Raw genomic sequence first — 113,114 nt, 5'->3', positions numbered from 1 at the left:
CACTCCATACCACACTTTCAAAAACGCTCCCAAATTTCTGTCCTCTAATAACTTTTTAAAAAAATTACATTGGCTACTGTGTTCAATATAAAAATTCAAATGAATACAAAAGGTTAAAAAGAACATCAAACACATCTACCAACTGAATTCCTCAACGTGTGTCATCCTTGGATAGGATTGGCACTCTGAAAACTGAATATAGAAGAAAGACCACATCATCTGAGTGACTCATTTATTTTATTAAATTCCCTCTTCCTTCAACTGAGTCCAACTCGGCACCAAATAACCAATAACCACACTCTCTCTATAAATTTGGTCAAATATTATTACTTTAGGCTTCTTCCCACTTCACTTGGAAAAAATAATAATCAGAATGTCATTCAATGTAGGTGTGTCTTGAAATTACGGTTAAGGACGTGGTATCCAAATGACCCGTTGGTTACGCTACTATCGTTCTGTTCCTGTAATATTGTAAACCCAACATTACAGGGCATTGCTTCCCCTATTCAATGATGTTGGATTCTCAATTCCCACATATCTCAATCAATCATCTTTTTGCTTTTTTTTCTTTTACTATACTTTACTTTTGACTAAACATTACAACTACTCGGCTGAAAATGACGACTTTGGGCTATCTGCCCATGGTAAAAGAGAAAGAAAAAAAAAAGTAGTGTCCAGAGAAAAGAGGTTCCATATTGAAAGAGTTAGGATTGATATATATAAATGCTTGCCAGTAAACTTCAATATCTCTTGTTTCCAAAGTGTGGTGGTAGTGAAAGTATAACCCTCTAAACATGCGTGTTATACTTTCAGCTTGGTTAATAGTGAAAAACAACAACTTTTTACTACTAAAAGAAACCTATTTTTGAATTGATTCCAATCCGTTTTACTAGAAGTGCACGTCAAAATCTGGGTGCTGTGTGAACATTGGAGAGCAGGTTTTACCGTTCTTGCTTTTGAGGCAGCGGGTTTTATCCACAGCATGCAACAATCTTCGTATAAACTAAGATCTACTATAAAAGAAAGACATGCATTTGGTAATTTAAAATCATGCCAAGTCACTTTGTTTTGCAAATAGAGAAAATTATGGGGTGTGATAAGAATAGATTTAAGTGAAAAATGAATTTGTGCTGTGATGAGTGATGGATTACTGTATTAGATGGTTTCCAATAATTACCCTCTCTCACAGAAATGAGTATAGGGTCACTTTCTTTGTCCAGGAAGAAGGACAGTTTGGTGAATATTGGTTTTTGGGTTTAGTTTATATAATAATCGGGGGACCAAACTGAGGTGCTTTTGTCGGTTAGCGATGTCCCGTAAGAATCAGCCTTACCTCACACACACACTCACATTCACATTCACAGGCTTAGGGTCTCTTAAGAAGGGTAAAAGAGTGAATATTGGGGAAAAGGAGGGGTGGTCCATTTTGCAATAATGAAGAGTATAGGGGGTAGTGGGAGACAAAGAAATAGAATTGAGGGACAGTAAGTATAATATACAACAAATATAGGTTTGGCCTTTTGGGTTTGAGTTTGACCAAACAAACCTTATCTCTATTAACACACAAACCCACCAACTATTATTACCTCTTTCAATTCTTATTATCACTCTTCACTTTTTTTTCCCTTTCCCTTTTTACTCTCTCTACTCTTCAACTCCTAAACCTTTGTTTAAATTCCAATTTTACTTTTCAAAAACAATCCTTAATTCATCTTTCTTTCATTTATTACTACTCTTGATCAATCTAATACATAACATTACGTAATTTGTTTAAAATATGGTTATGAATTATGGGAATTTGATACATCTCTATCATTGAGGTAAGAAACATACACCAAATAAATTTAGTTTAGAGAAATATAATTTAGAAAAAAAAAAGAAAAAGAGTCAGCTTTTATTATAGAGTATGGACATAAAAAAGTAGAAAACAGAGAGTGGCAGAAAAAAAAGAAAAAATATATATAAGCAAAGTTATTCCAAAGTCCTTCAAACAGTTCAATGTCTTATCAATATTGCTCTCTTTTTTCTTTTTACCATTATCTTCTACCATTCCCTCACTATACTCTTTAATCATATCATCATTTCCTCTTCTTTTTTTTCTTTTTTTTTTCTCTTTTCTTAACTTACACAATTACCCTTCTTCCCTAACTTTTTCTTTCTTCATACAAACTTTATCCTTTTAATTTTATTTATTTTTTTTGTTCAATTTTGGATCTATATGTTTTTAAAGTTTTAAAATCAACATGCCTATTTTGAGTACATACACTCTATTGCTTTGTTTGTTAGACCATCCCAAAAAAGTGGTAATAATTGAGATTATGATATCTTATTAATTTTTTAAAATTGATGGATGATGTGATTTTTCTCGTAAATAAATCAAATAACGAAAATGGCAAATATCCATTTATAGTTGTTTCAATTAAAATTCTAAACTAATAATTGTAAAATTTTTAAATGACCATTTACTGTAGTTGCTTTTGATAATCATATGTACGTAACTTGTAAAGTGTGTGTAGGCTTCTTCTCACGTTGAAACCAAGCGGATCTAGCCAACCAATTAATAAGGTTTTTTTTTTTTTTTGGGTGATTAAATTGATGAATGAAAAAAAATAAAGTGTGGATGTGTATTAATGAAAATATAATTAAGGGAAGAATAATGAGGGGGGAGAAGAAACATAGAAGAAATGGGGTAGAAGGAAATTAAGGTAGAAAATGTATTAATGATTAAGAGTAATATTTAATGCTTAACAACTATGCACTAAAAAGAACAATTAAAAACAATAATAATAAGATGTTCAACAACTCCACCAAATTTAAGAATGAGATGGGAAAATATGTAATGCAAATACACCAATTATTGCAAAAGTTAAGCAACTTTTTTCTCTCTACGTCTAACCCTAATATAAACAGTAAAAACAGTAACATTAATTGTGGAATTAAACATTAAAAGGTTTAATTTAAGTTAAAAGAAAACATACCTAATGTTTGTAGCCTTCCCTAATTATTTTTCCCTTTTGACTCAAATGAAATGCAATAGGAATTGAAAAATTTTACACTAATTTACTTTCGAAAATGTATGAGAGTTTAAATAAAAAGAAATTAGAATTTGGTGTTGAATTGTTATTATTATTATGATTATTATAAGAATGTGAGTGAGTAGGCATATCCTAATATTCAGACCTATCATATTCGATCAAATAACATATAATCATATTCAATAAAATAACATATAATTTTTAACAAATGGTATTTAATGGCTTTCTCTAGACCATGGAGCTACTAACAGATTAATATATATATATACATATAGACACACACATTAAGATATGAAGTTTATATTATTGAATTGTATAAAGTGAAGAACTTTAAATTTTTGAAAAGAAAAATGAAATGTAAAATGTGCGACATGATTCACTTTATCGAGGTCCCCCCAAACCCACTTGTTCTTCTCACTCACCTCTCGCTTCTTCTTCCTCTTCTTCTCCTCATTTCAAACTAACTCTGCAAATTTGCAGATTTCAGCCATTGAAGAACATCCCAACCTAATAATCCCTCATTTCTCATTCCATCAAACAAACCCCCTAACAAAATGCGTCTTCTTCTTCTTCTTCTCCTTTGTCTTCTTCACCTCCAACTCCACATTCATCATTCTCTTTCTGCTCGTGTTTCTGAGTACCGAGCTCTTCTCTCCCTCAAAACCTCCATTACCGGCGACCCCAAATCCTCACTTGCTTCCTGGAACGCTTCTACCAGTCATTGTACTTGGTTTGGGGTCACTTGCGATCTTCGTCGCCATGTCACTGCCCTAGATCTCACTGCTCTCGGTCTTTCTGGTTCTCTCTCCCCTGATGTTGCTTTTTTAAGATTTCTCACTAATCTTTCTCTCGCTGCCAATGAGTTTTCTGGTCCCATCCCGCCGGAGCTTTCTTCAATCTCTTCACTTCGCCTCCTTAACTTGTCTAATAATGTTTTCGATGGGTCCTTCCCTTCACGGTTTTCGCAGCTGCAGAATCTTCACGTTCTTGATTTGTATAACAACAATATGACTGGAGATTTCCCCATTGTGGTCACTCAAATGTCGGGCCTCCGTCATTTGCATTTGGGAGGAAATTTCTTTGCCGGACGGATCCCGCCGGAAGTGGGTCGGATGCAGTCTTTGGAGTACTTGGCGGTTTCGGGTAACGAGCTTAGCGGTTCGATACCTCCGGAGCTCGGAAACCTTACGAACCTTCGTGAGCTTTACATTGGCTACTTCAACGCTTACGACGGCGGTCTTCCAGCTGAGATTGGGAATTTGTCACAGTTGGTACGGTTGGACGCTGCGAACTGTGGACTGTCTGGCCGGATTCCTCCGGAGCTTGGAAAGCTGCAGAATCTCGATACTTTGTTTCTACAAGTTAATGCTCTATCTGGGCCATTGACACCGGAGATTGGACAGTTGAACAGTTTGAAATCGTTGGATTTGTCGAACAATATGCTTGTGGGTGAGATTCCCGTCTCGTTCGCCCAGTTGAAGAACTTGACGCTGTTGAATCTGTTTAGAAACAAGTTACATGGGGCGATTCCTTCCTTTATTGGCGACTTGCCGAAGCTGGAGGTGTTGCAGTTATGGGAGAATAATTTCACGGAAGCCATTCCACAGAACTTGGGGAAGAACGGAATGCTTCAGATATTGGACCTTTCTTCCAATAAGCTGACTGGAACTCTTCCTCCCGATATGTGTTTTGGTAATCGGCTTCAAATTCTGATCGCATTGAGCAATTTCTTGTTTGGTCCAATCCCAGAGTCGCTAGGCAAATGCGTTTCCCTTAATCGTATTCGTATGGGAGAAAATTTTCTCAATGGATCCATTCCAAAGGGGCTTCTAAGTCTTCCCAAGCTTTCTCAGGTGGAGTTACAAGATAATTTCCTCTCCGGCGAGTTCCCAATAACCGATTCAATCTCATTGAATCTCGGCCAGATTAGTCTTTCCAACAACCGACTCACTGGGTCGATTCCGCCAACAATTGGCAACTTCTCCGGCGTCCAGAAATTACTCCTCGACGGAAACAAGTTTTCCGGTCAAATCCCACCTGAAATCGGGCGGTTACAGCAACTTTCGAAGATAGATTTCAGCAGCAACATGCTATCGGGTCCAATCGCGCCGGAGATTAGCCAATGCAAGCTTCTAACCTTCGTCGATCTCAGCCGAAACCAGCTCTCAGGAGAAATTCCAAACGAGATTACCAGTATGAGGATATTGAATTACTTGAATCTCTCAAAAAACCATTTAGTCGGTGGAATCCCTGCTACCATAGCCAGCATGCAGAGTTTAACCTCCGTGGATTTCTCATACAACAACCTCTCCGGTTTAGTTCCGGGAACTGGGCAATTCAGTTACTTCAATTACACATCGTTTCTCGGAAATCCTGATCTCTGCGGCCCATATTTGGGACCATGCAAAGATGGGGTTGCCAATAGTAATTACCAACAACATGTGAAGGGCCCTCTCTCTGCTTCCCTCAAGCTCCTCCTTGTAATTGGTCTGCTTCTTTGCTCCATTGCATTTGCAGTTGCTGCCATCATCAAAGCTCGATCTTTGAAGAGAGCCAGTGAGTCTCGGGCTTGGAAATTAACATCCTTCCAACGCTTAGATTTCACAGTTGATGATGTTCTTGATTGCTTGAAAGAAGATAATATTATTGGAAAGGGTGGGGCTGGAATTGTCTATAAAGGGGCCATGTCAAGTGGTGACCAGGTCGCCGTCAAAAGGCTGCCGGCGATGAGCCGGGGATCGTCCCATGATCATGGATTCAATGCTGAGATACAAACTCTTGGGAGAATTCGACATCGACATATTGTAAGACTATTGGGGTTCTGTTCAAACCATGAAACTAATCTTTTGATTTATGAGTTTATGCCTAATGGGAGCTTAGGGGAAGTTCTTCATGGCAAAAAAGGAGGTCACCTTCAGTGGGATACAAGGTATAAGATTGCTATTGAAGCTGCTAAAGGCCTTTGCTATCTCCACCATGATTGTTCGCCACTCATTGTTCACCGAGATGTTAAATCAAACAACATACTTCTTGACACTAATTTTGAAGCTCATGTTGCGGATTTTGGCCTCGCCAAGTTCTTACAGGATTCTGGCACTTCTGAGTGCATGTCTGCCATTGCTGGTTCTTATGGATATATTGCCCCAGGTATATGATTCCAACCTTGAATTTTTCTTCCAAAGACTTAAATTTTGAATCTTAACTCTTGTTTTGATGTGTTTTAGCTTTATTCTTCTTTGACTCGTATGTATGATCTAGAGTTTGTGAAGAATATTGCTTAGTTTTGTGCCATGTTGTGAGAACATTAGTGGTTTTCAGCTTTGCAAGTACATTTACGAATCATAGTGTTTTTGACTGCATCCTACTTCTAATTGACAAAGTTCTCTTCAATGTTTAATCTATTATGAATTGCTTCCCACTTCAAGTCCAAAGTTGGATGATCAATGGTGTGAAAATTGTTGATTTTCTAGAAGCTAAAATTCCATGATTCTGATTCTTGAGATTATGCTTATTTCTTTCAGAATACGCCTACACACTAAAAGTTGATGAGAAGAGTGACGTATATAGCTTTGGAGTTGTCCTGTTGGAACTTGTCAGTGGTAGAAAACCCGTTGGAGAATTTGGGGATGGTGTCGACATAGTTCAATGGGTTAGAAAAATGACAGACTCAAACAAGGAAGAGGTAGTGAAAATCCTTGACCCAAGGCTCTCCTCCGTGCCACTCCACGAAGTGATGCACGTCTTCTACGTTGCAATGCTATGTGTGGAGGAACAGGCAGTGGAGCGCCCAACAATGAGGGAAGTGATCCAAATCCTATCGGAGATTCCACAGCCACCAAGTTCAAAACAAGGAGGAGATTCAACACTCCCCAACTCGTCACCACCCCCACCACCAACAGCTGCAGATTTAGACCTTCCAACAACAGGAACCAAGAACAAAAAAGAACATCAGCAACAGCAACCGCCACCAGATCTTCTTAGCATTTGAACAACTTAGTTGGGGTTGGTAGTGTCTCTATCTACTGTCTTTCGTAAGGTCCAAACAATTAAAGCTTTGGCTCTTGTACCTGCGATGTCGTTTATTTTTCTTTTGGGGGGATTAGGTTTGGCTTTTTTTAATGTTATGGTACTAATGTTCAAAAGTTCCTTTTTCTTTTTTTTAATTTTATTTTCTTTCATGTACAGTTGACCAGTTGGGTTTATTGGGGGAGGGTATTTTCGTATGGGATTGTTCTTTTTTAATGTTGAAGCATTTCCACCATCTTCTTCTTTTTCTGACTGACTGAACCACTTTTGAATCTATTGGACAGTAAATTAAAAAGCAAAAGGCAGTATTTTTTGTTTGCTTTTGGTTCAGGAAATTTGAAAATGAAGGGAAGAAAGAAAGAAAAAAGGAGTGTGTTTGAGCTGGATTTGGACCCTACATTTAAGGATTGCCACACATGCCATTGTATTGTAAATAATGCCAAATGACCAAGATATTGTGACTGTCTTTTCAGTATTTATTTAATTGAATGGTGTCTTGTTTTAGTTGTTGCTCTTTCATGTTCCTTTTCTTACACTCCATCTCTCATAAACAAAACAAGGATTTTGCACATAATTCACAACCATTTCAAATCAAAGTAAGTTCTATTAGTTGTTTCGTCCCAATCAAATAACTCATCACCTCAAATAATAAAATAAGTTCCAATTTGGTTCCTATAACATAATAGAAATGATGGCAATGTTGGTAAAAGATATAGAGATAGGATTGAGTTAATGTGATTGTGTTTGGGATTTAGATTAGAGGTTGGGTAATTGTCATTAAAGATGTAATAATTGAGATGAGGGAATTAAAGGTTAATTGAAGAAAGGGTGTGAGAGAAGAGGAGAGAAAGTGGCGGTGTGGGGATACCAATTGAAATTTGGTAACTCTGTGGGGGCAAATTTACCAAATCTAAAGTACAACCAAAAATTCTTTAAACAAAGAAAATTTAAAACACAAAATGACAAAAACACCCACTCCTTCCCTTCCCTTCCCTTCCCTTTCAAATCATTCTTTTGCTACTTAATTACTAACTCTTTTTCTCTTCTTATTTAATACTATGCATTCTCATATTTAATTCTAAAAGTATATAATTTATAAGAAAAACATTTAAATAAATTCTAATTCGTATAAAGATATGTAAATGTTAGCAACTCAAAAACTTTGGTTTATTAAAAGGAACAAAGGAATCTTGTCTGCCATATTCAAAAACTTTGGTTTACGCAAAAAAGTTACCATTCTCTCTCTAATTCCCACCAACTAAAATAAATCGAAAAACAAACAAGAAATTAAGTGGAAACACAAAAATGTATTCTTCTTTTTTTTTAAAAAAAAAAAAAAACGTTTTTCTTAAAGTTATATTTCTGGATGTCATTACCTCACTATTGTTATGAAAGCATAGTTTGATTAATTTAAAAATATACATTTTAAAGTTGGATTAATAATAAAACTACACAAACAATGTCCGTCTAATTTTGGTTCATTTTGTTATATTTGAAGACAATAATTTTAATGTCATAATGAAGGTAAATTAATGGGAGTTTTCGTGGGTGAGAAATAAATGTTGATTGAATCTTCCACGGCTCTTTCCATAATTCACCCTAAGTAAAAGAAATACGGACTTGAAGACAAAGAGTAATTGAAGAAAAGGCAAAAGTAATTTACACAAAAGTTATATGATAATTAAACTTAGGAGCATTCAAAAGTTGAAGAAATGTAATTTTAACTAAAAGCAGTCATCTACTAGGGTTTAGGGGTGTCATTCAAACACAGTAATATACAAAAACATAACACTCAATTTCAAAAGAGATCAAAATGTAGGCTCATTTTGTTACACAAGGAGATATATGCGTTTAAAATTGGTAGCTACAAACCACAATCAATCAAAACCAAACTTAGAAAATTGAGGGATTGTACCCAAAAGTAGTAAATAAGTAAAAAAAAAAAAGAAAAATCGTATTAAATTCAAATTGGGTTGGTTTTTGAAATTTGGAGTCCCCCACTTGATTAAGAAAATAAGGAAATAAGAATCTCCAAAAGCAAGTTTTGAATGAAGTTAGGGAAAAGATATATGAGATTATTAAGAAAGAAAATGACCTTAAAATGACAAACAACTTTTGGACACAATTCAAACAAAAACACCCATCAATATGGTTCAAAATCCTGCCATTATTGTTATCATATGCCCAATACCCAACAAAATCTTCTCTCTTTTATAATATCATTTCTTCAAACAATCTTTTTTTTTATTCTATTTTGGTACATTTTGTATCTTGTTATATAGTGATTTTTAATTTTTAAAAAATGTATGTTTTACTCTCCAAAAACTTAAATATTTACTTTTCAGGACAATCATAATGTGATTTTTTATATTCTAATTATTATGGTTTAAATTTATTATATTATTTATATGGATAAATAACCAATAAAGTTTGTTAATTTATTATTTATGTCAACATAAAAACATAAAAACACGTTTATCAAATAAACCTAAAAACTAAATTTGTTTTTCCCAAAATTCAAATCTCTCACATCTCTTTACTATTTTCTTTTTTCAAATTGGATTTTTGAAGCAAATTTATTGGAAGAAGATTAAATAAAATAAAATAAATAAATTAGAATAGAAGTCGTTGTTAAAATCCATGATAAAGTAAAATAAATATAAGCACAAATATATACAAAATAAATTGATAAATATTTTCACAATAATTCCCAACGATCCTCTAACAAAAATGAGAGGAAAGAGAAAAAAACTTAAAGAATCACTAAATATCCTGAACTAAAGGCATAAAAAATTTGTATACAAATAAAATTGTATTCGGTCAAAATATTGAAAGCAAAGTGATTATTTAACAACTAATTTAAAATTAAAATTTGAAAGTTTATCGACTAATGAACGTTTTTTAAGATTTAGAAATTAAAGTAAAATAAAATATTTATGAATTAAAATAAGATTTAAAAGTTTTTTTCTTCCTTTAATCTCTAAGTTGAGTTCACAGAGTACTTACTATTGTTATCCTCATTTATTTGTTATTTTTCCAGAAATGGCATAAAGCAAATTTATTATTATTTATTTTGGGAAAGAGAAACAAAGTTTTATGCATTTTTAAAAATTGATTGTTTTGCTTTGATTTGGTTTTGATGGCCTCGAAAATAGCAATAAAAAAAATTAAAAGGGAAAATTTTGGTTTTGTTTTTAGAATAATTGAAGTGATTGTTGAATACGAAGCAAAACTCACATGGGTGCGAGGTGTCACGTTGCCATCTCATTATTTCAATGCCCTAACATTTAATGCCCAAACCCCTAAAATGGATATCAATTCTTGGACTCCAACTTTATATAATATTACCTTACAATAGAGTTACAAGTGATTTCAACTGCCTGCCTCACATACTTACTTACTAACATAAACCTATAACAATTAAATTACCTTTATTTTGGTAACTATAAAAAACATTATTAACACTAGCTTATCCTAAACAAAACATCAGAACAAGATATTGATTGTTATCCAATCATTAGAGAGGAAGAAGTAATTAATTATAATATAAATACTTGACTAATTAAACATATATTATTGATAAAAAAAAAAGTATCCTATGTTTGTTTTGATCAAATCTTTGCATGTCACTTGCTCATTTGGAGATCTTAGTTTTTCTTTTTTAAGATTCACAAAATAATGGCATGATCTCAACATATATTATTGAAATTCCTTACATGTTATGGAGATTTTGAGAAGTACTACATAGAATTTGAAATGCTTTTTTTTTTTCCTTTTGAGATTTTCATAGTATTTGAAAAATATTTTTAAAAAGTAATAAAAATAAATAAATAGTATATTTGTATAGGGTAAGGTTAAGCTAATTGGGTTAATCTGCTGAAAAGAATGGATATGGAATATTTAATTTGTCATAGGATGCTCTTTCAACTATGTTATTCATTCAAGCTTATCAATTCATTCCATATTATATGGTTTATAATACAATATTTTTTCCTTTTTTTTTTTGCTCTTTCAGTCAAAAGTAAAAAAACATGGATAGGAATATATATATTTTCTTGAAAATGAAATATTTGTTGGTTTCATACTATTATCAAATCAGAATGGGCAATCAAAACATGAAAGTGAAAGACACAGATCAACTCACATTTTTATTTCCAACAACAACAACAAAAAAGGACTAAATTCATTTAATTTAGCTAACAATATTCTCTATTAAACACTTATCATATTAATTATTTGATTTACGTACACTATTTAATATTGATTGATGTTGATCTTATCCCCTTTTTTTTTTCATCTTTTTTTTTTAATATAATGTTTCTTTTTCCTATAATTTTCTCATATGGCGAAATTCACTTTTTAAAATGGTTTGTGAACAAAAAATGTGTTGCCTTTTGTTTCCCTCGTGAAGTTTGATTTAAGATTCCAAAAGTCCGCTTATCGAACTATTAAATCTAAAATAGTAAAATTTGGTATCCTATTAGAAACTAAAAATGTATTTTAGAAAATAAAGATTATCTAAAATTTATAAATTTATCCATAATAATTCCTCTTAAATACTAATGGACTTTGAGTTTAATACGGTTTTATCTACAAACTTATAGTTTAGGTTTTTTTTTTTCAGTTAAATGATAGAGTCCTATCTTTCATTAACAAGTAATTAAAAGGAGAAAAAGAAGAAGAATAAAAGTTATGAAGAAAGGGATGAAAAGGCAAATGGAAGAGAGAAATGGGTCTTCATTATATGCTGTCCCTTTTGAAAAAAGAAGAAAGGATAATTATTGAACCTTGAAATAACCTTTTCCTTTTCCCTCTAAATTTGACTTAACAGCATCAATACACATTGACATAGCAATTAAAATAAAATAAAGCATATATAAAGTTTTAGATGAATTAAATACCATAATGTATAAAGTATATAATGAGAGCAGATATCATGGAGATTGTAACAAATGGGGCCCACTGGTCTAAATCATAAGGAGAAATATAAATCAAATAATTAAATCCCTCAAAGAAAAGAAAAGAAAAGAAAAGAGAGGAATGATTTATAATACATGCATGTGTGTATGCAGCAGCAGCATGATTGAATTTGATGGATGAAAGGGGAGCTTAAGACATGATTGGAAACATTAACAAATGGCAACTATTTTCCTTTAATTATGTTCATCATTTCTCTTCGGACTTTTATTTTTTTTGTTTTCCCTTTCTTTTAATTCATTTGTTTTTCTTATCTTGCTACAATTAAAAATGTCTATTCTATATCTCCTTTCTTAGCACGTTATGCGCTTTGCATTTAATACTAAGTCAACTGACACAATATAGTTCATTTAAAGTATTGCTCATAAATTCATATTCTCTATCTTATTTAATTGTCTTGCAAAATGTAACAACTTCCATTTTATATATATATATATATATATAAAAACGTTAAATAGAATGATGGCAATGAATTTAATAATTTTATAAAATGTAAAATAAAAATTTTATTTCATAGTTGATTGGGTAAAAAATTAAAACATTGAAGTTGCAAAATTAAATATTATGATTTAAACGAGCTACACTCTTAGCTCTTGTAATAAAAATAGTTGTCTTGAAAAATGTTGAACAACTCATGCTACTTCGCCTACCTACTATATCACTTCTTTGACTAACATTTATTTCATACTAAGCAATAATTACTTTTAAATAAAACTAGATTAATTGGTCAACACTATCATTTCAATTTACCTTTTTTTTTTTTTGTGTTAATGGTTTTTTAATTTATATTTATATTTTAATAATTAAATTGGTCAATTTATTAGTATATTTATATCGAAGGATGAATACTTTTGGTCTCCTTGTTGGAAGTGGGCTTAATTTGACGGGCCGTTGATTCAACCTGATGTTGAGATTTGAACCTTGAGAAAACTAAAGCCCAATAGGAAAAGAAAAGGGAGCCCATTGTGGGTATGGGAGTTGAGCTGGACAACGTAATTTACTTAACATGTTTTCTCTTCCGTCAAAAAAAAAAAAAAAAAAAGATTTACATTTTTCTCATAATTTATTTACATACAATTATGAAGTTATTATATAGTATACTATTTTGTCATTTATTCAACTTCAACTTTCCATTTTCTTATGTAGATGTAATGCAAGTAAAATTAAAGCAATGTACTAATAATAATGGTTCCATATAATTAAAATTGTTGCTCCATGATAATGTAGTGAAACAGTTGTGAACAATTGATTTTTTTTTTTTTTCTCTATACGTACGTATATAAGATGCACTTATGTTGTAAAAAAAGCCATATACTTCAAATTATTATAACCTGAGTTTGATGATGGCTTGGGGTGAAAGGCTAAGGCTGTTGAGTCCAATGGGCCTTTGAGAAGTGCTAACAACATCAATAAAGGAAAGAATTTGACTTTGAGTCTTTGTAAGCAACAAATAAGTTTCTATTACATATTCATGTATTTTAGTAAGATATGGCAAAATCATTGAATTAAGGTACTAAATAATTGTAGTAAGTTTTTGCTAAAAGGGTCTTGTCAAGTCTTTTTCTTCCATTTTTCAGATGCATTATAAACTAAAGCTATATTTGTACCACTCAATTAAATCACATAATACCAAAATAATTTGTCGCAAAATACAAATTGTGGCTTAACATTTTTCCACTTTTCAATTGCTTATTTTATATTTTTCTTTTTTGATACTCTCTTAACCTCATCCCTCCATTTAGTGAATATGTGAGAAGGAGGAGAATAAAAAAAAAAAAAAGGAAGGAGAGATTTGGAAGAAACCATTTTGTATATTGGATGTAGTTATAACTTCTTTGTTGTAAGAAAAAACGTCATTTTTACCATATTTTATTGATCGTTCGAAAAAAGTAGACGAACACGAAAATTGAATTCAAGATAACTTCTAATGTCTATCTATAAATACAATAATTGAGGCGTTTTGTGAGAATTTTGGATTAGTTTATTTTTGTTGGAAATATATTCTATCACTATTGAGTAATGAAAGTTTCTTGTTTTTACCCTCTCTTTTATCTCTTACGTTATTTCCATATTTTCTTTCTTTTTGTTTTTACTTTTTCTTTGTCTCCTTTTGTCATTTCCTTTTCTTTATTTTGTTACTTTAAATTCTGCCCATCTATTTATTTCTGAACAAAATTACTCCATAGGTCAGCTTAAAAGTTATTATGTCTAATTGTGTTCTTCTTTTTTTAATTTATCATCATTATTATTTTATAAGTCATTTTCAAATCTAACTTAATAAACTAAAATATTTATTGAAATACATTTTCTATAATTAAAAAAATATATATCCTTTTAGAAAAAATTAGAGAATTTGTTAATTATTTAAAATAGTCTTTCAAATGTATTTTAAATAATTTTCACAATAGTTTAAATTTTTTTTCCTCTCAAATCAGTTCAAACGAACTCAAACCCTATAAATGTCCTTTGTTCTTAAATAAACAACATAATTTAAATTCCAACTTTTGTGACGATTTTAAAAACAATCTTTTAACGTGTTTCATATTCATCCTTTAATTTTTATTCTTTTAAGGTTAAGTTTTGATTTTGGAGTATGCTTCCTGTTTATTTGCTTTTTTTTATTGTTTTTTAGAAAAAGAAAAAGAAAAATGAATTGTTGCAAATTTAACAATTAAATTCAAATTAATTAAATATATAACACAATTTAAAAAAATTTGCAAATATATCAAAATTTGTCAAATTAGTTGATTACATTCTAAAATGCATTTATTTTGATTTCAAGTAATCCACTCAAATGTTAAACTTCAACTTTTGTTCTTTTAAAAAAGTATATTTTATTTGCTTTTTATTTTCAACTAAAATATATATTTAATTTTCCTAAACCATAATAAACTAAATTGAAATTAAATGTGAAATATCTTTTTTTTTTAAAGTTTTTTACAAGCAGGAATTAACAGTGAACCGATTGATATATATTTGTGTTTTGTTGTTTTTAAGTTCCTATATGTACCTTTTTTTTCATGTTAATCTCCCAAACACGCATGATAAAGAAATAGATGTCAACTCACTTTATTTACTAATTCAATCTACTCCTTATCTTAATTTCCTTTTAAGCAGATGTGAATGCCAATTTAAGTTCCAATACAATTACATAGAATCATGGATCTTTTTCAAATTTACTATTATTACTATTATTACTATGTGTTAGAGGCAACTCTAATAGAACGATAACACAATAACAGTAAATATATAGTTTATAATCTTTCTGTGAACAGTAAGGAATTATACTTGATAATATTTCTGTGTGTCTCACTTGATCTCAGAAACAATAGAGTTTAAATTGTATTAAAAAGTGAATAGAATTGGAACGTGAAGACTTAGAAAAAGGAAATAAGAAAAGTAAAGGATTATTGATTGGTTGCTTATTTTAAAGTTGAGGTTATTGGTTAAGAGTATATTGAAGCAAAGTGATATGAAATGATTTTGATAGGATAAGATTCCAATTTCCACCTTCTAAGAATACAATACCCTAAAATATTTTAATTTTCATGTACTAAATTCACCTTTTTTTTTATATATATATTTTGAGTAATATAAATATTGAAAACGGGAATTGTGAGTGAGTGTAGTTTTGTCTTTAAGTTCCCTCTCCTTCCTCTGAAAATCAGAATTCAAAAAGAAGAAGAAGAAGAAGAAGAAGAAGAAGAAGAAGAAGAAGAAGAAGCAGAAGTAGAAGAAGAAGAAGAAATGATCAGTGTCACCAATATTCAACCTTCAAATATTATATGCAAACAAATATGGCTTCTTCTTCTTGTTTTTCTGATTCTCCATTTTCACTTTTCCCCTTCTTTCTCTGCTTTCCTTCCCGAATCCCAAGCTCTTCTCTCTCTCAAATCCTCCATCTCTGACGACCCTCATTCTTCTCTCTCCTCCTGGAACCCTGCCGCCGTTCACGCCCACTGTTCCTGGCTCGGTGTCACATGCGACTCCCGCCGCCACGTCGTTGCCTTAGACCTCTCTTCCCTTGACCTCACCGCCACCATTTCCCCTCACATTTCCTCTCTTCGCTTTCTCACTAATGTTTCCTTCGGCCTCAACAAAATTTTCGGCGGTATCCCACCAGAGATTGCCTCCCTTTCGTCTCTCCAGCTTCTTAATCTCTCTAGTAACGTCCTTAATGGGTCCATTCCTAGCGAGTTTTCGCGGCTCAAGAACTTGCAGGTTCTTGATGTTTATAATAATAATCTGACCGGTGATTTCCCCAGAGTGGTCACTGAAATGCCCAACCTCCGCTATTTGCATCTTGGGGGTAATTTCTTTACCGGTCGGATTCCTCCGGAGGTTGGGCGGTTGCAGTTCTTGGAGTTTCTGGCGATTCACGGCAATGACCTCGAAGGTCCAATACCGCCGGCTATCGGAAACTTGACGAAGCTTCGGGAGCTTTTCATTGGTTACTACAACACATTTGTTGGTGGAATACCGGCGACGATAGGGAATTTGTCGGAGTTAGTTCGGTTGGATGCCGCGAGCTGTGGGTTGAGTGGAAAGTTTCCACGGGAGCTCGGAAAGTTACAGAAGCTCACTGAACTGTACCTTCAACAAAATGCTCTGTCTGGTTCGTTGATGGAGCTTGGAGGATTGAAGAGCATAGAAGAGTTGGATATATCATGCAATATGCTTGTTGGTGAAATACCCATCTCTTTTGCAGTGTTTAAGAACTTGAGGCTATTGCAACTTTTCGACAACAAGCTCTCCGGAGAGATACCGGAGTTCATGGCCGACCTCCCTAAGCTGGAAATATTGCAATTATGGAACAACAATTTCACTGGTTCCATCCCTCGAAATTTGGGGAAGAATGGAATGCTTCGGACTCTCGACCTTGCTTTCAACCACCTGACAGGTACGATTCCTCCTGAAATCTGCCATGGGAATAAGCTTGAAGTTTTGATCGCCATGGACAATTCCTTGTCTGGTTTGATTCCAGAATCGTTGGGGAACTGTCTTTCACTTAAACGTATACTTCTGTGGGGCAACGCTCTTAATGGATCAATTCCAAGGAGGCTTTTGGGTTTGCCAAATATCACTCAAATTGATTTGCATGACAATTTTCTCTCCGGCGAACTTCCGATTATCAATTCAGTCTCAGTTAATCTTCTTCAGATAAGTCTATCGAATAATATGCTCTCTGGATCCTTGCCACCAACCATAGGCAGCCTTGTGGCTGTCCAGAAGCTTCTTCTTGATCGGAATAAGTTTTCTGGTCAGATTCCTTCAAATATTGGGAGATTACAGCAACTATCTCGAATAAATTTCAGCCAGAATAAGTTCTCTGGTTCAATTGTGCCGGAGATAAGTGAGTGTAAACACTTGATATTTCTTGATCTTAGTGGAAATGAGCTTTCTGGTGAAATTCCTAACCATATTACCAACATGAAATTATTGAATTATATGAATCTCTCAAGAAACCACTTAGTTGGGCCTATTCCTGCTTCCATAGTTAATATGCAGAGCCTAACCTCTGTTGATTTTTCATATAACAATCTCTCTGGTTTGGTTCTGGGAACTGGGCAATTTGGGTACTTCAATTACACATCATTTTTAGGCAATCCTTATCTCTGTGGACCATATTTGGGGCCTTGCAAAGATGGGCTTCTTGCAAGCAATCAACAAGAACATACGAAAGGATCTCTCTCAACTCCTCTCAGGCTCCTGCTAGCTTTTGGGTTTTTCTTTTGCTTAGTTGCAGTGACAGTTGGATTGATCTTCAAAGTTGGGTGGTTCAAGAGAGCAAGGGAGTCTAGAGGATGGAGATTAACAGCCTTCCAACGGCTTGGCTTCTCGGTTGATGAGATATTGGAATGCCTTAAAAAGGAAAATCTTATTGCAAAGGGAGGTTATGGCACAGTATATACAGGAGTGATGCCAAGTGGTGATCAGATCACTGTGAAAAGGCTTCCAAAGACGAGCAATGGGTGTACTCGTGACAACAAGTTCGATGCTGAGATACAAGCTCTTGGGAGGATTCGACACCGTCACATCGTTAGATTATTGGGTCTCTGTTCAAACCATGAAACTAATCTTTTGGTATTTGAGTACATGCCTAATGGGAGTCTCTATGAGGTTCTTCATGGCAAGAAAGGAGGTCACTTGCTCTGGGAGACAAGGTACAAGATAGCCATTGGAACTGCGAATGGACTTTGCTATCTTCACCACCATTGCTCACCGCCCATTGTTCATCGAAATGTGAAGTCGAACAACATTATGCTTGACACCAACTTTGATGCTCAGATTGCTAATTCCGGGCTTGCGAAGTTCTTACAAGATTCAGGGGCATCGGATATTTCAGCTACTGAGCCAGGTATGACAGTCGCCAGAGCTAATTAATATTCATTTAGAATCGGAACGTTTTTATAGCATATGATCTTGGACAATCCTTGAGAAGCTTGGTAGGTAGTATTAACTTTCCATATTTGGATCTCTCTTGAAGAATGTCTGAATTGCTCATACTTTGAATACTTCTAATAGAAACTAAAGAATGTGATATTCTTGCAGAACACACCTACACACAGAATGCCGACGAGAAATGGGATGTATATAGTTTCGGTGTCGTTCTCTTGGAACTTGTTAGCGGTAGGAATCCAGATATAGAACTAAGCAACAGTGTCGACTTAGTTCAATGGGTTAGAAACATGACAGACACAAAAAAGGAAGAAATACATAAAATCGTCGATCAAAGACTCTCCTCAGTCCCCCTCGACGAAGTAATCCACGTGCTCAATGTCGCCATGCTGTGCACTGAAGAAGAGGCTCCAAAGCGTCCCACGATGCGGGAAGTTGTCCGGATCTTAACCGAGCATCAGCAACCATCATTCTCGAAGGAGAATAGAGATACGTGAACCATGATCTTAGTCGAGAAGTTACTGTTTTGGAGTCTCATGATGAAACAAAAAGGAAGCATTATTAGTTCACAGACTGCCTTGTCTTATGAAGCATGTGGTGATGATTTGTTTTAGGACTTAGGAGTATGCACTTTGCTGGGTGTTTTGTGTCTAGTTTTTGGGGTTTGTTCTGCTACTGTGAGACGTACATGTACTGATACTATGCAAAATTACAACCATCTCCCATCACATGATTAAATAAATTTTATTCTATGAACAAGAAATCATAAGTTGAAGCTTAAAGAATGTAACACCTGTTTAATACTCTGAATTAGTGTTAATTAACTGTTGACTTTGAAATTAATCATGAATTTGCGGAGGAATGTGGGGAGTATTATTAGTATTCCACTAAATGGGCCTCCAAGCATCATATCAGATAATGATAAAGAAGAAACATCTAAATTGAACATTACTCAAGCTAAGGTTAATTTTCAAAGAAAAAGTGAATTAAAGATGCATATTCATACATGTTGTGCAAATGTCTGGTTGGTTGTTATGTCAAAGTGATGAGCAAAAGCATTAGAAGGCAAGACATGATTGCAAACAAGGAGCACTCCTCTTCACTTTGCTAATAATTTCTTCACCTCTCATCATTGAAAAGAAAAACCAATAAAACAAATAAAAAAACACTTCATTTAAATTGTATACATTCACAATACATTTCTTTTAAAAAAGAATTGCCAAAAATATTAGTTCTAAATATTCTTTTTCCTTTTAAATGTAACACCTCTTCCCTTGTCTCATCGCTTGTTGATGTCTATTCATTACCACAACTGTGAATCAGTGCCCGTTTATAAACACTAGAGCGGACTTTTCAAGTACTTAAAACGCATGACTTTAAACATTTAAACTTTAATTAACGAGAGTTATTCTAATTTTATTTCCAGAGTGACAAAAACTTACAGTAGTAGGGAACAAAAATGAGATCTATCGAAAAATAACAAAGTACCAAAATGCATTTAATCAAAATTAAATATAAATATGAAAAATCGTCAATTGCATAAAAGATGCTCTAACGACGACTAATCCAACCATTTTGGTTGTGCATTAAATATCGACATGATGGCGATATAGTTTTATTAGTATAAAAAGAAGTGTGGTTTCAACTTCAATCTCTAGGAGAACATATGGGACAAGTAATCTATAAGAGACAGAATGTTTCTATTAAAACTAATTGTAATTGGCATCTCTTCAGCCTCTGATGAAGGAAACTCCTTTCTCAATGCTTCCTGCCAACTCTTTCTTTGCTTTCTCCAATCCAATCCTGTCAATCAAATATCCCAACTCTTTCAAATTCAATGTTCCACAATCAGATTAAATCTCAGGCGACAATGTGTTTAGTTCACATTAAGCTCATCACTAGTTTGAATGAGTATTCATATTCGATTCTTATATTAAATTATCAAAACTGGCAATTGCATACCTCTCGTACTCATTTAGCGGGCCAAGGGAGTATACTTCATCTATACCATTGCGGCCAAGTCGTACTTTTGTTGCAAAGAATGGAAGTTCGGTCACCTGTACAAGACAAAAATATAAGATGAACATTATTCTAATTGCTGAAAGGGAAAAAGACGATAACTTGGATAAAAGATACCTACCTGAGAAGACACGAACGCGCATTCAACAACACCAGCATCTCCTCTTAAGCCCCTGAGGCATGCATCTGCAAACTTAACGGCAGCATATGCCTGCGCATTTCTAACATACATTAGTCAAGTTCTTTCAATTTTTAGATTTATGGTAACCAAACAATATAATAAGCTATTGTGATAGTGATGGTAAGGGGTGAAAAGAAACTAACCATTGAGAGAGTTGCTGAACCAGCTCCTGCTTTGGCCTGCAAAGAGTTGCAGGTTAGTATAATACCTATTGTGATAATGTTGATAATAATGCAACAGAATAGATTCAACAAGTGTAAAGATCTCGAGAGATGTTTGAGCACTTGCAAACAATTATGGTCAATTTGCAGGTCAGCCTAATTTGCGCCCCATGCAACAGTCTACATATTAGATTTTAACAGAAGATAAATAATGGTTCTGCCTTCATCATATGTTACGCCAATAAAACTTGAGAAAACAAAAAGAGCAAAATAACTTAAGGAGGTGATGAAAACTGCAAATATGACCTTTATATAGCAGCATCTAAATGAAGACAAAGACAAGTCTGATCCTACATGAATTGCACGCTTCTTATAAATTAATATACTCAGTTCATTATTCTTCGTCCAGTATGAATCCATACCATTATAATGTCATTTATCGCCAATTAATGTGTTCAAGAACACAAGCAAGCATAGACACAGGTATTTCGGCATTTATTGGACCACTGGTATCTACCAAACCAGCAAGCTTTTGCTATTAGAGCTGTTCATTAAAATGCATAGTTATAGCAGAGATTGAGTACAACAAACAAATGCATTTTTTACCTCAACAACTTCTGTTCCACCATTTTGAATCCTATCAGTCAGGTAATTAATCTCTTCTTGTGTGAAAGAACTTGGAGGCTTGACCTATACAAGCCACAAACAACAAAATAAAAACTTGGTATGTAAATCAAGGCATCATGTAATTCAATCAAATCAGTAACACGCACAAACCTGAGATAGAAGGGGTAAAATGGTTACACCAGCATGACCGCCAACAACTGGAACATTAACATCCCGAGGATCAAGACCCAATACTTCTGCCTGATAAAGACAGGATAACATGAAGTCATGACATAAGTAACTCAAGAAAGAAAACCATCACAATACTGGTGAGTGAGTACATTTTCTTAAAGTAACCACAAGAAACCCAGAATTGGTCACATCTAATTTCTAGTTATACAGTTATTTAAAAGAAAAGGATGCCATGTTACCACTCATTTTAAGTATCAGGCTTATCTAGCAGGACCTTCATTCAAATAAAGAGAGAGATCAGTGGACTATAGCATACCACAAAGGTATTGGCTCTGACGACGTCAAGCATTGTAACTCCTAGAAGTCGCTTTGGATCATAAGTTCCAGCTTTCTTGAAAACTTCAGCTGCAATGGGCACGGTGGAGTTCACAGGATTACTGATCAGGTTGACAATGGCTGTAGGACAACACTTTGCAATCCCTTCGCAAAGAGTCTTGACAATTCCTGCGTTTATTTTGAATAGATCATCCCTTGTCATTCCTGGTTTCCGAGGAACGCCCGCAGGGATTACAACAAGATCCATGCCAGTAAGCGCAGCCTCTAGCTGCTGCTGCCCCAAGAATCCACGCACCTACATTTTCAGAAATTTTTTCAATATCCTATCCACTTCGCTTCAAGAACTCAAACTTGCACAGCCACTCGAGCAAAACAAACCATAAAAAAAAACAAATTCCCGAATTCAAATGCAAATACACGAAAATTCCCTCACGGTATCTTAAATCGCTTAAAAACCAACATACCATATTAGGTTCTAATTTGAAATTGCACGAAACTCAAACCCAAACCCAATAGAACATAGATAATAAACTCACCACAGCACCCGTGTCCATGTGGCTAATATCAGCAGTGACGCCAGGGGCATTGACTACATCATATAGATGCAGAACAGAAACCAGAGGATTCATCTTCATTAACATCGCAAGTGGCTGGCCAATGCCACCGGCAGCCCCAAGTATTGCGACTTTGAACCCGGGAGCTCCGCCTTTGGCCCGGCAATTCGCCCTCCTCAAAACTGAACTCTCCTCCATCTATTCCAAAACAACCAAAATCAAAAGAAAAATAAGGAAACAAGAAAGAACTCTTGATCCATAATTAAATCCCCATGTCCCCATATGGGTTACTGGAATACATATCAATGCTTGGAAATTCACAGTGATGATAAAAAAGTAAGCGAAGAGGAAGAGAGTGAGAACCTGATACTTGGGAGGATGAAGATGAGCAGAGATTCGAGCAATGCGTTGATTAACATCAGGAATCGGCTGCATAGTTAGTTGCAGAAAGAGAAAAGAAACCCACCGCTCCAAGATCAGAAACTTTAGGAATTTGGCGTTGGAAAGAGGAAAATGCTTGGCGGGTCAAATTATATGATAAAACAAATGGTTGGGAAGCGTGATGAAAGGCCATCTCGTGGCCAATCTTATCTTACCCAAAACTCTTTACACGTGTCAACGTCCCACTTGCTGGACCCCACTTGCTTCTTTTTTGCGGGCCCTTTCCAGAAAGAAGAAGACCTTTGTGGATGAAATGAAACCAAACCATTTCGCTCCTTGCATTCTCACGGGCTCGACCATTATAAATTCTTTTGGGCCGGCCTCCATCCATAAGCCCCTGTAAGCCTGTTTTTCAATTTACCAATTTTTTTTTTTAAAAAAAATACTTTTTTAAGTTTACACCTAATGTTTTCAAATTTCAATCCATGCCATCCCTACACTTTTAAAAGTATTCCATATCTATTTGGACCCTAAGTTGATATATCAACAAATTCTATTATATGTCCATTTTTATTTTTATCTAATAACTCTAGAATTTAAATTATTTTGTTCAACTTTTATATCCATTTAATAATCATTTTTTTTTCTAAATTTAAGTCTATAAATATTCCTTCCATTCTATTTTTTTTTTTAAACTAAAAATTTAGTTTTAATAAACTTGTATTTTCTTTCTCTTATTTGGTAAAGAATTTAACCATTTCCAAGTAAAAATATGTTTAATTTTCAAAAAAAAAAAATAATAAAATAACCGTGTATGACTTGTATTTTTCATCATGTTCCTTTTATACTCGAGACTTTGTTTTAAGTTTGGAGTACTTTTTTGTTTTCCATTATTATTTATAACAGTGTTATATAACTTATATAATAAGAGTGAAATATAACTAAACTATAATTGATACATACTTTATTCCTTCAAAAGTGAGTGCTTAAATACCTATACCATCCCCACTTCTTTTACCAAAAACCCACACTAAACTCTATAACTTTTGGGGGTGTTTACTAATTTGGATAACTTGGAAGAGTTTGATTGAGTCGATAAAAAGAAATCAACACACCCTTTAATTCACCTATAGTTAAAAAAATTCATTACCTTTTTATTCGTATCAATAACTCACATTTTTCACTTAGTTATTCGTGTAAACTTTCCCAATTACTCTTCTATATTATTACCCATTCAACTATTTAATTTTATCTCTAACCAAAACCAAATGTGCTTTCAAATGTTTACTTTTTCAAATTTCTCTCAAACTTTTATTTATCTCTTATTTGTTTTTCTTTATAGTTAATAATGCATCTCTAACTTTTCTTATAGTGCATATTTCTTTATTTTCATTACTCTAATAACTTATATACTAAATCACAGACCAACATAAACTCTAAAGTCATGCTTAATCAAATGCATTTAAATCCATATGTTAAGGTGAATTGGATTAGCCAACCTCTTAACATATTTAAGGAGGGTACTTAACCTCTTACTTCTCTCCACTCCACAGATGTTTGGTATACCTATAATTATATAAGAAACCAATGAAAATGGTTAATTAATTAGGAACTATAAAAAGAAGAGAAAAAAAAAGTAAAATTCTGTCGGTGTCCCCATTTAAGATGGTTGAGTGTTTCTAGAAGGGTTATTTTCTTAGAATCTTGGAGTTCAGTTGTGACTTCCTAAGAACAAACCTAATTTCCGATTTCACCCCTAAACACACTTTTCAAAAATAATAGGCCTCGACCCATTCTCACTCTTCAATATAATCAAATATTAATCCATTGTTAATTTTGAAATCAAAATAAATCCCAATTTGGATCTTCTCTTTCTTCATCGCTACAGTGTGTGAATCCAAATCCAAATTAAATTAATTAAACATCTTATCCGACCATTCCAAAATAATTAAACAAAACAAAACGACATTCCAATTCTCAAATCATCGTAACACTCAAGCTATCTTCCTTCTCTAATCTCTTTTACACAATAATTTCTACACACGTTTACTTTTTGTCACATGTAAAAACAAAAACAATTTCTTCTCTACATTATAAAATTCATAATCTAGTTTATTACTTTTTATTTAATATTGTTATTGAATTTCGAGTCTGCATTTGAGCTGGCTTATTTGGAATTAAACGAAACCCCAAAAAACGATGCTTTTTTTTTTTCTTTCCCCAAACTCACACGAATTTTAGCCTATAAATTGCATGTGAAATCCATGAAAATGATAATCTCCCCATCTACATGTTTTATAAAAAGAAAAAGAATAAGAGAAAAACCCCATTTTGATTTAATCGATAAAAACGCGTTTGAAGAACAGAAGAGAAATATGAAAAGGGCCCTTCACCAGCCACATCGACCTCGATGCTTTTTCTTTTCTCTATATAAATCTAAGTTTTCTTTTCTTTTCGTTTCTTCTTTTTTTCTTCTGTAGATGGATGGAGATCAGTATAATCAGGTTGGTCATCACTCAAACAAAAAAAAAAAAAAAAAACCTCTCTATTATTATATTGTTGTATATATAAGTTTGTCTGGTTTTAATGATCTCTCCCATCTTGTTTGAATGATCATTTGGTTTCAAAATTTAGATATAGAGCCCCACTTTTGTAAAAATCAAAAAGAGGGTTGAAGGATTTACAAGAGTGCAAATGTGAAATCCTTGAGAGATCTTTCTTGTGGACTTAGAGCAAATTTTTTGGCAGACAGGGCCAAGCCAGGCAGTACAAATGGAAGCTACTACAACAACAACAAGAGTTCTTGATTCAAACATTCAAGCCATTCTTGCTAATATGATCTTAGAAGAATCTGTATGAGGTTTTTTTTCCTTCTTCTTCTTTTAATTTGGTAATTTAATTTCTTCGAACTCAGATTAATTGTTGGATTATGTAATTTATATATATATATTTATATCGTATATTGATGAAATGTTGTTGGGAATTAAATATTAGATGATAGCGTAGAGAGAGGAGAAAGGGAAATTTTTTTTTCTTCTTCTTTGGAATATGAATAATTGATTTTTTTTTTTTAATTAGGATCAATACCCACAAGACAAATTCTTTTGTTTGCGTGGATTATGATCCAAGCAAGAAAGAAGAAAAAAAACATAAAATTAATTAAGTTTCAATTCTGAGTATATAGCTCTCTTTTTTGGTATTTTGCTAAGCTGTAAGGCTTTTTCTTTTTGAGAAGGAAATGAATAAATTGGAACAAAGAGCATTGGATTGTCAGAGAAAAGGAACCAATTTTAATTTGCATCCAAAGTTTGAGGCTCTAATGTTTTCTAAACCACATTTTTGTTTAGGTCGAATATTCTGCTTCCCTTCTTTATATTACTTATTTTTCAACAAATTAAAATTCTAAAAACACCCTATAAAAACTTGAATTATTACAATGGTTGTGCAAAATAATTTTTAAAATGATATTTGGATCTAAATTGACAATAAGTTTCATTTTCTCATCAATAAAGATATTCAAATCACAGTTTTTTTTTTTGTTTGTTAAACCTACATTTCATATTTAAGTCTATGTTGCTAACATTTAACGAGATCAAGAGAGTTTTATTGGAACAAGGAAACAAAAACTTTTGCAACAACTATTTTCAATTTATGAATATAAGATATCTCAACCACCATATCCAAGATATCATAGTGCATGTCACATGCTTTAGGATTTTTATGAATTAAGGCTAAACATATAGTATCAGTAATAATGATGTTTTTAGTTAAATAGTTTGCTTTTAATACAACCTCTCTTCCAAGGGAAGAATAATACACACGAAATAGTAATTTCCATTTCCAAATTCGTTTTTATGAGAAAGGAAGGTTATAATTAAATTAAACTCCCTTTTTTAATTACATATTTCTCTCCTTTGTTTGGGTAATATAGCAGAAACTGCCATTTTTTTGCTCAATTTTTTTCATGGGATGTATGAGATATGATCACATAACGTTTATATAAGAAATGGGCATAGTTTTACACGTGTAAAGAAAGGTGTTGAACTTAATTAGGAAATGGAAATGGTTTCTTGTTAATTAATAGTTAAATGCGCTTGTGAATGTTGATAAATTTAGTTAATAAACATCTATCCTATAGTTTTTAAATGTATAATTTTTTTAAAAAAATTGTGTTTTGAGTTTGGCTTTTAATTGGTATGTAGGTTTTAGTATTTCACACTTCTTATTTTTTTTAAAAAAAAAATCACTAATGTTTATTTTGATATTTATGTTAATATTGAGTTGATTAATTCAAGTAAGAATGAAGAGAGAGATTTTAATTTAAAATTTAATAATTTGATAAAATTTTGTGATGAGAAAACATAGAGGCTATTGATAATAATTGAAATTTTGTGGCGAGCCATCCGTTTCACTGTTAAGGTCCATTAACTAAAAACAGATGTTTTTTAAAAAATATAACAAACCCCACCATATTAGAACAAGTTTCAGAAGAAAAATATACATATTCCACAAGGTAAAATACATAAAATATTCAATCAACGGATAATTAATTGACACTACAAACCAAAAATATACAAATACATAATATTTTGTATACCAAAATCCTTAAATTTGGCTACACATATCATTACCCAAATTTATCAACCATTTTTAAAAAAAAATTATTGAAAACAAATATATTTCAATAGAATTGTAAAAGTAGAGGAGAAGAAGGAGAGAAAAATAAAGATGAAAAAAAATTGCCCAAACAATATAAAAAATGGAAAAGAAGTTCAAACCTAAGTATTTTTTAAAATATGGCCGCTAGTAACTCTAGAAACTTTTAGAACTTTTAGAATTTGTTATTTGGTTATATTTATGAAAATGAATTTTTTAAAAATATTTATATTTATTACCTATAATATAATAATAAAAAAATATATTCACTACAAAATCCCAACCTCTGACTTAATAGTTTAATACATAACCTTTAACTATAGTTATATTCAAATTAGTGTTGAGCATATAAAATTGAATTTGGGACTGCCAAACAATGTGCAATTTTTTAAATTCATTTTATCAAAATTTATATTTTTATAGTAAATTTTGTATAAGCAAACAATTACAACCATATATTATATTCATGTCAACTAAAGGGTTCGCATGACTTTTATTGTTATCTTTCTTTCTCTTTTTTCGATTAAGTTCATTGATTACTAATAACTTTATATTTGTCACGATTATGAATGTTTTTTTCCTAATTTAAAAGTTGAAAGTCATTATTCATAACAACCATCAACGTGAAAAATAAAAAACGTGAAACATTCATTTATAGAATTGAAAGTCTATTAGTGATAAGTTTTAGTATGAGAAATTTGAAAAGAAGAGCTCAAAATAGTGACTAGTCGGAGATATTTAGGTATTTTATATGTTTGTGTCTTATAAACAATTGTTTTATTATTGTGTTTAATAAATATTTATTTTGTAGTTAAGTTTTATTTATGCTAAAGTGACAACACTACCTTCGTTTTCTCCATTCCGATTTCAAAACATTGTCCCCTCACATGTTGATCATTTCTAGGCCTTTGCAAAATACACACAAATATATATTCTGTTTGCCCCAATCTTTTATTATATTATATTTTAAAATAGTTTATCCTCTATTTGATTAAATATTAAATAGAAGACAGATTAAGTAATTACTCTGTAAACATTTTAATCAGAAAAAAATCTATTCTTTCTCCTTAAACTTCAAATTGCACTTAACTAAACACTAATTCAATTTTACTTTTAATTAGTTATAGTTGGAAGTGAAATTTGACTCTCAAATTTTTAAGACGGAGATTACATCAAGACAAACTTTATTTGACTTACAATTTGATTTTTAAAACTCTAAATTGTTGCACAAGAAAACATATATTCTCTCACAGATTGAGTAACATTTTCTAGTTTGCTTTTTCATTTTTCATTTTCCTCTTCCACAAGTTTTCTCTTTCACTTTGCTTTATAAAATTACAAATTTGTAAATTCGTTTAAGGATTTAGTTAAACATACCAAATAAATTTGAGAGTAATAACCATGTTTCTATTTTTACTTCTCCAAGTGGAGAGAGGTCCAAGCTTTAAGCTTTAGAGAACCCTACCAAAAACAAAATAATAACAATAATAATAATAATACAACACCAACTGGAAGATTGAAATGGATTTGAAATTTGAGGTGTCATTTTAAAACCCACCAACAATAATGCCACGTCATAGGGTTAATTGTAGAGAGAGTAATTCCCACGTGCCACTCGCCGGTAGCACGAGTACCTCGACCCCCCGATTCCCCCTCGCCGCATCTAACTCATCGTCTCTTCTTCTATAAAAGCCCCCAACTACAATCCCCGCATTGCCCACTTCTGATCCTTAGGAGAAGCGTCTTCATAAACGCTACTTCTGTTTTCTTTCTTTCCTATTTTTCTTCCTCCTCTTCTCTTGATCTCTCTTCCTTTTCCATTCCACAATGAGAGAGTGCATTTCCGTTCACATTGGTCAGGCCGGTATTCAGGTCGGCAATGCCTGCTGGGAACTTTACTGCTTGGAGCATGGCATTCAGGTTTCCTCCTCTCTCTCTTTCTTTCTCTTTTTTACTTACAAGTTTTCGCTTTCATCATCTCGTTGTTTTTTGCTTTCGGTGGTTGTCTACGAATAGTTGTTGGGGCTATATGTTTGAGATCTAGGGTTTTGTAGTGTGAGTCGTTTGGCATTTCCCAGATCTGGTGTTCTTTTGTCTCCTAATTGGTGTAACGTGGTTTTTTTTTTCACTTAAGAATACACCTATGTGCTTTCGTTTTAAGTAGATCGACCACATTTCCATCTGACATTAACTTCTTTGGAGCCCCACTTTGAACTTCTGTTCAGATCCTTGCATATTTACCCTCGGTTGCGTTTTTTTTAATTTTTTTTTTAATGTTCTAGTATATTTTGGTTTCTAGTCATTTGTAAATGTTTTCAACAAAACTGTTACCTTCCTTATGAAATAGGTTGAGGTGTGATTTAATCAATTTCTTGTTCTGGGTATGAGTATTTCTATCCGACTTCTTTTTTTTTTTTTTTTTTTTTTACACCATGTGGACTTTGTATAAGCGGACCTGCCGACGAGGAAGAAGTTTTAGGATTCACGTAATGTGGGATCTGGAATGGTTCTATTTGATCACACACGACATGCAAGTACTGTAGTGAACTTGAAAGTTGAAACATTTGTCTTATATAGCTCGGTCTTTGTGGTTGAAATTAGTTTAGCATGTTTTCTTTTGCTTAATTAATGGGATTTGTTCACGTAACGGTTCTGTTTTAACGAGTTGCGTTTTCTTGTACTTTTGACCACTGGCATTTTCCATGTGGTATACTTACAATTATCACTCTGAAATACTTGAATTGGTGGAATGGATTTGTGGAATGGATGTGAAAGTCTTGATCTTATATGTATATTCTTCTTGCATCCCTGGACATGAAATATAAATTAAATGCACTTTGCGAATTTTTACAACTGAAATCTGAATGCATTTTATATGGCTCCTTTGCAGCCCGATGGACAGATGCCTAGTGACAAGACAGTGGGTGGGGGTGACGACGCCTTCAACACCTTCTTCAGTGAGACTGGTGCTGGAAAGCATGTACCTCGTGCTGTTTTTGTAGATCTTGAGCCAACAGTCATCGATGAAGTCAGAACAGGGACATACCGCCAACTCTTCCATCCTGAACAGTTAATCAGTGGCAAGGAAGATGCAGCTAACAATTTTGCACGTGGCCATTATACGAGTAATCCATCCGTCTCTTCCTTTCTTTAGTTAGTTCCTGTTAACCATCCATTGTTTTAACACGTTTCTCCTTTTTTATTACAGTTGGTAAAGAAATTGTTGATCTCTGCTTGGATCGTATCAGAAAGCTTGCCGACAACTGTACTGGTCTTCAAGGTTTCCTCGTTTTCAATGCTGTGGGTGGAGGAACGGGTTCGGGTCTTGGATCCCTTCTGCTGGAACGTCTTTCAGTGGACTATGGGAAGAAATCCAAGCTTGGATTTACCGTTTATCCCTCACCGCAGGTGTCCACATCTGTAGTTGAGCCTTATAACAGTGTCCTTTCAACTCATTCGCTTTTGGAGCACACCGATGTTGCAGTGCTACTTGATAACGAAGCCATTTATGATATCTGTAGGCGTTCCCTCGACATTGATCGACCCACCTACCAGAACCTCAACCGCTTGATTTCTCAGGTACGAATTTCATTCATTGGCCTCCCAACATTTTCTTTTTTTGATTTGATATCTAAATGGTGAAAGTCAAATGTTAAATTCCCAGGTGATCTCATCTCTGACTGCATCTCTGAGGTTTGATGGTGCACTGAACGTGGATGTTACTGAGTTCCAGACAAATCTGGTGCCATACCCCAGAATCCACTTCATGCTTTCATCATACGCTCCTGTGATTTCAGCGGAGAAGGCGTACCATGAGCAACTCTCTGTTGCAGAGATCACCAACAGTGCATTTGAGCCTTCATCCATGATGGCCAAGTGTGACCCCCGTCATGGAAAATACATGGCCTGTTGTTTGATGTACAGAGGAGATGTGGTTCCGAAGGATGTCAACGCAGCTGTGGCTACCATTAAAACGAAACGAACCATCCAATTTGTTGACTGGTGTCCAACAGGATTCAAGTGTGGTATCAATTACCAGCCACCTACTGTTGTACCAGGCGGGGATTTGGCCAAGGTTCAAAGAGCTGTATGCATGATCTCCAACTCCACAAGTGTTGCAGAGGTCTTCTCCCGCATTGACCACAAATTTGATCTCATGTACGCAAAGAGGGCTTTTGTGCATTGGTACGTGGGTGAGGGTATGGAAGAAGGTGAGTTCTCTGAGGCCAGGGAGGATCTTGCTGCGTTGGAGAAGGACTACGAGGAAGTCGGTGCTGAGGCGGGCGATGATGATGAAGAAGAAGGAGAAGACTATTAGGTAGGAAAGAGGTTCGTATCTTTCCACATGAGTAGTTTCCCTTTAGTTTCTGTTACGGTGTTGTTGCTATATGTTGTAATAGCCATGTGCTTCGGTTAGCAGTTGACTATATTTGCAAATGCGTCCAGAGGAGTGATGCAGCTCGTCGTGAGATTGCTTGCTTTAATGGTATCCACATTCTACTTCAATGGTGTTGTGTTGTATGAATAAAAAGCGTGTTTTCCACTTCGATAGGTGTAGTCTGTTTTCATAATAATATTCCATTCTTTTCTTAATGCCATTATTCATCTTTTTTTTTTTCCATTAATGATAATTCATTCCATTCCCAAAGATAAACTATTTACATTTTATAAATAAAATAAAACCTTCAATGAACAAGGGTTCAATTCCTCTTTATTCAGTTCCACAAGACTTTATTAAGTTCCACGCTCTTTGCTCCTACTAACCGTCCTCCGGACTATCCGTATGAACCTAGCCTTCGGACCAGCTGAGTCAGAAACATTGACATCTGCGGAATAAGTCAAAAACAGACTTTGGATTCAGAGTTCTCAGACTGGTCAAGAGAGATTGATCATTCCCGATCGAACTACTACTACTTCTCCTATTTTTTTATTTTGTAAATTTTGGTATTTTCGATAATTTCCTACTAGTAGATAGATTTTATTTTTTTAACAAATATTAGATATTGGATCCAGAATAAAAAATTATAAACAATAACAAATTTGACAAAATATTTACACAATAACTATCCATACAAAATTAAATTTTTATAGTTAAAAATATTTTAATTTGTTTAGTTACTTTTAAAAATGTCCCATAATTAAATTATAATATATTAACTCAAATAACCATCTATTTTCACACTATGTTTTGTTTACAATTGAATGTAGAAAGATTATTTTTTTAATTTATTATTATTATTCTTTTGAAAGATGAATGAATGAAGATGTAATTCTCATCTAATGGTAAAACTTCCTATCAAATGAGCATTGAAATATGTATTAGTGTAAGAATAAGAAATTTTGAACCAATTGTAACATGTTGCAGAATTTTATATATTTAAACCAATCTCATTATAGATGCTAAATAAATAAAAAATCTACATAGTTGGGTCTAGAGGATAAATTTTAAAAAATTTACTCAGAGAGTTGAAAACTCTTCAAAAAAACAAAAAGACTGAACCACCACGATGCAAATATTCATCCATGACTCCAAAAAGATCAAAGTACTAAGAGATCGAACTTATGCATGAAGATAAAATAAATCACATCAAATCATCACAAATTTAATCCTACGAAATACGTTTGTTTGCAAATGTGTGCAAACAATTAGAATAGAAATCTGAAAAGTAGGTTGAATTATAAAAAATACACCAAAAAATTTCACATGTTTGAAAAGTATTGATATTCTTTGAAAAGTAGGTGACACACTGCTTCAAGTTTCAATAACCTTCTACTAGTTTTGAAAACTGAATGGAAGATCATAAGTAAAATTAAAACATCAATCTTGTGTGGTTGATTCAGACGTGGAATAACAAAATGTGACATGACAACATTTTTCTTTTTTTAAAAAAGTATTTTGTGATTGAAGCCACCATTGTTCTTCGAAATAATTTTATGGTTAACTGGAAAGTTTAAGAAAGTAAGTGAAATAAAGATGAAGCATGTACTTAAATCAACTTTAAATATTTAACCTAAAGTTTATGGAATATGACAAAAAAAGACACGTCATAGAAATGCGGACATTTCTTTTTCAGGTGCCAATCACTTGGAACGACTAAGCAATTCAATGCATCCCCTGCCTCTTCTCCTATCTATACCTTTCTTTTCCCTTTCTGCTTTCTTTTAGATTCAATTAAAATTATCATTCCATTTCCATCCTTAATCGAACTTACATTATTCTAATCATAAAGTAATCTGATTCAACATATAATAATAAAAACATTATTTCATATATTCCTTTCACGTTCTTCTTTATTTGCCTCGAACTTTAATTTCTTCACTCTCCCTTTTCAGCCCTTCGCATAAGTAATGGAATTACACATTCATAGGCAACTTATAGGCCTGCTCAACTTAAAGCTAAGCTAAAGAGGTTGCTTTACTTTTTGGGATTCTCAGCTTCCAATTGCTGTTTTCTTTTCCAATGCGATGGAAAAGGAAGAACAGCCCGAGTTTTGTTCTACCCCTGATCTTGAACACCAAGCCAATGGAATTTCAGTATGTTTCTTACTATTTTTCTGTGATGGGTTTTGTCTTTTTGGTTTGTTTTTGCATTCCTTCCTTCCCCTTTTGATTGATTTCATCAGTTGAGTCTGTTGCAACACGATGGGGACCGTAAAAGTTTGTGGGATTTTGCTTTTCGTTTTCGATCTTGTGTTTAATTTGTTCTTGTGTTTTGAGATTTCATTATGGATGCTAATTAGAAAAACTACTGTTGCTAACAGAGTAAGAATGAGAAAAGTGTATCTGATGGGACAGATGCAGCAAAAAAGGCCAAATCTGGAAGCCAATTCTTAGAGAATGGGGCTCCCCATAATCAGCATTACACTGCGCTTCTTCAAAGAGCTCACTACCCTCAACATGCAGAAAAGCCTTCATCGCCAACTGCCCCTGCCGCCGTGAACGAGCGACTTCAGCTGCCGCAAAACGCCGCTAATCTTCCGCATCAGCTTAGCCAGCCTCCGCAGCCGCAGCAATTTGTTCTTTCTTCACAACCCTTTTGGGTACAGCCACAGCCGAGTATTTCCTTTGGAGCAACTGAAGGTAGCTGGCAATCTCCGGTGGCGATTAGCGCTGGAGCCTCGCCGATATGTCAACCCCAAGCTCCTAATTTCTATTACCCTGTTGGATATCCGACGTATCCAGGTTTTCCAGGTGAGTTTCAATTTGAGGACTATTTGGTAGAGTAATTCTGTGAGGATTGCTTGATCAATTAGTGGGTGTTTTTCAAACCTTGTTTGCGATGAATGCGATGTACATTGATCGGTTTGAGTTTTAAAATTTGAGTCTGAATTTAATAACAGGTTCCAGGGATGGCTCAATTTGGTGGGGTCAAACACAACCAATACTGTTTCCTGGATTGTCCAATTATCCAAGAGCTTCATGTGGTTTTGTATCTTCTCAATCTTGGCCAATGCCAATTCCTAGTTGTGTAACATCATCCTCTGGACAACCCCTTTTAAGAGGAGTCATCAAACCACCTGAAAAGCTTTCTCAGAAGCATCAAAAACTTTGGGAAGCTCAGGTTTGTCATAAGATTCATCTTCAGTTTATGTGATGTTTCAGATGTTATTGTAATGCTGATTTTTTCCTGCTGTTTGATGCAGTCTGCAGAAAATGTACAATTGTGGAGTATGATAGGAGAGTTGCAGGGGGAATTAGCAGTCTACAAGGGCCGCTTGAGTAAGCTTGAAGCTGAAATTTCATGCTTACGATCTGCAGCTACTAATGAGCCTGCTGTGGAAGTTGGAAATGATGACATTATATTGAGGGGACAACCAGCAAAGCGAGGAAGGTCGAAACGAGCTACAGCTCCAGTTGGTTCACAACCTCCTTTGCAGCCGCGTACACGAGTAAGAAAGCCAGCAGTTGCGAGGACAAAAGTAGAAGAAGCAAAACAAACTCTTCTTGGAAAAGATAGCTTAAATAAGGCGGATGATAATAAACATAAATATTTTACTTCCCTTGACATTACAAAGCAAGACAAGAATGAAGACATTTCAGCTTCCATCAATCAAAACAATGGGATCGTGGAGATTGATGATGACACTCTCAAGATGCCTGTCTCTTTAGACACTCAAGTTCTTGAACAATGCTCTGAAATTCACCCATGTGGAATTGAATTCAAGCCACCATCAGTATTGAAATCTAATTATGAAGGTAATCACAGTTCAAAAAACACTTGCTTAATCCTGTCTTCCAAGAGTTCCTCAACGATCCTGATGTTGGTTATACTAATACATGTAAAGAAAATTTCATATGGTCTTTAGGAATCATCTCCAAAGACTCCGAACCAAATGACTTTAGTATAGCCTCCCCAACAATCTACACCAATGGAAATGTTACCAGACAAGGAATAACTAGGTGGAACTTTAAACTCGAGGGCGGAACGGCTGAATTGGGATTTCCTCCTGCAGTAGTACACAAAACGGGGAACGAAGAAATGGCAGATGAATTCAGCTCAGGACCTGAAGAGATTGAAACACAAAATGGTTCCTCCTGGTGTTGAAAGTAAGCTCTAAATGATCAAATGTTGTTCTACGTCCAATATTAGGTAATACACCAAAATGAGCCAGATACTGGATAATTCTGCCCCAATTGGCAAGCTACTGCCACTTGATGGAGATGGTTTGACCAAAATTTTGTACAAGGGCAGAATGGATTCAGCTTGCTTAATATGGTACGACTTCAACCCAAATTACTTATACTAGAAAATCGTGCATACTCAAAATTTGTCTATTGTAACTTGCCTTTTTGTTCTTAATTAGTGTCAAGATTCAATATACCACATAAAAATTGCAATGTTATTAGTAATATTGCATGGAAAATTATGAACTGAAAGTACAATCGCACAAAACCTGGAGAGATGGGCGAAAAAACCATTACAACGAAATTTTGGCACTACATGTGAATATAGTATCAAATAATTGGGTCATTTTCATTAGTACATAAATTCTGGAAAAAGTTGTCTACATCTAGTGTGTGTGTGATCCGGATACGGCGGAAGAATCTTTACAAATTCATTTTACATAGAAGATGACGATGGATAATTTAATCAAAACGTTGATCGAAGGAAACTCCAATGGTTTAAAATAACTATAACCTTAGTTAAGTTAATAGTGGACGATATGTTTCGCAGTTGAAATCGAACCCTTAATTTGTGTTGCACTAAAAGTCGTTCGTAAGTCATGTCGAACCCTACATTTAGGTCCTACCTTGCTACCAACTCTGCCATTGTTGGAATTCACTCCGGAAAAAAAACTGTGGTTTGATTTGGATGGCATCAAACCCAAATAGGGGTTTTAATTGGAATTGGAAAGGAGTTTCCTTTTCGGAGTTTCCTTTTTCGAAAAGGAAACTTTGAATAGATACCCATATTTTAGAAAGAGAACTTATCTTATCTTTAGGCATTTTTGAAAAATAGATGGCATGCTTTTATCTTTACCCATTTTCAAAAATGGAATTTTTATCAAAACCCATATCCTAAAATACGAAAATATGAAACCTTTCTCTTTCTTAGTTTGCTAAAGTCCCATGGTTAACAAGCCTAAAGCCAAGTCAGAGAAATAGATTGTGTGGATTGGAAGAGAACCCTGAGATCATCAAACGTCAGAAAGAAAACCTTCCTTTTTTACTTTTTTGTTTTTATTTAATAAAAAGTCCCCAACGAAGCCTTACCATTCGTATCATAGTATAGACTAGTTTTGTAAATCGAGAAGAGTCAAATTATGACTCTATCATAATTCATAAGTCATAATTCATGAGAACTTGCCATTCCTATAAATCCATACGCTTTTCTTGGTCTAATCTGTTAGGCAAAACTCCATGCCTCTCCTCCAAATCCGGACATCCAAATCTCTACATTAACACATAATTTACCACTTTCTTTCTTATAGCCTCTAATGGCCACCGCCACCGTCACCGTCAACCCTCCTCGGCCAAAACTTGCCTGTTTCTCCTTCGCCGCCTATGCTAAAACTGTCATCGACCATCTCAAATCTCTCCAAATTCCCGTCCATCCTGGCCTCTCCGACCCTGAATTTACATCCGTCGAGTCCACCTTCCGATTCTCTTTCCCGCCGGACCTCCGTTCGATCCTCCAAGAGGGTCTCCCAATTGGGTCTGGTTTCCCCAACTGGCGATCCTCCTCCACTCAACAGCTTCACATTCTGATCAATCTCCCAAAATTCTGCCTCCTCAAGGAAATTTCTCAAAGAAAATTCTGGTGTCAATCTTGGGGGGCCCAACCTGATGATACGAACGACGCTGTTGCTTTGGCCAAGCAATTCTTGGACAGAGCCCCTGTTCTTGTCCCCATTTATAAGAACTGGTACATCCCTTCCGCCCCGAACATGGCCGGAAACCCTGTATTTCACCTTGACGATGGGGAGATTCGTGTTTCCAGCTTTGACTTGGCTGGATTCTTTCAAACCCATGAATATTCTCAACTAGGTAAGGCTGAAACGGACCGTTTAGTGATCGATTCACCAGCTTGGGCGGCCACAGAGGCCCGAGCAGTGGAATTCTGGACGGAAGTGGCTTCGAGAAAGAAAGCGACGGGGCGTGAGGTAACGGAAGGGTGGTGGAATGAAGGAGAATTTGAAATGGGGTTGGACGGATGCCTTGAGGACGTGTTTTGGAAGTTGCGAGAAGGTGGGTGGAGGGAAGAAGATGTCAGAGATATGATGATGATGGACCGCCATGATCGGAGCTTGGAACAGAATGAGGCGACAATGGAGAAACTTAGAGTATCAGTATGTGAAATTTTGCTTAGTGGGGGATGGAGCAGAGACGATGTGGTGTACTCTCTTGATCTTGAAGGCCATTCCGCCAGTGTTATTCCTGAAGAAGAATCAACATTTGAAATCAATCTTCATCATCAACATCTGCCAATTAGAATCCCTCAAGTAGAACGCAAGATAAAGCCCCGGAACACCACCACCAGCCACCTTAAAATGCCCCCATTTTTCTTTGCACCACATCGGAATTTAATCCTCTAACTTCTTTTTGTCTTACTTTTCCTCTTAATTAGCCTAGTTTATCTTCACATAAATGACTCCTTGTTCATTACGTAAATTATACAGTGTACATAACCACACATTCTTTTTTCTTTTGGTTAATAAAAGGAGAGACGATAAAGGTCCAATTTTGATCCCACCGATTCATATTTCATGTTGCATTGTTTGTTGGCATTATTAAATATTAACGTAGCATTCTTTCTTTTTGTTGTATTCGGAAGAAAGGGAAAATGGGATGTCATGTCATGTGGGAGGTTACGAAAATGACCTTATGAATGAAGTAATATGTTTTTTACGTTACAGAAATAATATTCCTCTTCATCTATTGATGGGGCGGTGGCGTTCTGAAATGGGCAGCCGGCGTTGACTAATCAGAGAGGGAAACTGTTAACAGCGGTGACTGAGGGGTCATCGGAGACCATCAGCTACGTTGACGGAGAAATAAGTGCCTAAAAGTGGGAGTCGGAAACCGACTTTTGAAACGAAAAATCCGACGAATCGGTCAAGATGTGGACTCTCTTACGCGTCGGTCTAAAACGGGTATTGATGACAAGTCTATTAATGGGCAAATTCTAGTTCTACTTAGTTTAGGAGAATTAATTTATTCTACTTGCCATAATAGCATTGTACAGAGCTGTTATATCCTAAATAATTTGGTCTTACTGGCTCCAAGAAATTTAGGATCCATTCTCTACTGGATCAAAGTTGTAATTTAACATAAATTTATAACTAAAAACTAGCAACTTTTTTTAGGAAAAAAAATAACAAACAAACTATAACATACGTGTATACTAACATTTTTACATAATTGCAAAATTAGTATAATCTATCCATTTATAGACTCCTATTAATGATACATGTATAATCTAATATATTATGATATAGTCTTTTTAGTGGTTGTTTGTTGAAGGTGATCTTTTAACTATACATAAAATATAGCTATTGATTTGATATATCCAGAATTTCGGAGGGTAAAATTGGAATGACAAAAAACGAAAATCAAATTTAAAATAATTTTTCATGTTTGAAAAACTAAAAAATTGTTGAAATATTTACCAATGTTCTAGGTAGCCTTGAAAAGTTGTGTTTTAGTTATGTCCATTGCCTAGTTTGACTTTATTGCTGGGTTGGCATTGGCCTAAACTTTCTAATTTGGTTTTACTCCCAAGTTCCTTGCAATTAATTACTTGGCTGTCTTTCGTTTTTCCCTCATTCAATTATCATAACATGGTATGATATATACCTATCTTTTGCACGATAATTATGAGTAACTAATTACATTAATTATGAGATTCCTAACTAATACTACATGAATCAAGATAACAAAAATTCTAACAGACTGAATTTGGAACCAAGGAAAGAGAAGAGAGGAGCAGGATAAAAAGAAGGTTGCTAACTTGAACATATTCCGAGCCAAGAAGTAGATTTAAATCTTTAATTCGATGAGGGAAAGAAAAACAGTGAACAAAGTTTCTCCTTCTTTACAAAACTAGCCATGTGCCTCTGACTTTTGATTATGCATTTCATGAACTTATTGCACTAAATTCCTAACTGCTGTTTATCAAAGGTTATTACGTATAATAGTCAAAAGTGTGTAGAAGTAAAGCATAAGGCAAGTCAAAAGAAGATGATGCCTTGAAAAGTTGATGGATGCTTCATGATAAGGCATTTAGTTCTTATGTCAAATTCTATATGATGGTAGTGAGTTCCTTTTAATGTTGTAGGTTACCATGTGCTTCATCTCAACATATTGAAATATTAGCCTATATGTTTGTATTGTCAGTTACTGATGCACCATTAAGTTATTGAATTCACTATACTCTCTTAGCTCAAGCTTTTAAGAAAGAAATTTGCGTTGAGAAATCTTACCAAGAAAATATACCTAGCTTCCAATTTCAGTATAATGATAATGTGTTGCCTTACTAGTATTTAGCACAATTTGATTAAAGTTTGAATTGTAAATAAACAATATAAATGGATAACAGAGACTTCGAATCTTATGATTGAAAATAATGTTTAACAATAGATCTATCTCTATCTGTCGACGGCAATCTGTCCATTTCCCTAACCCATTAAGTTGGAACTTAGCTTCGGTTTAAGTTGGGTTTAACGGTTGTTTTTTTTTTCTATTCCATTTTAGATTTTTGAGCTTTAGTTGGGTTTCCAGTGTGGAGTTTTTTTCAGTCGATAGGAGATGTAAGAAACTGAGATAAATTCTTCTATTAAATATAGAGATGCATATGATAGGAGAAAACTGATACCAAAAGGTGTTCCACCAGGCAGCATCATGATATCATCCAACAAACATTAGGGAAGAAAAAGAAGATTACAAACGTATCTACTAAAAATTTGACTCTCAAAAGACCACTCAATGAACTAATCTGAAGCATCAAATGCTCAAAAATCATCCTAGCTTTCCAAATTCTTCCTGCAGCAAAAACAAAAAAGATATATATGCAAGTATATATATATTTTTTCTTTTTTCTTTTTTCTTTTTTTTTGCTTAAAGGACGTGTTGCCGCATAGAATCAGAAACAATTAAGATCCTTAAGAAACAGAAAACAAATAGAATGACGAAAATTCCTTATGAAGAGGATATAGGATGTCACTCTGTGGCTGTTTCATCCTTGTTATTCCCTTCTGTTCTGCTTTCGGGTAAGGTATCCAAATCTGTCAGAGTATCCTTCTCCTCCTGAGGTAAAGAAGATCCTGAAGAATCACCAGTATTACCCTGATCCTCACTGCTTTTTGTATCAGAAAATCTGACACCCTCATTGTGGGAATCAAAATTTTCTTTCGTGTGATCGCTATTATTTCCATTGCTTTGATCAACGTTCTCATTGTCATGCCGTCCAGCACCAGCACCTTCAATAGTGTTTGATGATGCATCATTCTCTTGGGAGTTTGACATATCTGTAGGATTATCATGGTCATTCTTTTGACCTGAAGAATCATCATTCGAGTTGCTATGAACAGCATTTTCATTTTCATTGTGGCTCACTTGTCGATCTGATTGATCGGGCTCAGAAGTATTCGACTCTTGGGATACTGAATCGTGCTGGTCATTCTCCTTGGACACTGGCTGCTCTTCATTGTTATTAGTCACTTCTTCGGGTACCTCAGATTGGTTGTTTCCATTTTTTTCAGCTTCACTTCCATTTTGGACTGGTTCATTTCTATCAGAATCAACATCTTCGCGAATCGTCTGTGCATCCTTGTGCTGAGATTCATAGTTTTCTTTGTTTTCAACTGACTCTACCTCATTTAATTTTGCAAAACCATCCTGCCCATTTCCAGTGGCTGTGTTTTGATCCTCATGTACAGCACTGGAAGCATTATCCCCTTTGTATTGTGCTTCTCTTGCATCGTTATTACTCTTGTCATTCCCATCTTGAACCTGTTCTTCAGCTGGAACTACACTCTTAATACTAACTTCCTTCTGTTCATCCTTCTTGACTGTCTCGTTTTCGTTGTTCTCCTCCTTGTTCTCGTTACCGTTGTTTTCCATGGTATCTTGGGAACCTTCCTTGGTCTCACTGATGGCCTCTTTGGTTTCTACATTAACATCTTCTCTGTCCTTCTCCTTGGTCTCTTCCTTCTCATTGTCACCACTCTCCTTCTCTCTTTCTCCTCCATTGTTGCTATCTTTTTTATCCGTCTCTTCAATAATCCTCTCCTCTCGATTTTCATTTTCTTTGTTTTCTTCATTCTTCTCCCCCATTCCACTCTCATTACTCTGGCTTCTCTCCTCGTTTTCATTTTCCTTCCTGTCTTCAGTCGGCATCTCATTTACCTTATCTTTACCTTCATTTTCTTCTTGATTCCCCTTTTCTTTACTTTCTTCATTTCCATTCCCTTCTTGATTCTCAAGTCCTTTGCTTTCTTCATTTCCATTCCCTTCTTGATTCTCCAGTCCTTTGCTTCCTTCGTTTCCATTCACCTCTTGATTTTCCAGTTCTTTGCTTTCTTCATTTCCATTCACTTCTTGATTCTCCAGTCCTTTTCTTTCTTCGTTTCCATTAACCTCTTGATTTTCCAGTCCTTTGCTTTCTTCGTTTCCATTCACCTCTTGATTTTCTAGTCCTTTGCTTTCTTCGCTTCCATTCACCTCTTGATTTTCTAGTCCTTTGCTTTCTTCGCTTCCATTCACCTCTTGATTTTCTAGTCCTTTGCTTTCTTCGCTTCCATTCACGTCTTGATTTCCCTGCCCTTTGCTTTCGTCATTTCCATTTACGTCTTGATTTCCCTGTACTTTGTTTTCTTCGCTTCCATTAACGTCTTGATTTTCTTGTACTTTGCTTTCTTCGTTTCCATTTTGATCTTGATTTTCCTGCCCTTTGCTTTCTTCGTTTCCATTCACGTCTTGATTTTCCTGTATTTTGCTTTCTTCATTTCCATTTTGGTCTTGATTTTCCTGCCCTTTGCTTTCTTCGTTTCCATTCACGTCTTGATTTTCTTTCCCTTTGCTTTCTTCGTTCCCATTCATGTCTTCATTTTCCTGTCCTTTGCTTTCTTCGTTTCCATTTACATCTTGATTTTCCTGCACTTTGCTTTCTTCGTTTCCATTGACGTCTTGATTTTCCTGCCCTTTGCTTTCATTGTTTCCATTGACGTCTTGATTTTCCTGCTCTTTGCTTTCTTCGTTTCCACTTAAGCCTTGATTTTCCTGCACCTTGCTTTCTTCGTTTCCATTCACGTCTTGATTTTCCTGTCCTTTGCTTTCTTCATTTCCATTCACTTCTTGATTGCCGTGTTCTTTGCTTTCTTCGTTTACATTCTCTTCAATCCCTCCCCCTCTACCCTCCTCTCCATTCTCATCACTCTGACTCTTTTGAATCTCTCCATTTTCCTTATCATTCTCTTTAATCTCTTCATTTTCTTTGTTTTCGTTTTCAATTTCTTTGTTCTCTTCAGTTTCTGTTTCTTTCCTAACCTCACTGTTCTCCTCTCTCTCTTTCTCTATATCCACCACAAAATCTTTATTCTCAGTGTCCTCCTGAACTTCTTGTTGATCGTGAAATTCATCATTCCCACCCCCCTTTTCTTCATTATCACTCCCAGACATACCCTTTTCCAGCTCACTCCTGGTTTCTTCTTCATCCTCTCTGTGGCTCTCATCTCTTGTGATGTTTTCATCAACTCTCGGATGGAGATCTTTCCTCCCTAATTTCACAACCTCATCAAGTTTTGTGCTCTCATTGAAAGTAGCTTTCTTACCACGAGAATGCTGAACTTGGTAAACGAGCCAGACGCAAACCCCAAGCAAAATAAAGATTTGTAAAGCATGCTTTACCTTAAAGCCTTTGGATCTCTGACTCCTTCGAGGGGATGACCTGAACATTATGAATTCCAAGCCTTAAAGTCCTTCCTCAAAATCCCTGCCAATCAAGAAAATTCAACGGTCATCATCTAATCAATAAACATCCACCCTAGTAATAAACAATAAACCAAAATGCCAACAATTTCTGGAATGAGTTCCAGATTCATAGTCAAACATAGAGATCATAATTCATTCATATTCATATAGTTGTAACTTATAAACAGAAAACACAGCATAACTTAGATCAATCACAATCCACATTCCATAACGAGTTCAATTTCTCCTTTCCTAAACCTGCAGCAACCTACTATTTTGAGACAAGAAATAACACAGAGAACAGATGAAATAACAGAAATGTAGATTGGACAGGGAAAATAAGAGAGATCTATAAATGGTCAATCCAAAAGAGAAAGCAAGATCATATGATTGTACAAATGAAGTTGAAAAAACACTGAAGACGGAAGCAGAGAAAAGAAGAAGAAGAAGAAGAAGAAGAAGAAGAAGAAGAAGAAGAACCTGATCAGAAAGGTGGGTGTGGTCGTCAATGGTGTTGATTAATGCAAGGAAAAAGGAGAGAAAAGAATGGGAATTATAGGGAAGTCCAACCAGAGTTCATGCAGATTTTCCGTAGAGAAGAAGTGAAATTGTTTTGGATCTGATGAATTTCTTCGTCGGTGGTGTTTCAGTATTTATAAGCCAGCGCATAATCAGCTCAATCACAGACTTTAAACCCATCAAATTTAAACACTTTCCTCCACGATCTACTTTTTTTTTTTCTTTTTTTTAGATTTTATTCTTCAAAAAGTATTTCTTTTTTCTACGTTAAATTTTAATCCCATCTTAGCAAAATTTAATTCTACTTCCCTTTTTATTATGTCTTACCAAAAACTTTATAAGTAGTTCCAATTAAAAATAAAACTCTTTATAAATAATTTGACGATTTCATTAACTAGACTTACAATATAAAACAACAAGAACTATTTATGATGTTTTAAAAATATAATGACTATTATGAAGTTTTATCCAATCGTGAAAATTAAACTCTGAATTCTAGAAAAACAAAAATGAATACTATTTAATTTTTAATTTTACTAAAATGTGTAGATATATTTTAGGGATGATGGTGGAATATAGGTTAGAATTTAAAAGGTTTAGATTATATTTGAAGTCATAAATTTTTTAGTTTAGATTGTTGTAGACTTGTAGTTTGAAGATTAATCCATGATTACAAATTTGTGAAGTGTATGAATTGTGGGACTCATATTTACAAATCAGATAAATATATAGTTATAAGAATTAAGGAAGTAGGAATTATAATCATCCGGTTATTAAATGGCCACGTGTATACGTGAGGTGGCACAAAGGTTTGGTTCCATCAGTCGGTATCGGTGACCCAAAAAATAGGGTGACCCGCTTGGCCTCATCTCCACTCTCCATTTTGGTTGTGCCCTAAATTTCAGAGTGGAGAGCTCCCAATGACGAATCTTTACTTTTTTCCTTGAGGTATTTAACCCATCAAACTCCCACAAATCGGCTCTGTAATCAACGCCTCCAATGGCTTCCAAGATTCTTGCTTCCACTTTACGCCGAACCCTCTCAAATTCCTCTTCCCCCATCTCGCGCTTCCGACCTATCTCCACTGCTGCTGCTGCTGTCGCCGCTTCTCCGTCGGAACCCCATGAGGATGAAACTGGGATTTCTATGAAAGGTGTTAAAATATCTGGACGACCGCTTTATCTTGATATGCAAGCTACATCCCCTGTTGATCCTCGGGTGTTAGACGCCATGCTTCCTTATTATATTTCGCGCTATGGTAATCCACACTCTCGTACGCATCTTTATGGTTGGGAATCCGACCATGCCGTTGAGACGGCTCGTTCCCAAGTTGCTGCTCTTATCGGTGCCTCGCCTAAGGAGATTGTTTTTACCTCTGGAGCTACTGAGTCCAATAACATATCAATCAAGGGGGTTATGCATTTCTATAGAGATAAGAAAAGGCACTTGATTACCACTCAGACCGAGCACAAGTGCGTTCTTGATTCTTGCAGACATTTGCAGCAAGAGGGTTTTGAGATTACCTATTTACCGGTTGGGTCTGATGGAATTGTTGATTTGGAAAAGCTCCGCTCTGCGATTAGACCCGACACTGGCCTTGTTTCAGTCATGGCGGTTAATAATGAAATTGGTGTCATTCAGCCTGTAGAGGAAATTGGGAAAATTTGCAAAGAATTCAATGTTCCCTTCCATACTGATGCGGCTCAGGCTCTTGGGAAGATTCCGATTGATGTGGAGAAGTGGAATGTGAGCTTGATGTCCTTGAGTGGACATAAGATTTATGGACCGAAGGGTATTGGGGCTCTGTATATGCGGAGGAGGCCGAGGATTCGAGTTGAGCCCCAAATGAATGGAGGAGGACAAGAGAGGGGTATAAGGAGTGGGACTGTGCCAACCCCATTGGTCGTGGGAATGGGCGCAGCCTGTGAGCTTGCGATGAAGGAAATGGAATATGATGATAAGCGAATTACTGCATTGCAGGAACGGCTCTTAAATGGTATAAATGCGAAGCTTGAGGGAGTTGTGGTGAATGGTAGCATGGAGAACCGGTATCCTGGTAATCTGAATTTGTCATTTGCGTATGTTGAAGGTGAAAGCTTGCTTATGGGATTGAAGGATGTGGCTGTTTCGAGCGGAAGTGCATGCACCAGCGCCAGTTTGGAGCCTTCATATGTCTTGAGGGCGTTGGGAGTGGATGAGGACATGGCTCACACTTCAATCAGGTTTGGCATTGGGAGATTCACCACGGAGGCTGAGATCGATCGAGCAGTTGAGTTGACAGTACATCAGGTGGAAAAATTGAGGGAAATGAGTCCCCTTTATGAAATGGTAAAGGAGGGCATAAACATCAAGGAGATCCAATGGGCCCAACACTGATTGCTTTTGTTCTCTGATATAAGATGTCCATATGCCACTTGTGTGCTTGAATTTGTATGGGATATATGGGTTGTTTGGCAGTAATAGCGGGCTATCTAAGCTATATTACGTTGAACCATATGGATAGCTTCCAGTTCATCTCCTTGTTTTACTCATCCTCGCACGTCTAGTGATCAGTTGCCCTCAAGAAGTCCCCTGTATGGTCCTGAAAGTTTAAAATAATAAGCAACCATGTCAACATTTGCACTTTGTGCTTAATCTGCGATAGAGTCCCCCTCCCCCCTCTTCCCGCAGCAGGATTGTGATTATTATAAACTCTGAATCTAACATATGCATTCGTCAATAATTTCAGTTTTTCTAGCTTAATTGCTTTAGTAGCTGAGGAAATTGCTTTTATTAGCTTCTCATATGTCTTAGAACTGTGCCTTGTTTGCTTGAATATTGAGTAGATACAGTTGAATGGTTCGGTTTTTGCCCGCCAAAGATGCTACAGTAGGGTATATAAGTGAATTCTGATTGGGAAAATATATTTGACATAGACACGATGCTGAAATAAGCTGTAGTGCGTTGTTGGTTGATTTGCCTGAAATTAATAGTTGGCATAAAACTGAGCTTATTCAGTCACTTTCAAATGATCTTTTGAATTAATTGAGCTAGTTTTCATCTCCTAATTATTAAGGGTTTGAGATCTTCCGTTAATAGTTCGGATTCCATGTATCCATTATCTAGAATTGTTTGTAGGTCAAGTCGTCTGCTGCTTCGTTGCATCCGGTTGTTTCACCATAATGACTACCATCCTATTTGTCACTTCCTTAAGAAAGTTTACTATTTTAGTTCTTGGTTTTTGGCTCTTTAAATTTGGGCCACCTGATTCAGCAAAGGATAGTTTAGCTAAATACCATTACCGTTTGTGCCTTTTCTCATCCCTTTGAGGACATCAGATTTATGTTTTTGCTCTCTTGGGAAAATTTGTGGTTTCCTTTCCTTTTACTGTCATATACTAGCTAACATCTCATTCATATGTTGTAATTAAGGCAGGCAACTTTTTATTAATGATGATAAGACATCCTCTCGTGCCATTCCCAGCTGACTAAGATTACAGAAATTTCATAATCAAAAGATTAAAAACAATAGCAATTATGAAGAGGTTTCTTTCCATTTAGAAAAAAAAAAAAATCATAGAATGTATACCTACTGTTCATATTACGTGGGGACTCGATGTAACGTTCTCCCATCTCTCTTTCACGTTGAGGTTTTTGTTGGTGAACGCATACCATAGATTTGCCCTTTCCTGGGTATGTTTACGTGAGTTTTCTTGAACAGGTGGCAGTGAGCTTCAGCTTCTAACTCCGTGAATGTTGAAGTGTTGTACATTTTTTAATTGACAGATTGGTAGATTTAATGAGTTTTCTGAAGAAGATATTTATTCCACAAACTGTTTCTGATTGTAGTATTCTTGGTTGGCTTGAATCTTACTCGTTAGGATTTTATATGCTTGTGTAAATCTTCCTATACGAAATTCACATCTTCTCCTGATCAAAATGATGTGCAATTTTTTGGGTAAAACCAATGGGAGTTTCAAAGGAAAGTTTTAAATCTGTAGATAATTTTTTAAATATAAATATTTTATCTTTTATCGCAGGATTGTTGGTTGACTTGAATCCACACGTGTAAGGATATATACCTATGACCTGACTCTACAATTACGTGTTCTAGAATTAACATTCTAAGTTCATGACTTCTGCTGTCCAGAACTTTGTTGGACTTCTTCCCTCTGGGTTTGCTGTTGCTTGAATTTGACTTCATGCAAAGGTGCAACCTTTCCTTGTTAGCCATCTGACTTTCTTGCCTAGGAAAGGTTTTTTGCCCTTTGTGCAATTTGAAACAGTGAAGGCTCTCTATGTGCAAGGGGATAGCCACTCTAAAAGATGCCTCTCATCGTTTAAATAAGAAAAGGCAATTAGGCCAAATAAATGGTTTTAAAACAATGGAAGATTCTGGTGTTCAGCTGTGCAGTATATGTAACGAATATGAACATGGGTGTGGTAGGTATAAAGTTCAGATTTACAGAGGGTTAAGAGCAAGATTGAATGGCCATATCTATCAAGTCCAACCTACTTGTTCAGTTGAGACCGTGTAGGAGCCCTGGAGGTACAGTTTGGTTTTCTCTATTCTGTATTGGACTTTCACTGTTTAGTAAGCATTGTACACAAATGAGGACCATAAATAAGTTAATGTTTTAATGTTCCGTTAACAGTTTGCTAATATTAATATAGTTGTCTTGGTATCTGCGTTCTTTTTATATTTAAAAGTGAGGATGTCAACAAAACCTCTTTATTCATAGCAGTGTACAACTTATTCTTTGACCATCTTGGGTAACCATCTTCTGCAGAAGACCAAGTATCAAGGAGTTCACATGTTAAGTCCGAAATATATTAGGAAAATAAGAAAGCTTGTCCTTGTCTTTGTTTGTACATATCGATTGTAGCAAAAAGAGGACTTTGGATGAGGTGTGCTGCGAGAAAGCTTTGTGGTAGATTTTAGTTGCACGTGGAGGCTGTCAGAGGAGGAATGATTGATTTTAGGCTTAGTGAAAGGTAATGCAATGGTTTGGCTGATGCTTGTGAGTAAAGCCAGAAGGATTGTTGTTAATCCTTCTTGTTTGTTGGTAATCAAAACGGATGGGGAATGAACATCTACTGTTCTTCTGTCTCTAGGAATGTTTGGATTACAGTGATGAAATGTAAGAATTCAAATGCCGTTCCTACCAACATCTTCCTGTCAATGGCTCTTGAAAACTTTTTTTTTTTCTTTTCTTTTTCTTTTCTAAGAACGTAATAACCACACCTAAGTTTTGGATGCTTCTTATTCATCTGCCGATCAAGTAGATTATACAATTAAGGCGAAAATGTATAGTTGGATTAAAAAACCAAAATGTAGAAATAGTAATAGAGTTTTTTTTTTGCTAATATTTATTGATTTGGTAGAGATATAATATTCAAAGTTACAAGTAGGAAATGCATCATTGAACTTGTATTATCTTCTCATTCATTATCTTTCTGTTTATTTACTTTTTGGGGGCAAAGGAGATACAGAAAGAGGAGGGGATCTGAGTTAAAGTGGATAATTATTTAAGTACTTTCTTCTTTTTTTCCCCAATTTTGTGTTGGTGGTATGTGACGGATATTGTTTGGCTGCTTGTTGGTCTGTTTTAAAAGAAGTGCAAAGTGCTGTCTCTGTATATTTACACTGACTTGAACTGTATGCAATATGCATCCTTAAGACTATTTTATTTCCTTATTTAAAAAAATGCAGATTTTCATTTATATATGAATTCTAGTCTTTGTTAGCATTCATGAGCCCACCCTGGAGACCTGGAAGCAAGCTGTGAAAATCTTCTTGCACCAGACAGAATCAAGAAACCAATGGGGGTTTCAAACGGTGGTTGGGTGTGTTTGGTTGAATTATAACTTCCCTTTCCTTGAGCTTTAATTGAGGCTGCTGCATTCTTATTGAAACATGCAGGTATTTGTGTTGCAATATATTCATTAATGTCCTTTGTCTACAGAGAAGAAAGCAATTGCTCAAAAGAAGAAGGGGGTTCAGCAGAAGAAGCAGCATGTGCAGAACAGTGGGGAAGTATTTAGGCAATTTGAATGAAAAGCTTTTCTTTTTTGTAAAATATGTGGAAGAAGCCAAGGAAGATGGCAATATAAGGTATCTGATTGGGAAAGTGATTCTCATTTATTAATGAGATGAGAAGAATGATGGCAAATATCAGTTGTGGCCGTGGGGGAGAAGGATTATGAGTATGGCCCAGCTGGGAAAGTGGGGTACAAAAATGGGGTTAGGTTGTTTTCAACGCTTTTAGTACCGATGAAAAAGCTCAAAAAAGCTTGAGAAAGAAGCCATGGGGAATCAGAATCCTTTCTTCCCTTTCACTGTTCATGAGCCTGGTTCTCAGCTTTTCAGTTTTGTAAAATCTTTTTTATCGATTTTGTCACCGACATTCTCTCTTTCTTGTGTGTGAGAGAGAATGAAAGATTAGTGCATGAGTTTGAGTTCAACTTGTTAGAGAATGAAGTGGATTTATGTCAATCATGTTTGTTTTATTCAAAATACATCTTGTGATTTAAGGTTTGAGATCAACATTTGCACAGAATTCTAGGTGAACACAACTACATGTTTTGCTCTTTATTCAACTATTTCAACTTACTTGGGGCCTTAACAGTCTACACTCCACACATTACCTCTTTCTCTAATTAAAATGGAAAGAAAGAGTTTAAATCTTGTGTTTGCATCTAAACTTGTAAATTTGTTTGGTATACATCTCTATTACAACTTTTAAAATGTGTATTTTAGTATTTAAGCTTTGAAGTTATCGTTTTACTCTCATGTTTTTCATCTTATTAGATAAGATTTCATGCTAAAAAATTAAATGTTTGATGTTATGTTATTAAAATCTATAATTAAAAGAGATGCTTAAACCGAAATTGATATAAAATTTAATAGCAGGGGCAAGATTCATTGAATGATTATGGTGTTATATCATTAACGTCCTCACATGCTATTTAAACTATTTTTCAAAATTTTATCATTTGTATAGAAATCTAACTGAAACCAATAAAACTAGAAGTGTCATTTATCAAGATAATAATAAAGTTAAGTTAAAATAGCTACCTTCTAAAATTTAATAAGAAATATTTTAAAGTTTTTTGAAGATTTTAGAATGACTAAATTCATTGTCGTATGTAGAATTACTTCAAAATATCTTTTTAACCACCCAAAATCAATTCAATGTTTGACTTGATCGCACTTTCAAACCCACTTTTTATATTATTAATATTGATTTATGAAAAAAAAAAACAACACATTCTTAACTATTTTATGATCACTTCGAAATTATTAGTCAAGTTTTAGAAGAGTCAGACATGACCGACATGAGGTCTAAGTTCCGGATCTCAAGCCTTATGTGCAAAAATGAGATTGCCTTTGTCAAAAGCATAGGAAAAGTTGATCTTATACCCCTTAATTAATTAACTTCGTGAAACACACTACTTTTTGGTAAATTATATTATATCAAATTGTCTTGGACACACGCCGAAAGATTTGTCCAGAAAAAGGAAATAAGATAGGTTCCATCTAAAGAAATGAAATAAAGTTGGATAGATAGTAAATGGCCTTCCTTATAGCAAATCAAGTCTACAAAGAGGTTTATTCTGTACTTTTTTAATAGTGCAGGGTCAAGGATACAATTTAATAAGTTCCCTTCTCCCCTTATTGTAGAAGGTGGCCAGTATTTCTTCCATTTTCAAATTTTAAATTTGAAAGAATGGTGCTATGAATAGAAATTTATGAGTTGTTTTTCTTCCTTGAGAGATTATATTGATACAGTATGTTTTCTAATCATTCTGTACAGCTGTGAATATACATGAAATTTGCTGTTTTCAGGATCAAGAAAGAGAGTACAAAGCTTTCACAAACCAACATAACAAAACATGTGTATTTTGTTTTAGCAATAAGCATTTTTAAAACCGTAAAAAGTATTCGTAACAATGTGAATTTAGAAGGGAACATAAATGAATAGAAAGATTTAAAAGAATTAAAGAATGATTAATTATAAGGTTGAAAATTAAACTTAGTATTAACTTTGAGGACATGCATGACAGGAGATCTTGTTTTCTGTAGTTTGTTGTTGTATTGTCATTCAAGTGAAAGTCCAATCTGTTGGCATTGCAAAGTGATTTTGGGTTCAGAACATATTATACAAAGGCTTTTCACAAAGATGTGAGAGTACTTCTACTTGTCATGTCTTGTCTACATAAAAAGAAAAAAGGAATAGAAAGATTGATGGCTTTAGGATATTTTGGCTTTGTATTGATACAGATTGTAGGTTGTGTTCCAATGAAAGAAATCTACACCCACATGAAGAAAACTGAGTAAGCGCAACTAAAATACCTCATATATTAAAGACAGAAATCAATAAAAGTTTACCATATATATAAACCATTATCAAATTGAAGTTTGAAAAAGAAAAAATTGAAAAAGGGAGAAGCATATTAAAGACAACATTATAGGTTTAAGTCAAAATAAAGAAGAAAAAGGTAGAAAGGTGATGGAGAATCCACCTAGGAAATGAGATGGAGAGAAAGTTGGTTGGAAAAGATGCGCTGTTGGTGCATAGTGTAGACTCTATTAGGAGATTAGGCACATAGGTGAAGTCTCAGTCTTAGTGTGTTTCTCACTCGATCCTCTCTTCTGAGAGAAACTTGAGTACATTTAAAATGTATATATATCTATATATCTCATTCACAATGTATATGTGTATAAAAAAACTGTGACGAATTTAAAGAAAAGTAGTAAGGATGTCACATTTACAAATTATGATTAGATAAACTATAATTTAGTGGAATGATATACTACCCTGAACTATTTTTCCCCTCTTTTTTACTTTTTGTTTATTGGGGACACCAAAAACAGTGCCGTGCACCGAACCATTCCTCCTCCATTCTCATCACCACCAACTTTCTTTTCTATCTCCAATTCAATTAACCAATTTGAGACCAACAACAATATGGAAGTAAGAAACCAAGTTCAATTCAATCATAGTACTCTTCGTTATCTAACTAAAACGAGAGAGTGAGGGAGAAATGGGAGATGTTAAGTTGAAGAAATTAACAATCATATATATAATGATAATCACTAATTTACAGAGAAAGAGATTAGTGGAGGAAGGGTGTTTAAGGATTGAAGATTAAGCTCCCACATTTGCATTTCCAGCTCATGGGCTTGTAATTGGAGGCTTCATCTCTAGCATAAGCTATGTTCTTCATTGTTGAGGAGTTTTTAGTTCCTGATTTTTGTGGATTTGCTGGAACTTGGATGGCTTCACAATGACCACACCAACTACATCTTCTCTCACATTTTGGTGGCCTTGACCCAATTTGTCCTCTCAATACCATTTTGTCTTCACTATTATTCACTGTCTATCCCAACAATCCACCAAAAAAAAACCCAAAATTATTCTTCTCAATCAATTAAGCTTTCACAAAAAAACAGTAAAGCATTAGAGAAAGGAAGAAATGAGATGGTTTCTGAACTGACCTTGCCGTTCCTTGAAATAAATCTTCCTGCAAAGATAAGAAAAACAACTCGGTTAAACAAAAAACGAAATTGAAGAATAAAAATATAGTTTTGAACTCTGTTCTGAAAATTCAAAAGATACCCATTTACCTTCAGCCATGAATCTCATCTGGGTCGATGCCAAAATCAGAAAAAAGAGAAGAGAAACAATCGGACATAAGATTATCCTGCTGCGCCGGCCAATGACGCCATTGTTGATACACTCACACCCCATTTTTTTTTTTCTTTTTCTTTTTCCTTTTCTTCTCACAAAGAGAGAGAAAGAGAAGCCAGAATGTGAAAGAGACAGGGAAATTCTCCCTAGAGAAGAGGAGGTTTAAAATAAAACTAAGCGAAAAAAGGTTCTCAGATAGAAAGCAAAAAAGAAAAAGTATGGGTGAAGGAATGAAGTGTGAGTTAAATCAGAATGGATGGAGATTAGCTTCTGAATTTGCACTCTATACTGCTCGTACGTGTATATAATATATATATAATTTGGTCTGAATCTGTGTTAGTCTGGGAGAGATATTTGAGATGATGGAACGTGGAAGACAAAGAAAAAGAAAGAAAGAGAGAGTACCAAAAAGTTCAGAACTCGAAAGAAGAGCCTCCAGAAACCATAACCCAACAGAAAAATAAAATTGCTGGGAAAAGGGGGTTGTAAATTTTGCAATTGTAATAAAAATAATTGATGATAGAGAAGAGAAAAAAGAAGAAGGCCAATGGTAAAAAAATAAAAATAAATAAAAAAAGATCAGACCAAATTTTGCAATGGCAGCAGAGTGAGAGAGTGGGATATATCGTTTTCGTTTCTCTTTCTTCTCTAAAAGAAAAAAAAAAAAAAGAAACAGAGAGATTTGTTAATTGTTTTGGTTTTAAGTTTCGGAATTTGGGTTTTCTTGTGAGTTTCGTTCTGATTTTGTTTCTGAACACTTCCACCTAATCACGCCATATCCATATCCTTTCTTCTTCCCAAGCAAGAGAGTGACTACAAGATTTTGGCAACCATGAATTGGCCTGTCATTTCTCACAATTGCTGACATACCCTCCAACAATATAATTATTGCATCTCCTTTCATTAGTTTACACATTACTAACTATTTGGGCTTCTTCTTTTAACAACCTCCCTCTCCACACTTCAATTAGCCCAATCTCAATGTTCAATCACTTCCATTCATTTCATGCCATGGAGTCAGCTTCAGGGTTTGTTGCATTGATAACAAAATATCATACTCAAATTATAAATTGTGCCATTGATGTATCATCTATCTATCCATTCAATTTTGAAGCATTTCCACCTCAATCTTCAATTTTGGTTATTACATTCTTATATTGGATCTACCTTCTCCATGTTATAAACTAAGCAATTTGTCAATCACTGGTTATTTGTTATCAAACTCAAAATTTAATTATTCAAGTAATTCCTTTAGAGTTGAACTCATGAGATCCACTTGATCAAGTATAAAATTAATAACCGATATGTATATATGGATACATGCGTCTTCAACTTCATTCATCTTCTCTTAGAAATTTTATTTAAAAAAAAAAAAAAAAACCATACATCTATGACTATGTAATTGATGAAGATGCATAGGATGCACCAAAATACTACTAAGGAATATAAGGGTTGAAATCCTACCAGCTTCAATTAGAGTAAAACTTAAGAAAGCATTAATTATGGCTGTAGTTGTAATGAATGAAGTGAATAAGAAATTGAATTTGATGAAACCTGTATTAATGTATTGTTGTACAAACGACTTAAAAAACAAAGAAAGGATATTATTATTATTATTTATTACATCTTTGTGTTTAATTAAGTCTACTACTGGACCATTCACATTGTCTGTTTAAAGGGGAATTCTGTCACAAAAATGTTTGGGAGTTGGAAATAATTTGTAGAAATTTGACAAAACAGAAAAGGGAAACCGACAGTAGCAGTATTGTAAAATTGTGGTCTATACACACTTCAATACACAATATCCTTCCATATCCTTACTATTAATTACAAGGGCCCCTTTCCCCACCTAAATCATCAAAACAAATAAAACTCTCATAAATCTCTCCTCATCATTGTACGTACTCTCGTTTCTCTTATAAAAAAAAAAAAAAAAAAAAACAAAGCAGGTTGATCGATGAGTCGAGGTTCCTAATGGCATTGCCGGAGTGAGGGCGTTGGGTTTTTGATATTACTGAGAAGGGGTGGTGCTGTGTTGTACTTTGGCATAGGGAATGGGATTAGTTAGGAATTTATTAGAAGGGGAAGGACAGCAAATTTTATCATTATTTTGTTTGTCTGTTTTTGTCGAGACACCTTTTATGTTTTGGGATAAATTATAATCAATATTACTTGAAAACTTTATTTTTTTTCTTTTAAACAAATATTCTTACACTTCCAAAACTTGTATTATTATTCTATCACCCTCTTTCAAAAATATGTTAAGAGTTATAGATAACTTTTAAAATCTCTAACAACACTCAAAACTTAAAACTTAATTGAAGAACTTTGTGACAAAAAACTAATCAAAATGGTGTGGATTTGACGTTGTAATTATTCTACAAAATTCTACCTTATCATATATTTTACTTTTACAATTCTAATTCTATAACTATCGACAAACAAATCCTATCTAAAATGACATATTTACATATCAAAGGAAAAACTTTGAAGGAATGTTAAAGTCACAATAACATAAGCAACATTATGAAATCGACAAATAAAGATAAATATAAAATATGATTAAACACATACAGAAACCATAAACCATAAAGGTAAAACGAAAAAAGTGTCATAATTAGCTAGGATTTTGGTAAGGAGCTCCAACATAAGCACTCCTCTATATTAAAAAGTCTCACAATCTTCAAAGTGCTTAACTAAACCTTAATTAGAAATGGTATAGGTTGAACAGCATTAGAAAGAAAATTAAAAAAGCCAATCTTATAGTAAAAACAGATTAGTATAGTACTCTCATATACTACAAAATTTCCTTATAGAGAGTACGAAAAAGATGTAATAAATGCTTGGATCCGTAGTTGGTGCCAAAATTTATGTCTCTGAGAAATTTGTGATTCTACAGAAACGACTTTGCAAATTGACTCTTTTCCAATAACTTTCTTTCTCGGCTATATATATATATATATGTGTGTGTGTGTGTGTGTGTATATATGTATTATGAAAATGGTAGCTTTTTTTAATAGAAAAATGATGAAGACTGCACAACCAGGGCATGTCAATTAAACCACAAACAAAACTGCAAGAAATTAGGTGAAAACAACAAACAAATTAAATCACATACATGCTCTCAAGACCAAGAAAGACATGTCTGAGATCCCTTGATACAAACTCCAACAATAAAGAAAAACGGTACAACTTAACTAATCATCTAGCAAAGAGATTATATATAACATGCATACAAAGCCACTCTAAATCTTACACACTTCAAATAATTACTCAGACAGCTTTAATTGAGTTTTATTTCTAAACGAGTGATGTTAAGAACAACACGTTACCACAAAAACATACTCTCTTAGATAGCCTAGCTAAAAGGACAATTAAAGAATAAATAGCTCCTAGTCTTAATTTTAATGATGGATATGACGCATATTCTAGGAACATTGAAACACCATCTCTAAATCAAATTAATAGACGTTGAAATCAAACAAAATTAAAATATTCATATCCATTCATTAACTGATCAACGACTACACATGGTTCTTCCATCTTTTTTCAATTTGTCCTATAGTCCCTTCTAGTTCTTTTTGTGTGTGTGTGTAAGGAAATATGCTACCTTTTTTTTATAATTACTCAAATATTTGTTGTGTTTTCATAAATTAAAGTACCATGATCGATACACTTCGACTTTCCTTCTATATTAGTTAAAGTTCTTTTTATTCTTAACCTCGTAATGGTTCAAAATGTAAATTATCATAAAACCTCGAACGAAATCTTTTTAGCATCCAGTGTATGTACCAAATTCGCTCTTAAATAGGTGCATCAATGCTTTGGACTCCCATATAAGTTGGGCTTCCAAGGTATATAAGGCCCAACTTGAAAGCCCATTCTCCATCTCAAAGTTACACTCCCACAATGCACCATTTTTTCTCTCTCCTTTTTCTTTTAAATAAGCATTTCACCAATGAATCCGTGGAGCATAAGAAAAAAAAAACAATACAGAAGATTTACAAAAAGAAAAAAAAGGAAGGTTATTTTCAATTTGATGATATAAGAAAAATATAATTGATGAGTTTCACCCTAAGGTCGATTTTATTTCAATCCTACAATCCAATAATTTTAAATACTACTTACACGTCAAAACAAGATATGTCTTAAGCAATATTTGTTACTAAGAATGAAGCAACCGAATAAAATTTGGATACCACTCACATGAATTTCGTAATTTTTTTTGGAAATGATATTATAGGTAATATGTGTTGTATAGTGAATTGTTTAAGGAGGTAGTAAGAAAACACTTAAGACAAAAGCTTTCATATTCACTTAAAATTAATTTAATCAAAGGATATCAAAACCTTCCAAGTTCCGATGACTTCAACAGAATGTATAATAAAAACAAAAGATGTATAGTACGTGGATTCACACAACAAAAGATATTGTACCCAAAATTATATATATTTTCTCTCTTCAATTTAATATGGTTAATATGGATTAGGAATCGGATAAAGGAAAGAAAAAAGGGATACGTTACCATTAAAATAAGCACCTTTCAAAATCCAAAACATATATTGTTGTTAAACATCATAATAGAAAAAAGAAAACATTAATATATACTACTTATTTAGATCATATCATTACGTAAATTAAATTTCTTTACCCATTTCTCTTTTAACTCCAAAGTTCCTAATTGTAATTTATTTGCTGCTATTCACTTGTGTTCCCACCTACCATTATCCTTCACTTTTGCTTTTCCTATTTTTTTTCTTTTTTAAATAAACTAGTTAAATTAAACTAATCTCATTAATTAGTAAAATTTTAAGACAAAACAAATTAAAATATTTAAAAAATGATAAAATATCATTGATAGAGTGTAATAATATAAATTATTTAAATTTACTAGTTGAAGGTAATGATTATCCATATATAATCTAAAAGCTTAAGGTTGAATTCAAACATATTAATTATCAAACTTGTGCTTGACCACTAACATCCAAATGACATTAAATTTGTGTATTTTAGTATGGAGTTGTAGGATTCCACTTGGTTGCTTAATTAGCAAGTAATGTATTTGCCTAATCATCAGTGTACACACTACTGTAGTTGGATAGTGTGAGCATGACCCAATAAATTTTATTTAAAAAAAAAAAAACTTGAATTGAAAAATATATAGCGTCCCATATATTCATACATTAACTTGACTGGAAAGTTGTAGGATTGTTCTAAGAAATTTGAAAAAATGGTAGAAAATGAGAAAAAGGGTTAATGGGAAGAGAAGACCATTGTCCTTGCAATCATAAACAAAAGAGAAAAAGAAAAGGGGGAGGGGGAGGGAGGGTGCGAGCGTCAGCCATGAATATAATGGCATTGAATTAAAGATATGCATGGTCAGAAAAATGGAATTTCGAGGCACTTTCCAACGTGACGCCTTCAAATTCTACACTAAAAACCAAATTTTATTTAAAGAAGAAGGATATTGACCGTTGTTACTTATAAATAAATGAATCACATATATGTATGTATATCCGATTGGAGAGATGGGAAAACTGTATAATTAACTGGGAATTGAAAAGCCCCACTTCATTAAGCAACAAAAACTTAGGCGTTCCACGTTTGAAAGTGATGCAAATTTGGGATTTGTGAGGGACCCAATTATGAAGTTTCCATGAAACTGGGTTTCAAGCTTTTTCTTCGAAAGTTTTCTATTTCTTAGTGGGCCGGGGAGGAAAAGCCCAAAAGTAAAGTGAAGAAACCCACCGACGAAGAAAAGAGACACACAAATTCAAAAGCATGCATATATTTTAATAATTGCTCTTCTTTTCTTTTCAAGATATGAGATCACAACATCCTAACCTAACCATGGACATTACGCTATTTGGCTCTTTACCATTTATTTACAACAAAATGCTTCAATACATGACCAACCAATATGTTTACTTGCATATAGAGCATCTCTATCTAGATTATACATACAAACAATTCATGATTAAACAACATTATGATTTAATAGAGAATGTCATTTTTAACGTTAAAATTTTATCAAATTCTTTTCTTTTGAATAGTTAAGTTGTTTAGATGAAACAAAGACATGCAAGAGATAATGTAACGTCAAAGGCCGAGAATATGATAACTAATGACCATTGATAATCCCTTTTGTTCCTTAGCGGCTTAGCTAGCAACATCAGTTGTACCTATCTTAAAGGTTTTGAATAGTAAAAGTTGTCCCACACAAATTAATGCAATGTTTTATCCTCACTCGTATACATCATTAAACTACTAAATAAAAAGGTACACATTGGTGGCGTTTTAAAAAATTATTTATTAATCATAGTTTGATGTTGTTGGGAGATGTAGGAGTGTTAGAAGTTACTTAAACTTTGTTAAAGGTGATTTTAATTGAATATAAAAAGAGTGCGTAGGTCACATTAAAAAAAAGATGTAAATAATGTGGAAATGGGATTGAGTTCACGTGGAATTCTGAGGGTTTGGTCTCCATAAAGCTAAAGCATCTCACGTGACTTGAAAATATTTATCTCCTCCCCTTTAATCTCGTCTTATAATGCATTATTATTATCTTTTGCTTTCCAACGTCAATTTTTCTATTCATTACTTACTTTACACGCCTCTCTCTCTATCTCTCTCTTAATCATCATATCAAATCTTCATATCTACTCATTAGCCACCCCTCTTGACTAACTATACTTTCCTTTTTCCTTTTTCTTTTTTTCTTTTTTTCTTTTTTTAATTATTACAATGCAATGCAATATGATTGACTTCTTCAATTTCACATTAAATATATTATATATGATTGAGGTTTTAATTGAGTCTTTCCTAATCCAAATCCAATACAACCTAACCCATTAACTATCATACTTATTTTTCAATACCAATTTTAGCCTATCTTTTTTGCTTTTAGTGTTCTCCTTCATCATAACACTTTAAATTAGTCAAAATGAAAGAAACACACACACACACACACAGGAAGAGGAAAACACGTAGAAACTCATCATACATATCACAAATATTTTCTTCAATAACAATCTTAATTTACTTTATATACAAACATATGAAATCAAATAAGGAGACATAATAATTGGATTAGTAAATTACTATATTTTTTTTTCTACAAATTAAACTAATTTAATTTGACTATTCTTTCTCTCTCCTTCTCTTTCTTTCTTTCTTTCTTTTTTTTTTTTTTTTTTTGAGGTTTTTCTTGCTTTTTTTTTTTTTTTTTTTTTTTTAAATAGAACCAACTACAACTAACCTGAGGCCCCAACCAAAAAATCCTGGGTTTCTGGGGATTTTCCTCCTTGATTAATTAATTGCCTAATTTGTTGTGTTTTTTTTTTTTCTTAATGGGCTAGCCAAATTCTAATACGTATCCGATCCAACCATAATATTAGCAAGCAGCCGAAGGCTTGGTGAAGGCTTTGTAAAACCGGGGCTTGGTAGCTATCGAAAATGGGCCCTTGGCGTTTCCGTCGCCGTTAACCGTGGCGGCGCCACCGCCGATCCGCTCACAAGACGGGCACATGGTGAGTGTCGCCGCCGGCATTTGCATGAACAGTGGCTGCGCTAGTTTCAAGGCTTTCAGTTCTTGTAGCTCTTTTTGTAGCCTCCTGTTTTCGTCCGTTAGCGTTTCGCAGCATCTCTTTAGAAACTCGCAATCTACCTCTGTTTGCTTAAGTTTTGTCCTGCAGATTCATTCAACATCCTCTGTTTTAATTTCTTTGATCTAATCCCAAATCCCTAATTTTTATTTTCTGAAAACAGATCAATTAATTTAATTACCTGGCTCTCCTATTCTGGAACCAAACTTCAACTTGTCGAGGCCGGAGATTTAACTCGCTAGCTAAGGCTTGCTTTTGCTTCTGTTAATTAAATCAGAACAAGATTAATTAAGAAAGTGAAAAAAAAAAAAAACGTTAAGAAGTAATAAATCATGGATTAGACTTAAAAGGGAAAGAATACATACAGGGTTAAGAGTACTGTGAAGTTTAAAGCTCTCCTCCAATAGGGCAGATTGTTCTTTAGTTAGTCTAAGTTTTTTTCTAGCATTAGAACCATCTTCATCTTCATCGCTGACACGAGAAGAAGCTTTCTCCTCTTCAATCTCTTCACCGGAAACATCTCTTTCACGTTTGACCCTGCTTCCGGAGAAGGAAGAAATCGCACTGTGAGGCGAGGGTTGGCGAGACAAATCAGGGGTTTCAGAAGGGTAGGTATCGACGGTGGAAAGGCCCAAAGTTAAGGAGGGCTCGGATTCAGGAGGGGGAAAACAGAGGAAATCGAGTGGCTTCTTGGGTTTTTGAGAAATTAGATGAGGAGGATTAGAGGGAAGTGTTAATCCCAAACCAAGAAGAAGGCTTGTATTAGAAAGATCATCAAAACCCATCTGAGGAAATGAATGAATGAAGAAGTTTGGGGTATGAAAGGTTTTGGTGTTGGATGGAGAAGATGAGGGAGGGGGTTTAAGAAGAGGGAGGGAAATGGGTTGGTGGTGGGCGATGTGTGGATTAATAATCAAAGCAAAGAATGAGGAGACAGACGAATCTTTGGCATTGGATGAAAAATTATCGATGCCCCCTTCTTCTATCTCTCTCGCTACTTACATAGGTTGACCATATGTACCCCACTACTCATTATTATACCCAACAATAAAAAGAAAAACAATATTTTTTTTTTTAAAAAAAAGCTTTTTATCTCTAATGGGAGTGGGAAACATATATACATCAAGGGACAATGCTGTGTATATGCGCCAACCATAAGCACTTGTGGGATTTTTTATGTAGATAAAATATAATTAACCTTGGTTAAATTTAGAATGAAAAAAGATGAAGGATTATTTGGTTTCCTGTTTTTTATGATTTTAAGCCGTTACTTGACTAAAAAAATGGTGTCTAATTTAAGAATTTTATGGTGCACTTTCAAATTTCCTTTTTCATTATTTAGAGAGGTGTTAACTTGAAATGGGTGTTTATAATATAATTGGTATTTCAAATTGGTATGATTTGGTCCGAAATGTTCCCTTTTGGTGTGGATGCCTTTTTATATAATTGAAACCACTAAGCCAAAGGAGTACTAAGTAGGTTCAATATATCATCACATGGGCTTGTCTCTCTCTATCTCTCTCCATCAATATGTCACCATGTGTTGCCCAATATCTACACAACTCCATACATCTCGACATGGGTATGTTTTAACTTACCCCATAACCCAAAAGAAAAAATAAAAGAAAAAAAATCATGTTTTATATGTGATTTAATAAAATAAATATGAATATATTTGTTTGTTTTTTTGAAGTGGGAATATAGAAAGGAAAATAAACACGAGTGAGGAAAGAAACAAAAAAAGGGGGGTTGCATTGGGGTTACTTTTTTGTTGAGTGCAAAGGGATTAGCTAGAAAGAGATGGGCACTAAGAGTATAGGGTAACATTATTGGAATAATAATTATGATACTTTTCTTTTGTTTGTGTTGTGGGAACTTTAAAAATAAAGGAAATAAGAGATTAGAGAGAGAGAGAGAAAAGTTGGTAGACGACAACATTGGAATTTTGTTCAAAGAGTTATAATGATGCTAGAATATGATTCATCAACAAGAATCCACACCTTTACCTCACTACAAAGTAGTTGCTCGAGTGGACTTTGGACCTACTTTAGTACTTGGTTTATTTATTTTATTTTTTGTAATAATAAAAAAATCGATATTTCTATTTCTATTTATTAAAAGGAAAAGAAAAAAAACATGTGTCGGCATTGGGTGAGATGACAAGTTAGGTCATCTAAATAGCATGACGAACCAACAAAAACCAAACACTTGAAAAGTTCAACACGATTTCTTCATTTTGCCTTCTTTAATTGACATTTATGTCTAAACATTCAGACATATACCTTATCCCTTCAATTTCATCTTTCTCAATTTACACAAACTTCACTTAATTACACTCTTCTCATCTCCTCATTTTGATTTTAACAATCCACACACTCTGACTTTACACTCTTTTATTTAATCACAAATTAATAGGTGGACTTTTGCCTGACTCTTTTTATTTATTATTATAAAAATATATAGGAATCCGATTTGTATGAAGTTGCTGAATTAAGTAAAGCAACTGGCTGGTTGGGGGTGGAGTAATATAAAATAATTGTATGTGTTTTTAAAAAATGTCTATAGAATAGATTAGCAATGGAAGTATAGGTAGAGAGACGTGTGAATGGAGTGATAATAAACAAAGAAGGAGGTGGGGGGTGGAGAGTATAAGACAGGTACTGGCCCACCAATGATTTTGTTGGGATGGGCATTTGATTCGCTGGCGTTTCATTGTGGAGCGTAGAATTTGGCTATAATAATGGACCTATATTTATTTATTCTTTTTTTTTTTTTATATATATAAACAAAATGGATAAGGTCTTCCATATTCTTCTTCTTCTTCTTCTTCTTTCTCCTATCCCTCCGTATTTCCCTATTGTCTTCAACCGAACCTAAACCCCCCATCATCATATTTTTCTCTCTCTAAATTATTCAACACTATGTTTGCTTAGATCTTGGTTCACTTTTTCCCATTATTAAATTTATACATTGTATATTCAATAACTCACTACCTATATACCAACTCTACTACTCCTTCACCACTACCTATTTATTCAATAACAATACTATACTTCACTCCATTTATACCATATAATAACAATTATTGCCTTTATATCATTATATAATCCATCACATTTAATGGGATTTCTTCTTTTGCATGTATCACTTCGTGTTTATATATCATGATGATATATATATGTTTTCAATTACACAGATTTTGAATATTTGTTCTATTTTTCTAGTCAAAGTTCAAAGAAAACTACAAGGTAGCATAGAGAAACACACATTCTAAAAATGAAAAGTAATGATATTAAATTTTGAGTTGATCAACATAACTTGAATTATTATATTATTAGTTAGTAAATAAATAAGTTAAGCTCATCCATGACATCATGCAAGCTCGATGGTTGCATTTCACCCTGACATTGTCAATATTACACATAATCACAAGTAGGTGTTAGAGTAAATATATTATAAAAGAATTTTCAAATAAGTGAACAAATGAGAATTGTAAGATTATTCTGAACCTGTAGTTTTTTATAGAGAGAAGGGGACCAAAATTTTAGAAGCACACCAAACAGAAGACCTAAAAAAAAAATAGCCAAGTACGACAGTAAGAGGGTACGGTCAGTTTCTGTTCCAACCAAGTAAACGGTTTCCTGAAGGGGGGGAAAAAGAACTTCTATATATTATTGTGTAATAAATTGAAAGATCAGGAGAGGGGTTAATTATGAGGTATTAAAATTGGTTAGAAGGTATAGGGATGAATGTAATGAGATAAAATTGAGAAGCAAATTGCGCAGAACGTGACAAATACAATCCACCGGCGGTGGAAATAATAGTCAATAGCATAATCAAAGCACTCGGATGTAAAGAGAAAAAATGAAATAAATAAAATGTCACCATCTTGGGGTAGATATGAATGCGTGGAAAGAAGATCATATGGCATTAATTGGGCAAACATAAGTCTAGTCACCCCAATATGATGTCATTATTGTTTGATTATTTTCAGGGTGGGGGTGGAAAGTAAGTGAGTTTATTTATCACATCAAACAAACAACAATAATAACACTAATAATAACATAAAACCTTATCTCTCCTCTCACCGACTTTTTCTTTATTTTTATCCACTGAAATAATATTGAAAATTTTATAATAAAAACATTTTGATTTTCGTTATCAATTCGTTCTCAGATGAGCTACTTCCTCAATCTCCATCTCTATATAACAAATTATTTAGACTAATAATTTCGAACGGGCTAGGCATGGGTGTTTAAATTATTGTTTGTTTTTTTCTTAAATTATGGAAAAAAAAATCGGGCTACAATTATGACAGTTTTTGAGAGGTTACATAATCTTATGGTATTATTGTAATTGGATATATATATAGAGAGAGTTTTGTAGGTGGTGGCTATGATTTGTATGTGTGGATGAATGGTCCTGCAATTATAGGCGTAGTAGTCTTGACATAATTCTACATGAATAAAAATCTAGGTCCTAAAAGTAAAGATGAAAAAGTAGTCCCCTCTCATTTCTCGCATTGAATTGACATGAATTAAATAGTGAATATTCAAAACTTTTAATATCAACAACATATTGAAGAAAAAAAATTATTGTCTCTCAACTTTTGAGATAGTGCTACTCCTACGTATTATTAGATTTATGGACTTTAAAATGATGGTGATTGGTCTATTATCATTATTACAATAACATAAATGAATTAATTAAATAAAAACTGCATAGATAATTAATCTGATTTGAATGCTCAGTTTAAAAATTTTAAAAATTAAAAGAAAACGCATTGGATACAATAGATTGTTAGCAGATTTGATGGATAAAAACTCAAAATATTTGATAGTAAAATGTTGGTAAATAAAAAGAGATGTGATTGAAGGAGGGAATGTAATATAAGAGTAGAACTGGGAAGGGGATATTGTGTGGGAAAGAGAGAGAGAGGGAGTGAAAAGGGTTTTGATTTGGCATTCACACAGAGCGTGCTTGCGTTTGAAAGTAGTTAAAAGCAAAGAGCCAGGTCAGCAACACACCGGCTTTCCATCACACAGAAAGAGAGAGAGAGAGAGAGGTGTCGTGCGGAGGCAACTTTGGTGAGGGTACAGTGCACGCATGATGCTCACATGCGGACACGTGTGTATGATTGGAGGATAAAAAAGTAATATTGTGAATAATAATTGTAAAATTAAATAATAAAATAAAAGGAGTAGTTGGTTGGAGACTCGTGGTTGCCGGCAGAAACAGTTGGAAGGTTTTTGGTTGCTTAAAGTGTCGCACGCGCCTTCCCTTTCCCCTTCCTTCCTTCCTCTTCTTTTTTAATTCATATAATAATATTTATATATTTTTCTTTCTATTTTATTTTAAATTAATAATAATAATAAATAAGGGTATTGATTCCATCCCGTTAACGTGTCAAGTCAAATGAAACGGTGTTGAATTGAATATTCCTCTCTTGGAACTGTTCTATTCAATTCCCACGTCTCCCCTCCCGGGCTCCTTTATATTCTCGCATTACGTTTTCTTCTTCTTCAATTTAAATAATGTTACAAATTGATGAACACTGAGAGAGAGCTACCTACATATTTCCCATTCTAAACACACAACTAATGAAATACACTGCTTCTTTCTTTTTCTTTAATCATTTCTTCAATTCATACCCAAATTATTAAAATACAAAATCATCAATCATGGAATCATTAACCTAACACTTCTCTGTGCACGTGTTGAACCATTAACAAAATTCAACACGTACTTAATCCCACCATTTTTTTAAAAAATAAAGTTAATGTCCCTACCATTTTTTTAATTATCATCTAAATCTAACTTAGTCTAATAATAACTAATATTATTTAATTCTACGTCACAATAATGAAATTTGTGATTTGAATCTCTTCTTTTATCATATATGTCATTTCAATAAACTATTTAAAGTAGATTTGTTTTAAAAATGTTGAAGGTTGTTTTTCAATATGTTATATCTATTATCGAACTTTTATTTTAGGTTACATGTATTTTTTAAAGCTTTTAATAAAAAGTATAAGATGAAAACAAATTAATCATGTTAAAAGGATTCGGGTTGATTTTAGATTGTTATTAAATGACTCGTTATTCATCAATAACAAGGGATAAGGGGCGAGGGGTAGAGTTTATTATTCCAGCAACAAAAAGAAGGTAGAAGCATGTGGGAAATATACTACACACGTCTTTTATGATTACGTATTGAATGTTTATTAAATAATAATGGTGTAATAGTCAAACCAACCCCAGTGTTGGATAGAGTGTTTAATGACAATAATTAACAAAATTGAATGAAAACAATAACTATTTAAAAATAATTTGAATACCTGCTTTAATTTGTTGATTAAACTCGCTCTTTTGCCATAATTTGTACCTTGATATGACTTAATAAATGTTGATTTGTTTTTTTAATTAAGAAGGATGAAATCGGAGAGAACAATAATGCATGGTGTAGTTCTTCTTCTTTTGATATTTTGTTTATTATTCTTTAATGACGAGAAAGAAGGATTTTGATGTTAAATATATTAAAATAGTAGAAAGATAAGAAGGGAGGATATGTTTCTACAAGCGTCTCAATTAGTGTGTTGAAACTGAAAAGGCAATATTCCATTTGTTTTTTTGTTTGAAAAGAAAAATGGAATTTTCTTTTACGCCATTAAAAAAAAAAATTGTATGACATTTGTATTGGAAATTAAATATACGTGTGTGTGTGTGTTATTCTTGTCATGTTGATATTTTTATAATGATATTTTAGTTTGACTTAAATGCAAATCATTCTTAAATTGATTGTTATTCTTTATTTGAATGAATAAGAATAGATTCCAATCTAATCTTTGATTCTAATTCCCTTTACTTTTTATAGAAAAGGGGAATTATAATTCTGAATATTAGGTTTGGTTTGGGGACAGAAATAATTAAAAATGGGTTTGACAAGATGTGGAGGCACTTAAGTTGCTGTTAAAAAAGGTTTGATAAGGCATGTGGACAAAAGTTCCATATGGCCACCGGACCATATTTTCCCTATATCATTGGTTTCCGTTTCCGTTTTCATTTCCTTTTTCTTTTTCTTTACATCACCAATACTATCATCCATCTTTACCCTCCATTATTATAATGTTTATTTATGATTATGTAGTATTTTGACACTTGGCCAGGTCTAATTAATATATATAATCCATCTAACCTACTCATGTTATTTGTATTCTAAAAACATTATCTCTAATAACATTATTTTCTCTCTGTTTTGTGGATGTAGTTAATATATTGTTAATGAGTCACGCATATCTACGTGTCGATATCAATAGTCTTTTTATTTTTTTAATTGTTGATTTTGTAAAACAAAAACATATATACGTTGTTTAGCACAATATTATTAAGTGTTTATATTATAAAAGTAGTCTATATTTTTTTGCTTTCATAATTAAAACATATGTTATTATTGTTGAAAATTATCCCGAACAATCAAAATTTATAGTATTTTAGTGATAAATAATTGAAGTTTATAACCAATATTTATAGTAATGTTTTACTATATTTAAAATATTTTAGCTATATTGAAAAACAAACCATTATTATTGTTCTTAACGATTCAATATTGTGTTACAAAAAAATAGCTTCAAATAATATTTTTTTTTCCACTATTAGTTGATGAGATTAAAATTACAAATTTCTTCATTTTTTATTTTTTTATCCCGGAAATAATAGGATATATTTGACGGCTTTAAAACTTTAAAATGTAGTTTGATGCATCTAAAAGAAGAGATGAGATATGAAATGACAAAAAAGGAAGATTAACGTAGCATATAGCATATTGTAATTTACGAATATAGTGTAGTCTACTCAAAAATCCTTTTGAAAAATATGATTATGCAAAATAAAAAGCCACTCTATTTCCACGTTTAAAGAATCGAATAATGCTGGTCACTTTAATCCAAAAGAAAAACCAAAGTTTAAAACACCATACATCAAATATATTCAAATTATGAAATTTTAAAGATTTAAATTTGTTCAAAAAAGATGAAAGAAAAAGGTTGAAATGACATTTAATAGGTTTTTTCAAATCAAGTTTATAGACATTGCTCCAATTTTAAGTATTTTTTTTATTATATTATCAAATCTCTACCTATACATATTTTGGATTCTAATTTTTATTTTCTAAAATCAAAACTATAAAATTAACGATAAAGAAGAATAACTCGTATATTTTAATATAATGAGAGTAAAATTTCACTAACATTTCAAATATATAATTACACCATACAATTGACAAACCATCCAAATTTTAATAACTAAAAATACTAAATTTAACAAAAAAAATTTATAAACATAATTCTATTAATAATAGAAATTGATAGTTGTTATTATCGGTAGAATACATAATTTTGGTAAGTTATAAATATTTTAATTTGTTTTGGTGGGAGGTGTAGACGTTGTAAAAAAAGAAAAGTAAAGGAAACATGAAAACAAAAATTGAAGGGAAGTGGGCGGCAAGGAAATTCGCCACGAGATAAAACTCATACGACACCCACGTGAAGTTGGTCCCCCATTCAAACCATCTTTAAATCCTCTTCCTTCTTCAATCTTCATCCATCCACTTACAATTTCTAGTATTACTCATAATTAGTGTACAACTAGTTTCAATGATTTATGATCACGCCCATCCTCTCAAAAAAGAAAGAAAAATAAAAGACAATTCTGTCCACCATCATTAACTAACACGAATTGATGTAAACCATAAAGTTTTAACGATAAAACTTTAATAATTCCCTCAAACCTAAAAAAAAAGTAGCCATATATCACTAAGGATGTACACTGTGTATTCGTAAATATGGTATAGTTGTAATGGATTAATGGGAAGGAGGTGACATGAATGGTTAAAACAGAATAATTAAATAAAGACGGCAAAATGCATTATTATTCTCTCTCAATCATGTCAAATGTGAATTGAGTGACTATATATGAGAATCTTATCCTTTGTGGAAATTTAAAAAAAAAAAAAAAAAGTCCACCATAAATCATATAGGTCTCCCTTGGATTCTGCAGTGGAGGAGGAGGATGAGGGGCCAATATTAGTTTTAAAAATGCAATGGGGTGCATAATATATTCGGATTCCTTTTTTTATTTAATATATTTTCAAACGGGGAATTGATTGATTGCTCTGTGTAGTGTGTAGTGCCCACTGTGGTCTGTGGGTTGCTATTGCTGATGCCTCCCCCACGGAGTTGTACGAAACGGTGTACATTATTTGAACCGTAAAGTCTGGGAAAGCATGTTCTTATTGTTAACAGTGACAATCTATCTTGTTTCTATATAGGAGGATCGAGGATGGGCCTTTGGGCCTTTGGGCCTTTGGGCCCCTTTCACATCTATTGGATAATGGATTCCAATTAATATTTAGCCTTCAACTTACGAGAGGCAAATATTAGATACGGAATACTACTTCCGTTTACATCTCTTTGCGCTGGTTACTCGTTAGTACTTCTATTTGTGTTGGATATTGAAAGAGTATTCAACCATGGTCAATCAGTCTCTTGGGAGCTGAAGCTATTATTGTACTTGTTGGGGAGATTTTGAATTATGAGGACAATTGTCCTCAGAAGTTTCGCGGGCATTAAAGGCCAAAGAGAAGGGGTTCAACTTCAACTAATTTCCAGCTCTCCCAAGGGGTGAGTTTGAGGAGTCAACAACAAAAGTTATTTCATTTGCATTATGGAGACGGATTAAAGAGGAAGGAATTAGACCAACCCCTCTGTCAGCTCTTCACCATCGGTCTAGGCATCAACTTAAAATTTATTGTATTCAGTATTCACTTTGCTTGGTCCAAAATTCCTAAAACAACCTCATACACATAATATAAAATCTAATCCTTTTAAAATTTAAGCACCTGAGCTTTTAAATAAACCACAAAAACTCTTGAAATAATTTAATGTTTGATTTTTTTACCAACCCAAGCATTATAGTGAATGTGTTATATGGCCATTATGGCTTGCAGTTGCTCATCAAACTAGTTGGATAGATTGCCTTCCCAGTGAGTAATTTGAGAATTCTCTCTCTTTTTCTCCTTGTGCTCCAAATCGAACTCACCTCCTTTTAGTTTTACATTTATATATTCCAATTTTATTTAGAGTAGTCAAAAGTCACCGTCTCATTTACTTTTTAAAATCGGCTATTTTTGTTCGTATATTTTTCATTTTTATCTAATTATCTTCAATTCAAATGCAGCACAACATTTCATTAACTCAAAATTTTAAGATATATATACCATTAAAATTCATGAGTTATCCCATGTATATGTATAAAAGTTGTGGAATAGTTTTGCAGATGAGAATTAAAATGATAACTTTATAAATATGTAATAATTAGATATAGATTAGATTTCACCTAATTCAAACAAATTGGAATATAGCATTATTTTGAAAAGAAAGAAAAAAAAGGAAAGAAAGAGAACAAATTGCCTAATATTCTCCTCCTAAAGTCATGCTAGAAACTAGGAAGGTCGTTAAATGGCCACACCAACGACCCAACGGTAAATTCCATATATGGGGGTTGGGCTTTTCAATAGTTCCAATATTGGGCCGAACTGTCCTACTAAACGGCCCAAACTAACAGTTCAAAAGACTAAACAACATGACGTGGATTTATTTATTTAACATGTCGCACTCAATTTAATTATTTTCCTTCCCCGCAAGCCTACTGAGATTTTAACAAATCTTAGATTAATTTAAACCTTTAATTTCTAATAATCGAGCCGTTGATTTCCGAATCGAAATTACGAATATTAAGCCAAAACGACGCCGTAGATTTCATCTCCTTCTTATTGTCCGCTGACTTTCTTTTGACTGTACCGTGTGAATTTTGGTATGAGCCAACGAGGACTGAGTGAGTAAAAAGTTAAAGCGATTCAGAGCGCCAAGAAAGTAGACCGATCATGGCTCCCACTTCAGAGACGGAGTGAAAATCGAACGCGAAACTGAGTTTCTTCTTCCAAGATCGGTTGTGGCTGATCGTTGAATTGAGGAGTTTTTAGTGTATTAGGGTTTGTTTTCCTTTCCAATTCGGACTCCGAAATGGCGAGTCCGCAGTCGGCTGGACTTACTTTGAGTTCCGGTAAGGGTTTGTCTTTGACTCCAGGGTCTAGGGTTTTGCAAACCCCACTTGCCGATGAAGCTATATGGAGGCGTCTGAAAGAAGCTGGTTTCGACGAGGAATCAATTAAACGTAGGGATAAAGCTGCGCTTATAGCTTATATAGCGAAGCTCGAAGCTGAGGTTTGTTTTCTTCAGTTCTTGTGACTTACATTTAGTTTATCCACTCCCGTTTCGTATTAATTACTGATTTCTTGTAATTCTGCTATTTTGGGTGCATAACGTCTGTACTCTGTATCATTTCTGTCAGTTGTGTAACCGTATTGAAATTAATGATCCATTTTCTGATTAATATCTAGAACTAAAAGTGAAATTGAGAAAATATCGAAAGATTAGGCGAACTACCAATTTTGTAACTCCTGTTTTTTTTATCCTATCTCAATTTCATTTTAAAGAGTATTGCTATTCAAATCCATGATGATGTGAAAATTGAATAATTTCATGTTGCAATATGCCTACATTTGAAATTTTGGAGCTCAAGATTGTGAACTTTATGTAATATCTCATCGCACGTAGATGGGTTCATCATTTCTTTCGTTTTAGTAGTGTATTAAGAAAGGGTAGAAAAAAGATCCCTACACCTGCAATAATGAATTTTACTGTATCTGTTATCCTTTCCCAGTAATTTTGAGCTTTTTTTCCCTTTAAAAAGGATTCTATCCTTTTCAGGCACTTCACTGTACACATGGGCAATTAGTCTCTAAGAGTGACCAGTTTGCTCTCTTTTTATAATGGGTGCTATGTGTTTGATTTATATCTAATAGTCATTTGTCTCATGGTTTAATCTAATAGGATAGGATTCTCTAATTTGCTTTAAAGACTTGTATCTGCTGTCTTAGGTTGGAAATTATTGGACTTTAGTTTTTAGTTTCTTCTAGTTCAACTTTCACAGTTTGTAGTGTGCCTGGACCTTTGTCATCAACTTTCTGTCAATGAACTTTTTGACAACAATGAATGCCATTTCTACTGTCAGCGGTGTAGGACCAATGTGTACAATACTATTACTGTTGTTTGTCTTGAATTAGCTCAACTATATACCTTCTTAATATGAAATTCTTCTGATGAGTAATTATTTTGAAGTTTTGAATTGGTCTTTCTTCTGGTGGGATTGTATCTTAACAGAAAGAGCTCTGGTTTTTGTATTGCACTTATAAATTATCTATTTTTTCCCCTACTAAACTAATGTATGTATTATTGTTAGATGTTTGACCACCAACACCATATGGGCCTTCTCATACTAGAAAGGAAGGAGTTGGCTTCAGATTACGAGCAGATGAAAAGTAAAGCTGAGACAGCTGAATTAATGTATAGGCGTGACCAAGCTGCTCATTTGTCAGCTTTAACTGAAGCAAAGAAACGGGAGGACAATTTGAAGAAGGCTATTGGTATCAAAGAAGAATGTGTAGCAAGTGTAAGTTTCTATTTGTAAAAGAGTTTTCTTGACCATGCATTGCATTTAACTTTGCTTTCTGCTTTGTAATAGCAAGTGTAAGTTTCGAGGAAGAGTGTATAGCAAGTGTAAGTTTATATTTGTGAACAAGTTTTCTTGACCATGCACTGCATTTATCTGTGTTTTCTGCTTTTATAGCTTGAGAAGGCTTTGCACGAAATGCGTCTAGAATCTGCTGAAATCAAGGTTGCAGCTGAAAGTAGACTGGCTGAAGCACGCATTATGATGGAGGATGCTCAGAAGAAATTTGTTGAGGCCGAAGCCAAACTACATGCAGCAGAATCTTTACAAGCGGAATCTAACCGGTGTAATCGTGCTGCAGAAAGAAAGCTCCATGAAGTTGAGGCACGGGAAGATGATCTAAGGAGGCGTATGGCTTGTTTCAAGTCTGAGTATGTATTTTGCTTTTGTTTGTTTTATTCTTTCAGCATATTTGATGTGCTTTTTTGTATTCATTTTTAAAAAATATGCTTTGGCTCTCTTCTCTGTAGGATACGTGATTGGTAACATTCAGAGTATAATTTGATGAAAGAAAATCAGGGAACATTTATACTAACAATAAAACATAGCAATCTGAAAGAAGAACTTGATTCAGTTAGAGTTCAGAAATTTGTATTCTAGGGATGAAACTTTAATATATATTCTCTTGTTTCAGTTGTGATAAGAAAGGGGAGGAGATTGTGCTTGAGAGGCAATCTTTAAGTGAAAGACAGAAAGCATTGCAGCAGGAGCATGAGAGATTACTTGATGGACAAGCTTTGCTTAATCAGCGGGAGGAGTATATATTAAGCAAGACTCAAGAGCTAAGTCGATCTGAAAAAGAGTTGGAGGAGTTAAGAGCTAGCATTGAGAATGAGCGCAGAGCAGTTCATGATGAGAAGTCCAAGATGCAACTTTATGAAGCGTCTTTATCAAAGAGAGAAGAGGTTAATTCTTTCCCCCTTATTTTGGATAGCGTAATATCCTGTGAATAAGTTATTGCTTTGTCCTGAAAATAATATTGGTTCACCTTCTGGGTTTTCAGGCTGTCAATAGAATGGAAATTATGATGAACAGGAGACAGCAAGAGCTACTTGTTTTAGAGGAAAAAATTGCAACAAAAGAAACCGTGAGTTTCTCTAACCTAGTCTTTATCTACTTTTGCATCACTCTGGTTCTTCTTATTAATTTTACTTGCACCTTAAGGATTATGTTAACTTTTTCCTTCCTGGAATGCATCCTGTTTCATTCTATGTTGTACTGAACTACCTTTTGAAGCACTCATTACTTTTTATTCTTCTCTGATTGGGTTCTGCAGAATGAAATTCAAAAAGTTGTTGCGAACCATGAAAGTACTTTGAGAACAAAGATATCAGACTTTGATGCTGAGCTGCAAATTAAGCAAAAAGCAGTTGAAGATGAAATTGAAAGCAAAAGACGTGCCTGGGAGTTGAGAGAGATGGACCTTAAACAGCGGGATGAGCAAATCTTGGAAAAGGAATATGACTTGGAGGTTCAATCTAGATCGTTGGTAGCAAAGGAGAAAGAGGTAGAAGAATTATCCAAGTCTCTTGATGAGAAAGAGAAGAACCTGAAGGCTCTTGAACAAGAGCTTGAACTTAGTAAAGTACTCCTGCAGAAAGAGAAAGACGAGTGCTCTAAAATGAAACGAGATCTTCAGTGCTCCCTTGATTCTCTCGAAGACAGAAGAAAACAAGTTGATTGTGCAAAGGACAAGCTTGAAGCCTTTAGGAGTGAAACAAATGAATTATCCCTACTAGAGATGAAGCTTAAAGAAGAACTTGATTCAGTTAGAGTCCAGAAATTGGAATTGATGGATGAGGCAGATAAGTTGATGGTTGAGAAGGCCAAATTTGAAGCTGAGTGGGAAATGATTGATGAAAAAAGAGAGGAGCTGCGCACTGAAGCTGAAATTCTAGCTGCAGAGCGGTTAGCTGTGTCCAAGTTTATCAAAGATGAACGTGATGGTCTTAGATTGGAGAGGGAGGTAATGCGAAAACAATTCAAGAATGATAGGGAGACACTTTCTCGTGAGCGTGAGGAATTCTTGAACAAGATGACATGTGAACGGTCTGAGTGGTTGAATAAAATGCAGCAAGAACGTAAAGACTTGCTAATGGATGTTGAGGCACAGAAGAAGGAGCTTGAGAATTGTCTTGAGCAGAGGCGTGAAGAATTAGAAGGCCAGTTGAGGGAAAAACTAAAGAACTTTGAGCAAGAAAAGAAGAACGAACTGGATAAAATTAACTTCCTTAAAGACAAAGCAACTAAGGATTTGGAAGAGGTTGCATTGGAAACAAAAAAACTTGAAACTGAGAGAATGGAAATTAATTTAGATCGTGAAAGAAGAAACAGAGAATGGGCCGAACTGAACAATTCCATCGAGGAACTCAAGGTTCAAAGGGAGAAACTAGAAAAACAGAGAGAGTTATTGCATGCTGACAGGGAGGAAATTCTTGCTGATATTGAACGTTTAAAGAAATTTGAAAATCTGAAAGTTGCATTGGACAATATGGCTGTGGCTGAGATGAACCAATCTGATTTAGACGTTGCTCAGCCAATAAGTTATCCAAGAAGGCGGCCACTTGTTAGAGATGCTGAGCACCAGATAGATACTCAAAAGATTACTAATGGCTTTGACTCCCCATCTGTTCTTAAAGTAGATGGTGATTTACCTCCTACTTCTACTCGTTTCTCATGGATTAAACGTTGCTCTGAGTTGATATTCAAGCAATCTCCGGAGAGAGAGAGGGCGCCTACAAGATATCCTGTTAAAAATCCAATCAATCAGGCTGACCAATCAAGCTCAATATCTGGACAGCTCTTTCAGTCTCCTGAGTTTGAAATGGATAGGGGTAATGAGAAGTCTCAAAGAACTATTACTGAAAGGCAGGATGTGAAATATGCAATTGGAGAACCGAAAGTAATTGTTGAAGTACCGCCAGCAAACAAGAACATGAATGGAGTACCTGTTCTTGAATCTGAGATTGTCGATGATGTTACATTGTCTGATCATAGGGTTTTGACTGGAAAGAAAAGGAGAGCTACCAACATTACTCATCCTGATTCCTTAGGACAACTGGAGTTTGAAAATAACAATAAGAAGCAGAGACAAGAAGAAATATCTGGGGATCCTACAGAGGATGATTCTAGTTGCCCGTATGTTTTTTTGGTCTTGTCAAATCAACTTCATTCATTTGTGTTGATCTTTAGTTCTTATTCTCCCTAAAATTCATTCATTTGTGTTGATCTTTAGTTCTTATTCTCCCTACAATTCATTCATTTATGTTGATCTTTAGTTCTTATTCTCTCTACAATGTCTCGGTATTCAAAGTTTTATAACAGAATTTTAAAGTGAATAATTTGATTTCAGTGAAGAAGCAACCCAAATGAACATGCCTGAGGATCCTAAGGCATTTGTGTCATCCACAGATAACCAGGAAAATGCCAAGGAGGCTGAAGTTGTTATTGTAAGTACAGACATCAACATCATTGAAGTTACAACCTATAAACAGAAGAACTCTGACATGTCATCTGACCATCAGGAAACTATTTCAGAAAAGGTATGCTGTTTATTGTGTGACATTATTTATTTGAATGCAATTTGAGCATTCCAAATTTATGGATGGTATATTACCCTGCAGTGTTGATATCTATGTAATGGTTCAGCATCTACGCTTAGGATATGTTGAACAATCTGCTGTTTGCTGTCAGGTATTATTTTGCTATCAAGTTGAAATTGTTTATAAATAATTTGTTAAATTCATTTGACATTGGAATCACATGTTGATGTGAACAAGTTGACATAGAAAGAGTTTATGACAAAATACTTCTTCAATTGAATTACTCATTCAAAGGAGTTAGCTTTTATACTGGACCTTGAACCAATAGGATGTAATCAATAAAGTTTAAAAGAATAAAAACATTGGTGATTGGACCCAATGTTTGTTTAATAAATAACTGCTGGCGAAGAGTTTGGAGTCTCCTCCACCTAAAATGGAGGACTCGGCTCATATGCTATAAATGATGGTGAAATGGGAAGGGAATATAAGAGGTGAGCGATGTTATGATTTGAAGGGAGGAAGTGTTGGGAGCAGAAGGTTTGTTCTAGAGATTGATTTTTTTTTTTCCGGTTACTCAGACCTATTATTTTCTGCTTGTTGAGGTGTCAGACTCTTGTGCTAATATTTTAGTGTGTTCCCAATTTTAGAGTATTCTATTAATGATTCATATCGACCTCCAATTATGCCATAATGTGCCATTTTCTTTTATTTAGGTATTACATCTCCTCGAGAGTTAAGAGAATTGTGCAGAGAGTCCTAAGAAGAAGCGAAAGAAAAATTCTTGACATTTTGAGAAAGGAATGTGTGAAGCAGTTATTCGAGAATATATATGTTTTTATTGTTTGCTTTGGTCTTCTTGTGGCGATGAATCAAACCAATTTTTGGCGGAGCTTGTGTTGAAGTGTCGTGGCTTCACCCATCCTCCAAGGCATAGATATAGAGGAGCTTTAATTTCTAGCATGTTAATATCATCTAAATTGCTCCAATTTAAGATGTCAATACACATAGAGTTTGATAGTATAAAAGGGATTTGAATATCATTTCATGTTTTAGTAGCCATGCCTTGAAGGTAAGGGGGTTGTTGATCTTTGGGTGGTGTGTATATGATTCTTTTGTTGACTCTGTGTTTGTTAAAGGAATGGGTTTGTAAAATGTTCTCTTTGCTTTTTATGGATGCGCTTAAAATATTTTAGTTGAATCCTCAGATTTAGTATGCAGTTGCTCGTTAAATCTGTGATCAATAAACATAAGTATGAACTTTAAATATGTAGTTAATTCATGCATTTAATAGTTTTTTATTCAATGTTTCATAAGTTCTCTTTATTAATTGAGAAATGTAGTTTGAAAATTAGTAGTTTGGTTTGTTCTCATAATTCGGGAGTTTTTATTTTGAATAACGTATTTTTAAACTTATTTAATTTTACACGGTTATTTTTTCTCCACTTCATTTATTAATCTATTTTGCAAATCAATAGTTTTCTTCTATCAACTATTTATTTTTGGCTATTTAAAATTGAATACACACACACATTATAATTTATAATCGATAATCTCACACATTTTTTTACTTCATTATATTTACCTATTGCATCATATTCTATCTACGTCTACCTGTACTTTGTCTTTTTTTTATTTATTTATTTATTATATATATATATATACATCACTCTTTTATTAAACAAAATAATTGTTCAGAAGCACTGACTATTTCAACCATCAAGTGTCTCTGAATTTCTTTAAAAAAAAACATGGAGTACCTTTGTTTTTTTGTGACACTTATAATTCAATTTGTTTTAGCTTATGGGAGCCTCCGTTTGGATGAATTGTTTGGTGATATATGAGGAAAATGATATACTTTAAAATATGATTGTAAATTGAGACTTTCTGTTCCTGTGAATTTATCTAACATCCTATTTAAAACTAATATAATAAAACCCCAATCAAACAGACTATTAAATTCTTACCAAGATAAACACAAACTAAAATATGACAATAAAGTTTATCAATAATATAATATACTAAAATGCTTATTACTTTTCCATATATATATATATATTTGTTCTCTTTTAGTCAACGGTGGTGTGAAGAGTTATAACTTTGGACATTAAATATAAGTAACATTTATTTAATTCATTGGACTATTTCCACGTTTCTTAAAAACGCACTTCCTTTAATTTTTAAGAAAACTGATTTTTTTCTCAGTATATAATTTTTTTAAAATAATAAAATCAAAATAAGATTATTCCCTTACCACAAATTAATATATATTTCAAAATTAAAAAAAAAAAAAAACCCACTTCCTAAATTTCAAAGGAATAGCCATCTCCCTCCAATTTATCTTTTTAATTGCATAATACAATGTATGAGAGAATTTGAACATATACTATAAAGATTGAGACAGTTATTTATTTCCTATTTATAAATATATTTCTTTATTTCCTTGGTTTTAACCAAATATTAATCTTATATTCAAAGAATTATTTTGAATATATTTTATAGAATAAAGGAGGAAAAGAAAAAAAAGGAATTCCCAGAAAAGAAAAAGGAGGGAAAAAGAAAGAAAGGAAAAATAATTTTAATTTTAATTTTCCGAAATAATTTTTGTTTTTTGAAGGATCAGTTTCCGTCCGCAGATACTATTAATAAAGAGGAAGGGAACAAAGCGATCTCCCAGTTGTAAGAGAAGGGAGAAAGAAAGTAAAAACGAGGGAATACAGTTCACTCTCTAGAGAACGAGAAAATGGAGAGCACCGCCGCCCTTACTAGTCTCAGGCCTAACTATCTTCTTTGTTCTTCTCGCCGTTTTTCTCCTTTCCTTCATTCTTCTTCTTCTTCTTCAACTTCTTCCTTCAACCATTCATCTCCTTCATTTCTCAAGGTCTTTCCTCCCTTTCCTTTTTACTCAAACCATTACTGTTTGATTTTTTAATGCTTCTGTCTTTTTCTTCATTTTCACTTTGTTTTCTTCTTGTCTTTCCAGAAGAAGCTTCGTCTTCCTTCCATCAATGCTCCTCAAACGGCTTCTCCCATCAGGTGTTATGAAAAATCTTGTTTTCTAACTTTACGGTTTCCTCTTCTCTTCTTCTTTTCGCGTTGACTACTCTGCCTGAGTCCATCTTTACTAGTGATATACTCGATCTATATGGGAATATATTTAATTAATGTTGAGAAATGTAATTTGATTGAAAGAGTAGAAATTTCTTTTATTATATTTCAGTTTATAATCTCTTGTTATTTAGATGGTGAATTTTTTGGAAATTATTGGGCATGGCATTAATGAAATAAGATTCTATCGAATATGGTAAAATGGTTCAGTATCGTCCTAAGGGTATCTCTGCAGTTGTCCATAATTATTTTTGGGACACTGGATCTTATTAATATGGTTATGTTGTTATTAAATCTCCGTATGGATTGTTATGTTTTTTACGTTCGACTGATACCCACTAACATTTGTGCAACTCTGCAGCAAAGACGTAGGGGCAATACCTGAGTTTGATTGGGACAATCTTGGTTTTGGGATAATTCCTACTGATTATATGTATGTCATGAAATGTTCTCAAGGTGACAATTTTTCTAATGGTGAATTGAAGCGGTTTGGGAACATTGAGCTGAGTCCTTCAGCTGGAGTCTTAAATTATGGGCAGGTTAGATCATTTAACTATTTTAAACGTGCTGCTTATCTTTTTTCCCTACTTCTAAAGTTCGTCTCATGCTCTATATATGAAGTAGCATGATTTAATTTCTTGCCTTATCATTTTCAATTGGTTATGTAGTTCTGCATCTGCTCTTTCACTCTTATTTGGGGTTGGTTTTATTCTTGTTATGACTCAAATCTGTTCTTACCAGTTGAATCTTTCCAATAGTTTTTGTAAAATTTGGTACCCCTGTTCCACCGTTTTTCGTTCTTTATGGAGGTTGGTTTTATCTTTGTTTTGCTTTTGACCGAACCCTGATCTGTACCAGTAGATAACTTTCCAGAAACTTCTACAAAATTTGGTACCATTTACAGAATTGTCTTTCATTCCTATTCCAGTTGATCTTATCCTTGTTGTGACTGAAATCTGTTCTTACTAGACGTCAATCCACCTGCAAGTTATGTAGAGAGATCAAATCTTTTTTTAAGGACAATGAATTGAGGGACAAAATTGCATCAATGGAATCTTATTGAGTGGCTAAAATTGGACAAAAATGCCGACTGAAAGGGAGGGAGAAAACAATATATTTGTCGAAAAAATTGTTACTTTGTTCAAGGAGATTTAATGCAAAGGCATGCAAAGCACCACGTACTGTAAACTTGAACGTTATTGGGACCATTGGACTCAGAAGCACTTAGTCTCAGTAGTTGTAGTAGTATAAATCCGTTACTTTTTATGACTAATTCAACTTGCCAATTAGGATAATCACAATTATATACTTGTACAATATGGTCACACATTAAGGATACTTGTATGCAGCATGGCTAAACTACCAATGCATTCTTTTCATTATTAATTCATGAGATTGTGTATTTTGCTTGACAAATATTATTCTATCCAAGTAGGGATTATTTGAGGGTCTAAAGGCGTACAGAAAAGAAGATGATTCTATTCTTCTCTTTCGTCCAGAGGAAAATGCATTGAGGATGAAGATGGGTGCGGAGAGAATGTGCATGCAATCGCCAACTGTTGATCAGTTTGTGGAAGCAGTGAAGACAACTGTTTTGGCTAACAAACGTTGGGTAATGAATATTATTGTTTACATCATGCTTTCATTTTGTTTGGGATGTAGTGTATGACGTTTAATTTCATAATTAGTTGCTCCTGTACCTCCTTTTGGCTTGACCATTGGATTGGAACAGAAGCTCCCTACCTGTGCTTTCCAAAATTATTTGACATTACTGAATTCATAAAGGCCTCTATTGCTGATGTTTGTTGTCTCGAAAGTTCCTCTTTTACCTTAAATTTTGGTAGAAACCTTAAGGAAGATGAAATAGATGAATGGGCTGCTCTCACCCATCTCATTCTTTTAATCCATCTTACACAGAAGGAGAATATTTGGGACTAACGTGTTTTATTTTCTGTCATATCTCTTATTTCTCACCTTGCAATTGTTGATTCTCCTTTGAGAAACCTCTTTATCTCTCTCTGGAAATTTCCTTGTCCTAAAAGAGTTAAGTTTCTTCTATTGGAGATTGTCCATTATTGCCGAGATACTATGAATGAGCTCCAAATAAGATGTCCCTGGCTCCAAATTTAACCATCATGGTGCTGCCTTTGCAAAAAAGAGTGTGAATCAGAATCAAGTTTTCTTCCATTTATCCCCATCTCTTGTGAAAAATTGGGATGTTTTTTCTCTGATTTTGTTTGGCGTATTGCTGCCCCGTTGGACACCATATCACGGATCAGAATGTTGTTCACTGATCACCCTTTCAAGGAAACAAAAGGGCATCTACGGACTAGATAGATGCCTAATTCGAGCCACCCTTTGGAAATTTGGTATGAGAGGAAGTGAAGGATTTTTAAAGGAAAGGAAAGATCGTCAGAAGATGTTCTCGAATCATCATTATTTAATACCTTTTTCTGGTGTAAAATTGTTCTCAACCTTTCAATACTTTTGGCTTGAATTTCATCGTATCTAATTGGAAAACCGTTTTGTTACCCCTATATGGGATCCTTTTATATCACTCTTGGATATTTCATTCATCAATGAAATTGTTTCTTATCCAAGCAAAAAATAATTATTTGCTCTTGCATCTCAGGTGCCCCCTTCAGGTAAAGGTTCATTGTACATCAGGCCTTTGCTGATGGGCAGCGGAGCAGTTCTTGGTCTTGCCCCTGCTCCTGAATACACATTCGTAATTTATGTTTCACCTGTTGGGAACTATTTCAAGGTTTGTCGTTTTGTATGACCATAAATGCTCAAAATTATATTCGTAACTGTTAATTCTGTTCTATTGGGGGTTTTCACATGTTTTTGTTCATTAGTTGATTGACAATTGAGATTTCCACATAAATGCGATTATTAGTGGTCACAATCCAATCTTTGTGATTTGGAGAAATGCTCAACTTAGTTAGAGAAATCCACTATATCTGCATTGCTGGCAGCAAAACTGTAAAAACTAGTAAGCTTGAAATATACTGTGGCATATTTTCATTTCTCCGCACCTATATGTAGACATATATACACATTGTTTTGAGAAAATTCCCCCAACTATAAAGCTTATATTTGATGTCATAAATCAATTTCCCTTTATATTATGTTGTAATGGCTTTTTACTCTACTTTAAAATTTTAAGATTTATTGCTAATTACAGGAAGGCCTTGCACCTATCAATTTAGTTGTTGAGCATGAGTTGCATCGTGCTACACCTGGGGGTACTGGAAGTGTAAAAACCATTGGCAACTATGCGGCGGTGAGTATTTGTTTTATTTGACATTTTTTTCCATTACTTGGTTGTGTAACAGTTGATACCGTTTTCAATAGCCATCTGCTATTCTTTTTTATTATTATTTTGGAATAAGAACCGTTTGCTTCTCAATTAAACCAGGGCCAGTGGATGAAGTGAAGCTTTAGTTATATTATGGAGTAGCACAGTCGTGTTTAACCTCCTAGATTTAGAAATTGTGCAGTGTGATCTTAATTTGGGACTGAGTGATGTAGGAAACTAAGTTTTTCCTCTTTAACTATGCTGTTTGTTCTAAGCTGAATAACTTAAATGAAGATGTTCTCACCATAAAATTAAGGGATTGGAAGATCACTCATATTATTGGGATGATTGATATAATTTTCTGTGATGTTAAATTTTTGTTTGTAGGTTCTGAAGGCGCAATCGGCTGCAAAAGCAAAAGGCTATTCTGATGTTTTGTACCTTGATTGTGTACATAAAAAATATCTCGAGGAGGTTTCATCATGCAATATTTTTGTTGTGAAGGTAGTCTGCTGAACACTATAGTTCTTTATTTATTATTAGTATTTTCTAGATTTGAAATAAATTTCATTAATAAAATAAAATAAAATCTACTGACAGAATTTAATACGGTTGTAGACACTTAAAGAGTTACTGGGAAGTCTATTAGTAAGTTCCAAAAAGAGGACTCAAGACGTTAAGACAGTCTTATTTATGGCCATACTGGGAAAATGGCTTCTCAGCCACAGATTCTACAGAATAGTTCTTATAGATGAGGCCAAATTATTTTTACATTTTTCCAAATGATTCAAAAGGAGAGCTGTACAATTTTTTCTGTCCTAGGAACACATTTCTTCGCTCCAGATTTTCAGTCTTTATAAATTGCACTACTATGTAATGTTAAAGATAGAGATTGGTAGTGATATCTCAATCTTCAGTGCAAGCATTAATAGCTACTACGTCCCAAGGATTAGTTTTCCGTGATCTGCATGACGAGAGACCCAATAGAGACTTACCCCTGATGATATGTGCGAGAATTATTTCAAATAATTCTGGAAAAAAGCCAAAAAAATAGGCGTTGCCTGCCCTATCTTCAAAGGTTATCTATTGTCTTCAATATTCAATGAGTGGTTTTATTTCTCCTTTGTGTCTTTGAACGTTTTGCTAAGGTAATTTGATAGCATTGTTGCGAAAGATTCAAATTTTGGAAGTATATGGGCCTGTATATCCTTTTAGGGAGAAACTGGAGTTTTGCAGTTTTTGAGAAATTTAGTTGGACTATATGATTATTTACTTCAGGTGCGATGCCTAAGATCTTTAGGAGGGTTTTGAGGGTCGAATTTAGAAACATACTATTAAACAGTTTCTTATTTCTTTGTTCTAGACCTGTCCATTTATGTTCCTTAAGCTCTTATCACTTTTACAACCTGAATCTTCCGAACAGTTGCGTCCTAACCAGGAACCTGAATTCGTCTTCTGTCCTTTTTTCTAGTTCAATCAATTGTCAATTGTCTTAAATTTACAACCTTTTCCTGCCGAACTAAGGAGGCTTCATGATACATGTGATGGTAGATTTATTCGATGTATTGATGTTTTAATTTTATTTATAACCTTTAATTTTGAAATTGTCTTGATGACCTTGATAATTACCCGAGCTAGATTTTTCCTGTTGCCTTTTTGGTGTCTGCAATGGTCTGTTTGTTTCAACAAAATCTTTAAATTGAATATGGGTTCACGCGAATGCTCCTGACGTTCTCATTTGTTTTGATTGGCTGATGCAATTGCACCCGGCTCTTCAATTTTTTTTTTTTTGATTAGGGGAATGTGATATCTACTCCTGCCATAAAAGGAACAATATTACCTGGTATTACGAGAAAGAGTATAATTGACGTTGCTCGTAGCCTTGGATTTCAGGTTCTTCAACATTATAACTTCTATCATTTTTTTAGTTTTCTCTTTTGGTATAAAGTATAATTAATGTTGCTCATAACTATGCCCGTCCGAAGTAGTTAAATACTTAAACCACCCTGTTTTTGTCGTTGCTTCTCTTGATTTGGGTTTTCTTATCTAGTATTTATATATTTTGCTAAGTTGCATATCAATGAAGGAGTGATTATTTTAATGAAAAACAAAAAAAGAAAGGAAAATAGGCCAGTTTGATTTTGTTCAGTGAGGGCACGCTCCAGTGGCAGCCTAGATATCTTTGACATTGTTTTTTTCGTAATAGGGTCAAATAATTGTCTTATTAGATCACTTAAAATGTCCATATAATGCATGTAATAAAAACCATTTGTGAAGCTTACTCGTATTATTTGTAAAATGGATCTATTTAGCAACTAGTATTGTATAATAATTTCTGAAATATTTTTAGAGGAAACATCTTAGGTTGGTCTAGTTGTCAATAAAATGCATGCTTGCTGACAATTTAGCTTTGGACGGTAGTAAAAGAAATACTATTAACTGGTGGGAATTTGTAATATTAAAGTTGTTATACCACTGTCAACTTTTAAAGGTATAAACCATTTTGAGTTGGTCTAATGGTCAAATTCTAAATATCTATAGGATTGATAAAAGAGTTGAAGAGAATGAGTTCAATCAAGATGACCTCTTACCAGGATTTTATATCTTAGAATTTCTCTTATGAGATTAATTGTGGTGTTCACTTGGGTGTACTAAAAAAAAACTACTTTCAAATTTAATTTCCTATATTTAGATTTGATCTCATCTCAACAGGCTAGTTTACAAATGTTTTGTAAGTCGAAAATGTGATTGAGTTGGTTCTCTCTTTTGTACGTTGTTTAAATACCTGCGTAAGGAATATTATTTGTTTGTCTTGGTAAAATAATGGATTGTGATAAAAAGACGAGAGAAGTGGGCACTGATTTGAATGAGTGTCAGGTCGAGGAACGACTTGTGGCAGTGGATGAATTACTTGAAGCTGACGAGGTCTTTTGTACGGGGACAGCAGTGGTTATATCACCTGTGGGCAGCGTCACATATCTCGGAAAAAGGTAAATTTTACAAAAACAATATCTGGACACATTGAGAGACAGAGAAACAGTGGAATGAGTAGTTGGGAAATTGAAATTGCGTTCTGATTGAAAGAAAGTACATGTTCCCGTATTCATTTGTTTTTGAACTAGAAGAGATTGCAACACATACGTAGAATGGTATTAAAGTCTCTTCAACACAAACCATTCATCATCACTAGGTGGTCTTGGAAATGGGAAATCGTTTGACTAGATTGAGCTTATATCTCCACTCTTTTTACGTGGGTTGCTCGAGTAAGGGCAATAATATGGACGTGTGGTTTTTGAAGCATTTTCCTTACAATTGATGTGATGGCTGAATTTTTGCAGGATTGCTTATGGAAATGGTGTTGGGGTTGTTTCACAACAACTCTATTCTGTACTTACCAGATTACAAATGGGGCTTATCGAAGATAAAATGAATTGGACCGTCAGTCTATCGTAGGCATAGGGTGATTTTGTAGAATCATCGTTTACCTTTTCTGCCAGTCCCAAGAGATTTTGTAATATTTTCTCAGTTCTGATTAACGGTGTAGATAGGTTTAGAAAATGTTCCAAGAATAATGCTAAGGTTTATCTGTATGCTTTGTTTTGAACTGGAAATGAATGGCCCAATGATGTTTATCGAACTGTTTTGAATAATTCCTTGGTAAGTATCTTTTTAGTACATGATTGCCATTACCACTAAGCGAACCCAAACAAGTCTTATCTGGGTAAGGAATAATTGGTTGAACTGCCACCAAATTTTAGTTCACACGTAAGGCCGTATGGGATTCGACAAGTGTAAGAAAATAATTGAACTCCATTGCTATATTTTGGACGATCTAGACTATTGAATTAAATATGCATTGATTTGATTAGAGCATTGTATTTTTCCTCTAAAGTTTGGCCAGATTGACTTCCTTAAAAGCGCCCATGTTTAATTATTATTATTTTTCTGGTGTGAATTTCAATGAAATTGTTGCAACATTTCAACAAGCCCAGTGAAATATAGTTGGCAAGCATTTCTATTGAAATGGGATTTGCACTCCCTTTGTATTATTTATTTTTATTTGTATATCAAGGAAGGAACGAACATCGAGCCGTTGACATTTGGTATTAATCAAGGCAAAAACGTTGTATGTGACACCATCCTTTCATCCTTATGCCTTGTACATCCCCACTTTCTTCCTCAAATCCCTCGTTCAAATATGCAGCTAACAATATGTATTTGGTAGGTGGTAGATAGTCCGGATTTTGTTATAGTATTTCATGGTATAAACTTGTATTATAATATTATAAATTATATGATTTTAAAATTTAATAATTATACAAAAAAAATTATACTTCAACGCAAAACCTTCATCTTTTTAATTTTGAATCTAGTTTCTATTTAATTCACGACTTTTAAAATTTTTAAGTTTAATTTTAATTCAGTTTTTAGGTTTTAAAATATTAAAAATTTACTATTAACATTTATTTTTCTGTTTCGATTTCAATATTTACATCTTAATTTCAATCTTTTTTGTTAAGTACTTATTTTCTTGTCTTCATTCACACAATGTATTAAAAATAATTAAACAAATTTATAATTAATTAAACTTAACTATTCTTTCACTTTATAATTATTTTTAATTACTTAGTAAATATTAATACCAATGTTTATTTGTAAGTGAGTATTTAATGAATAATTGAGATTTAAAATGTAAAATCTTAAGATTTATTAACCAAATTAGCAAATATTAAAAATAAAATTGTAACATTTTAACACTTACATATTAAATTGAAAACTTAACAAAGAGTAAATGTGAAAGATTTTGAAAGGAGAATGAATAGATAGTAGAACAAAAGTCTACCAACCAAGATATTTTTTCCAAACAATTGTAACTATAATCAGTATTATGACCTATAATTAATATATTAGCAAACAGTACATTAGAAAAATTGTTTAAATTAAAATTTAATTTATGAATTGTACGGAGTCCTTTTTATTTAAATTGTCTGCAAAATGTGTCCAGAATGACTGAATGCAACCAAATTTTTTAGCTGATTTCCATAAAAGTTCGACCAATAAGTTAGTACCCTTCTTGCTCCTGACAAAGGGATGGGCTCTTTCTAGATTATTAGTCAAGCTAAGCTTCAACTCCTCTAATATTTGCAAACCAACCACCAACATCTTGACTAATCAATTTTAAAATTAAAAAGAAAGAAAATGATAGACAGAAGAGTATGAAGAAAATTAGTGTTTTTTCTAGCAAGTTGCAACTGATCCCATTTTTTAATCAATCAGTAGAAACGTTTTAACTACTATATATTTTTCTAATGAAAGTTTAATATTCTTCTATCTGATTTTATCTTTTGTCAATGTTTCTATAGTGTCATGGAAATAACAAATAGCCATGCTTCCTTCGATATATCATTCATTACCATTTAAAAGGATGATGTTTGAATATTAATATTTTACTCGAAAAAAGAAGAGAAAGAAGAGAAAGAAGAGAAGTAATAGATTAGACATGGGAATGCAATTAGAAGTTATATAAAACTTTTAGATGTGGTCTATTCCCATTTATAGTTGGGGACTGTTTTACAACTGTTGAAAGAAGAACAAAAACAATTCCCCATAATTTGTAACCCACATTTCTATGCCACCAAACAAAACAACAATATTAAAATAAACAAAAAAACATGGAAGCTGCAGCAGGCAAACATCAGTCTGAAAAGATAATGAAATGAAAGCTGGAAACCAATCTTATCAATCTTTCATTGACCACATCACATAATAAAAATTATAATAACAATAATAATAATGTAATTTTTTGTTTTTAATTTAATTGTTCTTCAAGTCTTTGTCTTGTTGCCTCAGGAGTCCAAAAGTAGGTCAAATTTGGAAGTAAAATAAGCTACACACATTCCATCTTGTCATCCACCTAGCCCAACACCCTCTCCAATTCACACTTTGAAATCTTCAAAATTTCCTATTTTGTCTTCATCTCTCTATTAACTTTTTTTATTTTTGACCTTTTGCAACCCCTTCCCCCTTATAAAAATGTTTTCTTCTTAAAAAAAAAAGAAAGTAATTAGTCTTTTTTTCCCCCTTTTAAACTCAAAGGACACCTGGATCTTAAAAGAGATGGTTAGAGAGGAAATTAAAGCTCATAGCTGACTGTTTAGCTTTAGCTTTATTGAGGAAGAAGATGTTGATTCCATGAAAAAGATTTAGTTTCAATTGCCATTTATATATATTAAAGCTTTGTACTTTAAGACTTTGTTTGGGTTTAGCCAATTTGAAAGACTGATTCCATTGTTAGCTAAGCATGAGATCATTTTGATGTTCAACCAAATGTCGTGTTTGCTTACATTTAGCCTTCTTTTCCCTTTTTTTCTTCTTTTTTTCCTTCTTTTTTTCCTTCTTTTTTCAATTTGATTGTGATTAGGAACCGTGTGGAGAATTAATTAGATGTGTGTGTTTGAAGAGAAGTAATATATAAATGTATATATGATCGGTTTTATTATATTTAAATGTGTTTTTTGTTTCTAGATGTTCTTAATTTTCTTGCAGTTTCTGTTGATTTTTATTTTCAATTTATATGGTCAGACACGTCTTCGTTAAAACTTAACAGAATCACATTCATTGAAGTCATTCAAAGAAAAAAGAGGAAGAAGAAAGAAGGAAGAAAAAATCCATGGTATTAAACTGAATATGGGTAAACTTAAGAAACATATTATCCAAAAAAAAAAAAAAAAAAAAGCTTAGGTTGTTATATATACTAGGGTTAAATTGAAGATGTCAATCTCAAATTTTCAACATATATACACTTTTTTCCCCATTTGTGGGCTCAAAAATTAATATTAATTTACCCTAATCTGATAATTTTGGGTACTTTGAACTTAGAAGTGCTTAGTATATTTTCTCACAAATGAAAGGGAATTTATTTTATTTTTATTTTGGGTATTGCTTCATTATCAATCTGCTAATAAACTTGACTGACAGTAGGTTTGTCAATGAAAATGTGTTGATTGATCAGAGAGTTGTAATTAAGTTTGTGTTGATTAACTTTAGAAATTTGGGTTTTATTTCCTCATTCATGAAAGCCATTGAAATAAATTTCATCATCCAAAGCTAATCGAAATACACAACCATTTTAGAGTATATTCTGGAATGATTTTAAAATGTTTAAATTCACTTTCATTTTTCATTTTCAAAATCAAAATTATTCTAACTCAAATTTAAAGTACGAAAAAACACATCTAAAGTGAAACATTTTCATGTAAACAAAATTAAAACTAAGAAAAGTGATGTTATTGTTATTTAAAATATGTTTTTGAATAACAATAATGATAGAAAAACATGTAGAGAAGAAAAGGAAAAAAAAGAAAAAGGAAATAATCTCTAAGGACATACAATGGACAATGCCAAAAACAAATATTTGAAAAGCATATTGTATGCATCCCACATCACAAACATGACCATATTATATGAGAGAGATAGAAGAAGCTATGCAAGGCCAAGTGAAGACCATTTCCATCCCTTTGGTGTTGACAAAGCCATATGTTGTACTTTACCTTTTCTCACTCTCCATTCATTATACAAGAGAGAGAAACCAAACCAACAAAAAAAAAAAAAAAAAGTAAATTACAAATTTAACCACCGATCAAATTTGATTTTGTATCAATTTAGTCTCAACAATTGTTTTTAAATTTAAGGAAGAATATATTTCTTTTTAACTTAAATGACCCAATAAATGTACCGCACATGAAAATTAAACATTAGATTTCTAAAAATTAAGTATATTTCTTTCAACTTTTCACCCTGATTTTTGTTTCATGTCATCTAAGTAAAATAGTTGATTCTTAATCGCATTCTACAAAGAATAATAATAATAATTAATTAAATTTTAGATTCATGACTTACACGATAGGAAAAAAAAAGAGTTGAATTAAGTTAAGAAAAAAAGATTTGAAAAAAATACACTTTTATATATAAAATTTGAGTGGTCTTCAAATAATTCAATTTCTTCTTTCTAAATTAGCTTCTTTTTTTAATTAAATATGTAAAAATGTATTCCAAACACCTCTTTAATTTTTAAAAATATTAGTAGACAATATATAACAAAACAATAAATTGAAAGGTAAAAGGAGGTAAATTCATAGGTTAAATTTTCTATAAATCTAAAATAAAAAGAATTACATGATTTCTAAATAACTTATCTTTCAAAGTAAACACTAACAAATTATAATACAAACATACCATACCAACGTAAAAAAAGAAAAAGAAAGAGAAAAAAACAACATATATAATCTAATGTGATCAATTTTAATCTAATCCTAATCTAAGAGGAGGGAGAAAAAGAGGAAGAAATCAAAATAAATATATACAAGCTTTTTGACTTTTATAAATGATATTATGGTGAGTCAAGTCAGCATATGCAGATTTTAATGGGATGAGATGAGATTAATTAATAATAAGAAAAGGAATAAAGAGGAATTAGTGTGGAAATTAATTAATTAGTTAATTAGAAATAAAAGAAAAGAGAGAGAGATATATATATATATATAAAAAGAGTGGGAAAAGATAGGCATAAGAAAGTAGTTCCAAAATAAAAGAGTGACGCAATATGATTTGACAGTGGCTGCCTCCCTCCCTTTCTTCTTCTGCTACCAATTCCTCCTTCCTTCTTCTTTCTTTCAAAATTAAAACAAAAACACACACACACACACACACACACACACACACTCCTTCTTTCTCCATACCATTATTTCTCATATCTCCCCCTTTCTCATCTATTGGTTATTGCCCATTTAATCCCTTTATTTTATTCTCTTTTCCTTTTTCTTTTCTGTTTAGCTAACCAAAAGGCCACTCCCAGTCTCCCTCCCATTATTGTCTGTCATAATTCCAAACTTTTTTCTTTGTCTTTAACTTATTTTATTATCCTTTTCCTTTCATTACCATTATTATTAATATCCTCATTTTACACTCATTTGAATTGTTTGATTGTTTCTCTTGACATTTGGTCACCAACCTTAACGAAAATTTACCCATTTTTATTCACACTTCTATCCAGTCTTTGCTTCTATATTTTCTCACCTTTTTCTAGAGCTTTCTTTCTTTTTCTTCATTTAACAATTCTTATTTATCTGTGAATATATTTTCTTCGAATTCTAGAAGAAAATATATGTTATTGTGTAAGTCGTTGATATATTTGGGTGAGTTTTTTTCTTCCTTTTCAAAATTTCAACGGCTAAACCCTATTTTAATTTAATACAAAGCTGCATCATTGCCTGAAGTATATAAGAAGATGACGACCTTTGGGATAAATTAAATACATGTGTCTAACTAGTTTGGAAATATTTGAGTAAAATTGGAAAATCTTTAAGAGAAAGCAAATGTTTGCCACTCCTATTTACGTATATTTACCAATAAATTAATGTTTTGGCAATCGTTGTTTTTAGCATGTTTAGGATTGAAAAAATATGAATCAGAACCGTATCAATGAGAAACAATAAGAATTTGGCCATTGGACTTTTAGGATTCTATTTGATACGTCAGTATATTTTTAATTTTGTATGATTTAATACATTTCTAATAAATTTTGTAATTCTCTCTAACCCTAGATCACTTGTTAAGATACAAAATTGAATCACTCTAATTTCAATGTAATTGCATTGGGTAGGTGAATAAATGTTGCACACATCACATAGATATGTTAATATTGTATAGACTTGGAATTTAATAAAAACAAAATCGAAAGTTTAGAAGTTTCGTAAATGTATATGATGTATGAAGAGGATGTTACAAGTGTACCAAACCTAATTGAAATAATTTGATATATGTAAGGATGATTCATACCTTCTGTTTTTTAAAAATTATTACATATCAATAAAGTTTAGAGGTGTTTTTAATGGAAAGTTAAAATTTTAAAGATTTATTTTACATATTTCAAGTCTCATAGGTTTATTGTCATCACCACTAGTGCAAATTGGTGTATTAATTAAATATTTTTTTTTCATTATTATCATGATGCTATTTTCCTTAAGGGGAAAAATATAAACACGACTTTTAGAAGACTGTGAACTAAATTTTTGATTTAAGGAAATATGAAATTATTTAAACCTAAAATTGTAACTTGAGTTCAATGGGTGAATCTATGATTCTGTGAAAATTAGTCTGTAAGAAAAGTGGGAAAAAAAAAACAAAGAATTAATTAAGTAAACGTAAATGCAATGCGAAGCAATAAGCATTGTATAAAAAATTAGATATAAATAAAACATTTGTAATTTGTTTTTAATCATGTGGGTAATGAGAAAGAAAGTAGTTAGAACCCTAGCTACATAACTGGGGATCTGCATATAGTTTTTTTTCCCTCAGTTAGAACTTAAAAGTGAACATTTTGTGAGAAAAAAAGAAAAAAGAAAAAGAAAAGAGAGACCAGGATGATGGGAGGGACCTATTGCCCTAACACTATTTTTGGTTTAGGAAAAGAATATATATGATTGTCAGAAAATGTTTTTGCTTCACTCTACAGTCTACAGTCTTATCTTACTATAGTTTTGGTACTTAATTAAGTTTTGGTAGAGAAGTATTAAACACGTATATTGTTGATATATTTTTCAGTAATTTATTTAATAAGGTGGCAGCATAGCAGGGCAATAATATAAACCAAATCTCTCTTATGTACCAAAAAAATAACCCTGCTGCTCTCTTGCAGGGCAATACCTCTCCAACATCATCTCAACTTTTTATTTTTTATTTTTTTTATCTTTTTCAAAATTGAAAAGATGAAAAATAAGAAGGGGAACAACTTTGGCTGACCGATTCAAAACAGCTTTTATTTTTTATTAGTTAAAGTGGGTATTCCCTTTCTATAGGACACACAAAACAAACACCCACACACACATATGATACATATTTCATTAAAAATAAAAAACTATTTCATACACTTTTGTTACTTTGGAACCATTCTTTCCCTTCTTCCTGACTAAACCCCCATGTGAGAGCACTTCCCCTCCCCCCTTCACATTTTACTATTGATCTACACACTTTCCCCTTCTTTCTAAATTCTTTTCCTATTGCTTTTTTTTGTGTGTGTGTGTGTGGTGAATAGTATATATATATATATAATTTAATAAATGTGAGAGAAAAAGATATTAGAGGGACGAATTCATGAATTGTTGTCTATATTGGATTAAGAGGAAAAGGTCAAGGACAAAAAAGAAACCTTTTTTAAATCTCCAAATTGTGGCATAAATTTCAATTTATTTTAACCTTATTAAATCATAAAGTTGGGATCTTTTTTCTTCTTTTCTTTCCAAAACCCCCTTTTTGAAATCCCTGTGTGACCCCTTCCTTTACATGCATTCTCTTCTCCTCCAGCTACTACTCTCTCTCATTCTTATATATATATATATATTGATAAACCTAACCATTCTCATCATGTTGGGTATCACCAAACCAATCACCAACAAATTAAATTATAGCTGAAAAAACCACACAAGATTAGAGAAGAATTGATTAAGGAAGAAGAGCAACAAAGAAGAAGATAGATCATCATGGGAAGAGCTCCTTGTTGTGACAAAGCCAATGTGAAAAAAGGTCCTTGGTCGCCTGAGGAAGATGCCAAACTCAAAGCTTATATTGACCAATTTGGCACCGGCGGTAACTGGATTGCCTTGCCTCAAAAAATAGGTAACTTCCAAGTTTCATTACAATATTTATAAATACATATCAACTAAATTTCTCCTCTCTTGTTCTTACTTTAATTTTTTACCCCTCGATTTAAAATTGTTAGGTCTTAAGCGATGTGGGAAAAGTTGCCGACTTAGATGGCTCAATTATCTCCGCCCCAACATCAAACATGGAGGCTTCTCCGAGGAAGAAGATAATATCATTTGTAGCCTCTATATAAGCATAGGAAGCAGGTACTAATTTTAATTTTATTTTTTTAAAAAAACTACATCTCCTTTATTTCTTCAAGTATGTAATCTCTGAATTTTTTTTTTTTGGTTTTTGTAGATGGTCAATAATTGCAGCACAATTACCTGGAAGAACAGACAACGACATAAAAAATTACTGGAACACAAGATTAAAGAAAAAGCTTTTGGGAAAGCAGCAACAAGCTGTAGCAGCTAGAAGAATTCCTCCCCTAAAAAAGGATGATTTTGATAAGAATTTCAATAATATCATTCATCCTTCATCTTCACTCAATCTCAATAATTATGAAGCCCCATATATCCCAAATCTCAGTACAAGCACCCAAGATCATCAAGTTAGGGACTTGATTTTGAAAATGGGTGGAAAGTTTTATTATTCTGATCATCATCATCCTCCATCATTTCAATTCAACAGTCCAATGGAGAATCAAAATCCATTACTGTTTCAAAGTTCAAATTTTGGTGAGTTGAACATGGAATTTGGAGCGAGTAATGATGGAATATTCCATGGATCAGTTGATCAAAACAGTAGTGGTGGTGGTGAATTTGGAGATCCAATAATGTTGGAGAATTTTGAGAATGGGTTAGTGGAGGATTTTAATAATTATGGGATGATGCCAAGCAGTAGTACTTCTGGAGAAAGCAGTTATAGTTTGGGTGAAATCAGCTCTTTGGGTTTTAATTATTCAGATTTTGAAGCTTCCCAACATCAACATCATCATCATGTTATTGCTCCTGCTTTTGCTCATCAATCTACACATTATTCCCTTCAATGACCAAAAAGAACCAACAACTTAAGGCTACGTTACAAAAAGGGTTTGTAAATTTTTATTTGGGATCGAAATTTTTATTGGGTTTTCTAATTTTCCCCCTTAATCCAAAACTCATTCAAGTTATTATTCCCTTTGTTTTCTTGTTTTCGTTCTTTTCACCCTCTCTCAAAATGCTTCATCTCTAACTTTATATTATCTCTCTCTATTATTTATTATTTTCCCCCTAATTTGAGTTTTCTCTCTCTTCTCGAACGAATTCTAATTCTTAATTCTCATTTTCTATCTTAATTTCTTTATCTCATTCCAAATATATATACTCATGATTCTTAATTTCTTTTCCTTTAATCTTCTATTTAGTTAACTATGTTTATGGAAATTCTAAGGTCTCCGAGTGCAAGAATATAATACTAGTTCTTCCCTAACTGTCACAATGTAGCGGACATTTTTGCACGGTTACATGTGATTTTTGGTAATTGGTTTGTCTTCCCATAAAACTATTAGGTTCAAATCTAAGATATTTGTGTAGTTTCTAATGTGTCACACATACACATACACCAGTGTAAAAATGTCAGTAATTTGTTCACTCTCTAAACTTTATTACTCTATTCCTTGACTCAAAACACTGGCCTCTTAAGAGTGAAACCATAGTGTAAGAAGTTAATATGACAGCCAAATTGATGTTTTTTAACCATGGTGTTTTCGAACACCTTGAACCAAACAAGGGGTAAAATTCATAAATCCAACTCTCCAACTTAGACCAAACACACGCAATGGTGGGAAACCACGTTAGAATTTGGTGTAATTATTTAATGAAGAGTTATGAGTTGGGGTTGGGATTATGAATGAAAGGGATGGAAGTGGAAGTGTTTGTGAAATAAAAATGGAGATTATTTGGCAGTGAGTTAGTTGTTATGTAGCAATGAAAAGCATCCATAAAAATGGCTGCTTTCTCACACCAACTATCTCCATGTCTTTCTACAAACTTTTGTTTCCCACACATAAACAGCCAGCCCATGTAATTCCAACCAAAAAACGAAAGATAATTATAAACTTCAATATATATATGTATGTATATATAATATAAGAATGTGGTAGCTAGTTAGGGGATTGGTATTGTTACTAAAAGTGTCAGAGTCACATATGTTTGTGTTTGAGACAGATTATAAGGAAGAAGTAAAGGAGTCCGTCATTGGGCTCTCTCTCTCTCTTTTTTCTTTACATTATTGTTATTATAATTTATATAGTTTAGGTTTGAGAATAGATATAGACATAATACTGAACAGCGTTATTACTGTTCCTTTCTTCACAACTTGACCATCCCTTGTCTCCCATTATTATTAGTATTACACACACAACTTAACCACTTGCTTATTATCTTTACATCCTCATTGGTCCCACTCTTCTTTCACAATTTTAACATATCTCTTAATCTATCTTTCTTTTTTCTCTTCCCAAATTCTTTCATTATTCTTTAAATTCAAAGAAATTAATTTGTTTCATTCTAAACAAAAAATTAAGATATTGATAATTTAATATAAAAAAAAACCTTATTCTCATTCTTACCGGAGGATTGAGTGTTACATTAATTGAGTGAGGGGTTTTTCAATTTTGAAGTATAAAATACACATGTCGTTAACCTCTCTTGTCATTTGATTTTAAAGATAAAACCCCATTGATATTAATCAATAGAAAAAAAAAATGAGATCCGATCAAATTTTATGTTCTAAAAGATGAGTGAATTGTACCAAACGTGGAAAAGGGAATATCAAAATTAAAGACTAAATTCGTATACTCAACCAATAAACAACACATGTTACAATGAGAAGGGATGGGAATTTTTGTATTTGGGATCACAGGATCCTCCTTCTTGGCTCGATTTTATTATTTTTGGCGAAATGCCTTGTTCTTGGGCATTTATCATGATGTATAACAATCTTTTGGTCAATGAAATAATAATAATAATAAATAAATAAATTATTTAAGATTCATAGCATAAAAAAAAACATATTTTAGATCTAACAATGTGTATGCTGATAGTTATCGGAAGTTACAATAATAAAAGCTCATCGATAGCTATTTTATTTTCAATAATGATTAGAATTATGAAAATCCAGCTTCCAGTTTAATTAAATCAATTAAACTAATTAGAATAAATTCACTTATGTATACTAATGATTATCCCTTATGTAATGGACGTAAAATTTTGGTCGCACTCCCACCTATAAGTTTGATATTTAAATTGAATGTTTTACTTTAATTATAAACATATCATTTTACTTTATGCGTTGGATCAACAAAATTTTCAATGAAAGAGATATAAAGTAAGTTCAATTATTTGTACTAATCAACAAATGTATCTTCAACCTATAAAAGTTTACTTTTATGAATTGTACTTATTTTTATGTATAGTAATTCCATTTTGAAGAGAAAAACTTCAAAATTTAAAGCCTTTTAACTTTTAGTACAATCTTGCACAATTTAAAAGCAAATTAGGAGGAAAATGTTCAAAGATGGGATGATACATAATTAAATCTGTATTTTTTTACTAATTCAAATTTTTATGTTTAAGCTTAGACAATACTATATTTCCTCTTTATTTAATATTAATTTTTGTTAGACCTTGTAGTAAATGATGTGATACCTAATATATTATATTCTTATATTCTGTCTTTAGTTGTTAGGTTAGTTTTTTTTTATCGATCCATGATTTAAGCCAAAAAGTGATATAACACATGTATATATATATTTTTCAATATATGTTATGCCCTTATTCATTACAAACTTAGTTTTCAAATCTCTTAGTTGCTGATGATTTGTCTCTATTTTGCATGTAACCTAATCTTGAAAATGAAATTATGTTATTTATACAAAAAGTACATAGTCATAATTCAATGTCATACAATTATAGATGAGAGGAGACTAATAAGACTGAACTCAAATGATTAAAAAGTAGGAATCTGAGATATGGGAAATGACAAATTTGAAAATGAATCAAAAGAAGAAGTCTCAAGTTCCAACTTTTTTCTTTAATTTACTTGTACATTGTAATATATATATTTATAAAGTCAAAGGCTGATTTTTTAGGAGTTTTAAGTGCAAAGGTTAACGTGTAAGTTGGACTTTGTCTGTCAATGTGTTCCAATGCAAATTCAGCTTTTCTTCCCTCAATTATTTCACCATTTTTCACATCATTGTTTGACATTTTGAGCTGACTTATTTGAACATTAACCCCAAAATTATTACTCTTCATTATTTATTATTAATTGTTAAATCACATTAATATAGACTTATAATCATTCTAAATGGCTACCCTGGCAGTCATTTTATGACTTCAACAGTCTTCTATAATTATTTTGTTTCTGTAGTTTTTGTTACATCCTTCTCATTTTGTAGGTATGGGGTTATATAAAGTTAAATTAAAAGTTAGCCATTATTTAACTTTGAACAAGATTCGTTGAGTATTGACTTGATTTATGGGAATAATTTTGTAGGTATGGCTACATAAGATATAGGTGGATTGTATTAAAATTATTCACAGGAATAATATTGAAAGAAAAATAAAATCAAATTCAAAGCTCTATATTTGAAATAACAATAGGGTGTTGTTTATAAAAAAAATATAATTAGGATAAATTGTTTAGTGCAATTATATATTTGTAGACGACAAGCGTCCAATAATCGATTAATGTCAATCACGTGGTTGTTGAAAAGTAATGAATTCAATAATCCTCAATTATGTTCCTCTAATGAGACCAAGTTTTATTTAATTAATTATAATTATTTCAATCCAATAAAAGTTGACATCATCATTTGCAAATAATTATATTAACGGAACCCAAGATTGACTCGATCAATTAGTTAATTACCATGGAAAATTCTTCCCTTTCTAGGTTATTATTGAATTTTCCTTATGTTAATTATTTAACATCTAAAAAATGTAGTTAATTCATATTGGAGAGCTAATTTACATGGTGTGATTATTCCATTTTGTCGTAAGCACAACTAAGTAATAAAGTGTTATATTAACTCTCTAATTCTAATGACATTATTATCTAACAAAAATTGTTATCTCTTTTCATAAATGTAACTAATATAATTGAACCATGTAAATTTATACATTAGACTATTATAATTTATATTATTTTAATCAACTCCATAACGGGTCACGTAATTTATATATTTTATATTACAATTAAGGTAGAAGAAAAGATCCCTAAATCAGGAGATCTCCTCCCAGTTTTTTTGAATTATGATATAGTAATAGATGAATATGATGTTTTAAATTAAAATAAATTATAAAATGAATAATTTGAAGTATTTTATAACAATTACCATTCAACGTTAATAATATTGAAGAATAGTCAAGATGTTAGAAATGGTAAGAAATAAAAGGCAAGAAATTGTGATTTATCTATGAATAATTAATTAATAGGGGTATAATAGTGAGGGTAAAAAAAAAAAATATTTTGGTGGCCTATGAAATGTCTCAACTTAGAAAACCTCTAATTATGAAGCCAACTTATTTGATGTCTTCTTCAACATATAATATATTAAGCAAAGATAGGAATAATATTTAGTTTAGACGACAAAAATACTGAAAAAACAAATCCACATAATCTTACAAACATTCTCAACAAAAACAAGAAGGAAACAAACAACATTTCATTATTAAATAAACAAAAGTGCTTATTATAATTACTAATTGCAAAACAACAACAAATTAATTTTCCATAGAAAAAAGAAAAGAGGTTGTAATTAAATCTAATGGGAAGCAAAAATTGGTTACATGTGGCGGCTAGGATCTTATTAATTTTAAATGCACAATTCAACAATACATTTCAAATTCATACACACAATATCAACTCCTTTTTCTTATTTAATATTGATATATAATATGTGCATCCTAGGGGCTAAGTTTAGACAAAACTTAATTAATAATAGACTAAGGTTAACTTACTCATTTATTATATATATATATATATATATATTACATTCTTTATCTTTATCCTGAAAAAAAATACTATTATTGAAAAAGTTTGTTAGATAACAAAAATTGAGATGGATGAAAATTAAACAAACATGAAATTAGAGAATTAAGATGAGAATTAAAAGGAAGGATTTTATCCGGAAGAAACTTCTCAAACAATTTCCAAAGAAATGAAGCAATAATTTCAAAAGGGTGTGTCCATATACAAAGTTTTTTTTTCTTTTTCTGTTAAATAAATAAAGACATATGAGTGTGTGTAAGCAATGACATCAATATGTTAAATGGGTAGACTCAATATAATATATTCATATATATTAATTGATCATGAATAATGTTTGTGGTATTGTTTTTATAACCTTTAATTACAGTTCAAACAAGGACATTTAATTAGCAATAATCCACTATATGCAATGAAATTTCAATTCATTTGATATTAACATTACCATCCAATGTGATAGCCTTTTCAATAACACTAATATTTATCTTTTAGTTCCATATATATACTACTTATCCCTACCTATTTTATCATTTTTTTCAATTCCATATCACAAATGTATCCCTCAAATGTGAACATTCCATTTATAATAGAAGTAATAATGAGCTAAGTTAGGAGTGAGGAGATTCAAGTGAGAAAAATTAAAGTCGGGTTTGAAGACTATTATGTTTTTTGTGTTTTTATTTACATAAACTAATTTTATACACAATTGCTTCTCCTTCCAATCAAATTATTTGAAAGAAAAAAAAAAGCTTTAAAAAAATTATATTTATTTTTTAAACTTTGGACAATAATTCAATAATTGTATTAATTACTCTACCACATCAAAATAATGTTTAATTTTGAAAAATAAGGAGAACAAAATAGAATAAAAAATATCACAAATGGGGCTATTTTTTAGTTTTTAAAATTTATTTTGGTTTTGTATTGGTTAAAATTGTAAAAGGATTTTTTAACATCTAAAAGAAAAGATATTTTATTTTTACAATGAAGGGAAAAGAAACACATGTTTTCTGAAAGGGTTATTCTAATAACACACAAATAATTAGTCTCTAGAATCCAACTATCAATATAAATATATATATAAAAAAAAGTACCCTACGTATTTCTATATGCCCCCACCAACCTTTCTCGAAAAAGAAACACAAAATCCAAATAGATTGCAAACTATTTAATGAATTGAAACATAAAAATATATGGTTAAATTAATTACAAGTTAAGTATTTAGAAATGGCCTAATAGGTTCTTTAAGTTTTTTGTTTTTTATTCATTAAATTTGCCATTTTTAAAATTTAGTATCTAACAATTAACCTTGAATTTTTAGTTTTGTGTCTTTCATATCTAAAATTTCCAAGTATATATATAGTACAAAGTTTAGTTGAATATTTAAAAGCTGAGTACTTTTATGAGTAATATTATTGTTATTATTTAAGGGTTGGGAAGAAAGAAAAGAAAGAAGGCCATAAAAGGGTTGATTGAATCCAATAGAAAGCCACGACAAAAGCCCCCCGACGATCCTCCAATTCATACTCAACCTTTTTTCCCATTTTCTATTTAAATATTCTTTTATATATGTGTATTCAAATTCATCAATTCCTCCCACTCACTTTATTTTATTTGTAGATGTTGACACTCACTTACCCTAATTTTATATTTATATTATCATTCTACCCCTTGATTTATATACCTTTTTTTTAAATAAAAAAAATACATTGTTAAACTATAATAATTAACATTCTTGGTTACACCTACTAGTACTCACTTTGCCTTCTTTTTCCAAAAACTTGGCACTATCAATTTGAATTTTAAAATTTATTGTTACTTCTAATTCTCGATGTTGGAAAATAACCCATCACTTCAAGAATCAAAGCCTCCATGATTAACTTCAAAACTTGAATCTTTGAATCTGCCTTCCTTGGGCTCTAACCGAGCCCTAGAGTTGGGCTTTACAACCCCATGTACCATTTTCTTCTAGATAAAGCTGATCAGTCTGATCCAATCCTAACGGGCTTCCAAAGGCCCATAGAATCCTAATTATGGGTCTCTCTTATTTTCCAAAATTATTACAAAAAAAAAAAAAAAAAAAAACTAATTTGTGCAATGTCCTATTGGAGATATGTTCTATAACTTTTCTCGTAAATTTTTATATAGATTGCAATTGTTGTATAACATTTATCAGTTTAGAAAAATGTTAGGTGATTAAAGGAAAACTGATTGTCGGGAAATCACTTTTTCCTATTTTCATCATCACCCGACCTCAAGACCCCATGGTTGCTGTTTGGTTTTTCTATTTTTTCTTATTTTCTTGAAATTAAGTCTATAAACACTCATTCTACCTTTAGTTTGACGTTCCAAAATTATCTTATATTTTAGTTTGACTTGTCTATTATTATTTTGGTACATTTCTCGATATTACAATGTCCAGTTATTTGACAATCAGTAATTTCTAATTCTGATTAATTTTTCTTTGTTAGCATGGAGGCGCTTTACAGGTATTTTTATTTTACTTCCTTTGATGGATTTATTTTTCTTTTAGTTTTTCTTCCAACATTTTCTTTCTTTCTTACCCTTTTCACTTTTCTAAAGTAGATTATTAAATTTTATATCTTTGGAATCTTGGTAGAAGTTATTTATTTTTGCGGTATGGGTGATTTTTTTGCCCCATCTATTCTCTTGGTTCTCTTTTCTTTTTTGTTCATATATTTATTAGTTTAGGGTTTGAGTTGATACAACACTCAAAATTAAAGGATATATTTAATTATGTAACTTTTATACTCCTTTAATTTGAATTTTCTTCGGGAGAATTCTCAGAATATAAAAGGGAAAGAAGAAGAAAGGACTCTGATAATGACTTTTCAATTTTGGTTTCTTGAATAACCTTAATTGTGTGTTATCAACCACTTTCTTGAATAACCTTGATTCACTTTCTTTTTTTCTTTTTCTAATTTTTAATATATTATTAATAATAAAGATGAATAAATTGATGATTTGATCCTTATATTTGTCTAACATATTAATCAATTTATAACATTTTTAAAAAATTTGAAAAAATTTGGGTTAACTAATAATATAATATACAATTTTAGACTATCTTAGATTTTCTTATTATTAGATTTTCTTAAATTTCATTACTCCTTTCATTTCGGCTCTATTTGTAATTCATATTATGATTAAATGTGAGAGATCTGTTTAGAAATTACATAAGTAGTGCGTCTCTACTCATAGTTTGGTAATAAAGAATACGTTAGGATTTTTACAAAAACATGGACTAGAATCCTCATGTTTGAAAAGTACATGAACAAAAAAACACATAAAAAGTAAAATGGAGAAACAAAAGCATATAGGACAAATAATTTCCTTTACCAAGCAAATGAACATCATTATTCTTTACATTGTTATAAGTACAGTAATAAAAAGAAAAGGAGTGGGTGAAAAGACAAAGAAAAGCATATTTAAAAAATAAAAAAGAGGGAAAAGGAAAGGGGGATGAAGCATCGAAGCGGGATATTTGGGATACCTCACCCACTTTAACATCCAAAAACCAAAAACCAAAAAGCCTAAGTTTTATTGTGTTGGTTTGGCATTAATTTCACAGACAAATGTTAAAGCAATGGGCAATTTCCCCTTCGACATATTCCACAATCTCCATATGCTTCCTCCCATTTCATGAATTCCCCTAAATCCACGCATATTGTACTACAAATGAGAAGAAGCGAAGAAAAGTACTCTTTTTTGCTTCTCTGGATGTGAAATGAACTTGGATGGAGTTCGTGATTTAGAGAGGACAACATGGGCTGTTTCTCTTTTTTTTATTCTTTTGACCAACTATTTTTGTTTTAGGCAAATTAAGGGTTATTTAAAATGCGCAAAATGTGTAGTTCTACTTCAATTGAGTGTAAGGAAAGAATATGTTTTGAATGGATGTGTATAATGTCCATTTTTTTCATTTAGCATAAATAAATAAAAAATACCATATCATACCATTGCTATGCTAAAGTTACAAGTCCAGTCCAAGAGAGCCAAGTGAAAAAGGTTCACGCAGCCGGCTGGGTCTTGACGCACGAGGAGGCCCAATATGAACTTCAGCCCAATCTTCGCTTGGTTTTATTGACTCGGGCAACTTCAATAGACCGGACCAACTAGCTTCTGTCGGGTCACTCTAATATGTCATATGTGCCTCCCAAAAACCCTAGACATGTATTTAAAAGGGCAAATACGAAGCTGCACCCATCCCCAATCTCCATCTCCTTCCTTAATATACTATCTATATACATATAATGTAGTATATGTATATTGAATATTTAGTACCTTATGTAAATATAAGTGTAGTTCAAGATGCACTTAAATATTTTTCTTTTTTAAATTTCTTAATGATTTTAATTTAAATGTACACATATACCATATTAGTACATAATATTTGTATTAGATTCATGCATGTATTTAAACAAAAGTAATAATATATAAAAATTGGTATGAATTAGAATCAATTGATCATGTAGTCAAGTACAACACATCTTATGATATTCACTAGTACTAGTCAACCAATTTGTTATGATAATTTTTGTGACCGGTAATCTGAGATTGGTGTCTAAATCTCTTGAATATTAATAAATAAAAATGTTCCCATGCATATAACACCAATGCAATTCATATTAAACATAGCAAATTGTATGCTCTCTTCATTACAAAAATACTATTTGTCTGGGACTAATAACTCAACTAGGATTCGTGGGCAATAGACTACCATGAATTCAAAACATAGACTAATGGGAAAAATACATGAAAATCAAATTAAAAAAAAAAAAGAGGATGAAAATATCAATTAATAGGTAGATATTATTATATATGACGTACAAAAGTCAAAAAAAGAACGCCCAGAAATGATGGAAAAAAAGTCAAATAAAAAGAGAGTGACACATGATAGTCAAGAAACATATCCTGCAAATAGATTATGCAAAACTCTTTCAAAAAAGCAAGATCTCAAATATATTTATGTGATCTCCATGCACAAAACCGTCTATTTACAAGATCACGATTCAATTTTTCTTCTTCATGCATGGTCAACTCCACTTTTGCATTTTTTACTTTTTTCTAATTCCAAATTGCAGTATCTAACATTTTCTTTATATAGATTTTCAGATCGTTTGATGTAGATATTTGATCCGTGTGTTTGAAAAAATTTGGATTATGCTTGACATATGTTTTTAGAAATTGTAAAACATAACTTTGTTTTTCTCCATTGATCTTTAATCATTTTGATATGATCACAGTAATTGCTTTTAATTATATTAATTATTTAACGATTTTTAGATGGAACATATATTATCTTCCTTCTCCAAGATGATCAGTTGAGATAGAAAATAATCATCATTTTTATTCAATCTGAAGAGAAAATAAACATTGATGTTGAGATATTGGTAGAAATGAAAAGAATTTCGTAGAAGGCCCTCGATTGCAAAAGTTTCTAACGTTGCCTTATTTTTTCTTTTGAATATGCTATAGTATTGCAATGTAAATTTATATAAAACGATAACAATTATACTATGTCGAGATTTTTTGATACACAAATTTAATAAGGTGAATAAAAAAACAAATAGACAACCAAAATGAATATGGTAAAGATAAGAGAGGCTAAGTTTGGTGCAAATTTAATTGTCTCAAATGGGATGAGACGACGAGTAGGGTTTTTGGTGCCAAAAATATAAAATACAGATTATATAAATTTAAAAGCAAGTAAATTTCTTTTTGTTGTTGTTGCTTCATAACCAAGGTATAGCTAGCCATAAATGAGAAGACAAAGTCTCTGATCCTTCTGATCCCAATCATTCAAAACATAAGAATCAATAGTAAAATCTAAAGACAAAGTCCAATACAAAAAATTACAAGTGTGTAGTAGAAAAATATTAATGGATGATGTGTAAGAAGCCAAGTCATGTTCCTTTGGCCCTCCTTGTCTCATGCTGCATAGGCATCACCAGAGGAAGAGCCACAACAAGTTGCTCCTTATTATAAACACTCTTTATTAAAAGAGATATATAAAAATCCTAATATCCCTTTATGCCCTTTCCCCAAACCCTACTACGTATATAAACATAATATATAATAAGATAATTTTATTTTCCATGTATATATATATATATATATATTTATATTTATAACATATATGCATGTATATATATTATATATGCATGCAGATGTTTTATGTTCCCTTTTTAGCATGCATGTGCTACACATAACTTCTTCACGTGAAACCCACATGACTTCCATACCATCATGTACCTTCGTGAAAGAGAGATCAAAGAGTTAGCCTACTTGAAGATTTGCTAATAATAATAACAACAACAACAATAATAATGCAACAAACCTTAGCTTCTAGTTTCAATTATCCTCAATTATTGCTCTTATCTTGTTAATTAGTTATTAATCCCACGTTATCAAAGAAAAAAAAAAAGATATATTTTTCTTCAACGATTTCTTTGTTTAAAAATTTTGTAGGTATATTTTGATATCATAACTATTTTCTTTTTGGGTTGTTGTATAGTTTAATTAATTATTTAAAAGTGTGGCTTTGGAACAGTTGAATAAAAAAGAAAAAGAAATAGAGATGGTGAACAAACAAACCTAAGTTTTAAAGGAATGGAAAATAGAAAATTGATATCGTTATCAAATGGGATTGAAATAATTTAAAATTTAATATTAGGATAAAACTATACTTATGCCTTTCTTGTCAATGTCCCAAATGATTTTGTTAAGTTGACACCATGGGTTGAATAGGTCTAATGGGTGATAGAAATGTGTAGTAAGAGTTTGTCTCAAAACATCTCTTTCAATCAAGGGTTTTCATGTCCTTTTAATTATATTACTTTGATATGTCTATGTTTGAAAAGCCTTTTCGATTAGCTAATTGCCGGCTTTACCAACATCTTTAATGAATTACCTAGACCATTCAACCCCTCTTTCCCTTTTCTAGATTAAACTAGTTTAATTTCTTAATTACACTCAAATTATTCTCTCCAATTATTCATTAATATATATTTTTCTTCAACAACGTATAGAAGGAGAAGATTCTTAAACATTCAAATCCCTTCCCTCTTCTTTTCTGTATCAATAAAACAAATTAATATCAACCCTAATGAGAGACTGAAATATTTATTGGACTATTTGACAATGAGTTTGGTTAGATTATTGGTTGGTTTTTAAGCTATAATTGTTTACCAAGTATAAATATTAAGAATAATCATAATCATTATATATAGTTTAAAATGTATTAAAACAGAATCCTCTATGATTACTTGGGTATATTTTGTGAATCTATATAGTAATAATAGAGTGGAGGTTCTAACTAATTTTTAATATACATTTGTTATATACTAATTATAAACTTATAATTTAAACTTTGGTAGAACATATTTTAATAATAATAATAATAATAATAATAAAAGGTTTCTTTAATTGAGCTTGTTGAAATAGAAAATGAAATCAAAGATACAATCTTGGCTTTTGCACCGTCCAAAATTGAAAAAGAAAAAAAAGGTTGTTTACATGTATATATTGATATTGAAATATAAAATGAAAATAAAAGGATTGGAGTGAGGAACCGTTACGCGGAAATCAGTGTGTTCTCGTTGAACTTAAGTATCAAATCATGTGTTATTGTGCCCTTAATTAATTAAATTAATTAATATAATAGCATTTTTGTATTAGTGAGAGAAAATTAATAATAAAAGAAGAACAAAATGAGAGCACTTGCCCAACCGAAACCGGGCAAAGTCTTGAGCCACAAACAGGTTTAGTCAAACCCAACACCCCAAAAGATCGACCAATATTCTCTTCTTTTTGGTTTCTCTTCATCTTATATGTTTTATAACTTGTTAGTCCCCACCACTTAATGTAATTGCAAATTTTCATTATAAATTATTTCCCAAATCTTTTATTAAAATCACTACTAATTATTTTATTCATATCCTTCAAAACTATATAATATATATTTCAACACAATATTTTATTTCTTCCCATATTTAAATATTTTTTATTTCAAACCCAAACTTAGAATGGGTCGTTAAAACTAAGTTGACTACGTTAATGTTTTTTTAAGGATATATTAAATTCATGGACATTTATGATCAACCCATTTTCACACAACTTTAAGTAATTCCCTTTAATCAATAGTGCTTAAACATAGGAGCTTTTGTTAATTAAATCTCAAGGATCATAGATAATAAAGTTTTGTTTCATATTGACTTTTTTCTCTCCCTATAATTATATATTGACAAATTATACTTCCGCCCAAGGATTACAGATGAAGATTTGTCTCAGTGATTTTATGTTTGGGATAATTATTTGACTACCATTCCCGTTACTTTAAATACTTTATGTCCATGTTAATTAAGCTTGTTGAAAATTTTCAAACTACTATCATAACTATGGAAAGTTTTAATAATTCTTCTACTTTGGTGGATTGATTTTATAAAGAGAATTAAAACTAGTTTTTAAAGGATATGAAAAACGACTCAATTAAAACCCTATTTATTGATCTAAAACTAAAAAAGAATTATCATTCTAAAACGAAAGAAGAGTTTTTCTTTTAAACAAACTGATTGTTAATAAATAGTATTCTTAGATGTGAAAAAAAACGACGAGCATCAACGGTAAAAATTAATTGAAAGGTAATAAAAAAGTTAAAATATAAAAATTCACGTAAAGAGAGTAATTAGCCGCTATAAAATTTGTTGTTAAAAATAGAAAAATAATTCAAAATAATTAAAGGACTATATAATATATATTTATGTATATGTATATATATTGACAAAATAAATATATAAATAAGGTAAAACCGAATAAAAAAATAGAATTTATATAAATAAAAATGTTTGAGAAAGAAAGAAAGAAGAAGAAGAAGATATATATATAATATATATTGTCGCCCCTCTCCCTCACCCTATTTTGGCGTTTGAAAGAACTTGAAAAAAATAATGATATGGTGGTCGGTAGGCGTGCTTATTTAGTACAAGCACATGACATATACGTCAGTCATTTAATTCCTTTTACACCCATTCTTATTATTTACTCATTTTTGTATACTTCTAAAATAAATATATATCTTACAAGTTACGACCATGACATTACTAACGTAATTCATATTATTTGAAAAGGCCAAGGAGAAAAAAAATAATAATTCCTGCAATCATTCTGTGGTATAATTATTTAATGTATCTTACCAAATCTTGATCATTTGTATTAAAGTTTTAAACCGTCACCAATTAAATTTAATTATTCAAAATCCAATAAAACTCACAGAGATATTCTGAGATCTTTATATATATAACTGACTTTGGTATAATCATATCCAATAATTTAAAACTACCTCTATTATACATATAATGATTTAACGTATATATTGTTGATACTCCCCCTTTAAAAATTGGGTATGATCATGTGGAAAAAATACAATAATTTTCGATAATGTGGCAATAATACATTTAAGTTAATGGGATGGGAATCATTATCATTTTTTCTTTGGTGAGGACTAGTTGGTTTAAAAAAATAAAAATAATTTAGAGTTGATAATGATGAGTGTAAATTAAATACATATAATGAGATAATTATGTGTTCAGGGGCAAGGGGTAAGGGTTGTGTCTATGTGCATGGTTTTGACCAGTTCAAATTAATTTAGGAGTTGAATTTTGGAAAAGTAAGAGATAATTTTATGGGGGGGGGGGGGGGGGGGTTTAATTAGGAGTTGAAAGGAAGCAAAATATAAATGCAGGGTATTGGTATATAGGGAGGAAAAGATAGTTGGATTGGATTGGATTGGATTGTTAGATTATTAGATTAGATTATTAGATTTGATGTGATAAATTGATTGGATTTTTGGAGAAGTACTTTAGAGAAGTAAAACTTGAGTAGTCGCCAGTCGGCAAAGGGATTGGGGTTTGGATTGAACCGCGTATTTTGTTTTGATGAGACAGCCCTACTTTTTCACAACTACTAAATCCTACATAGACTTCAATATTTAATTCAATCATTCTTCTTCTTCTTCTTCTTCTTCTTCTTCTTCTTCTTCCACTAATTTCTTTCTTTTAATTAATTAATAAATTCAACAATAATATCGTAAAAATTCAATTGTAGTTTCTTCTAAGGGAACTCCCCCCACCCCCACCCCCACCCTTTTTGCTTTTCTACCTCTTTTTAGTTTCCTCACTTTTCAACCTTCCCTTTTCCTCTACCGTGTCTCTGTTTTTTAAATTTACTTGTCTAACGCAAAATTTATTTTAATATTGTGTGTGAGAGGAGACACTATGAAGTTAGATTTAGTCTACGTTATATCTAATTACCATTCTTTTTCTTTCTTTCCATATTTTTACAATACAATCAATTCTAATCTATATAATTTTACCATATTATAAATATATACATGTATGTATGTAGATATATATATCAATATTTGTTATTGTTAAACCGTTTGTATATTATCCAAAATTATCTCAAAAGTTAGATATATTGTTTTGAAAAATAATGTCATTTGGATGGCTCATCTTTGTCCACACTACCAAAGTGTCTAACCACAATTTGCTATATAACAATTTTGTTAACATTTTTTTTTTTATAAAAAAAGAATTACGTTTGTTTTCCTTTGTGGTTGAAGGAAACATAGGAAGATACCGAAAATATTACTTTTTTGTTCTAGGAGATTAGTAGGTTAATTGTGAAGCCACTCCCCTAATATTACTCCTTCAACCAAACACTTCCTTTTGTGCTAGTTATCTCAATATATGTATACAATTTGTTTATTTACTTTGTAAGAAAATCTTATTATGGATGAGGTTGGTAGAGAGATGCCGAATGTTGAAAATTTAAAGGGTGAAATTGAAAGAAAAATGATTAAATTATACAAAATAATTTATTGACTTCATAATTAACTTTAATGTGTTATTTTTCCTGAAATTGCAATATCTTGTTTTTAGTAAGACGTGATTCTTTGGAAGACTTTCTAAACAAAAAGATCTCTAAAAGGAAAAAAAAGGTTGGAGGAAAGAAAATGAAACTTGTAGAATGTAAGTAGCAAAGTTGGAATCCTATCACATAATCCAGAGAAAGTAAAATAAAGACAAAGTTTAATTTAATACTTTGACTCAAT

At 32.7% G+C, this 113,114-nt stretch overlaps 13 protein-coding genes and 1 long non-coding RNA gene across 17 annotated transcripts; 10 read left to right on the top strand and 4 right to left on the bottom strand.

Annotated features, from left to right (window-relative positions):
• Positions 1–3,335: 3,335 nt before the first annotated feature.
• Positions 3,336–7,404, top strand: LOC101219011 (leucine-rich repeat receptor-like serine/threonine-protein kinase BAM1). Its single transcript, XM_004143374.3, has 2 exons — positions 3,336–6,182; positions 6,557–7,404. Exons 1-2 carry the CDS (start codon positions 3,590–3,592, stop codon positions 7,021–7,023), a joined length of 3,060 nt encoding a protein of 1,019 aa, XP_004143422.1. The 5' UTR covers positions 3,336–3,589; the 3' UTR covers positions 7,024–7,404.
• An 8,243-nt stretch (positions 7,405–15,647) lies between these two features.
• Positions 15,648–19,227, top strand: LOC101204543 (leucine-rich repeat receptor-like serine/threonine-protein kinase BAM1). Its single transcript, XM_004143485.3, has 2 exons — positions 15,648–18,396; positions 18,591–19,227. Exons 1-2 carry the CDS (start codon positions 15,786–15,788, stop codon positions 18,932–18,934), a joined length of 2,955 nt encoding a protein of 984 aa, XP_004143533.1. The 5' UTR covers positions 15,648–15,785; the 3' UTR covers positions 18,935–19,227.
• A 773-nt stretch (positions 19,228–20,000) lies between these two features.
• LOC101219252 (malate dehydrogenase, glyoxysomal) lies at positions 20,001–22,968 on the bottom strand. Its single transcript, NM_001305763.1, is given in 9 exon segments — positions 20,001–20,240; positions 20,400–20,494; positions 20,578–20,667; positions 20,781–20,816; positions 21,405–21,488; positions 21,576–21,665; positions 21,913–22,227; positions 22,469–22,684; positions 22,850–22,968. Coding segments are annotated over 9 exon segments (1,071 nt in total). The 5' UTR covers positions 22,922–22,968; the 3' UTR covers positions 20,001–20,167.
• A 6,154-nt stretch (positions 22,969–29,122) lies between these two features.
• On the top strand, positions 29,123–32,121 carry LOC101217909 (tubulin alpha chain). The gene is made up of 4 exons (XM_004143369.3): positions 29,123–29,443; positions 30,414–30,648; positions 30,732–31,102; positions 31,188–32,121. The coding sequence occupies exons 1-4, from the start codon at positions 29,351–29,353 to the stop codon at positions 31,839–31,841; spliced, it is 1,353 nt and encodes a 450-aa protein (XP_004143417.1). The 5' UTR covers positions 29,123–29,350; the 3' UTR covers positions 31,842–32,121.
• A 1,532-nt stretch (positions 32,122–33,653) lies between these two features.
• LOC101204298 lies at positions 33,654–39,422 on the top strand. 3 transcript variants are annotated; one of them, XM_031886502.1, is made up of 6 exons: positions 33,654–34,057; positions 34,285–34,714; positions 34,864–35,084; positions 35,167–35,719; positions 35,809–36,239; positions 38,881–39,422. In XM_031886502.1, exons 1-5 carry the CDS (start codon positions 33,989–33,991, stop codon positions 36,066–36,068), a joined length of 1,533 nt encoding a protein of 510 aa, XP_031742362.1. In that variant the 5' UTR covers positions 33,654–33,988; the 3' UTR covers positions 36,069–36,239; positions 38,881–39,422. The 3 variants fall into 3 exon arrangements, with proteins under 3 accessions (XP_031742362.1, XP_031742363.1, XP_031742364.1); XM_031886504.1 differs by having other exon boundaries at positions 33,660–34,057; positions 35,830–36,239; XM_031886503.1 differs by lacking the exon at positions 38,881–39,422 and having other exon boundaries at positions 35,809–36,387.
• On the top strand, positions 36,636–38,716 carry LOC101204059. Its single transcript, XM_004143483.3, has one exon. It carries the CDS (start codon positions 37,462–37,464, stop codon positions 38,557–38,559), a length of 1,098 nt encoding a protein of 365 aa, XP_004143531.1. The 5' UTR covers positions 36,636–37,461; the 3' UTR covers positions 38,560–38,716.
• Positions 39,423–40,772: 1,350 nt separating the features above from the next.
• On the bottom strand, positions 40,773–44,628 carry LOC101203813 (uncharacterized protein DDB_G0290685). Its single transcript, XM_011659613.2, has 2 exons — positions 44,414–44,628; positions 40,773–43,955 (listed from the first exon to the last, which is right to left on the bottom strand). The coding sequence occupies exon 2, from the start codon at positions 43,916–43,918 to the stop codon at positions 41,183–41,185; it is 2,736 nt and encodes a 911-aa protein (XP_011657915.2). The 5' UTR covers positions 43,919–43,955; positions 44,414–44,628; the 3' UTR covers positions 40,773–41,182.
• Positions 44,629–45,311: 683 nt separating this feature from the next.
• LOC101218146 (cysteine desulfurase, mitochondrial) lies at positions 45,312–47,202 on the top strand. The gene has a single exon (XM_011659612.2). It carries the CDS (start codon positions 45,452–45,454, stop codon positions 46,826–46,828), a length of 1,377 nt encoding a protein of 458 aa, XP_011657914.1. The 5' UTR covers positions 45,312–45,451; the 3' UTR covers positions 46,829–47,202.
• A 1,784-nt stretch (positions 47,203–48,986) lies between these two features.
• Positions 48,987–50,971, top strand: LOC105435912. The gene is made up of 2 exons (XR_969875.2): positions 48,987–50,277; positions 50,397–50,971. It is a non-coding gene; the product is annotated as an uncharacterized LOC105435912 (long non-coding RNA).
• A 2,371-nt stretch (positions 50,972–53,342) lies between these two features.
• On the bottom strand, positions 53,343–54,880 carry LOC101218549 (EPIDERMAL PATTERNING FACTOR-like protein 2). Its single transcript, XM_004143372.3, has 3 exons — positions 54,062–54,880; positions 53,933–53,958; positions 53,343–53,814 (listed from the first exon to the last, which is right to left on the bottom strand). The coding sequence occupies exons 1-3, from the start codon at positions 54,183–54,185 to the stop codon at positions 53,569–53,571; spliced, it is 396 nt and encodes a 131-aa protein (XP_004143420.1). The 5' UTR covers positions 54,186–54,880; the 3' UTR covers positions 53,343–53,568.
• A 6,249-nt stretch (positions 54,881–61,129) lies between these two features.
• LOC101218782 (homeobox-leucine zipper protein HAT22) lies at positions 61,130–62,707 on the bottom strand. The gene is made up of 3 exons (XM_004143373.3): positions 62,095–62,707; positions 61,911–61,990; positions 61,130–61,813 (listed from the first exon to the last, which is right to left on the bottom strand). Exons 1-3 carry the CDS (start codon positions 62,512–62,514, stop codon positions 61,519–61,521), a joined length of 795 nt encoding a protein of 264 aa, XP_004143421.1. The 5' UTR covers positions 62,515–62,707; the 3' UTR covers positions 61,130–61,518.
• A 9,861-nt stretch (positions 62,708–72,568) lies between these two features.
• Positions 72,569–79,111, top strand: LOC101217664 (protein CROWDED NUCLEI 4). 2 transcript variants are annotated; one of them, XR_969874.2, is made up of 9 exons: positions 72,569–73,008; positions 74,087–74,296; positions 74,474–74,727; positions 74,991–75,261; positions 75,360–75,443; positions 75,633–77,494; positions 77,709–77,898; positions 77,980–78,049; positions 78,612–79,108. XR_969874.2 is itself a non-coding variant. In XM_011659611.2 (8 exons), exons 1-8 carry the CDS (start codon positions 72,808–72,810, stop codon positions 78,633–78,635), a joined length of 3,096 nt encoding a protein of 1,031 aa, XP_011657913.1. In that variant the 5' UTR covers positions 72,569–72,807; the 3' UTR covers positions 78,636–79,111. The 2 variants fall into 2 exon arrangements, 1 of the variants encoding a protein (XP_011657913.1); XM_011659611.2 differs by lacking the exon at positions 77,980–78,049 and having other exon boundaries at positions 78,612–79,111.
• A 1,439-nt stretch (positions 79,112–80,550) lies between these two features.
• Positions 80,551–87,979, top strand: LOC101217437 (branched-chain amino acid aminotransferase 2, chloroplastic). The gene is made up of 10 exons (XM_004143367.3): positions 80,551–80,776; positions 80,879–80,931; positions 81,365–81,542; positions 82,439–82,615; positions 83,636–83,767; positions 84,191–84,289; positions 84,692–84,808; positions 86,102–86,197; positions 87,182–87,294; positions 87,643–87,979. Exons 1-10 carry the CDS (start codon positions 80,639–80,641, stop codon positions 87,755–87,757), a joined length of 1,218 nt encoding a protein of 405 aa, XP_004143415.1. The 5' UTR covers positions 80,551–80,638; the 3' UTR covers positions 87,758–87,979.
• A 7,619-nt stretch (positions 87,980–95,598) lies between these two features.
• On the top strand, positions 95,599–97,222 carry LOC101203569 (transcription factor MYB36). The gene is made up of 3 exons (XM_011659610.2): positions 95,599–95,977; positions 96,081–96,210; positions 96,305–97,222. The coding sequence occupies exons 1-3, from the start codon at positions 95,842–95,844 to the stop codon at positions 96,996–96,998; spliced, it is 960 nt and encodes a 319-aa protein (XP_011657912.1). The 5' UTR covers positions 95,599–95,841; the 3' UTR covers positions 96,999–97,222.
• The last annotated feature ends 15,892 nt before the right edge of the window (positions 97,223–113,114 follow it).

The sequence above is a fragment of the Cucumis sativus genome, chromosome 6 (genome assembly GCF_000004075.3).
Source record: "Cucumis sativus cultivar 9930 chromosome 6, Cucumber_9930_V3, whole genome shotgun sequence".
In the NCBI taxonomy this organism is placed as follows: domain Eukaryota; kingdom Viridiplantae; phylum Streptophyta; class Magnoliopsida; order Cucurbitales; family Cucurbitaceae; genus Cucumis; species Cucumis sativus.
The sequence above is the reverse complement of the archived record's forward strand: the minus strand, read 5'-3'. Positions and strand labels throughout refer to the sequence as shown.

Bases quoted from the DNA above. Each gene is read 5' to 3' on its own strand.
- LOC101203813 (XM_011659613.2), bottom strand. From the start codon at position 43,918: ATGTTCAGGTCATCCCCTCGAAGGAGTCAGAGATCCAAAGGCTTTAAG.
- LOC101218549 (XM_004143372.3), bottom strand. From the start codon at position 54,185: ATGGGGTGTGAGTGTATCAACAATGGCGTCATTGGCCGGCGCAGCAGG. The intron at 53,959-54,061 runs GTAAATGGGTAT...TTATCTTTGCAG, and splicing joins GATGAGATTCATGGCTGAAG to GAAGATTTATTTCAAGGAAC. The intron at 53,815-53,932 runs GTCAGTTCAGAA...TTGTTGGGATAG, and splicing joins TTATTTCAAGGAACGGCAAG to ACAGTGAATAATAGTGAAGA.
- LOC101217909 (XM_004143369.3), top strand. From the start codon at position 29,351: ATGAGAGAGTGCATTTCCGTTCACATTGGTCAGGCCGGTATTCAGGTC. The intron at 29,444-30,413 runs GTTTCCTCCTCT...GCTCCTTTGCAG, and splicing joins GCTTGGAGCATGGCATTCAG to CCCGATGGACAGATGCCTAG. The intron at 31,103-31,187 runs GTACGAATTTCA...TTAAATTCCCAG, and splicing joins TCAACCGCTTGATTTCTCAG to GTGATCTCATCTCTGACTGC.
- LOC101204059 (XM_004143483.3), top strand. From the start codon at position 37,462: ATGGCCACCGCCACCGTCACCGTCAACCCTCCTCGGCCAAAACTTGCC.
- LOC101218146 (XM_011659612.2), top strand. From the start codon at position 45,452: ATGGCTTCCAAGATTCTTGCTTCCACTTTACGCCGAACCCTCTCAAAT.
- LOC101217664 (XM_011659611.2), top strand. From the start codon at position 72,808: ATGGCGAGTCCGCAGTCGGCTGGACTTACTTTGAGTTCCGGTAAGGGT. The intron at 73,009-74,086 runs GTTTGTTTTCTT...TATTATTGTTAG, and splicing joins TAGCGAAGCTCGAAGCTGAG to ATGTTTGACCACCAACACCA. The intron at 77,495-77,708 runs GTATGTTTTTTT...ATTTGATTTCAG, and splicing joins GAGGATGATTCTAGTTGCCC to TGAAGAAGCAACCCAAATGA.
- LOC101203569 (XM_011659610.2), top strand. From the start codon at position 95,842: ATGGGAAGAGCTCCTTGTTGTGACAAAGCCAATGTGAAAAAAGGTCCT. The intron at 95,978-96,080 runs GTAACTTCCAAG...TAAAATTGTTAG, and splicing joins TGCCTTGCCTCAAAAAATAG to GTCTTAAGCGATGTGGGAAA. The intron at 96,211-96,304 runs GTACTAATTTTA...TGGTTTTTGTAG, and splicing joins TATATAAGCATAGGAAGCAG to ATGGTCAATAATTGCAGCAC.
- LOC101219011 (XM_004143374.3), top strand. From the start codon at position 3,590: ATGCGTCTTCTTCTTCTTCTTCTCCTTTGTCTTCTTCACCTCCAACTC. The intron at 6,183-6,556 runs GTATATGATTCC...TATTTCTTTCAG, and splicing joins TTATGGATATATTGCCCCAG to AATACGCCTACACACTAAAA.
- LOC101204543 (XM_004143485.3), top strand. From the start codon at position 15,786: ATGATCAGTGTCACCAATATTCAACCTTCAAATATTATATGCAAACAA. The intron at 18,397-18,590 runs GTATGACAGTCG...ATATTCTTGCAG, and splicing joins TATTTCAGCTACTGAGCCAG to AACACACCTACACACAGAAT.
- LOC101204298 (XM_031886502.1), top strand. From the start codon at position 33,989: ATGGAAAAGGAAGAACAGCCCGAGTTTTGTTCTACCCCTGATCTTGAA. The intron at 34,058-34,284 runs GTATGTTTCTTA...TGTTGCTAACAG, and splicing joins ACCAAGCCAATGGAATTTCA to AGTAAGAATGAGAAAAGTGT. The intron at 35,720-35,808 runs GTAATCACAGTT...ATACATGTAAAG, and splicing joins ATTGAAATCTAATTATGAAG to AAAATTTCATATGGTCTTTA.
- LOC101218782 (XM_004143373.3), bottom strand. From the start codon at position 62,514: ATGGGTTTTGATGATCTTTCTAATACAAGCCTTCTTCTTGGTTTGGGA. The intron at 61,991-62,094 runs GTATGTATTCTT...TTTAATTAACAG, and splicing joins TTCACAGTACTCTTAACCCT to AAGCAAAAGCAAGCCTTAGC. The intron at 61,814-61,910 runs GTAATTAAATTA...ATGAATCTGCAG, and splicing joins TTCCAGAATAGGAGAGCCAG to GACAAAACTTAAGCAAACAG.
- LOC101217437 (XM_004143367.3), top strand. From the start codon at position 80,639: ATGGAGAGCACCGCCGCCCTTACTAGTCTCAGGCCTAACTATCTTCTT. The intron at 83,768-84,190 runs GTTTGTCGTTTT...TGCTAATTACAG, and splicing joins CTGTTGGGAACTATTTCAAG to GAAGGCCTTGCACCTATCAA. The intron at 86,198-87,181 runs GTTCTTCAACAT...AATGAGTGTCAG, and splicing joins CTCGTAGCCTTGGATTTCAG to GTCGAGGAACGACTTGTGGC.